Source organism: Gambusia affinis, linkage group LG03, assembly GCF_019740435.1.
Source record: "Gambusia affinis linkage group LG03, SWU_Gaff_1.0, whole genome shotgun sequence".
Taxonomy (NCBI): domain Eukaryota; kingdom Metazoa; phylum Chordata; class Actinopteri; order Cyprinodontiformes; family Poeciliidae; genus Gambusia; species Gambusia affinis.
In genome coordinates this window covers 2,821,500-2,960,906 of record NC_057870.1, presented here as the reverse complement: position 1 = coordinate 2,960,906, position 139,407 = coordinate 2,821,500, and the positions used below count along the sequence as shown (strand labels likewise).

The 139,407-nt window shown below is 39.8% G+C and overlaps 3 protein-coding genes and 2 long non-coding RNA genes across 15 annotated transcripts; 2 read left to right on the top strand and 3 right to left on the bottom strand.

Moving 5' to 3' along the window:
• Positions 1–18,134: 18,134 nt before the first annotated feature.
• On the top strand, positions 18,135–19,526 carry LOC122827748. The gene is made up of 2 exons (XR_006370116.1): positions 18,135–18,196; positions 19,137–19,526. It is a non-coding gene; the product is annotated as an uncharacterized LOC122827748 (long non-coding RNA).
• Positions 19,527–26,589: 7,063 nt separating this feature from the next.
• LOC122827747 lies at positions 26,590–30,862 on the top strand. 4 transcript variants are annotated; one of them, XR_006370114.1, is made up of 4 exons: positions 26,590–26,759; positions 27,103–28,019; positions 28,096–28,195; positions 30,749–30,862. It is a non-coding gene; the product is annotated as an uncharacterized LOC122827747 (long non-coding RNA). The 4 variants fall into 4 exon arrangements; XR_006370113.1 differs by lacking the exon at positions 30,749–30,862 and having other exon boundaries at positions 27,103–27,316; positions 27,921–28,019; positions 28,096–28,337; XR_006370115.1 differs by lacking the exon at positions 30,749–30,862 and adding an exon at positions 28,271–28,337 and having other exon boundaries at positions 28,096–28,188.
• A 2,249-nt stretch (positions 30,863–33,111) lies between these two features.
• zgc:162952 (PKc_LIMK_like_unk domain-containing protein) lies at positions 33,112–54,637 on the bottom strand. Of its 6 annotated transcripts, none has more exons than XM_044110693.1 (10): positions 54,460–54,637; positions 53,325–53,392; positions 44,134–44,324; positions 43,392–43,513; positions 42,863–42,911; positions 42,041–42,190; positions 38,498–38,671; positions 36,775–36,858; positions 36,565–36,651; positions 33,112–35,579 (listed from the first exon to the last, which is right to left on the bottom strand). In XM_044110693.1, exons 3-10 carry the CDS (start codon positions 44,311–44,313, stop codon positions 35,475–35,477), a joined length of 951 nt encoding a protein of 316 aa, XP_043966628.1. In that variant the 5' UTR covers positions 44,314–44,324; positions 53,325–53,392; positions 54,460–54,637; the 3' UTR covers positions 33,112–35,474. The 6 variants fall into 6 exon arrangements, with proteins under 6 accessions (XP_043966628.1, XP_043966624.1, XP_043966625.1 ...); XM_044110689.1 differs by lacking the exon at positions 53,325–53,392 and adding an exon at positions 53,194–53,263 and having other exon boundaries at positions 44,134–44,327; XM_044110690.1 differs by lacking the exon at positions 53,325–53,392 and adding an exon at positions 53,194–53,263.
• Positions 54,638–60,259: 5,622 nt separating this feature from the next.
• LOC122827852 (beta-1,3-galactosyltransferase 2-like) lies at positions 60,260–61,201 on the bottom strand. Its single transcript, XM_044110922.1, has one exon. It carries the CDS (start codon positions 61,199–61,201, stop codon positions 60,260–60,262), a length of 942 nt encoding a protein of 313 aa, XP_043966857.1.
• A 3,076-nt stretch (positions 61,202–64,277) lies between these two features.
• Positions 64,278–132,115, bottom strand: tncb (tenascin Cb). 3 transcript variants are annotated; one of them, XM_044110688.1, is made up of 23 exons: positions 131,822–132,100; positions 111,611–112,150; positions 107,308–108,900; positions 104,435–104,698; positions 104,239–104,354; positions 103,610–103,763; positions 100,256–100,525; positions 98,939–99,124; positions 97,513–97,602; positions 95,912–96,175; positions 88,334–88,609; positions 83,135–83,407; positions 81,093–81,215; positions 79,896–80,039; positions 79,528–79,647; positions 78,491–78,634; positions 77,285–77,415; positions 77,053–77,185; positions 76,463–76,614; positions 74,450–74,546; positions 68,392–68,553; positions 66,712–66,875; positions 64,278–65,661 (listed from the first exon to the last, which is right to left on the bottom strand). In XM_044110688.1, the coding sequence occupies exons 2-23, from the start codon at positions 112,098–112,100 to the stop codon at positions 65,551–65,553; spliced, it is 5,457 nt and encodes a 1,818-aa protein (XP_043966623.1). In that variant the 5' UTR covers positions 112,101–112,150; positions 131,822–132,100; the 3' UTR covers positions 64,278–65,550. The 3 variants fall into 3 exon arrangements, with proteins under 3 accessions (XP_043966623.1, XP_043966621.1, XP_043966622.1); XM_044110686.1 differs by lacking the exon at positions 83,135–83,407 and having other exon boundaries at positions 131,822–132,115; XM_044110687.1 differs by lacking the exons at positions 83,135–83,407; positions 88,334–88,609 and having other exon boundaries at positions 131,822–132,099.
• Between the last annotated feature and the right edge of the window lie 7,292 nt (positions 132,116–139,407).

Here is a 139,407-nt window from a genome sequence, read left to right as displayed (position 1 = left end):
TTGAGGAAGGAAAGAAAGTAAGGCATAAATGGGGTTGGATTTTTATCTCCAATGTAAAATCTAGTTTTGACTTTAAGCATCCTAAAGCAGCAGCCAGATGGAAGAAAGTCAAACTCACTGTTAACTGAATGATCTTTGGTTCTCACATGTTTAGAGTGTATATTCTGGAGCTGGCCTTGCTTCACTCCAGCTGTTTTACTTGCCACATTAGTGTATGGAGGCTTAAGAGAGACAAAATTAAATAAATAAACATACTTTTAAATATGTTTGTGTAAATAGTCCATTAATCAATTAAATGTATCGTAAAATTATTTAAAGCATCATTAAATAATTAAATTTATCACTAAATAATAAAGAAATATGCTTTTAAATATTTAAGTCAATCAATAAATAATTAAATATCTAATGAAACTATGAAATATGCAATTAAATAATTAAATACCCCATTAAATAATTAAAGGTACCTTTTTAAATAATGATTTTAATCAATTAAAAAAATTGTTGTAAGGAAAACCTTTATTTAAATATATATTTAATTATTCCATGAGTCTTGTGCGAGAGCTGTGCTCAAGAAACCCAATCATTAAACTCAATTTAGTTATTAATCAATCAGATTTATTTGTACAGCAGCAAGGCAGTTGAAAGTGCTGTCCATCATAAGGAAACCAAACCAAGCCACACACAAAGGTGAAAAACACTGAGCAAGTGGTGGCTATGATCACCGATCGGGTGAGCAACATTTTTAAGGTAAAACGTTTGTTTTCCAGTTTCAAACCCTGACAAAGGCCGACCCATCAGCGTTTCAGTCAGAACCTTCTCTCCTGTCTTCTGCTGCCCCAGTGACATATTAAACTGCAGCAATCTGTTGCTGCTGGCCTTATTACAATGAGAACAAATGAAGGTAGTATTCTTCATCGAATTACAGTAGGACAATTCCACTCTGTGTCTTTAGGGGCCGTACTTCGTTTCCTCCTTAAACGGTTTAAAGGTGCTACAGCAAAGCTGCTACTAATGGCTGCGGCTTTAAACTCAACGAACCCTCCCTACACCTGAACACAAACATTACTGTATGGCTCATGACTGCAATCCAAACTTTGCAAAAAAATAAATAAATAGAAGAAGAAGCTGCAACTCACTTTGGGTGGAGGATGCAGATAAATGACCAATGCTGTGCAGCTGGTACGTTATTTTCCCCTGACCATTCCTGCAATAGGTTACAATTAACAATGCCTCTTTAATGGTCCCTTGGGAGAATGAAGGTCAGCATAATAATGTATAGTGAACAAACCTGGAGATTCATTATATGCACCTACTGTGCAGTGTTTGTCTCAGTTTGTTTTATCATCCAGCAGACGACATTCTGCAGCCACTGCTTTGTAGCAAACATGTTTGCAGCAGTTTGCTTCATTAAACATGCTAGCTTGCCAACATTTGTGAGTTAAAGCAGATCAAACTGATAGAATTAAACATATTGTGATTTTAATTCAACGCACGCTGCCCAGACACTTTGAAAGCTAAAACATTTCCGCTCCCTGTCAGGAGGAGACGGAGAGAATCTGGCTCACACCAACACAGACAAACACATTGACACGCATTCACACGCACTCCTGTTGTCTGTTTAGAATAACTACCTGACCTAAAGGGTTTTCGGGCTGTGAAGGAAGATCTGCATGGACAGAAACAATGTGGGAACAGCACACAAAACAAGACTCAAACAAGCAGAGGTGACAGCCAGCCTTTAAATGCGTTTATTCTCCATGTTTGAGTTTACAGTGAATGTTTATAGCAGCTGATCCATCAGGGGCTTAATGCAATCCCGTGAAAAAAATAAAATAAATAAAAGGACAACCATTCAATTAGTTGATTTGGATTTAAAAAACTATTTAATGACTAAGCTGATTTGTAATTAACTTTTGCGATATCTTTTAAATTGAAGCCCTTCTATTAATGTCTTTATGGCCCTGTAACAAGATAGAAATGTGACCTTATTTAGTAATAGTTCTCTTGTTGACAGGCTAGTTTTTTTGGGGGGGGTTTCTGTTGGATCACATGACCTGGATTTATTCCTCCAAAGGAAGAGGGTGACTGGCGAGCTTCCCCGTTGAACAGACCTAGAGCCATTTTGATTGGTCTGGGTGAACAGAGTGATCTTCAGGATTACCTGCATTTCTCACAAACGGACTCTTTGCATCGGCCTGACATGAACCAACCACCTGGACATTTATCTGCTGCGACAGGCTGGCGACCTGTCCAGGGTGACCCGGCTTCTCGCCCGGAATGTTAGCTGGAGATAGACACCAGCACCTCTCGACCCCACTAGAGACAAGGGTGTAAGAAAATGAATAGACGGATGGATGGATATTTATCTGAGCTCAGATACAGACACTTTGTACAATTATTATATTTCATTGTATTTTCATTATGTTATTCTAATACATGGGACATATTGCTAACAGTTGCTGTTGCAACTCATTGGTGATTCCAGTCATAATTTTTACATCATATTGCTTACCTTATCCCCCCTACCAACCTACTTATTGAAGGTAGGAGAACCTAGCTGGATACTTAGGTAGGAAAGATGTTTTCCTACCTAAGTATCCTTACTATAAGCTAAATAGGCCACAGTAGTTTATTAGTTTTTGTTATTCTTTCATCTTTCTCATAGTAGTTTGTTTGAGTGTTACCAGCTTAGTGAGTCTGTTGATTAAAGTATTTAATTGTAAAGCTGAATTCTTTTTTATTAACTCTTTTATATAAAGTTGTTTGTCGTGTCTTGCTGTTTGAAGAATGTCAGTGCTGGAAAAATTCCTTCATCTGCTCTTATTTTAATATTTTATTCAGCAAGGTGTATATAGATAGTTAATGAGACTGAACTATTTGTCTCTTATTATTTAAACCTTATGTTAGTAATTTATTTATTTTTTCTATTCACTTAAATTCAAAATCCAAATAATTTTGGTTGTTGTTGTATTAGTTTAACCGTAACAATACAACCATATTGAATTTATTGGATGGAACATTCCATGTTTGTGAAAAAATTAGAAAAGCATGTGTTTGTTGTTTAGTGAAAATAGATCATTGGGAGAAAAAGTTGTTCTTCCTTATTATTATTCTTCTTCCTTATTCTTCCTAATATCATCAGCTATTGGGTCCAACTGCCTCCAACCTCAAAGTCTTTGTCTACATCACATCCATAACCACTGCTGGTTCGTCTGCCATCTCCAACACCTGCTGGCTGGATTCAACTAAATAAAACATGAACATATAAATGTTTCCCAGTTTTCTGAGGTTTTCTGTCACCACACCATAAACTCCCTACGGTGCTGGCATGTGGAGCGGAGGTCTTCTGGGCCAACTAACAGCAAGAACTAACCTCAGGCTGTCAGAAATCCTTCCTGCTGCTGCTTACGTAACAGAACAAAGTGACCTTTCAGGCCAAACTACACAGGTATGGGTTAGTCATGCATCTCCCAAACTCTCATAGTCTGGGAAAGGTCTCAGAGCCTAGCTCCTGTTTTCTATAATAAATCCTGACAGTTGGACTAAATACAAACTGTGACTGCTGTCAACTTCATCATCATCATCATCTCTGGACTCACTTCATTAAAATACATTTAAATGTTCCAGCCATTTACTTTCTAAACCTGAAAAATACACTCAAAGCTTGGCAAATTTTTTTATATGCAGTATTATATGTACCACTCTTTGATTCCAGTTAAGCCACTGTGCTTTTATTCATCTTTTCAGTCCCTCTTCTAGATGCTGACACCACTTTCCGTTCCAGTGAACAGATCGCCTGAGGAAGCCCTTCCTGTCTGGCCTCTCTGAAAAGGTTTTTCAGCCCTGCTGCTGTTCCCACTGAGATTAAAAACAACCTGATCAGGCAAAATGAGCTGAGCAATCAAAGCTGTGAATTAGCAACTGGGCACAGCTGGAAGAGACACTGAAGAAATTACTTTGATTATATCGCTGGAGGAGGGTTGTATCATGACTCAGTGGAAGATGATTGTGGATTTGTCATCGGTGTGGCTGAGGTAAAAATGAGGTAAAGTCTTTTTTTTTTTTTTATACAAACAGTGAGAAAAGCTGGGTAATATGCAGAGATTTGAAATGATTACATCACAGAGGTCTAAAATCTGTTTGAGATGTGCTTTTTCTTGTCATCCACTCTTAGGCTGTTGCCTAAAACTGGGACTTTTGTCCTACAGAAAAAAATTTTACAAAATTTTTATTTTTACAAAAAAAAGATTTTGTCCCATCAGAAAAGAATTGAAGCAGTGGATACTTCTAGTGGTGCCAAGATAACATGCCTTTTGAGAGTCTAATGAGCAATGATGTGAAGTTACAGGGTGGAATATTTTAAGGTTTTCAGAGTTGAGAGAAGATGACATCCTGGCAGTTGGTAGTGGAGATGGAGTTTAAAACTAGGATTCTGGTTTCCAAAAGAGTCCTGCTGCTGGTGGAGCAGAATATATGTGAGTGAGATCCACTGTTCAGAGAGCGTTGGAGCTGGAGAGGTCGACCGACACCAGAGGAGGTCCGGTCTCAGAGGAGGGGGACCGTAAGAGATCCTTTCTTCTGGAGTAATCTCTCTCAACAGCAGGGTCCGGTTGTTTTCATTGAGGAACAGAAATATCTTTGCACCTGTTTAAGGTTATTCTAATACCTGGGACATATAAAAGATTTTATATGTCTTAAAGATTTTCTTTTACTTTCCCTAAACTGTTAGAGCAGGGGTCTCAAACTCCAGTCCTTGAGGGCCACAATCCTCCAACTTCTAGATGTGCCTCTGCTGCACCACACCTGAATAGAATAATTAAGGCTCTGGAGAACTGATCTACACAAGGTGGAGGTAATGAAGCCATTTCATTCCAGTGTTTTGTACCTGTGGCACATCTAAAAACTGCAGGACTGCGGCCCTTGAGGACTGGAGTTTGAGACCCCTGTGTTAGAGAAAGAATCCTTTGACTTTGATGTGTGTGTGTGAGGTGTGTGATGAAATGTGCTGAGAATGCTGAGCTGGAGTCTCTCCCTTCAAGCCACGACTTGATGTGTTTCTGACAATCGCTGTGTGAATTCTGCTGCTTCTCTGAGCCATCAAGTGTGGGGGTGACAGCGCTGTGGCAGTCAAAGACATATGTGACTTCAAGGTGTGTTGCAGCCATGACACATTACCTGTGCATCCAGCCGGATAAGAATGAGGGCAAAAACACATCAGGACCACCGTGGCGTAGAGCGTCATTTGATCCTTCTAAGTCTCACTCTAAGTGGTGAATGTTCTACTTTATTTAAGAATAAAATGCACATCACGGCAAACTAATACTATGCAGTTCCAGAGTGTTGCATAATAAAGGGAACATATGTTCCCAACACCATTGGGAACATATGGTTCCCAAAGGTCATCATTAGACACAAAGCTGTAGCTCTGACAGAACGTTGACCAGAGCTGCACCGTTTCTCACTCCGTTATTACTGCCCGTTCTTCACAGAGACGTTCTGCTTGCAGGGCTGCTACGTCATGGTCACCCCACTGCAGAAGTTGACACATGTTCTTCTGACTCTGATCATGATTAAACTTATAACTACTCAGCTCTTTGATAGCAGACAGTGGGACCTCCACTGGAAACGTTGAGAGATGCACCCTGACAAATAAATACATGACAGTCCGGTCCAGATCTGCAGCTCATTTCCACCAGCGAAAGGCTGTTTATTTATGTCATTTGATGCAAATAAATACATGATAGAAACATTAAAAACCTAAATTAAAACAAGCAGAAAAGGGGAAAATAGGAAGTTTTTTTTCTAGATAAAACTTAAAAATAAGTATGTTTACCTGGGATAATTGGATTTAGCAGCCAGCGCAGGTATTTAACAGTTTTATTTTATATATATATACTGCCAGCTGCCAGCTATCAGTTGTTGGACTGACAAATATCAACTTGGAAGATCCTGGCTCAACCTTAGCTTTATCTTGAACTAACAGTGAGAGTTTGCATTAAAAACAAGTCCAATCCACCGGTTTTCTATTCAGACATTGTTGCCCTTCAAGACATGAATCCCTATACTCCTTTTCAGTTTTATATCAACTGTTCTGCTCCTGCTAGTTCACTGGTCTATTTGTAACAGAGTCCCTTGGGAATCTGCTGGCAGCGCTCCAAACCGCCTGCTTCATTCTACACACTGTTGACTCATTACGTCATTTTGGTCCAGCCAGCATAGAGCATTGGTGCACACGTCAACAAGACGATGAGCTGATATAAATCTATATGTTAAGGAAATCAGTATCAAGGAACCATTCAACCATGCTGTGCTGTGAAACACAGGGTCAGAAAGACATGAAGTGGAACAAACAATGAGAATATCATGTTAAAAATATTTTAATCAATAAAAACTAAATTATTCTTAATAATCAATCAAATGTGTACATGAATATAAAAGCTGAGTACTAGATAAGTAAAACAAAGACAATGATGCAATGAGTAAGCGTATGATAATAAAGAAACATTTTTCCAGCTCTATACAATCAAATCTGGAGGAACATTCAAAAGCCGTCTCAGCTACAGATGTGGTTCTATTTTCATTTCCATTCGCCTCAAGACTGAGCTATTTTTTTTTTTTTGTTGTTATCACCCAGCAACCAGTCAGATGGGTCTGAATGAGCAGAGTGCTGAGGAGTTCTGACAGTGCTTGAGAGGTCACGCTGAGGTCAGCAATGAACTCGCTGATGATGTTTCTGCTGATGGGAAAATGATCCTGAAGACCATTTTATTGTTAGAAATGCTCCCAGTGATGAGGAAACAGTGACTGGATGGATGGATGGATGGATGGATGGATGGATGGATGGATGGATGGATGGATGGATGGATGGATGGATGGATGGATGGATGGATGGATGGATGGATGGATGGATGGATGGATGGATGGATGGATGGATGGATGGATGGATAGATAGATGGATGGATAGATAGATAGATAGATAGATAGATAGATAGATAGATAGATAGATAGATAGATAGATAGATAGATAGATAGATAGATAGATAGATAGATAGATAGATAGATAGATAGATAGATAGATAGATAGATAGATAGATAGATAGATAGATAGATAGATAGATAGATAGATAGATAGATTCTGACTGATCTCAGCACTATGATCTACACTCTGGGTTTAAGCTAATTAACCTTCAAACAAAGGGTGGAGTCTCAGAGAAAGAGCATGGGTTTGGAGTGTGTGTGTGTGTGTGTGTGTGTGTGTGCGCGTGTGTGTGTGTTGGTATATGTGATTTAGCAGGACATTTCATCAGAATACACACCACACTAGAAGGACATTTTGAATTAGCAGGACAGGAGCGGTGTCCTGCTAAAACAGAGAAAAATCTAAAAACGTAGAAAGGTTTCTATTGGTCTATTAACCCCAAAAATGCAAAAAAAACGAGATGTCCGCTTAATACACATAAACCTGATTTTGTGTATAATCTGTGTATCACCACAGTGCCCCCTATGGCAGGTTTGTGTAATAGCAGGACCTCATGAATATTCACACAAGGTCTTAATCTGATTGGTTGTTTACCGGAAGGTCCTGCTAATTATTACAGTGTCCTTCTAATTCACGTCTTGCAATTTACACTGGGGATGAGTTGGCAATATGATTATTCTGTGCTATAAGATACAGAAATGAATATATATTTTGGTCAAATATTGTTTATTTAAAATATTATGACTAATAAATGTGTGACATAAGTGCATGGATTAAAAGAAATATAAACCATAAAGAGCCATTTTTCACCAAACTATTTATACACTCCACTGCTAACATTTTGTTGATTCTGGCTTGCTCTGCATCCATAGAACCAGAACCAAGCATTTTGAAGCAGAATTTAGCTTCAATGCACCACAAATCTTGAATAAAGCTTGAAAACAGCTGAAACAATGAATTCCTTTAAATCAAGGCAAAAACACAACTATTTACAATTGTTTCTGAATCTTAATCAAAGGTACATGTATCATTATATTTGATGTATATGATTTTAATTTTGATTTTACTTTGAATTTAATTTCTTTGTTTTTCTTTCTTAAGGTGAATACACCATGTTCTAAATTATTATGCAAATTGGATTTAACTGTTATAAAGATTTAATTTTTTTGTGTGCTATTATATTTAGAGATTGTATTGTGTGTCAGGGCTCTTTTAATCACTATAATTAATTTCGGATTAGTTTGTCTGGTGAGCTTAATTAAAGGAAATCTACTTAAGAAGGATGTTCCACATTATTAAGCAGGCCACAGCTTTCAAGCAATATGGGAAAGAGAAAGGATCTCTTTGCTGACCAAAATCATCAGATAGTGTAGTGCTATATGACAAGATATGAAAACATCAAATATTTTAACTGAAACTGAAGCATTATTGTACTGTGAAGAGATTTGTGGCTGATTTAGAACAAAGATGGGTTTGTATAGATAAAGGCAGAATGAGGAAGGTTTCTATTAGACAAATTCATCAAATTAAGAGAGCAGCTGTTAAAATGCCCTTACATAGCAGCAAGCAGTTACTTGAAGCTGGAACCACAAGGTGAAGGGTCCTCCAGAGGCTTGCAGTGCATGAACCTACTATTTGGCAGCTCCTAACCAGAGCTCACAAGCAGAACCGAGTGGGCCCAACTGTACATGAAGATTGATTTTCAAACAGATTAGTTCACTGATGACTGATGTGCAACCCTGGATAGTCCAGATGTTAGCAGTAGTGGATTGATGATGGATGGCCACCAAATTCCAAAACAGCTGTGACATCAACAAGGAGGTAGTGGAGGCTGAAATCATGTGGAGAGAGCTGGTCAGCCCCTTCAGAGTCCCTGAAGGCTTGAAAATGACCTCAGCAAAGTATATGGACTTTCTGACTGATCACTTTCTTTCATGGTTCAGAAAGAAGAGCCATACCTTCCATACCAAAATCATCTCCATGCATGACAATGCATCATCTTATGCTGCAAGGCCACTGTGTATAGGCATGAAAGGGAAAAACTCATGGTGAGGTCACCATCCTCCTCTGATCTCTGACCTCAACCCTACTGAGAACCTTTGGAGTTTCCTCAAACAGAAGATCTAAGGGTGGGATGCAGTTGATATCAAAACAGCAACTCTGGGAAGGTATTCTGACATCCTGCAATGAAATTCAAGCAGAAACTATCCACAAGCTCACAAGTTCAATGAATGCAAGAATTGTGATGGTGATATCAAAGAAGGGGTCCTATGTGAACACGTAACTCAGTCTATTAAGAGGTTTTGATTGAATTAGGTTTTGATTTTAGTACTTGTGATGCTGCACATTCAAATATTGATTAGTTCAGAGAACTGTTTGCAGTTCTTTATAATCCATAAAATGTTTAGAAAATCTGCTGTGCATATTAATTTGGAACAGTGCATTTTGAGTTTCTTTTTGAAAAAATACTGTTCTCCTTGGGAGCTTTGTTCAGTAAAATTTTATTTATACTGTAGTAGTTCTTGACTTGACAATCATACTGACCATCATTTCCATTGACCATTTAATAAAATCTGAGAAGATATCAATTACATAATAATTTGGAACACAGTGTATGTTACTTGTATGACTTCTTAGTTCTGTGTTTCTTTGATGTAAAGCACTTTCAACTGCCTTCCAGCTGAAATGTGCTATACAAATAAACTTGACTTGACAGCAGTTTTCAGATCTTGCCAAAGATTCTCTGTTGAATTTATGTCTAGACTTTGACCTTGCCACTCTAACAAGAATGATTTTTAAACCATTCCATTGTAGATCTGGCTTAATGTTTAGGGTCATTGTCTTGCTGGAAAGTGAACCTCCTCCCCAGCCTCAAGTCGTTTGCAGACTCCGGCAGGTTTTCTTCCAAGATTGACCTGTATTTGGTTCAATCCATCTTACAATCAACTCTAAGAATATTCCCTGTCCTTGAAGAAAAGAAATGTTTGTCAGTGGGGAAGGTGTGTTCAGAGTGATGTGCAGTGTCCATTCTCCACCACAAGTAATGCTTTGCATTTTTGCCAAAAAGTTCAATTTTGGTCTCGTCTTATTGTTTTTGCTGTATCCCAACATGGCTTCTGGCAAATTGCAAATGGGACTTTTTTATGTTTAGGTGGATGGCCTTGTCTTGGTAGGTTCACAGCTGTGCCATTCTCTTTCCATTTCCAGATGATTCGTGGAACCTGTTTATAACCTAAGCCTGCTTTAAGCTTCTCCACAACTTTGTCCCTGAGTTGTCTGGTGTGTCCCTTGGACTTTGTGATGCTGTTTGCTTCCCAATATTCTCTTAACTAACCTTTGAGGCAGTCTTAGAGGAGTTGAACTTATACTGAGATTAGATTACACACAGGTGGACTATTTAGTCATTAGCAGTCATCAGGCAACTTCTGAAGGCAATTGGTCGCACTTAGGGAAAGGGGCTGAAGATTTTGTACACTGCACTTTTCAGCTTTTATTTTCAGAAAATGTTTTGAATCATGTATAGTTTTGTTTCTACTCCACAACTATATGCCACTTTGTGTTTGTCTTTCCCATAAAATTCTGTAAAAATATGTTTGCGGTTGTAATGTCAGAAAATATGGAAAAGTTCAAGGGCTATGGATACTTTTGCAAACTACTGTACCTACAATAAGTAAGGCAAGTCCAATGAGAGAAACAAGGTCCAGCAATCAACAGCTATGCATTGACAGTTATCAAATACCATGCTGGAATGATAAGATGGAAAAGGGAGGAAACTCAGTCCACTGATATAAGAATTCAAATGCTACTGATGATGAATGGAAAATTGTGCCTCTCAAGGTTGTAGCACATTGGAGTAGCCCTGTTCTTTCATTGAGAATTTAACTTTTTAAACTTTCATTCCTGCCTTTCTGGGGGAAATATAGCTTTTGTTTGGACAAAAGTTCCTTCTTGTTTTGATACTGTGTATTTGGACTGATTTTTGTAAATATTTTTTATACTTTGCTATTTTGTTATGATGCATAATCATAACAACAGGGTGTTTTACAATAGCGAGCAAACAATACTACCAATGGACAAAAAGGCTTAGACTGAAACACAGCACAGAGGTGGTATTTATGGTGGCACACAAGCAGGTGCCTAGTACCGTAGCAATAGAGGCCAATCCACATAAGTGGATGACTTATTTTGGGCTGTCTAGCCCACAATAATAAATTTAGCTCTACATGGGATTGGGTGTCCATATGTTAGGTCATTATTTTATGACTTAGTGGTAGTGGAAGATTATTACATATTACAGGCTAGACCCAAGATGTTCAGTGTTTATTGTTGTGGTGTAAGTTTACAAAAGTTGGCAACTGTAGAGATTTACCATGGTGCTAAACATGGTGATTTAAAAGGAATAAATATTTTTCTGAGAAGAATTATGTCCACATATCATGTAAAAGATAACTCTTTGTTTTTGGAATCATTAGGGCCCAATCAGCCCCAATATTAAAGATGAATTAATAATGCATGCCATGCAAAAGGTTAAAAGAGTGTGGAAGGTGTGGGCAACAGTAGTGCCTGTGGTCACTGAAACCCTTGGGGTAATGACCCTAAACTGGAAGAGTGGCTCAAACAATACATCATCAGACCTCTTGATACAGAGAAGCACACCTTTGGGAACTGTTAATATACTGTGAAGACCACTCACACTCCAAGGCCTGTGGTAGAGGACCCAAGCTTTTTTAAAATTTAATTTCCTTTTTAGGATCAATAAAGTATTTTTGAATTTGAAAGAAGGGATAACCACTCATGGAGTAATACAGAATTACAAATATAAATATAAAAAGCATTTATTTAAAAATATTTAAAGTGCCAAAAATATTATGATTACTTATGTTACTGTTAGCACAAAACTTTAGATTGATATTTTGTCATTATCTCAATGTCACTACTCTGCATACATGCAGATTGTCTAGAATGTCTAATTTGTCTGTAGGCAGGTACATAAGACAACCTTTTTCTGCTGGTGTTGTCTGCCAGTGTTGTCTGCTTTAGACAACAGTTTTGAACACTTTTTTATGATTTATATATATATATATATATATATATATATATAAGTAAACTTAAATAATTGATTGAACAGAAATGATTAAAAGAAGTGACCTTCCTGATAAAAGATTAAACATAATTGATTGAACGAAATGATTAAAAAGTGACCTTCCTGATAAAAGATTAAACATTGCTGGTGAGAGATACCATCTTACTGTTGTTTCCTAATTAAAGAAAGATGTATGATAAACTATTTAACTTTGAAATATTGAATGAAAGTTACAAAATATAACTCAAATAAATTTGTTTTCTTGTTTCTGAAAAAAATCTGACCTTGTGTGCTTCAGAAACAAAATGGATTTCTCCTTTTGTTGTACCCCTCCTACTCTATCAACATGGTACAGTCCATCAAGGCCAGGTGCAAGCCATTAGTATTAATTGAACTTCTTTTGCGTGGAAGAAGAGGTAAGACTCATACAGAATCTCTTAAGACATTTAAGTACATATTGATTTGTAATTCTGAAGAATGTTGTAGGTTACTTGATGTTTGGATGCACCAAAGCGTCTGATTTGCTTCAGTTTAGCTAGTTATCACCAACCATCTTAGTCAGTGTACCAGAGTTTAAAGGGAAGGTGGCTCACTCCAGAATTAGACAAAACTGTATTTGGACATTTTCTGTGCATCAGTGAGTGATATTCTTTCACAGGCACAAATTATCCTTTGTAATAATCATTACTATTAAGATAATGTTTTAATATTTGAAGGTTTTGAGAACCTGTCAATAGAAAGTCAATTATGTAATACTGTGTACTTCAGTACAGGTTTTTTGCATACAATAAAATCAAATCATATTGTGTACAGCAGAGGTGTCAAACTCAAGGTCTTGAGGGCTTGTATACAATAACTTTTAGATGTGTCTGTGATGCCACATGGCTGGATCAAATGAGGTGGTCATCAGCAGGTCATCAACTTGACTGCCCTTAGAAGCTAATTCAGTCATATAATTCAGGTGTTTTGGACCAGAGGAACATCTAAAAGTTGCAGTACACTGCCCCTCGATGCCTGGAGTTTTACACTCCTGATGTACAGCATCATGTTGTTACTCAACAACAAATTACTCTGATCTTTGCAGGAGATGTCAGCAACAATGTCTCAGAGAGCAAAAAGAAATCCCAAACATGATGCCAGCTATTATTCTCCTTGGGTGAAGATAAAGAGGGAGTTGATGTAAAATACATCAATTCATTTAAAGGTGAGTTGTGACTTTTTACGTACAGGATTCCAGAGTTTATTAAAGGATTGTTTTTGTTTACTTTTGTCTTGCTTTTTGACTTTTAAACTATTTTTATACTGCACACTAGCATAGATCATATATATATATATATGTATGTATAAAGGAGGACTGTGTTTTGAAATTCCAAGTATAAAAGAATGAGTGACATTTAGAAGCACCACTCAGCTGACAAACAAATGTTCAAGTAACACAGAAAGACCTCAAATTAGATCAATTAACTGATTTTGAAAAAATTTTAATAATCTCATTTGCTACTATTTGAAAGATATGCATTGTTTAAAGTTTATTCAACCTTACTCATTATGTTTACCTGCAGGTCGGGGTGTGTTCAGCTGCCAGTGCTTTCAAAAAGGAGATTTCCTTATTGAGTGCAGAGGGGAAGTCATAAGTAGGAAGGAACAAGAAAACCGATTGAAAATTTACCATGATGCACTCCAGGCTTATAAGTTTGATTTCAAGTTCAAATGACAACAGCTTTGGTATGAGACTGTTTTAATGATTTATTTTTATTTTATATTTAATCAAAGTGATGTAAACATTTTCAGCTTCATCAGTAAAAGTAGTTTTAGTTGGAGGAGGAATATTCTTCTGACATGCAAACACCAAATATGCAAAATCATTTCCGTTGCATGGTATAATTATTCTTATAGCATACTTAATATTTTAGTGTTGATGCTGCCAGAGAACATGGATCATTGGGGAGGCTGGTAAATGATGAAGAGATGAACACAAACAACAAAATGAAAGTTACAAGGGTGGATGGAAGACGTCATCTCTGTTTGTTTGCACTCAAAGATATTGGTCCAGGGGAAGAAATGACTTATAATTGTAATGATTCTGACTGGCTATGGAGAAGAAGGGTACTAGTAAGTGTGAAAATACTATCACAAGTCATTCTACTAGCATTGAAAATATTTTTGAAGGAAATGTCAAGTTGTAGTACAGAGTTTCATTATAGTTGAAAACAAGAAGTGATTAGCAGAGTGCCTAAAAACCAGATTTTGGAGAAAGACTTAACCAGACCACTATTTCAACTTGTTCAGCGCTATCCAAAATGCTAGAAACTGTCATATGTAAATTAATATATTTTGACCTTATATTAATGAACATTTTATAGCAGGAGACATATTTTGCAGTGTCAATACATAAAATGTCTGTTTAACAATCAGCTGGACAGGTTCATTAAATAGGTGGATTTTTTATTTTTCTATGGACTCATTCAGTATACATCTCTTCATTTCAGATTTCCAAAGATGAATTGTGTCAGGCTGGTGATGTGGAAACATGCGGATCCTGTTCAACCAACCCTCCAGAGGTAATTTTGGTGTCCAACGACCAACATATTATCTAAAACTGATATTAAGTACTGTTCAAACACACAGGTATTGTCTAGTACTTGATATGTAAAGCTGCATTAAAAGGGAGGACAGAGGTTTGAAATTACAAGTACAAAAGAATGAAAGTTACATGTAGAAACGCCCATACACAGAGGTCCTGTGTAATACTCATCATGTAAGGTGCCAGAATAAGGAGGACATAGTTTTGAAAGAATGAAAGTGACATGTAGAAATGCCAATACATGCAGGTCCTGTGTAATACTCAAAATGTAAGGTCCCTGAATAAGGAGGACTGTTTTCTACATTGGGAACAAACTCGCATTCAATGAGTGTTCTTTACATTTCAGATTTCCAAAGATGAATTGTGTCAGGCTGGTGATGTGGAAACATGCAGATCCTGTTCAACCAACCCTCCAGAGGTAATTTTGGTGTCCAACGACCAACATATTTTCTAAAACTAAGTCATTGAAATGTTATTAAGTACTGTTCAAACACACAGGTATTGTCTAGAACTTGATATGTAAAGCTGCATTAAAAGGGAGGACAGAGGTTTGAAATTACAAGTACAAAAGAATGAAAGTTACATGTAAAAACGCCCATACACAAAGGTCCTGTGTAATACTCATCATGTAAGGTGCCAGAATAAGGAGGACATAGTTTTGAAAGAATGAAAGTGACATGTAGAAACGCCAATACACGCAGGTCCTGTGTAATACTCAAAATGTAAGGTCCCTGAATAAGGAGGACTGTTTTCTACATTGGGAACAAACTCACATTCAATGAGTGTTCTTTACATTTCAGATTTCCAAAGATGAATTGTGTCAGGCTGGTGATGTGGAAACATGCGGATCCTGTTCAACCAACCCTCCAGAGGTAATTTTGGTGTCCAACAACCAACATATTTTCTAAAACTAAGTCATTGAAATGTTATTAAGTACTGTTCAAACACACAGGTATTGTCTAGAACTTGATATGTAAAGCTGCATTAAAAGGGAGGACAGAGGTTTGAAATTACAAGTACAAAAGAATGAAAGTTACATGTAAAACGCCCATACACAAAGGTCCTGTGTAATACTCATCATGTAAGGTGCCAGAATAAGGAGGACATAGTTTTGAAAGAATGAAAGTGACATGTAGAAAGCGCCAATACACAGGTCCTGTGTAATACTCAAAATGTAAGGTCCCTGAATAAGGAGGACTGTTTTCTACATTGGGAACAAACTTGGATTCAATGAGTGTTCTTTACATTTCAGATTTCCAAAGATGAATTGTGTCAGGCTGGTGATGTGGAAACATGCGGATCCTGTTCAACCAACCCTCCAGAGGTAATTTTGGTGTCCAACAACCAACATATTTTCTAAAACTAAGTCATTGAAATGTTATTAAGTACTGTTCAAACACACAGGTATTGTCTAGAACTTGATATGTAAAGCTGCATTAAAAGGGAGGACAGAGGTTTGAAATTACAAGTACAAAAGAATGAAAGTTACATGTAAAAACGCCCATACACAAAGGTCCTGTGTAATACTCATCATGTAAGGTGCCAGAATAAGGAGGACATAGTTTTGAAAGAATGAAAGTGACATGTAGAAACGCCAATACACGCAGGTCCTGTGTAATACTCAAAATGTAAGGTCCCTGAATAAGGAGGACTGTTTTCTACATTGGGAACAAACTCACATTCAATGAGTGTTCTTTACATTTCAGATTTCCAAAGATGAATTGTGTCAGGCTGGTGATGTGGAAACATGGATCCTGTTCAACCAACCTCCAGAGGTAATTTTGGTGTCCAACAACCAACATATTTTCTAAAACTAAGTCATTGAAATGTTATTAAGTACTGTTCAAACACACAGGTATTGTCTAGAACTTGATATGTAAAGCTGCATTAAAAGGGAGGACAGAGGTTTGAAATTACAAGTACAAAAGAATGAAAGTTACATGTAGAAACGCCCATACACAAAGGTCCTGTGTAATACTCATCATGTAAGGTGCCAGAATAAGGAGGACATAGTTTTGAAAGAATGAAAGTGACATGTAGAACGCCTATACACACAGGTCCTGTGTAATACTAAATATGGAAGGTCCCTGAATAAGGAGGACTGTTTTCTACATTGGGAACAAACTCACATTCAATGAGTGTTCTTTACATTTCAGATTTCCAAAGATGAATTGTGTCAGGCTGGTGATGTGGAAACATGCGGATCCTGTTCAACCAACCCTCCAGAGGTAATTTTGGTGTCCAACAACCAACATATTTTCTAAAACTAAGTCATTGAAATGTTATTAAGTACTGTTCAAACACACAGGTATTGTCTAGAACTTGATATGTAAAGCTGCATTAAAAGGGAGGACAGAGGTTTGAAATTACAAGTACAAAAGAATGAAAGTTACATGTAAAAACGCCCATACACAAAGGTCCTGTGTAATACTCATCATGTAAGGTGCCAGAATAAGGAGGACATAGTTTTGAAAGAATGAAAGTGACATGTAGAAACGCCAATACACGCAGGTCCTGTGTAATACTCAAAATGTAAGGTCCCTGAATAAGGAGAACTGTTTTCTACATTGGGAACAAACTTGGATTCAATGAGTGTTCTTTACATTTCAGATTTCCAAAGATGAATTGTGTCAGGCTGGTGATGTGGAAACATGCGGATCCTGTTCAACCAACCCTCCAGAGGTAATTTTGGTGTCCAACAACCAACATATTTTCTAAAACTAAGTAATTGAAATGATATTAAGTACTGTTCAAACACAGGTATTGTCTAGAACTTGATATGTAAAGCTGCATTAAAAGGGAGGACAGAGGTTTGAAATTACAAGTACAAAAGAATGAAAGTTACATGTAGAAACCGCCATACACAGAGGTCCTGTGTATTACTCATCATGTAAGGTGCCAGAATAAGGAGGACATAGTTTTGAAAGAATGAAAGTGACATGTAGAAACGCCTATACACGCAGGTCCTGTGTAATACTCAAAATGTAAGGTCCCTGAATAAGGAGGACTGTTTTCTACATTGGGAACAAACTCGCATTCAATGAGTGTTCTTTACATTTCAGATTTCCAAAAAGGAACCGTATCAGGCTGGGGACGTGGATGCATGGGGATCCTTTTTAACCAACCCTCCTGAGGTACTATTGGTCTCCAAAGACCAACTTATTTTCTAAATGAAGTCATTAAAATGGTATTAACTACTGTTCAAACAAACAGGTCTTGTGTAATATTCATCATGTAAGATGCAGGTATATAGAGGACTGAGTTTTGAAGTTACAAAAAATTTAAAGTTACATGTAGAAGTGCACAGACACACAGGTCTTGTGTAATATTCAACATGTAATGTGCAGGAATATGGAGAACTGTTTTCTACATTGGGAAGAGACTCACCTTAAGCAAGTGTTCTTTACTTTTCAGTTGATTAACCCCATATTTTTTATATGTTCTTTTCAGCACAAAGTAAACACAGATGGTAAGGGGAAAGAGCTCAACAGAAAACTAAAACAGAAGGACATAGAGCCCCGCAGAAAAAGGAACACAAATAAAAATTCTGGTAAATCACCACATCTACACAAGTCTTGAAACACCAAGCTAGTTAAGCTCAAAAGCACAACTGAAGCATGGTCAAAAGTAATGATCTACACCACTGAAAGGCAATAGGGTGACCATGTTCTTCTTTATGCATGATATTTTGAGCAGACATTATCCAATATGTCATCTGGCTTAAATTACCACACACATACCATTTAACTGTGCCTTGTATTAAAATGATAAACTTTCACACAGCCAATGTTCAGATGCTAGAAAATCTAATTTGGTGATCAGTAATGGGACTGTTTATACTACTTTCTCTATCCCAATCTTAATCTGAAATACATTCACATATTTATATTTTTTTCAAAATATCAAAGCACCAAAAAACTAATAAGCAAAGTAATCAGAGTATATCTTTAAATTTGGTTAATTTTAAGATATTAACCAAATTTAATATCTTAAATTTGATTAATCTCTGGTTTTAGGAAACCAGAGATCTCAATAAACGGCCCTTTGCTGATGCTGCACCTTTACAGAACCTGTATTTTGGTGGAGTCAGTGAGATGGTTCAGAGTGGGATCTCCTTCACTGGAAAAAAGACTAGGCACCAGGATTAGAAGGAGGAACAAGTCTTTTGGCTTTGGATGGTTCTTCACCAGCTGCTGAGGCCTGTTTGTCAAACAAATGCAATTTTAAATTATGAAAAAAAAAATTTTTTTCTAGAATTCCCTCAAATAATCAATCATACATACCAAGCAACCATACCAAGTGTTAACCTGTTTGGCATTTGCAGAAATTAATTTTCATCGATGCAACCTACATGCTCATTTCTGTAGCTTCTGCCACTAATGTATGTTCTTTATGAATGCTTATTTGAAAACAGGCATTACATAATTTATAACCAAGAAAAATTAACAATTGGAGTTGGTTTTCACTAATGAATTATTTCTTTTTTCTAGCATCTATGGAAAGTGCTAGGAGAGCAAAAAAGCATCCATGATCTCCCTGGAGATTGCTGCGGTCATGAGGCACTTTGGCGAACACATCAAGAAAGGACAACTGGCCACTATAATAGAATGCCAGCATTATCTTTTTGATTTAACAATAGACCCGTAATTCATTTAACTTTGCCATTCACAGATTTTCCTTTATGTTCACAAACAGAATTGTTGCTCTAGTTCTTAGTGAAGGTGCTGTAAATAAAGTCCACTTTCTGTGTAGCCATATTCCATATTTCCATGTTTGGACTTAATACATATATATTTCATGTTTGTGTATGCTGTGGTCCTGATAAATAAAATTGGCCCTGACAATTACTGTTGGTATCATGGGCGGAGCCAAGCACCTCATTATCGTCTGTCCTTCTAATACAGCATTGCATCAGGTTCTTGTCTTTTGAGTTCTGATGTGTGTATTGAAGTTTTCAAGTGAGATCTATGTTGTGTAGCTCAAACAAGATTTTTGACAACTTACTACGTCTTTCTAGCACAAGTGGAAAGGGGTGACTGTTTAGTGTTGCAAAAAACTGGTTTGAAAAAATTGTCCCTCTAAACCACCAAAACCCGTATGGGTGCGTGGGTGTGCGTGTGTGTGTGTGCGTGTGTGTGAAGAGAGAGAGAAGTGTGAGTGTTGAAGAGATAAATAGCTGACATGACTGGGTGGGAAAACAAACAAGGCAAAGGTTAATCATGCTGACAGCCTTCATCAACTGTTTACTTATTGTACGGTCAGAACGGAGGACAGCAGATCCTGGTGAACAGAGTGAATTATATGTGATCGGTACCTTATCAAGGCCTGAGGCACAGGCAGCAGCTCCAGTAATCATGTATTGATCCTGGTCTTCTGTCATCCCACAGTGCAGATTTATCTTATGTGTGTGTGCAGAGTTCTTCCATTAGATATACTGGTACATTAGGTGTTAGGTTCTATTTAAAATAGTTTTGAAGATGTAGGTAGCGATATGCTTTAAGGGTTTTGTGTCATTTCTAATTTAACGTCTCCTACGGGGTGAAAGTAAAACAGTATTGTTCCCTTGAAGGACTCACAGCAGCGCTCTTAGTTTAAAACGCATTAAATTCCATTAGAGAAAGCCGGTAAGAGAACATCATTTAAATCCTGTGATATTTTCACATCCCTTCACTGCAAAACACAAAGTCTTAAGTCAGTTTTGTCTAGTTTCCAGTACAAAACTGACTTACAAGTAATTTTTCCGCGAGAAATTGGAGCTTGTTTTAAATCTACAATTTATTAATGTTGATAAAAAAGTATTAGTTCCATTGGCAGATTATTTAACTTAAAACATTTTTCTCGTAAGTGAATTAATCTGCCAATGAAACTTTTTCCCAACTATTTGTCATCAATTTTAAGAAATTATTGGCTTAAAACAAGCTTGCATATCTTGCTGAAAAGTTCCTTTTAAGTTACTTTGTAATTTTCACTAGAAATGAGACAAAAATTAGTTGGTAAAATTTGATGTTTCTGCAGCGTTTTTTTTTTTTTTTTTTTTTTTTTTTTTTTCTTGAAACCACAGAGTTTACCCATCAGATCACCTTCCAGGAAGCAGCGCTGTCAGTTAAGAAGAAACAGGTCGAGAAGGTCAGACTGGCGGTAAAATGTTTTCCACTTCACTGCCCGGCCTGTCATTAATCTGCAGAACGGTGTCATCTCCACCAATCAGGAAGGAGGAGGTCAACATTCAGAGCTAATTTGTATTCAGGATCTAGAGTTTTGGGTAGCTTCATCTTGTGCCTTTGAGATCAATGAGAGCATGTTACACTATTCTCACTTTGAGGATGCCTTTCTATATTTGAAAAGGACTGAGTTAGCGTAAAAAGGCCGTCACATTAACTGAGAGCAGAGCCATGAACAGAACGGCTCCACACCATCAGGACATATGAGAATCAGTCCCAGTCTGTGAGGGTGAGGGATGGTCTCTGAGCACGAATGGGTTTGTACATCAGTCACATCACCGTGGTCATTATCACTCATAATTTAGAATCCAGTTCATAACAAAAACAAGAAAAAGAAAAATATCCATCAGTTGGAATGTCAGGTGGGAAGAAAATAAGTGTTGGAACAGCAGAAGGTGTTTGGGATGTGATTTTACAAGTGTGGTATTTAAGTGTACTTCCTTTAGGGTCATTTCAGTCACGTGTCCTGATCCGAGTGGACCAACAGTGACCCTGACCCCCTACTGTTTTCACCCCAGTGTCTTTAGTCCGTCTCCATGGTGGCCCTGCCAGCCATTATCCCTCAGCTCCTCTCTGACGGCTGTTTTATATTCAGTTAATGACTCTAGCCTGTTCCTTCTCTGTGTAATCACTCCCTCCCTGAGGATAAATACTCCTCTGTGTTCCTGCTGTATCCACCATCCATGCTCATGGTTTTGCTCTTTGTTCTGCCTGCGTTTTAATAAACATTAAGCTTCATTTGGATTCTACCCGTCTCCAGCCGATGTTTGGGTGAAACGTAAAAAGTAAACCTGGTGCTGCAGAGTCTCCAGGTTTTTTCTCACATAGCTTTGCACATCTGGATAGTTACATTTCTGTTTTTTTTTTTTTTTTTACAAAACAGCTTAATCCTTGAGATTTGAGTGTCTGTTTTAGTCGGGTTAGTCTAAAGTCAGTCCTCAAAGATCGTCTGTCTGGCATGTTTTATATTTCCCCGTGTTCCAACACACTGAAGTTAAGAGTGGTTCAGTTTTACATTTCTGCAAAATACTGGTGAGAATTTTGTTTTGTTTAAAAAAGATTGTTTGTTTCTCCTCTATTTTTTTATTTATTTTTTTTTCATTTTTTGCTAAGATAAAATTATTAATAAAAATGATCTAAACATGGGTTTAAAATCAAGCATGATTTTAAACCCATGTTTATCTATACATATGTATCCATATTGCATACATATTTATGCAATGTGTATGAAATATTGAATAAAATAGTTAATATTAGAACAGAACAGAAATGTTCTTTATTATCCCAAATTGGGAAAATTCAAGTGTAACAGCAGCATCAAGATATTTAAGATCATACAAAAGATCAAAAAAGGTTAAAAATATAGAAAAGCAAGATTTATAATAAGAATATTATACTGCACAAGAATATAAGAAAAAAAAATACAGTGAAGTTATTAGAATAGAAATAACCTACTCTGATCTGATAGATGTGGAACTGATCAGAGAAGAATTTTATAAGATTTTAAGGTCAGCGTGGTAAATGGTCAGGTTGTTTGTCTTGCATGCATTTTAAGAGAATTTAATCTGGTATTTTATGTCAAAATACATTGAAGATTGTTATGTCACAAAATATAATACAAGTCAAGTATGAAGAATTTTTCCAAGCTCTTTCTTGATGCAGGAAGCTCCCGGGTTTTATTTCTGATTTGGTTATTCTCCCAATTGATGTTTGAGGTTCTATCTATCGCTGGTCTGCTCTGGTTCCTTTATATGATCACATCTATTGAGCCTGTGAAGGTTTCTTAAAAAAGAAATGTGTAAAGCTGGAATTTTAAAACGTCAAGAGGAAAAATGTTGCTGTTGTGCCGGAGAGGCTGCTGAGTTGAATAAAAATCAGCACAACAACACACAAGCACCGCAGGCCTGATGCCGAATCTGGAGCCTTCATCTTCTATGAACAAAGGTCTGACACAAAGCTGAGGTGGATGAAGACGGTTCAGCCTCAAGAAGTTTGTGTTTTCTGCCTCTCTTTTATTATTCCTGACATGCTGGAGGGCTTCCGGTCCACACGCATCCTTACCTTCGACCCCGTATCAGTCAGACACACTGCCAGCGGTGAGTCCGGTCGTGATTCAGAGCTGTGCTCCGTGTGGATGTGTTGGGGCGTCATCTGCAGCCTCAGCACATGCACTGCCTCCATCTGTTGGGATAATAATAATTATTGATGTTATATGCTGCAGAGTACACACACGGACAAAATTGTTGGTGCTCCTATGAGACTAAAAACTCCACAATGGACACTCAAATGATAAAAGGCAATAATGAATAAAGACTTGCTGAAAATGAATCAGTGAAATTGCAGGAACTCAACATTCGTGGTGCCCCTTCATAAAACAGCAATTCAATGAATGTCTCGGGAACACACCAAGGTCCTGATCTGCTCATTTATCTGCCTGACCCCTGAAAGTGCTGATAGAGCTGGAAGACAGAGCAAAGCCGCCCGACCCTGACACATGACACAGGTAATGGATAGGAAGGAGATTATCTGTAGGCTGCACAGTAAAGCCAGTGAAAACCAATCTAGAGAGATTGTATAGACTACAAATGACTTCAGTGAACCCAAACCCGCCTGGTTTGTGCAGGACTTCCATCTGGTCGCTGGCACCCATCCTGTTCTGCTTCCTGCAGGTGCCAGCAGGGTTGTACATTGTTGCCGTTTTCTGTAATTGGAGCGCAGGTGCAGACAAAGGATTTAGTGGTGCATCAAAAAGGAGCAGTTGATGATGAATCAGGATTGTTGTCGAGCCTTTTTGAGTCTTTTGTCATCCGTTGACCATTAGTAAGAGCGGCAATGCCAGCAGATGAAATGGGTACAAAAAGTGATGAAGTCCCCCTCTCCTGCTGAGCAGACAGCAGGAGAGGGGAGAGGATCATACTGGGCACTTTTTACGTTGGCAAGTTCATCATACACTGAGGTTGAAAGAATACACCTGAATCTCATCCATGTGGAAAACAGGGCATGTTGGGATGCATCTCATTAAATTTTATCTTTATATGGTTGGGTTTGTTAGATTGCATACTTGTATTTACATTTTTTGATCTCTGCATGGGGCCCATGTTTGTTTTGACATTATTGTAAATAATAAAGAGTTCCTTTTGAAAACTCTCAGTGTCTCTCTGGTTGGTTTGTGCAATGCCTGACACTGATGCTAATTTTTAAAGCCTAAATGTAGTTTTAAGAATCAATTGGCTTTGCCCAAAATGTAATGTAATCACTTTTATCTTCATAATCTAGACCTTGTGCTGACATATCGCACCGAGTGTGAGGAAAATAATCTTGTTCTAACTGACCATTTTTAAATAACCTTTGAGTTTTTTTTATGAGTACTCCAAACCTACGAGGAAATTTCATTATCATGTCACTAGCACAATAAAACTACATGATTTAGAAAATGAGTTTAGTTTAGTTTTTCAAAGTTTACCAACTCTAAATTTGTTGTAACTAAAATATGTAATGTTTACATTGTGGCCCTTGGTTACCAGAAAACACTGTCATCTCTTAGCAACAATTTAACAACAAATATTGTTATTGTTCAAAAAACATAAGATTTCCTCTGCTCTTTTAAAGTACTACTCATTTTATTCTACTTAAGAATTGTCAAGTTGGTGAATTTTGGAGAAAAGTGAAAATGTTTTTTTGCCATTAATGGTACACTGACATTGAAAATAAAAGTAAAAATCTGATTTATGCTTTGACATAGTTTCTTACCAGAAAAAGAAAAAACGCTCATCTATTAGCACCAAATTAATAAGGAACAATATTGTTCATAAAACATAAGTTGTTTTGAAATATTGCTTATATGCTTAGACAACAAATTTAGAGTTTGTAAACTTTGCAAAACTAAAATATGTAATGTTTACATTGTGGCCCTTGGTTACCAGAAAACACTGTCATCTCTTAGCAACAGCTTAACAACAAATATTGTTATTGTTCAAAAAACAGAAGATTTCTTCTGCTCTTTTGAACTTGTAATTCTTAAAAATTGTCACTTTGATGAATTTTACAGAAAAGTTAATTTTATTTTTTTCTAATCATTGATGGTAAATATACTATAAAACAGAAATTCAACACAAAAGTAAATATCTGATTTATACTTCATGGCAGTTTGTTACCAGAAAATCAAAAAATGCTCATCTATTAGCACCAAATTAATAAGGAATATTATTGTTTATAAAACATAAGTTGTTTTGAAATACTGCTTTTATGCTTACACTACAAATGTAGAGTTGGTAAACTGTGCAAAACTAACATAATATTTACATTGTGGCCATTGGTTACCAGAAAACACTGTCATCTCTTAGCAACAGCTTAACAACAAATATTGTTATTGTCCAAAAAACATAAGATTTCCTCTGCTCTTTTAAAATACTACTCATCTTATTGTACTTAAGAATTGCAAAGTTGGTGAATTTTGGAGAATTTGAAAATGTTTTTTTTTTTTTGCCATCAATGGTACACAGACATTGATCACAAAAGTAAAAATCTAATTTATACTGTGTGGCAGTTTGTTACCAGAAAAAGAAAAAAACGCTCATCTATTAGCACCAAAGTAATAAGGAATATTATTGTTTATAAAACATACGTTGTTTTGAAATACTGCTCATATGCTTACACAACAAATTAAGAGTTGGTAAACTTTGCAAAACTAACATATCTAATGTTTACATTGTGGCCCTTGGTTACCAGAAAACGCTCTCATCTCTTAGCAACTGCTTAACAACAAATATTGTTATTGTTCAAAAAACATAAGATTTCCTCTGCTCTTTTGAATCACTACATAACTTGTAATTCTTAAAAATTGTCACTTTGGCGAATTTTGGAGAAAAGTGAAAATGGTTTTTTGCCATTAATGGTACACAGACATTAAACACAAAAGTAAAAAACTGATTTATACTTCGTGGCAGTTTGTTACTAGAAAAAGGAAAAACGCTCATCTCTTAACACCAAATTTATAAGTTATATTATTGTTTATAAAATATAAGTTCTTTTGAAATACTGCTTACATGATTAGACAAAAAATTTAGAGTGGATAAACTTTGAAAAACTAAAATATGTAATGTTTACATTTTGGCCCTTGGTTACCAGAAAACACTGTCATCTCTTAGCAACAGCTTAACAACAAATATTGTTATTGTTCTAAAAACATAAGATTTCCTCTGCTCTTTTAAAATACTACTCATCTTATTCGACTTAAGAATTGTCAAGTTGGTGAATTTTGGAGAAAAGTGAAAATGTTTTATTTGCCATTAATGGTACACAGACATTAAAAACAAAAGTAAAAATCTGATTTATACTTCGTGGCAGTTTCTTACCAGAAAAAGAAAAAACGCTCATTTATTAGCACCAAATTAATAAGAAATAATATAATTCATAAAACATAAGTTGTTTTGAAATATTGCTTATATGCTTAGACAACAAATTTAGAGTGGATAAACTTTGAAAAGCTAAAATATGTAATGTTTACATTGTGGCCCTTGGTTACCAGAAAACACTGTCATCTCTTAGCAACAGCTTAACAACAAATATTGTTATTGTTCAAAAAACATAAGATTTCCTCTGCTCTTTTAAAATACTACTCATCTTATTCTACTTAAGAATTGTAATGTAAGATTTCCTCTGCTCTTTTAAAATACTACTCATCTTATTCTACTTAAGAATTGTAATGTAAGATTCCCTCTGCTCTTTCGAAATACTCTGTATCTCAGGGCCGTGCAGAGACCTTTGGAGGCCAAAGTCGGAGAACTGCTATTGCCATTTATTATTATTTTTTACTCATCTACTGAACTCTCTACGGTAGTAATTCATCAAGATGGAGCTAATGTAAACATCGTGTCCAAGTCGTCTGCCTTTGTAAGTTGACATTTTAAAGCTTCCTTTCTAAGCTAAGCTCTCTGAATAATCATCTGCTGGATCCAAACCAACAAACTGCATAGAGGTAGTGGATTCAGAATATAGAAATTACTGTTTCATTCATTTAAAAAATACTATCAGAACCACATTGACCACTTAAATTGGACAAAAACAACAACAAAGAGATCTCAAAAGACGCAAATGTGTTTTAACATAACACACAAGTTTGATGAACCAAGCTTGTCACATATTTCCTTTTAGTGCAGAGACTGGACTAATCTGTTTGAATGTATTATTAACCATAATATAGAGCTCAGCAGTGACACTTTAAACATTTCCACAGATCACTGCAATGGCTCTTCTTCAATAGCCTTTTCCAACACAGCAGCTGCAGCTCATACTGCAGGTTATCAATGTGCTGAGCCTTAATCAATGGTGAACACAGCTTATCTTGGTGTCAGCAGCCGGAAAAGGACAAAACTGGATGTCATACAGTGACAGCTGGAAGGAAACGTGTCAGTTTGGCCCAGAGGAATATCAGAAGGAGAAGGCAGGAGGTAAACCGTTTCTGGGACCACCTGCCCACAGAGATATTTCTACACACTAATGTTTGCACATTTGTCATAAAACATGGAGGTGTAGCAGCCTGTTATGTCTACTACATGTTCTAAACAGAACAATTCTGCCAGCAGCCAGGCCAGCTGACAGCTTTGCCTCATGGTATTCTGTTACTAGTGGAAAATGAATTCATACTGACCATTTAAAGACATGATTTAAAATACATTTTGTCTCATTCTTTCCTCTTTCCTCTTCTCCTCCCTTCTTCTTCACTCCTCCCCCTCCTCCACTCTTCTATCTGTTTGTTCTTATTGGAACCAGTTCTAGAAGATATTCCTTCTGTAAAAAGCAAATCATTACTACTGTTAGAGTTGATCATTTGAATAAAATAGGAAATCAAACAAAGATATATTTGTTCAACATATTTTAAAGGTCTCAATTTACCACTGGTTGCACTAATTACCTGAGGAAATCATAGTAAAATTTAAATAAAAACAAATACTTTGACATAAACTCTGAGCTGAGTGCCGTGAGAGTGTGTGTGTGTGTGTGCGTGTGTGTGTGTGCGTGTGTCTGTGTGTGTGTCCTCCTTTTCTCCTGCAGGCTGAGTAAGGCAGGTGTAGCTCCAGCTGCAGGCTGTCAGCCTTTAAATAGGAGCTGGATTCCTGTGGCAGTCACCAGACGGTTCTCCAACATCTTGTGGTAACCTGACTGCAGCTGGTTGTTTCTTAAGAAATTTCAGTCAGAGTACCAAACTGGTTCCTGTGCTGTCGCCCAGATTCCTGGTTCAGTGAACATCCTCCTCCATATGGCTCACAGCCGACCTCTGGCTCAGTGGAAAGACATTTCTCCCAGGGTCACCCTCCTCCTGGTCAGCAGTAAGATCAATCTCCTTCCTGCGTGTTGATCTCATCCGGTTCCCCTTATTCTTTCCTCATCTTCTTCTCCATCAGTTCGGTCTCACACCAGTCTTCATTCTCCTGACACTTCCTGTCGCTGCAAATAAAACTTCTCACTTACCTTAATAGTGTTTGTGTCCGTAACTGTCATCTCCACCAGAGTCTAGAATAACAAACATGACAGATTCGTTTAAGAGGTTAATTTATTTGTTGCATGCAGTTCCAATTTTATCCAGTTTTCTCATTTATAAGCATCAATTTTGGGCCTTTGTAATATATTGAATGGTGTCGCTTTTGACTTTCCATACATGCTTAGTGTTTCATTGAACAAGAACCACCTGCCTTACTACTTTAAAATAAAAGTCCAAAGAGGAACCAGTTAACTCGTGTCTCCTTAATAAAAAATAAATGCACAAAGATTTTGAATTCCTAACAGCGGTGAAGGCTGTAATGTTATTTTGGCGGGAAAATGTTCATGAAGCATTAAAGGTTTGGACGTTCCGTAGACACCGTCCCCAGTTAATCAAAGAGTTTCCCCAGTGGAGGACTGGTTTCCCATTGAGAACCTAACATCCACACACTGGCTGTTGCTGATCTTCAGTCTGACTTGGATGTCCTTCCAAAAAGCCCGTCCTCCAAATCGATGTATGCTTCACTCTCTGATATTAGGTCACCTACAGTGCCTCTCTCTGTCATTTGCCTCTTAGCCTACTTTCTCTTAACACCCCCACTCTGTCCTCACACACACACACACACATGCTTCAGCAGCTCGTGTTGGGACAGCTCACTGATGCTCACCCACCGCCCTGACTGCCAACCGTTCCTTAAAACATGGAGTCACCTCATGTTGCAAGGTTAAATAACTCCTAATTAAATCCATGTGGGTCATTTCTTCTGTCCCTTAAAACATCTCATCAGTTAATTCAACCGTCTAATTGAAAGTCATGACTTTGTGTCATCAAAGTTTATGACAGAGATCTTTTTTTTTAAGTATTTCATCTGATTAACATCATTGCTAAAACCAATGAAGCCCACCTTCTGAAGTGACTGAGTTGGAAGAAGAGTGATTGACGTTATGGGTTCGACCTTCACCAACTGGAACAGAGGAGACTAAATGATCCAGGAGCTCCAGCTGGAACCAGAATTTTACTGAATATAAAGATTCTCCTTGTCTGACATGAATTCAGATCAATTTTTTATTTTTTTTTTATTTTTTATTTTTTTACTGCTTTAGGTCAGTTAGGATTTCAGCTCTGTTCTCTAGGAATGTTTTGGGGTTTTTTTCTCAAAGGGAAAAGTTTTGAGCTGTTTGTCTGTACGCAGTGTCTACACAAGAACTGTTACAGAAGAACTAAAATGCTTTAAAAAAAAAACCCAAAAGGTTCCAGAGTCAAAATTACTTTCTTGTATATTCATGCGGACCTAGAAAAAGCCTCTAAAATGAACTATAAACCTGAAAGAGTCATATGTAACAACAGTGATGGATTGCATGTTGGTGGTGCTGCAATAAAACATTTAAAAAACGAGTTCTACTAAACATCCAGCTTTGTTGTTCACCCTTCCTGTGGACGTTCCCATTTTCTCTGTTTAACACCCCTGATATGTCTGGAACAGTAAAAATAATGTTTTTCTTTGCGTTTCTGTGAATAAAAACAAACTGGAAACAGTTCCAAGTGACTACGGGGTTCTTCATAACTCGTTTTGGAAATAATCTTTCCATGTAGATGGAGTCTTAGAAACGTTTTTGTTGCTTTTTAAAATTCTTAAGTTTACATACAATAAGATGACTATTAGTTTAAGGAGTTTAAAAAAATCAAAAGCAGAGTGAATTAAAGGCAGACCTGGGGGTGTATTTTAAGGTGACACTTAAACACACTGCTTCATTTTGTGACATCAAAATCTGAGTTTATGGAATGATGCCCAAAACCTCTGACCAAGACGGACAGCTTTAAAGAGCGATCGATCAGATACTAAGGAATTTATGTAAATATCCTCAGTCATATAGAAAAAATGCCCTAAAACAGGAAAAGTTGAATTAGATTTTGTGCCAGACAGTGGAAGTGTTATATGTTTATCATCCAGTGTACGCAAACATCTGGTTCCAGCTGCATGCGGAGACAATAAATCTGACTAGAAGCTGCAGGTCATTGGGATGGACTTACCAAACCCAAATTTACGTCCTAGTTAAAGCCCTACTTGGAAAATCTCTGCTGTACAAATGCTCAGCATCAAGCAGTCTGTACACCAAACTACGTGTATGAGTCGTTGTTTGTGGATTTTCTGCGCTAACCAGATTCCTCCCTGTAACTTGATGTATTCTGCATAACTTCTTTTTGTCAGACTCTTTCTGAGTCATGCTAAAACCCGTTGGCATTTATCCATCTTGTTTTACTGATGGTATGTTCGTTCTCCCATGAGACTGAGTGAGGAGTAGGTTCAGTCCCTCCTCATCCCGGGTCTCATCTCCCCCTCCTGTTATCATCTCCGATTTATGCACAACATTAAGCAGGAAGACGTTGTGTCTGCTTTCAGTGATTACTGCACTGATGATGTACCAGAGCAGCAGGACGACTCATAAAAAATCACATTCAGACTCTGCAGAGCAGCAGGACTTACATGAGGAGACGTGATCGCAGCCAAATTCTGGTAAGTCCGATATGTCTCCACTTACAAACTCACAATTAAATAAACGCCTGTCAGTGACATGGAGCAGGACAGCATGCTCTCTGCTTCACTTTCAGGTGTTAAAGGTGAAATCACATAAATCATTTCATTGTGTGTCCAAACTGTTGATCTATCATCATTTATTGCAACCATCACATTAGATTCCTTTCATTATGATGTAATAAAAGGTGCTCTTTTAAAATAAAACACCATTATATTAGAATAGAAAACCTCACAGCTACCTTCAGTTTTAAACCTATTTACACATTTAGGAGATTTTCCTTCTTTCCAATAAGTAATCCCATTCATTTACAAAAAGAAAACTAGTTTTTGCTTGTTTATGTTTGATAATCCAGCTCCTTCAAAATTCTCTAATGACCCCAACAATCAGATCCAAGTGGGCCAAACATCCATACTTGACTGATAACTGACCCCTGCTGCCAGGCTTCTCCAGCGTCCAGCAACCGCACACAACAGGAAACTAAATGATGACTGAAGCAGTCAGGAATCCTCCAGATCACAGCTAACAGGAACCAGCTAGCATACACAGGTAACCCTATTAGATTATTTATTAATCTATTTCAAACTGATTTTTTTTTAAACCAATGAAAGCAAGTAAAGTAGAATCAGAGAAAACATGTGCACTTAAAATTAACAACAATGTAATAAGCTTACCACTGCTTCTCATTTTAAAAAGGAGCAAAAAGAAATAAAAACTTATTTAATGGGCTGCACAGTGGTGCAGTGGGTAGAGCTGCTGCCTTGCAGCAAGAAGGTCCTGGGTTTGATTCCCAGCCTGGTGTCTTTCTGTACAGAGTTTGCATGTTCTCCCTGTGCATGTATGGGTTCTCAGTAATTATCAGAAATATCTAAATAAAAACATGATATTCATATGAATGTTTAATTTGTGTCCTAAAGAACCAATTAATAAATTATATTACATAAAAGCGGAATGACAACAAACTGACTTTTATTGAAATGCAACCGCTGCTCCTCCCTGTCCTTTGTGATCACAGTCATGGTTGTGTAAATCAGAGGAAACACACAGATCAGTGTTTAGATAATCATCAATCTCACTGTTTAGACTCTGGTGCAGGGAGAGGTGGGAGGTGCAGAGTGTTGTCATGGCCCTGAAAGAGCATCTAAATCTTTAATGCTCTCTCTGTAACAGCTGAGCACTAGGAGCCGACTCCTGTTTGCTAGACTATATTTGTGTCTATTTGTCAGCCAGGTGTTTTTATATAGACTCAGAAGAGGCTCTTTGTTCTGTTTCATAATTGAAAACATTTGCATTATGTTTCCATGCTGATTATGCAGACAAGTCGTGCTTCAAAGAAAAAATAATGAAGTCTGGCTCTCTCGCAAGTGTTAAGAGCTCCAGCAACCCAACATGAAAGCAGCCATGTTTCTTAGATCATAGAACATGTTCTGTCACATCCTTCCAGCAAATCCTCTGCTTCAGTCTGATGAAGAAATGACCAGAAATCAGAGAAGTTAAAGGTGCAGTATGATGTAAATATATGTTTTTGAGCTTTGAATCATGTTATAATGATGCAACAACATTCCTGGAAATGAGTGTTGTCTTGATTGTTTCATGGATGTTTGAGAAATCATTTCATCTCCATGGCAACAATTCAGCGGTACCAGAAGTACCAGCATTAGAGGATGAAGCTCCTCCTCAGAACTGCAAATTCCAGGCATCAGAGTTTCGGCCTCACAGAGCAGCAATCCCCCGAAACTCCCCCACTCAGCTCCTTCAGACTAGCCAGAAAGCAAATAGCAAGCACATCTGCTGGACTCATTATATGAGCTACTTCTCAGATAAATGCTGGTAAAAACATATATATATATACATATATGTGTGTGTGTGTGTGTGTGTGTGTGTGTGTGTGTGTCTGCCTGTGTGTGTGTAGAAACCTGCTGATCAATAGTTCTACATATGTGTGCAATCTCAGGTATTCATGAGAAATAACTGAGATAAATATCTCTCTGGCTACCTTTGTCACTTTGATGTAAGTATGTAATTTTGTTAATCATTGCTTTTGCATTTATTTATAGTTTTCTCATAGCCAAACCAAACCTATGTCACAACACATCTTTAACAGAACTATTTTGTTTTTTTATTTTGTCTTTCTTTCATATTCTGGTCTCACATGTTTCATAATCTGTCCATCATTTCATTCTCACTGATCATGTCAAACATTCTGCACAGGAAGTCCGTTGTAGTTTTATGTCTGGATTCTGTTCTTCGGACAGTTTCTTATTTTTACAGCAGTTGGTCGTTAGTAGTAATCCAGTCAGGATTCGTATCAGTTATGAAAAGACTGCCATCCAGTGGCATGTAGTGGTATAACAGCAGAAGGGATTTTGTGGGAAAACAGCAAAAAATAAAGAAAAAACAAACAAAGCTAAAAAAAATACAAATTAAAACTGTGATGCTTTACATATTCCTTACATATTTTGGTGCGCAAATAGATTTAGCAGATGTACCTGACATCTATGTTCCATTTGGCTGGGAACTCTACCATCCATCCTGTTGATGGATGGATGGAGGCAGCTCAACAGGCTCAATGTGATCATGTTTCATCAACTCTGAACTTAAACTTAAAGCATCTCACAAAAAGAAATGATAGACAAAGAATATCACTTTATTTGTTCCATCACAAAAGTCTGGCTGATGTTAGGAAGAATGAAAGTCCGTTGCATTTTAGCTGCCTTGAAATTCTGATAACATGGAAAACCGAACTGGACCCTTACAGTACCAGAAGAACGGGAAGCATACAGAAAGCTCAGGCTTTTTAAAACACATGTTCAGATCCAAGCATGTTTAAAAATGTCAAAGGAATATATAAGCAACAGGTTACAGACAGTCTGGGTGTACTGGAGTCAAAGCAAGAATGTGATTTAAAAATCTACATATGACTCACTACGACAGTTTTCTCCACTCAAGCCGTAAAATGTTTACACGCCCCTGTTAGAGGTTTCAAAATCAGACATTGAACCTTTTATGTCTTTAGTATAATTTTTAACACTTCCTGTGCAGTTCAACTGCTAAAGCAACAAATCTGGTGCATTTCACATCTCCAGAGGAGCACCAATGAAGCTTGGTGGCGGCAACATCATGCCCTGGAATTCATATTTTTGTGAGTGTGGAGGAAATCATCAACAGTTTTAAATATCATTCAGTTTTTATGCAACGCCTTCAGGCGCTTACCATGAAGCCGGAGATGAAAATGGATTTTATTTTTTCAACAGGGTTCAAGCAGACGTTCAAATAAAAATAAAAATGGCGTCATAAGAGAAAAACTTGAAGAGGGCTGTGGATCAGATCCTCGCAGTCTGAAAACTGATTTCATCTCCAGCTTGTTTCGCCGAGAAACGTAGAAACTTTGTTGGAAAGTTATGTGTAAAATCCCTGCAAGCTTCTACCAAAGAAGGATAAATGTTGAAATGACAGCAAAGGCTGCATCAGCAAATTATCATTTTAATATTGTGAACACTAGAGGTGGGCGGATCTATCTAAAGTATCAATAATATATCAATTCCAAATTGGTATCAGTACTGGATCAATAAGTTTCAGATTTCCTCATGTAACTCTATTTCATGTTGGTGCTGTAGTTTATCTACAGCAAAAGATTTTGATTTGATCAATGTTGATCACTTTGATTTATAAAAAATACATACAAATGTTTGTTTTTTTCTATTGTTTCTGTTTATCATGTTAGTATATTATCTGAATGTTAGACACCTATAAACCTGTACAAATTCTGTCCCAGGTTTTTACAAAATAGTTCAAAAGAAACATAAAAACAACTTAAGGTCCAAAGTTTTGACGATGTATCAAACTTACATAATAAAAAGTATCCATATCAGTAACAAAATCAGTATTATTGATGCGGGATGTGGATTTACTTTGCTTTGCATCAATAACAAGTAAATAGATTTATTGATGTGTTTATTCAGTTTAGATTATAATTTAGAACTGTCACATTAAAGGCTGAAAAGGTTTTGGAATGATTTTAGTCTCACATTTTCTTTTCACTCTAACAGGGGCCTGTACACTTTACACACTTTGTGGCCTGTTGTTTTTTTCTGTGTATATGTAGAAACAAAGGATATTTTCTGTAAAACTGAGACAAGCTCTCAAAAACCTTGAACACGACGGTCAGTCTGAGGTTCCTCAGCTGTCTGCAGCCGTTTGGAGTCCGTGGCTGAACGAAGGAGAAGTCAGAACAACTAAAGCAGACACAAAGACCAAAACCTATCAGCAGATCGGATGATCTGTGTCGTTGATTCCAAACGAGTGGCGGCGACAAGCAGGACGAGGCGCGTATGAAGAGGAGGAGGAAACCTCTGAGTCGGGAAATGAAACTGGATCTACTTCGAGGAGTAACACTGATCACCTGGAAGCCACGTTAGCAAAGCGTTCAGGGAAGCCGTGGTTTGGCTAACCGCTCTCAGAAAAGACAAGTTGAGCCTGTGGTGAGAAAGCAGGAAGCATCAACAATCAGCCCCGCCTTCTTTAAACTCCCCCCTCACTTCGGCTTCCTGTCTCCACAGTGATCAATAATCCCTGCTGCTGGACACCCCCTGCTCAGCGGGCCGTCAGGTCGGGCTTCGGTGGCGGCTCCAGACCCTCCGCAGCTTCGCTCAGCTCATCCAGTAGCTCTGTGAAGGCCGGGCGCCGGAACGACTCCACCTGGGAGCAGCAGAGACAGGAAGCTGCATGAGGCCACAGTCTGGTCAGATCTAATCTGTCACTGTGCCAGTATGAACCCAGATCATTCATCAGATTCATGATCTGTTCAAATGATTCTACAACACTCTCCATTTTGTTTACCTCATAATTAGCCCATAAAAATACATAATGTATCATTTCACACAGATACCGTAGCATCATTCACTAAATCAGAATATTACTGAAAAGTCCATTTATTTAAGGAACTATTACTGAATCACATTATACCAGTGAATTCAGTACAGACTGGTGTTTTCCAGCTTACATTTCTGTTAATAACCACGATGATTTTCGGCTTGATGGAAACACAACATTTAAAACTAGGATAGTATGTCGGACCAATAAAATAAATATTGTTTATTACACAAATGTGGCTTTAAAGGTTGTTATTTTCAAAAGGTAATTTTAATCTGACAAACGAGCCTCGTCAGAAAGAATACTCAATTTATTCGTTTGGACTGTTAGATTCATACTTTGCATTCAAGTAATTGATTATTCTGACGATTAATTGAATAATCAAGTTTAAAAAGTTGGCACATTCTGCAGACATTTCATTTGACCGTTAAGCCTTTTTATACCTCATCAGAAGTAAAGTAAGAGACACAGCAAATTTTCTTTAGGAAGAACATATTTACAAGCAAAAGTTTTTCTTTGTCTTCAATGCAAAATGTTTATATTTTTTGTTCAAATTTGGCCTAATTAAATCCTTATAAAAGGATGTAGAAAACACAGGGAATTTTAATGAAGGGTTTCATGTGTGTCACTGTGAATGAGTGTGTGCATAGTGTTTTGTGGTGTGTGTGTCTCTGTGTTGTCCAGTAGCGGAGTGCAGACCTGTCCATATGGTGTCCATTTTTAATTTAAGTTCCGATCCGGAGCAGACAAATGATCATCTGACTCTTTTCTTTCTCTCTGTTTGTATGGAGAGTTTCTTCCATCTACATACCATGCAGCAGCTGGCTGCTAACTCCAGGAGGCGCCGTGGGCAGTCAGGAACCAGCTCACCGAACGCCTTCACATCCAGCCCGTAGTCCTGAAACACACCGATGCTATCATCACTCCGGCCACGCTAAAGTCCAGTTGTTACAGTGAAACGTTCATGTCTGTGCACCGCTGGATAATCCCTGCAGCTGGTGGTTCTGGTTCTGGTCTGTACCTGGGTTCTGGGGAGGATCTCTGGGTCGGCCGGGATCCTGGCCAAGATTTCACACAGAACGATGCCGAAGGAGAAAACATCCACCTGAAACAAGCAGCAGACTAATGTCTACAACGTAAAGCTCCACATTTCCATCTGTCAGTTAGGACACTAAACACCTAGTGGAGATCGAGGAAGAAGGCGGTCACCAGATGACCAGGATGAGTATTCTCAAACAGTGCCAGTGTTGACATGGACTTCATATGTTGTGGAATATTATAAACATAGAAAATGTATCTCTGGCATTAACAGTTTTTAAAGGCTGGGGATGGCAAGTGTCTTCTTCTAACAGAGCGAGTCGAGCGATCATTTCCAACACATTGTTTAGGCATCTGAGCAGAAAGAGCTACATACCTTACACCTCGGAAAATTTTAAAGTACAACTTAATTTTGAAACATTAAAGTATTTAAAGTAGAAAGAATCCAGACAGGAAGTTTATTATGAATTTTGTAGGCCCTGTCATAGAGGCTGTGGGTTCTGAAACTTCATGAGTAAGAGAGCAGACAGGCAGTAGCTACGACATGGCTGTAAATATCATGGCATGAAGATTCCAAACAGAAGACGACAAGTTTGACCTCATTTTGTAGCAAACCTAAATTAGTTTTGCTTCAGCTTGCGGCTGGCACAGGGTGTGATAAGTCAAATGAGAATCCAAAATAATTCCTAGATATTTATAAATTGTGACAGCAGAAGGAGGTTTGGTAATGAAACGCCTTTATTTCTACGTGAGAAAAAAATACATACACACAGTTTTTTTTCTTATATCAATAGTCAAATAATTATCTTGTAACTAGCACTGAAGTTGCTGAAGATCTCCAAGTAACTGACAATTTGAATATCTGAATCTGTATGTTTGAGCCAGACAAAAAAAAGCAGCTTCCTCATGTATTAAAGCAGCAATACATAACTTTTAGAAAAAATAAATAAATATTTTTTACATATTTGTGGAAACTGTCACCATGTTATGACAGTTTGGTATGAAACAGATAATCTGTGAAACAGTTGACCTTCTGCACCTTCTCCTTGTGATAACTAGAAACAACCAATCAGAGCTAGAAGGCGGGTCTTAGAGATGTCAATCACCCTAATTGTGACTCTGCTCTTCCTCCTTTTTACTTCCCATATGCTCTCTGCTACACTGCAGCTGTGGTGAGTGCTCAGGCTCTGCACTTCAATTGCTTCTCTACCATTAGCACATTTAGCAGTGAGCACATGAGAATGATTGACAGCATCGAGACCGTCCTCGCTCTGATTGGTTGTTTTTGGTCGGGAGCAGTGCATTTCTTCAGAAGACAAAAGTAGCTCAAGGGAGGAAGTGGAGGAATTTGAGCTTTTAGAGATGATCAGTCTCACAGCACACTGCAACAACTTGGTGACAGTTTCAACAAATATGTAAAATAAAAATAAAAATTTAGAAAAGCTTCATACTTCAGCTTGAAAGTATTGGAGTGCTTAAATATTTTTTGGGAAAGTCATTAATAGAAAATGCATTGGGCCCAGCATGCTACCCAGCGAGATTCCCAAAGAGCAGGGATGTAGAGCTTCTAGGAAGAAAACATTTATAATGTAGAAAAGTTTAAAAGAAGTCCAGTTTTGTAGGGGAATAGAAGCTCACATGAGGAATGCTTTAACTTCCTGCACAGAGAACTAAAACTCCTTCCTGGGAAACGACTGAGGACTCACCTTACGGTCGTAGGGCTCTCCTCGGAGCATCTCGGGGGCCATCCAGAAGGCCGAGCCCACCAATGACAACTTCCTGCCGGGATCCTTCACAGGCAGCTCCACCACTTCCCTCGCCAGCCCAAAATCTGTCACCAAGGCCTCCCAGCCCCGAGGAGTCACTCGGACCAGACAGTTCTGGAGGGACCGACGAGAAGAGAACCGCAATGTGAGAATCTGACAGCAGAGGGCAGCGTACATGTACAACTTAAGAAAAATAAAAGCTTGATGGATTCATTATGTCATCGTTAGAGACAGACGTTGTCATGGAGCAGCTTCACATTTATCTGTCATCAAGGGTTGACCGGTTCTGACTGTCAGAACCTTTCAACCTCACTAAATAATTCAACTGGACCACATGCAGAGGCCAAACTCAGTGGCCCGCTATGGAGCAGGCAAGCCTCCAATTCACTGATTAACTCTTCATCATGCATTCTGCTCTTTAATAAAAAGCAACAGCTTTTAATGGAGACAGAACCTGGGCTGTTTACAGTCTGTGAGCAGGAGGTGTGATGACAGAGAGGTGCAGGAAGTGGGAGATCTGATTGCATAACATTAAGTGGTCCCAGATATGTGTGCGATGTCTAATTGGAGCTTTTTATGTGGATTGATGGGTGAAAGCATGGTTCGCGTGGAGTGCTCTGTGTGCGTACACATGATGTGGTTGGAGTCTGGCTCGGATATCAGAAACCTCTTCCCTCTACTAACCTTTCATTACGAGGCCTTACAGAGGGAAAAACCTCACTTCAAGACCTGAGCTCTAAATTTAGCAGCTTCGTTTAGTCACTTCTTTGGCAGGAAAATCAACAGCTTTAGAGACAGAAATGGAAAGAGCAGCAGACAAAAGGAGGAATCCCGAAAGCTCCAAAGAGAACGGCGGCTTCTCACACCTTCACAGATTCTGAGTCAGTTCAGGAGTCGTTTCAACGTCACGAGCTGCATTTCATTTACAAATGTGTGCAAAACTTTGTCAACATTCTGACAATGTCAGAAAAAACTGCACAAATAAGTTTGTTCACACATAAAAAGAAACTTGCTACACTGTCATCATCCAGCTGTCGTCGTCTCCTTCATGGTTTGCGCCAGCGGCAACATCCAATTGTTGATCATGTGACTTGTGTGATGTCAAAAAGTGTTTCCATATCAGTTTGCCAAATAAACTGGTTTCTACACAGCTAAACAACAACCTCATCCCAAAACTTTTTATTGAAAAGCAATTGTTTTTCCAAAATTGTCATGGTTTCATAAAGCAAATTTGTTTTTGAAATTTTAAATATGGAAACACAGCTATTCACATTTAGGAGTTTTGAAACCATGTAGTCTGAAAATTTATATATTTACCAGATGGTGATCAGAACTGGCGAATTTTCTAGCCTGGTTAGGATCATAGATCTGGTTATTGTTTTGTTTTGTAATAAATGCACTATAATGCATTATCAGGTCTAACAACACTCTTCAGTGTGGATGCTACTACTGAAAAAAAAGACTCTGAGGCAACCATTTTCAAAATCTTTGAGGTAACAGAGATGAACACAAGAGACTGAAATAATACTCAGGAAAGAAAATGTGGTAAAATATTGTATTATTGTTGCACAATAATACAATATAACATATTATTGTTTGTGATCCTAGTTACTATGACAACAGAAGGAAAACAGACATCTTGGAAAAGATTATCACTTTATGTTACATCTAATATATTTGAAAGTACATTTTAAAAGTCAAATCTTTGTCAAAATGTATTAAATTTTGTCCTACTTTGTGGTCAAAAAATTAGTCCAGGGGCCACAAATGGCCCTGGGGCCCCACTTTGAACACAATGGTTTCGACCATTTTCACTTTGTCTACAGAAATCTACCCTATCTGGATCAGCAGGTTTTGCCTTGTAGAGGTTTGACGCAAACCAACAACTCTCTTAGAGAATTAGACCGGAGCCAAGTGAGGAGCCACTGGGTGACAGCCAACAGTCTGCAGTTAGCAACAAGCTATTAACATAACAACAGAGGCTGTCATGATGCTGCTTTGCATTTCTGGTGGCTTCTTCTGGAAAACCTGGCAACCGGAGGCGAGAGGGCACCTACACACAAGTTCACCCACGCAGCAATTTACAGAGGCTCTTCAAGGCCTGATACTGTCACTGAGGATAAACATGCAGACGGAGACTTCCTTCAATGTACCGCGAAGGGTCAATGCTGGAATTAATTCAGGTAAAATGCAAAATAAACTACAAACATAGAGCTGGCTAGATAAAGACCCCCTTTGCAAATATTCATATCTGTGTGCTTATTTCCAGTCTCAGCGCTGAAGTCATGCTGCGGGCAACAAGTGTATTATTTCCTCAGCAGATGGTTCACACTCGTTTCTGCTTAATTTATACAAGAACAAGCATGCAGAATTAAGCAAGGAGGAAATAAAAAACAATATTTTAATAAGAAAAGACCAAATAAGTCAAGATGCATTACTTATTTTCTGTCACGGTTGCCACGTTCTGTAGCAAAACCTGGGTACATGAAGAGGAAGGCGGGTTTCAGTCATGAACCAGAACTAGTGGAACATTACACAAAAGTAAGCCCAGCTGTTGTGTAATGTCACTCTCAATTACGGTAAGTAGACAATATTCTGTTCAAAGAATTGAAAATGTGTCTCATAAAAACAACTGAACTTGTTCAGAAATGCAGTACAACCATAGAAACACGAGAATACAGATGGCCACATAAAAATCTGCTTTAACAATAACTTGTGAGAATCAAGTTATTGTTTCTCCATTTTTTGGGACTGCAATGTGATTCATGATCTACACTGTTAATCCCTAACTACGTTAAAGTGCTAATCACAAGGGTTCTCTCACTTCTTTAAAGGACTCTGAAATAAACTGTATTAAATTCAGATATGTTCTCTGGTCAAAACACATTGCCAGAATTTATTTACTTTTATTTGCAAATGCATAAAATGGAATATTTTCAAAGCTTTTTAGGCATTAGCACCACTGAATAATGGAAGCCTAGGAAACACAATCTATGAACCAGTCAAACCAGGAATTTTTTATTTTAAGTAGGACTCGGACTTTACTGCGTTCATTTCAATTAATTAATTACACACATTTTAATTTATTTTTTTTTAAAATTAACACAGTTACTGACAAGTTGTTTTTTACACACAAAAGTCCTGAACTGGAACCTTTGTATTGTGTTTCTCTTACGCCTGAAAATCTGACAGTTTGTTAGTTTGAGTCCCCAATAATTTTAAGATGAATGCAGATTGTTTTAAATTGTTTGCTATTTGTGATACAGCTTATTCTAAATAAATTGAAAGTGAAATTTCGGATTTTTAAAACCTGGTAAGTAACCAATCAGTTCTTGTCCTGTCTGACGTGATGACACACCACCAGTCATTACTTCAGTACTTTTTCAGGTGTAAAAATGTCTCCAAAACCCAGATTGTTGGACATCGTCTCCAGTATTGACAACAGATACGCCTGAGTTCTGGTTGGAGGTCTGGTGGCCTCACCTTTGAGTTCAGATCTCTGTGGTAAATGTTCTTGTAGTGCAGGTAGATCATTCCTCTGCTGATGTCACAGGCCAGGTCCACCTTCTCTCTCCAGCACAGGGGAACATCTTTCCTGGCCAGCAGCTCCTCCAGGCAGCCGCCGTTTACGTACTGAAACATGCAGCCAGTGTTCAGGTTAAGGACTGCGTCAAAAGAAACGCGTCAAACAAACAGAAGTTTACACCTAATGGGTGATGGACATGCAATCACCCATTCCCTCTGGGAACAAACACAGAGGGAACAAACACAAGGTTCACTGGACCAAGTGACCCATCCCACTGCACAGGTCGATATTGATGATGTGGATGTTTTCACTAACAGGACTGTGCGCCTCACTTCTGGATCACAAGCACGCCACTTTAAGAAACCTAAGAAAATCAAGAGGATTTGTCACTTTGGACAATGGAGTGAAAACATGTGAGCTTTTGTCCAGACAGTGCAGCTTCATGGTCCTCAGTGAAGACCTGCAGGACACAACTCTCAAACCTTCAACAACAGTCGCCCCTGAGAGACCATTATCCGCTGTCTGGCAAGTAAGAATGCACAAATTTACCTGCAAGCCAATTTTCGTAAAAACTTTCTAAAAAAAAATGATAATGAGGAATTCATATTTAAAGCAAGAAACTGTAACATATTGGTTGGACGGAAAGTCTCACAGCAAACAGTTTCATAGTGATTATAGTATATCAGATCAACATTTCTTGTTTCTTGTCTTCATAATAGACAAAGCGAAAAACAAAAATGTATTAATGGTAATCTTGAGAAGCAGAAAGCAGAACTAACCTCTAAGATGGGGTACAGTTTGTCTTCTTTCACACAGATACCCAGATACCTGAAAAAAAGAAGACATTTTATTATCTGTGCCTTTATTCCTGAGCCTGTTAACTCACATACAGCAGTGATGACTTTTGCCTATCGAGTAACGATTAACATATCATATTGTCACTTTCCTTAAATAATGGCCCAAGTCATTTTTTGCCAAAAATGATTTTTTTCTATTTCATAAATCATCTTTAGGCAAAAAGATCACCTTGGTAAAAACATTATTTTAGGCAGGTGACAATTTTATAAATACCCTGGCTTGTATTTTTTTTTTAAAGAAAATGTGTATGCATGTTGTCTGAAAGTTACGTTTTCGTGTTTGTCATCACTGTAGAGACGGATAAGGAAAGGAAAAGGCCACATGTGGAGAGACTGTCTCAAACTACGTTGCTCTCAGTAGACTAAGGAGGTTTTAGATGGCAGCTTTAGACTGAGCCCTGCTTGTTGTAGCTTTGGCTGATCTGAGACTGGGACGGGTCGGTGCTTTTACCTGACAACGTTGGGGTGAGAGAGCTTCTGCAGCAGGCTGATCTCTCGCACGATGCTGTCTTGGTCCACATCATTTTTGTAGATCTTCACTACCATCACCTTCCGCGTAGTGCTGTGAATCACCTGAGAAGCAGCGACACGCTTTAGACAGAGGAAACCCTTACTGTTTGCTTTCTGAAAGCCATCTCAGTAGACAACGACTATTGACGCACCTCAAGAAAAATGAAAAACAAAAGTAAGAACAAGAAGGATTGGTTAAAACGTGGATTGGTATGACTGAGTGAGAATGACGCACTTCACTAAGTTGTAGTTACATTTCCAAATAACTGGGGCAGAAGGAAAAAATAAAGTTAACTGTGATGAAGAATATTGAGGACGAGGAGAAGAGGTGAGAAAAACCAGTCAAGACAGAGAACAAAGGCTGCTTCTCAGCCAAGTTCTGCCTGGACAAATTCAACCTCTAATTATTCCAAACAAACTCCTCAAACTAATTCCAGCTCATTTCATCAGCAACATTTCTGACAGCTTGCTCTCCCTGTTGCTGCGCAGCAAAATTAGCTTTAAAATGAGAATTATGTAAGGTGGGAGAATTTTGTGCCCACACAGTTTCTAAAGCTGGTGGGCCAATTACAGAATGGCAAGAATGTCCTTATTAAGAGGCTCAAACAAAGCCAGCTTTGATGGCAGCTCAGATGTAGAGCAGCAACGTGTAAATCAGGGGGGAGGACGGCGAGACGGAGCACCTTGTAGACTCTGGAGAAGAATCCGCTCCCGATGAGTTCAGCCCGGAAGTTTTCCCAGAACTCCAGTTTGCGTACGGCCGTGCGGAGCTTCTGCCAGCGGTCCACATGGTAGTACCTGTCAGAAGACTCGCCGTACAGGGTGGGGCTGCTGGGCTCCGAGGACGAGTCCACATCGCACATCCTGGAGACGTCTGCTGGAAAATAGAGGAACACGCAATGTCGGGTGTCATGCGCATACAAAAACTCTGGTGCAAAGCATGCAAAATCACAAACAGGACGCTATGTACACCAAGCAAAACAAAAGTCATAAAAGAAGAACATGCTTAAAAAAAGTTATTTTAATTAATTAGTTTTGTGACAATTTGAAAAGTGGAGAATTTACAAGCATGTGTGCAAAGTCACTGTGGCCCTGGACGTGTGAAAAACAAATGTAATTTAGTTTTATTAGCGTTTTACTCGATCCGACGTGTTGCATGTTGAAGCAGAATTTCCACTGCAACTAAACCGATTGAGGCGTCACAAAAGAAGACAACCAAAAGGGCAATTTATGCATTTAGCAGCATGAAAGTGATTCTGGATGAAAGAGAAGCTCATGAAAGGCCCGGCCTCACAATCCACTTATTAACTGCATAGATGAGGCAAAGTGCTTCCACTCTGCAGACAGAAACAAAGACGCTGCATCATGTGAGGTTTAACAAAAAAGGCTGAGGTGATCATTCACCACAGGCAGAGACTTGTAGCTGTGGTTTTTTATGGTAGCGCCTTAATGATGAGGGGAAACACTATGTCTCTAGATAATCCGGATATTATTATAAATTATTAAGTTGTATTCAAAAGGTTTCAATAATACATTTCCTTCCTCTGTACATGAGCGTAGATGTTTTGTGAAATTTTGTTTGGTACATGGTTGGATGGTTCTGAGTCACCTGATGACATCATAATGTAGAGCTGTGTATCTTCTGCATAGTTATGGCAACTAATCTTATTTCCTGTTATAAGCATATAGATATTGAATAATAGGGCTCCACATTCTCCACACGTGACTGCGATGAGAAGCTCCATATTGAAACAAAGAAATCTATGTTCTTCATGTATTATGTATTCTTTAATATTGGACAAGAGTCTGTGGATTTTCCACAGTCTGTATTCATGTGGATGAAACTGAACACTTTGACTAGGCCATTCTCAGTATGGTGGTGAGTACAGAAACCAGACTGAAAGACATCAAAGCAGTTAGTTATAGTTTGAAAGCTATCTAACTGTTTAAACAGCTTTTCCAATGATTTTGCTGATGAATGGAAGTTTGGAGATCGGCCTGTGATTCTGCAGTAGAAAAGTTAAGGAAAGTTGTCGGCATGACATCAAGACAGCAGAAAGAGGAGCTTAATTAATAAGCTTTTATATTTAAGTAGTTGAAATTGTCTAAATTTCTTATGCATTTATTATGTCTGAGCATAGCGTTGATATTCGACTTAGTGTGGATGTGCAGATTAATCTACTAATTTTCTCTGGAAAGAAGTTGGCAAATTCATTGCAGGTCATGTTTGGTGTTTCGGTCACAGGAGGGTTTATGAGCCTGTCAACTGTTGCAATACTACCAAATCTCGAGTATTGTTAATTTTTTCTTTTTTTATATATGAATTCCCCAAAGAATGTTTCGCTTGCATGTTTTAGTGTTGAGTGATAGCTTTGCTGTCTTTCTTTGTAGATTTCATAATAAACGTGAAGTTGAGTTTTACGACAGTTTGCGCATGTCTCCATGGAGATTTGTTTCTACCAGACACTATCTTCACCTCAGAGGAATTAATAATATCTGAAACTTTAGAATGGATGTCACCTACCAACACATCTACATGGTTACAGAATAAAGGTGAGGAGGAAGAGTAGATTTGATTAAAAGTTTCTCCTGTATTGTTAGAGAAAGAACATTTTGAAATAGTTTCTGTTTTGCTAAGTGAGTCAACAGTGACTGTACTTTCAAAGACAACAGAGATGTTGTCTGTTGTCTGTGCCTGGAAAACACTCAGGTTATCTTTTGTCTGATTAAAATGAGTTGGTGTACCTAAAACATTTTTTTTCATAGCACTCTACATTTCTTGGATTATTCTCAATAAACCATTATTTTCACAGATTTTTTTTTCCATGCTACTGTAATTTTCTATATGACTGTGCTGAATCATTAGTTGTAGCTGAAACTTTCCTAATAATTGTTCTCCACTCAGGTGAGTCCTGACCTGCCTTCATCCTGACCTTCGCTCGGCTACAGTGAGCTAGCGTGACAGCAGAGAAGGTCAGACTCTGTTCACTCTTTAGTCACAATGATGTCGGTGGAAAGCGCACGCTGACACGCTAACACAATCAACAAGCTTTTAACAATCAAGTCGGGGGACTCAACCCCAGCTATTCATGCTGCTTTTGTTCATTTGGCTTCAGACTAAACAATTATGGTTGAAATGCTGTCAGAGAGAAATGCTTACAGTGCAGCCATTGAATCTGCCATTCTGTGCCTCTCTGCTCTCCTTTGTTTTGTCATTTTGCCTGCTTTTCTGTCCTGGCTGTTTGGTCTCCACTTTTGTTTTTGCTTTGATTTCTCCTCAAGTGATAACTTTTTTCCACTTTGTTTATGACGGACAAGATGCACACAAATATGTTTAGTTTTTCTGTTGTTTCTGTTTGTCATGTTCATATGCTAAGTAGCGCCTGCAGCTGTACGGCAGTACGCACTGTGCATATCTTGAGATTTTCCTCCAAGTAAAACAAAATAGAGGAATTATAGTTATTGGATATTTTTAATCCTCTTTACTATTAACAAAACTGTGAAGAAAAGGTTATTTTGTGTCAAAACATCCTGTGCATAATCCACATCTGTGTGCGTCTGTGGTGGTGGGCACGTTGCCGTTCTAAACCTAAGTCCTACTGGAAGTTTAAAGGCGTCAGTCACACTTGAATTATATTGGTATCGGTAATACTGGTGCTATTTTCACTGACACCAACTATTTAGCATTGCATTCCTCTAGTGTGAACAACGGAACCTACTGCTTTCTGTTTGTACTGCTAGTTAAATTCAAATGAATAAACCTTCTAAAAAGAAAATAACAGATTCATTTCCAAACTGACAGAACAGTATTCCTACATTTCTTTTCCACTTCTTCTCTCTATCCAAACATGGATCTCTAACACCATGTCTGTGTCAGAAAATGTTTGCTTTTTGAAAGTTTGGCTCACTTCATACTGAGGTTAAATTACCGCCAGGTGGACTCTAATTGGTTACATGGTGACTTCTGAGGGCAATAGTTTGGACCAAATTTTATTTAAGGCTGTCAAAGCAAAGAGGTATGGATATGCATTACTTCAAATTCATTTTTGCTCCACTTCACAGTTTAAAAGCCCAACAGAATACATTAATGTTTTGACGCATTGGACGGCCTGGCAACAGCTTGAGCTTTCTGTTGTTCTTTTCTTTACCAACTGAGTAGGAAGGTTAGACAAGCAGAGAGCAGTGAGCCTGACCTGTCAGGGCAAACAAGCAATACCAAGGCTTTCAGAGACCAGATGGTGACTTCCTGGAAAGGCTTCCTCAGCGCCCATTAAAGTTCCACTGCCAACACCAAAGCAAGACTATTTTCCCTGGAGCAAAGTATCCAAACATGAGGACTATGCAGAGTCCTCATGCATTTTACTTTAAAGTGTGTGTCCTGTTTGAAGTAGTCAGGGGACGTCACGTCATTAGGTGATGTCAAGGTGGTTGAATCTAAAATTCTCACTGAAAGGTCACGTGTGTGGAAAAAAAAAAAAGACTAACCTGTGTCTCATTCCACCAAGAAGGTGTAAATAATACCAGCGACACACATAGCACTGCCTGACTGCCTGGCTGTCCTCAGGCAAGAAGCACGCAACAGAAAATGTGGACTCTCAGGTACACACTTCACCACCTTTTCTTAGTTAAGGTGAAAACACCCTGCAGGCCTGGCAGTATAACCCTGATTCATCTACAGCCATGAGGCCTCAAATTTCAAACAAAAATGTATTAATCCCAGAGGGAAATTGAACATTTTAACTCATATCACACTTTTTTTTTTTCAAGAAGTCGCTAGACATGCTGATGGCTGTGGGCAGGAAGGAGCTCCTGTAGCAGTCTGTAATACAGTGTAACCAGAAAAGCCTATGACTGAAGACACTCTGTTGTTGTAAAGCAGTCTCATGAAGAGGATGGTCAGGGTTGTCGTTGTTTTGTTTTTTTGGGGGGATTTTATGAATACTCGTTCTTTGCATCATCATCTCCAGAGGTTTTACAGTCGGCTCCAGAACAGAACCAGAACAGAACTGGCTTTCTTCATCGGGTTGTTAAGCCTTTTAAAGTTCTGTTGCTGCTACCCTAACAGATGACGACAGAAGACAGTGCACTCTCCACAGACTAAAAAAAATATACAAAGCATCTTGCTGTAAACACCAAGGTGAACCAGAGCACTGTCCTGAAAACACAGCAAACTCTGTAGACCAAACAACATGTTCCATGAGAAACAGGGTACCTCACCCCAGAACAGAGGACTTTTCTTGAACCAGGCCTGGGATTGAGAGCTTCCTAGCAACTTTGTGATGGTTCAGTTCTTAGCTCCTGGGAACCGGCTGGCCCAGCCTTAAAACAGCCACGGTAAGCCACCTCCTCATGGGCCCACCCCTCACAAACAGAAACGTTGAGGTCAGCTGCAACATGAACCAGGTGGCGGGCAAGGTCCTGTCACTTCCCATAATTACAAAATGGTTATTTGTGGACCTCCATGAGAACCGACTCCTCAGTAACACAAGTTATGTACAGGAAAAGGTGAACGGACCAGTCAGGCATAACATTATGACCTGCACTGACACTGGTGCTGGTGATCGATGCACTATGTACTCAGTAGTTTGAACTACAGTGGTTTATCTGTTGGATCAAACCACAATGTATACTCTCCATGTGCATCAGTGACCAGTTGCAGACCAGAAAACCTCATGAGAGCCGAGGTTCTGGAGATGTGTTACAATTTGTCAACACTGAGGACAGTAAACTCAACTATATATAAAGGGCATTATCAATTAAAATCAATTATTCTTATTCATATTAATGTTTACTTCTTGCCTTGTACTTCCAGTTTAGGTTCAGTTTAGATTAGGTCACACCATTTGCATCTCTCTTAGGCAACACCATTTTGTAACTTCCCTTCAATGTTTTCATGTTCGGAGAATTAGACATGAAATAATTCCCAGTCAGAGATTCCAAAACCCTAATGAGGATGGAAGCATTTAGACACAACTCTATTATGGCTGTAAAATGTCCTGCTCTGTGGTACACCAACTAATAAGTGGTTGATGCAGCAACCCAAGCTCCATGGGAGATACAACAGTAGAAGCTACGGGAAGGAAATGCAGCAGCGATAAATTGTGGGAATGTTAAAACAATTTAATTTTGAGGAGATTATGCTAGCTACCACACCCCTTAAATCAGTTTTCAAGCTAGTCAGAACCTTAAGAATTAAGAAATAGGGAGATAAAGGTGGACTTTAATGATGCTTTTGAGAGGTCAGTACTTTTTTCTGAACATTACATATTCAGACTTTAAGACTCAAGTCCTGCATTTAGGAACGATGTCCTGCATCGTTTTGGATGTTTCCGAATTGAATTCAGTTCAGCTCAGTTCAATTGAACTCAGAGGAAAGTTGCATATTGCCAAAAATACAAATGCAGACTAGGCGGTAAAGAAAGTTGTGAATCTTGATTAACTAAACTGAATCACAGAGATAAAACACACCTTCTATACTACAAACTCCTGTTCTGTTGGTGGCTGTAAACATCATAAACAACAGTGTTTTTCCAAATGCGTTCAGGCCTTTAGGGAATCTGAGACTGTCAACCCCCGGCAGCTTCTATCTCTGTGGTAAGGCAGCGGTCTAAAAAAACAGGCAGATTATATTACACAACAGAGTGACGCCCCGACCGCTTTGAGAATGCCAGCAGACAGAGTGTTTTGGGGTTTTTTTTTCCAGAAAAGATCATTTCTCTCTGATAAACAATATGTCGCTTGTACAAAATGGTTGAGTGGGTTAGAAAGGACGTCGGAGGTCAGGAAAATTGCAGAGACCACACAATGTATCGCTATTCCTGTCAACAGCTTCTCACCACTATGACAGCCCAGAACTCAAGCCAAACTGCAAAGTTTGTCGAGTTCATGCCATGTAGGAAAAATCTTTTTTCATAGTGAGGGCCAGTTCAGTTGGTATTGGACCCAATAGCCATTACTGGATACGATTTCAGGCTGAGGCCACTATGCACACAGCATGGTTATGTGCAACCAGTGACATCATGAATTGTGCATAAACAATTGTTTCAAATACAGCAATACAAATAAAATACCTAAGTATTAGCATATTACTGGTGGACCTTGTCTAAGAAGCCAAGAAGTCAGTTGAGAAGGAGAAACATTTCTGATCTGTGTTCATTTGGAGTGATTACAGTAATAGTAACTGAGGAGAAAAGTCCAGAACTCAACACGGGGTTAGAATGGAGAGTCAGAAGACAACAGGGAAGCTAACTGGAACACAGAAAGCAACTTTATGTTTACATTAATATTCATCAGCCCCTAGGCAGAAAGAAATTGGAAACATCAGCAGGAATATTTGTGAACACACAGAGAGGCTGCTGGTGGTTCTAAGCATCATTAATGGAAATTTATCATGAGAATAATAAATCAGAATTCTTATAAGGAATTTATCATGATAAGTGATACAATATATGATAAATTACTCACACATCAAAAATTGTTAGGTAGCCTTTGAAGAACATTTGTGCAAACTGTGATGACTGTCTCACCTTCAGCAGTTCCTACATTATTAAATTATGATGTGTTGCAGAAATTCATACATTTATTATCATATTTGAGATAAAAATAATACTTCATGTATTATATTTATTTAAACTCATATACTGGATCCATCATATAGAATTTGTTGACAGTTTTTGTGGAAAAACAAAACAAAACAAAAATATAGTAATAATGACAACAAAAAATCCCCAGAATAATTTAAGAGAGCTTAAGAATATTTCAGGAGGCTTCAGAAACTCATGATGCCACTGATCAGGAGTCATAATCTATCAACTATTTCTAATAACCTAAATAAAGTGGATTAGAATGAAACATGTTTTCATAAAATAAGAGTTTAAATAAATTTTACATGAAACGTGACTTTTATCACAAGAATCACCAGAATCACCAAATATCAAGTAGAGTTCAATACACAAAGATAAACTGATTCACCATGATTTAGGCACAAATGGGTTTGATTATAAGTACAAAAGATGTAGGATGGGATGAAACGCCAAAGCATTGAAAAAAAATCCCAGATCAGAGCATCTTTAGGTTATAACTGGAGCATAACACATGATTGTGAAAGATGATTACTGAAAACCATAATTTCCTACATAAATAGGCCACATAGTTATGAAAAAGGAACTCAGGTTCTGAGCAGACAGCAGGTAACAGGACACTATTCTGACACATCGTCTTTGGACACGGTTAGACATGCTGGATGCTGAGGAAAATTCATCCTATTTGCGGACAATGCAGAGCTAAACATATTTGCAGTACAGTGCGTTCATCTGCTTAAAGCAGCATTTCATCCTGATTAAACACTCAGAGCAGGTGGTGCGACGGCAGTGATGCAGAAACATCAGGCCCTGTCCTTTAATTAAGCCTTGGTTCAGAGTTGAGAGGAGCTGAGCATCAAAAGGCATTTTTTATGCCATCCAAATAGTTTCTTTTAAAGACATTCCTGACAACAACACCTTTGGCTGCAGTAGAACCAAAAACCTTAAAGTGTTTCAACAGTAACTTTGTGGTATGGACCAACACAAAGTAAATATGCAAACTTTAACAAAAAACTAAGACTTTTCAAACATGAACCCATGCTGTGACAGCAACGCTGGTGTGTTGCCTTGATTCTTTCATGCAGATTTAAGAAATCTTTATTTTCCTGTGTTATTTTGAAGAAGTCATTCTTCAACAACTAAAAACAAAGGAGTGCTCACTCAGAGTAGCATGGGTCTTGGATAAGCACAAAAAACCTTCATTTTTAAAATGCAGGAGTTTATATCTTAAGAAACTCCAGCAAAAATGTTAAATTTATATGTCATTTTGAATGACATTGTATTTCCTTGTGTTTATTGTTCTTTTGTGGAAATAAACTTTTGATTACAAGAGTTTCTGGCTTGATCAATGTAATAAATGGAGATCCATCAATTATCAAACACCCTCATCTCTAGTGGGGTTGCTGGGAGTGCTGGTGCCTTATCTCTCATGGTCAGCAGGCGAGAGGTGGGGTCACCTCTACAGGTCACCAGTCCATGGTCAATAAATGGACCTTAGACTATTTTATTTCGAGGTTTATTGGCTTTAGTGGCCTTTTTTGAGAGTAGTTAGGCAGGAAAGTGGATAATGAGAGAAGGGGGAAGACATGTGGCACAGGTCACCACCACAGCACCCGAACCTTTGGCTATTTTAAAAGTGTCTTTGTGGACCTTTAAGATTTGCATTTGAGTAACCCTGATACACGCTCATAACATCACTGGATGGAGAGACTAGTCATGGATTACACATTTTTGGACCCTTTAATTTGGATGAAACAACTGAAGGGCAAAAAATTAATATTTCTTTGAATTGTAGCTTTTTAACCTAGCCATATTTTCAGATTTCCTGTCAAAGTTAAACATTTTTTTACTCAAAAACGTGGTGGGCCTGTAGGTGACCCTATCACTGGGCTTAGCAGGTTTCTTGCGGGAGACCCTGAGTATCAGAATAATTGTGGCTGAATAAAAATGAAGTGCACACCACACTTTTTAGATTTTATCAGTAAAAAAAAAAATTGAAAATCATCATCACTTCCTTCTGCGTCACACTTATATGCTCCTTAGTTTTGGTCTGGTAAACAAAATCTGAGGAAAATTTTTAAAGGTCTGAGGTGCAGGAACAGTTTTATAAACCACTGCAGTTTAAGGAAAGGCTGGAGAGCGTGTGAATACTTAAGTACTTACTCCACTGGTTTAACATATTATTCATGTGCATCCTGTAGGTTGTGGGGGAAACCACAGGTCTCTGCAGAAACTGAGGAGGAACCACATACATGCAACAACACATGAGCACAGACACACAACCACAAAGCTACCTAACAGATAGCTGGCAGGCAGACCACAGTGACAGCGAGGGAGCAGGGAGGCTGACGGGCACGTTGCACTGTCACAAAGGAGATGAAATGTGTTAATACATAAAAGAGACAAGGGAGATGTCTGCAAAGCTTCTGTTACAGTTCAGTTTGAGTCCTGCAGCAGCGGTTCCCAGCCCGGCTTCATCACACCCTCACAGCCACGGCTCGGTGACAGGAAGCGCTTTCATCACGCTGCTCCATCTACCCGACTACCAAACTAACAAGAAAAAATCCAGCTTTCACAGAGAATAAGGCAAATATTTGACTTCCATGACAAAATGAACTGTTTCCTATCCTGGATCTGGTTAAAATGTTAATTTACTAAAGAAACAGTGTTATGTTAAATCAACTTTTGAGCTTTACATCCTGTTATAAAGTCATTCAATCATCAAAAACATACATTTAGTGTCGCTTTGATACTTTCGTGCATGTTTGAGAACTCCTTTAATCTCCATGGCAACCATTCAACTGTGCAAAACGCCCGGGTAGACCTAGCCCCACCTTTGAAACGTAGCTCCTCCTCAGAGCTGCAGGTTCCTAACTTCAGAGCTTCTGCCTCACAGAGCAGCCCTTTAGACTGCTTAAATAAAACTACAAATCTAAAGAGTCAAGACAGAAGAGGAACGGAACAGTCACTTAGTAATATGAAAGATTTGGAATATTAGTCTGGTTAAACTTTGCCAGGATCCCTTTTACATATTCAATGCTAAAAAAAAAAGGATGATCTAGGTTCGAAGAAGATCTGCACTTGAGATGGAACTTGCAAAGAAGGAAGGATGTTGCCTGTGGCAAAAGCAGTTTGCAGGCATTTAAAAGTTTCAGAGTCATCCACAAATATAAAAGTCTAATAAATGTTATACAATAAGATCAGGGCCAGGAGGCACAATCTGGGAATTCTCTTTTCTCTTTCCCCTATGGTTGAGCTCATTCAGATGGTCCACTGTCTGCACTGGGACCCATTGCTGGGATAACTGGTCTGTTCTCCTCTGCTTCATGTCAACTCACTCCACTTTTCTTATTTTTTAAGGCTGATCTCTCTTGTTGGAAATAAAAGCCCAGAATCAAAAGTTGCACCTCCGTGGCAGAGCAGACTCACCTAGAACCAGTCTCTGCTCCGGGTGCAGCTTCAGGAAGATGAGCTCGGCTTTAACGTGTCGATGGGAGCGTCTCCTCTATCCGCGGCAGCCCGGTCCGTGTCTCCCCCAGCAGCGAGCAGGACGGCGCTCAGGTCCCCGCTGCTGACTTCGGAGCGGTCTGTGCGGCTGACGGGCCCTCCTCCCTGCGAATGCATGCCTCTGCGGTTGCCTAGGCAGCGGCTGCTCGAGAAGGTCGGGGGATGGAACTCCGCCCACACGGAGAACAGTTACGCCGGCGCCTGGGGGCGGGCAGGTCGGACAAGTGGGATCAGCGGGTCTGAGCTCATGGGAATTCCTTCGAGGTCGATCATGTTCAGTTCCAGGTTAGAAGATTTGAATAACAATGTAATAATGAAACAACGTTTAAAGAAGAAGAAGAAAAAAGTCTATCCAGAAAGAAATGTTCCTTGTGCTGTAAGGTCAGCAAATCTGTAACAGGAGTATTAAAAGGTAATCATGTAAAAAGAAAAAAAAAAAAAAAGAAGAAGAAGTCATGCAAAATTAGACTTTTTGGTTAAGTTAAAACCATAAGTTTACATACACCGTCTAAAACACACCTAATGTTTTGTTTGTTTTGTTTTGTTTTTCTTTCTCTTATTGTTCATTATTGTTTATTTGTGTTTGTTTGCTTTGGGGACCAAGTTATTTAATAAGAATCTGTGTTAAGTGCATCACTGTCACTTGCTCCTTCTTTTGTTATAAAATTCAATAAAAATATTTCTTTAAAAAAAACACACACCTAATGTAATGAGTCGATCTGACCTAGCTTACTTTGCTTTAGCTCAGTGAGAACGCTGGTTGAATCGAAGCGGCGGCGGTTCGTCCTGGGTTGCGGTTGCCGGTTTGACTCCCTCATCGTTTTTGACCCTAAGCAAGACACTTCACCCACCTTGCCTGCTGGTGTTGGTCAGAAAGCCAAACTTGACCCAACTGTTGCAATCAACAGCGAGTGAATGAGCCCTTTGAGACTTCAATTTGATATGCAGGGCATTATAAATAAAATAAATTATTATAATTTCCAAAATTATTTTTGTTTGTTTAAAAGCCACAGTTAGAGAAAGAATGTCATTTATTTTTTTTACTTTTTTTAATCAATTAAAATACTAAATTTAACTTGACTAGGATCAATTGGAATGGAAGTGTAATGGATTGAATTGACGTTTTGTAAAGTACCTTGAGATGGCATGTTGTCAATTTGAGCAACATGATTAAATTGAATCAAATTAAAGTTAAAAGTCGTTATGGTCCTCCAACAGCCTGGTGGCAGCATAGCAGTGAACTCGGGATAAAATAAGCCACTGTATCTGGATTCTTTATCAAAAAGGATCATTTTTACTCACGTTTCTTGAGCTCACCTAAAGGCCATATGAAGTTTGGAGGTGTATAGATATCCACTGTACAAAGTTAATGACCTCTGCAATACAGGTGTGTGATATTGCTTTGGTATTGATCCGATGCCACATAAATACAGGAATCGTGTCCCTGATACCAATAATTTTGATTTAAATTTGATATATCATCAAACTTCTGGCCCTTTGTTTTTTCCCTTGATTTCTTTTTGTTCAAACTTTGCACAGAACTTGGACAAGGTTTGTAGCTATTTACAAGATACTCTACTAACATATCAACATGATTTGTGAGCAAATTGTTTCCCAACTACACAGTGCAAAAAAATACATAATTTGAGAGCAAATAAACAAAATCTCTCTTGAGCAACAGTTTAAATACTAAATAAAATAAATTCAATATTAAGATGGAATTTGAAACTAAAGTATTGATCTTACCATCTTTGCATCATTTTGATACTGATACCGATTTGGTGTCAGTATTGATATTTTGGATCGATTCGCCCACCTCTACTCATCAACCCATGTTCAACCCATATTCTCGTCTTTTCCCAGAGCACCATGGGAACTGAGTATAATCTCCTGAGACGTTTCCTGAGATCAGCTTCTAGGCTACAGGTGAGTTCCATGTCTAGATGAGAATATATTATTCATAAGAAGCAGGATCAGGATATAAGAAGTATTGTGTTGATCAGGATATAAGAGGTGAGAGCGTTAGAGAGTTAATCTCCCACTCAGCCAGAGAGGGAAATGATTACAGTCTAGCAGAGGGCACAAAAACACCACGCAAACAGACACTGTGGACAGTGATGAATACAAAATATTGATCAATTAGGCTAATGACTTGCAGGGATCATATTTAAATATACTGTATTCTTCTTAACCAAGCAACAATAACTTTGAGGAAGAAGGCCATGTCCAGAGCAGGTACTTGTCTCTTGCAGCCAAGTGGATTCAGAACTGCCTGGCATGTTAGAGGTCTGCTGAGGTTCATGTCTGCCAACACACAGTCACTGTGGTAAATAATGAGTCCCGAGGCGTTTGTTTCTGAGCCCACTCACCGGTTACGTCGCTGTAATCATCAGCAGCAGCTTTTAAAGCTGTTTACCTTTTCCTTTTCTCCACATCTCCATTTTTATTGCTAATGTTTTAACATGGACATTTCTGTAAAAACAGTCAGAGGATAAAGAAAGTACACCACTTACATTCTATGGCCAACACAATTCCAGGGTGTTTTCAGGTAACTGCACTAATTATTCTCCAAGTCAACCACATAAACCCACAAGAAGCTTTCTGTAGGAGACAGGAAGTATCATCTACCCATGTCAGGATATGAGTTAGCCTGGCTATTGGCTTCCTTTGCAATTTTTTCATCGAGTTTGATTTCTGCGGTTGAATTTCTGTGTTGACCACATATTGAGCAGTTACAATCGGAGCAAGAGGAATGTTTTAGACATTTTATTGCTGGCAGAGCTGTCATGACCCAACTCCGGTCAGCGTTGTTTACGACACAGTTTCTGGTAAGCTTCATTGAGGTAATGTCACATACACCATGGCCAAACGTTACCGATTGGGTACAATCAGATCTACTTGATTCAAACTTCAACAGCAAGCAATTGTTTCTTGATAGAAGAGGGTCCAGATCCTCTGGACGAAACAAAGGGTATTCTTGGAACAAGTAGTTGTTTTTTTTTTAGCCATGCTTTATGTGAGCATATAGATAGCCAGATATGAAACTATGTCACTTTTTTTGCCACAAATGCAGCAATAATGAATTTGTATAAAGTCCCTTTTCACATTCAATGTGATACTACAGCAGTTATTTCAGGATTCTCTCCAAGGTACATTTACAATAAATACTAACTGATGTTAACTCTTCTGCCAACTTCACCATCCCTTTCCTTCTTCTGTAAATCAATGTGGCATCAACAATAATAAACACTACAGTTAGAATGTTTCCCCTGTGGTACATAAAGCCTGTTAATAAAAGCTGTAAGAGTTACTGGAGAAGAGACTTCACAGAAAATCTCCACATTCACTGAATCACATGTGGAACGACTCTAGCTATCATTTACCGTTAGATCATTATGGAACTGACAGCTGGTGGGACCAAGTTGGACAAACAACTTTGTTATCATGATATTTAAAGATAAGATGTTTTGAAATCTGATACCAATGTCCAACATGCAAACTTGTATAAAAAAGAAATCAAACCAGAGAAATGAAACGTGGTTTGTTTCAAAATATTGTACTGAAGTGCCCTCATGTGGTGAAAATCGAACATTGCAGCCCTGTCAGAGGGCCTTTGAAATCGCGAGAAAAAAAATAGCTTTGCATGTTCTGAGTTGTCATGGCTTCTTTCTACCAGAGCAGGAGAAATTCAAATCACTTTGACATGTTGCTCTACATTACAGAACACATCATTCTAACAGGTCTTCTCACACCTTTCAGCTGGATATTGACACTAGCGGGAGTTATACAGAACTATAATGAAATATTTTAGATAAGAGTATATGTCTGTTAGAATGGTCGAGTAAAAGTTCCAGTAAAGAATCTGTGGCAGTGATTGACGGTTACAGGTGTTTTCCATTGGAGTGTTAGAAGTGAGGATGGTAAACACTCAACTCTTCCAGAAACTTTCTAGTGTTATTTGTGGAAATGAACCCTGTACCTCAGGCTGCAGGTATTCTTTCTTGTTTCTATAACTATCAAATTGAAGCACTAAATGAGATTGTAGTTGTAGTTGTATTTTATAAAATTAATGAATTAATTTTTCAAGAACATCTCCTAGGAACGTGATATTGAAGCAAGCCACTAAAAAAAAGACGGACTTATACACAGTTCCATTTATTTATTTCTTTATCAACAGGACACAGCTTTACTCTGCCAAGGCGGAAACGTGTAGAAGAAAACCGGTTTTAAAATGTTCCTGAGGCATTTATTTGGTGAGTTAGGAAACAGCATTTATCAGCAGACCTCCTGGTCAGAGCAGAACAGCAGCCAATCACAGATGATGATGTTCCTTCACCAAGAAACTGAATGAGATATAATGAAAACACTGAGGTATAAAGTCATGAAGCAGTTTGTTTTACAGCACACACACGATAACAGATTTTTTTTTTTTTCGTCATTAAACTAAGGCATAACTTCCTTGCAGGTCAACAAGTGATAATCTCCATTTTGTCATTTGGATTACACCGCCACCTGCTGGTTATTTTTATAAACCTCAGTGAGTACAGCATCTGAATATTCAGTAAATGCAAATATAGGCACCAAACTTGATATTACAGCAGGTATGTTCAAATCTTCTGACAGATAGAATTTCTCAGATCGTGTTAATATGCTGGGCCTCATGCAAGAATAATAATGTTTATCAATCAGCTCTGCTTCAAGAAAGACTAAATATATGGGGACTCCAGCTGTCTGCATTGAAATATAAATGTTTAACATGGCCTAATTGTTTTAATATTTCCAGACAGTCACATTTGTTTTTGTTGTTAAAAAATTATTTAAAATATATATATATATATATATATATATATCTTTTACTGCTTACTAGCAGTGGACAGCAACTGGTTGGGGAGGGACAGCGCTACATCACTTTATGCTCCCAAAGGATTCAAACCACAGGTAGGGAAAATGTGAGCAGCCTTGAAATTGTGATTTTAAAAACTTTTGTAAACATCGCCACTGCACGATATGAAAAAGAAAAAAGCAGGAAGCAGAGATATTCCTGTTGCCATAATCATAATGACTGTGATTAAGCTATATTTTCCCTCACTCATTTCTTACTTTTGCATCATGACAAAGTCCTTATTGTTCTCCTTGAGCTTCAGCATCCTGCTTACTAAGACCTACTTTATGTGTGTTAATGAACACAATGAAAGACCATCCAACTGACCTAATTTATTACTGAAGAGGAGCGTTTCATTCCACCTAAAATATAACATATTGCATCCAAGCAGCAAACAAGGAAACTATTTGAACACATTCTTCCATGAGGCCCAGAACTTGACAGTAATCAATCACTCAGGCACTTAAACACAAGTTTACACCTAAACAAAAGGCACACACCTCAATAGGAGATAATGCAACAGGTCCTAGGTCATCTCTAGGTCATCTCTAGAAGGAACCTTTGTTCCAGTCTTTGGTGCAAAATAAACACACCTGCAACAGGAGGAAGGCACGCTGACTTACCAGTTACACAATGAGTCACACTGTGAAAAGTTAGTAAATGCAATTCAAGTTCTGGAACTTTAAATGGCTTTTGTTCACCTCATGATTCATTATTCTATTTTGACACATTAAATAGCTGCTGTCAACACATTTAAATGACTATCATAATATTTTATGGCGTTTATCCTTTCCAGCCAGCTATTAGTTGCTTTCACAGGGAAGCGAACAGTGCAGGCGGTCAGCAGTCAGCCTGGCCTTCAGAAAAGTCCTGCCACACTTGCAGCAGCTCTGACGGCTTAAACCTGTTCACAATGATGAGTCCAGCAAAGGTGCACCTGTCATACTCCAGCTTCTGCACCTCAAAAAGACTCCTGAAGCGTGGCAGACTGTAGGAGTACACCGGCCGGACCTCCAGCACACGCAGACACAAGCCCACGTAGACGTCCTCCAGAGGAATCACCCGCACAAACCTGGAGGCCCAGGAGATCCTGGCAGCCAGGTCTGTGGAAAACACGTAGCCAGCTCCAGACACGTAAGGCGGGAAGCTGTCTTCGAGGTACAACTCCTTAGATAGATACCACTTGCTGCTGGGGTCCCTCCTGGGGCTGCCGTCCCTGATCACCGACCCGGTGATGAAGCCCACCCTCGGAGAGCTCCTGAGGCGTTGGATGAGGTAAAACACATTGACGAAGATGTCAGAGTCCACCTTCATGGCGTAGGAGGAGTTGGGGCAGTGGTCCACCAGCCACTTCATCATCAGCATCGTCTTTATCGTCAGGTTCCGGTAACTATCCAGGAAGTCCATCTGGATGATGTCTCCATGCTGCTGACTTTCCTTCTCCAGGACTCTCTGAAGGGGTGACAGCAGCGCCTCCTTTGGCAGCCCCGAGAAGAAAAGGGTGAGAGTGTCCCTACCTGGAGCCCCCCATGTCCTCCTCACAGCCTGCCTGGCTTCTGCCTCTTGAGGCGCGACCGGAACCAGGAAGACCAGAAAGGGACTTCTGCCCAGGCACACCTGCGGCTGGTTCAGGAGGTAGCGGTAGGTGAGCGGGGAGATGAGGCGGTACTCCTCCGCAGGAAGGGGGTTCGTCTTGGCGGTGGGTCTGACTGAACCGAGGAGATAGAGAGCGGAGAGGAGCAGGAGAACTGAGGCACAGAGGAACTTCACCCACATCCGCATCGCCACGATCCCCTCAACCCTCCGATCGCGAGGCTTTCATGGTTCCCAGAAAACTGCCGCGAGACCGGACACGCCCACCAACTTTTTTTCGCGGTCCTGTCCGGTCCGGTCCGGTCCGGTCCGGTCCTACACGGAGAAGCAGGAAAGCCTCTGCAGGCGACGCAATATCCGACTGAAGCAGAGGGAGGACCTTTGAGCTCAGGAAACAGTTCCAGCTGCTGCTGCTGGGGAAAGTCATGCCCACAAGCTAAAGGCTACTTCCAACTCTAGAAACACAGGCAGTCATTTTAAATCATAGTCAGAAGAGTACTGCACCATATGCGTAAATCCCGGGGCGGGGGTCGGAGGTCCGAAACACCCAATCTCGGAAAAATCTAGAATTGCACCTCCCCGCCTCCCTCCCTCCCACAAAAGAAGAGATAGCCTATTAAATGATATCAATATGAATAGCCAAAAGAAACAAAGAACGAAGTAAATCTGCCATTTATCTCAGAAAAAAATTAAAATGAATTTTCAGGTCCCCCTACCATTATTAGAAGTTATTATTATTATTAGAGTTCAGTCCAAAGTGTAGGAAGAGCAACAGCAGCTGAACCGCACAGGCTCCTTTAGAGCCGCTGAAGTGAGGAGTTACCTGTTACCTGTGGCTGTGCAGCACAAACATAAACCCTTCCAGTAAGTAAATACTAAAAGTAAAAGTACGGAAGAGGATTAGGACCACCAAAAAAGAAAAAGTCAGAATTCTTTTTTTTTTTTTTTTTTTTTTCGGTGGCCCTAATCCTCTTCCGTATAAAAGGCATGTAACACCTTTTATTTACTTTCACTGCTTAATAAGAAGAAACACATTAACAATAAAGATCAGACTGCAGTTTGTTAATTTCTTACTTTGACTGATTCATGACAAGCTGCCTCATTAGCAAAACTGCTACACTGCCTTCATAAACCTAAGCTTTTTTTTTCAGATGTAGCAAACATCTCATTCATATTTAGCTCTTTAACTTTTATTTAATTAGAAGAGTTTGAAACGGGAGGGAGGGGCTCAGCAAGTGGACCCAGCTTTGTGTGTTGGGAGCCGAGAACAGATAAATTTACAAAAAAGTTATGGCTTTATTTCTCACTGTCTTCAATGCAGAGCCTTTTAAACCACAAAATAAAATCTGAATATGTTTCTATATAAACCCTGGTGCTTTGAATGTTACGTTTAAGTTATGATATTCCCCAGATATTCATTTCTATCTACCTGTTGGTTCTTCGTCACCCAGGACATGGCAAAACTAAAAAGGGCTTAAAAATAAAGCAACTTAAGTTATAATTTAAACAGCCCATAACTTGTATTGGGAGCCATTTCAATAAATCAATGTTTATGAGAAATTTTATTAAGAGCAGTTACTTATTAAAACTTTTTTATTTAGAATTTTGTAAAGGTGTAGCAGAGATTAGATCAGTGAGACTGAACAAAAAGTATTATTTGATTTTTTAGTTTTATTTCTCAATAGTTTGCTTACCCAGAAAAACACGTTTGATATGCATTACTAGTCATTTTTGATCCTGCAGCTTGAATGTGGTTTAAAATCTTTTTAAACCACATTTTACATTACATTTCACTGTAACTTTGCCGCCCCCCCCAAATTGGTCTTAAGAAATTTTTCTGTTTATGAGCATTTTTTGCTAAATGAATCCTGGACATTTGAGCACTTTGCTACTCTAAAAACACACAGACCAGTACATAATGCACAATGTCAAGATAGAAAGATATCAGTAATGACCCAAGTGAAGCAGCTGTTGCTCTTCATCAGTCTGAGAATGCTTATACTATCTGAGCTTCATTCGTTCAGAAAAAGAAAGAATATTTATGAAAATTGTTCCAGCAAATTCAGATCATGCAGTAATAAGATCAGACTCTGCAGCATGTTGCATGTTAAAACACATGACAGAACGTGTAGAGAGTCAATAATCAGAATGACTTGTTTGGAAGCATTTCCAGGAGAAATAGTCTGCTCTGAAAAGGACACAGGGCCACAACTTAAGACTTCTGGAGTAATATCCTTTCAACATATGAGATGAAAATATGTTAGCTCGTAATCCACGGGCCCATGCTTGGAGAAACAAATACACGCCTGAACAATCGCCTGCAGCCATGAGCTTTGGCACCTTTCTGTTACCGAGCCAACCGTAAATTCTGCTGTAAGCCAGAGTACCATGGCGTTAAAACCTGTCTTCTTGCAAATGTTTGTTTAAGTGTGAGATCATGTGTCTAACAGCTGAAGCTCAAACTGGGTCAGCTTTGTAAATAAAGCAGCAAGTCTGCAACTAAGTAGTTGAAAAAGAAAATAAAGTTACTTCGAGGCTGGAATAGTGTGATTCTTTACCATCAGGAGCGTTAAAAGTCTTCAGTTGGTCCAAAGCGGCTGGATTAAGAAGAGAGATCAGATTTGAAATGCTTCGTCTTACGTGTAAAACCCTTAGTAATCAGATCCATCACAACATAGATCTGATGACTTTAGATGTTCTTGACAGAAACAAAAATGCTTCTACAAGCTATTGAATTATAAAGTGCATGTATTCATTTTCCACTAAGCTGTATCTTAGTTTTTAGCTAATAATACAGTATGGAATATACACACAAGATTAATTTTAAGATATTTTGCCGTCTAGTAAAGATCAGATTTTGGTGGAATGTTTTTAAAGGTAGAAGCTCAGGATATGATACCTCTCCATCTCTTATAAATGATATGTCATTTTTAAGGGAACCATAAGAGAAAAATGTGTGAATGATAGATAATTCTTAATTAAGATTATTTTTCAAATTGTTTCTAAGTCTTGATGACTCATCTAGCTAATAATAGATTGCTGTAAGTAGAATCTAAAATTCTTTTGTCCAGTTCTGTGAAGATTATTTCTCATATTTTATGCCATTTTGCGGCTTTCCTTGGTTTTAGTAGTAAAAATGATCATGTTACCTGTGCTGTCAGTTAATCAACCTGCTCCTACAAATGTAGTCAGCTGTATTTGAGGGAGGGATTGTGATGTGTGGGTAAAATTGCAGAGAAAATAAAAGCAGAACGTGAATCAAAAATCAAATTTGTCTTTCAATCAGACGGTTTTATTCTTTAACAGTTTACAGAGACACACCTGTAGTTCACCCAGTTCTAAACAGACGAAACAATCGAAACAAACTTAATTTACACAGGCATTCTTTAGAAGGTCAGTGGTTTAGTATCCTGCAAAAGCAGGAGGGGTTTGGGGTGATGGAAGGGTACAAATATAACTAGTTTACTAGTTTTGGCCGGTCCAAACACTAATCTTTTTTTTTTTTTTTTTTTATCCAAAAGAATCATGGAGACTTTACTATGAACACTGAAATTTAATTAAAATTGGCCTTTTTAAAATGTTTACGTTTCAAGCATCACAAAAACATTCTCTTGATCCACATATAAGTACTATATTCACATTTTGCAAAAAAGATACAACAAAAAAAAAAAGAAAAAATGAATCACCGCTTGCCATTATATACTGAGTGATAGGTCCTGCCTCAGATTCATGATAGAAAAAAAACCCACTTCTTCCTCTGTTCTTCAACTTGTTTTCAAGCAGAATACTGTAGTTGCAGCGTGCCGCCTGCAGGGGGCGAGGGGCAGAAACATTGTTGCCTTTCTTGAGGAAATGGGAGGAGACCGTTTTTCATGATTGTTTTTTTTTTTATTTATTTATTTTTGGCTGCTGGGGGGAGGGAAGAGTAGCAGGTTCTCTGGGAGGAATGAAATGAAACTGATTTAGTTAACGTCACATGAAGACAAACGTGACATCAGGTGAAGCTCTGTGTGGTCTGACAAATATCTGTTTTCAGATGTGTGAATCAGACGTGAACAGTTTTATACAAGCAGCAGAATGAATCACCCAAACTGTGATGTAAACATACAGTTCTGTTGTGTAAGACTCCAGATGCGTGAGCGTGATGAGAGCCGGTGTCGATGACTACACAACGTAATGCCCGAGTTGTTGGTGCACCTCCCCGCTAACGCAGCAGGATGACTGAGTGGGTTAGAAACTGCTGAGGTGGAGTTACTGTCTTTGGTGTGGGAGTAGACGCTATGTGGAAGGAAATTAAAATGCATTTTTTTTTTGCATTAACAACCACCTTTAACAGGCAGACCTGTGTGGGGTGGGTTGTGGGGTGGGGAGGTACGCTGTGTTTGGAGGGGTCTTGTTGAAGGCTTTGGTTGCTGCAGGGTTGTTGCGTATGGGGAACATGTTGGACAGGTGGAGGGGCACACACAGATGTAGTAGTGTTTTGTTGTTGATGATGATGGTTGTGGTTGTGGTGGTGGAGGCGGTGTTCTCCGGGTCATTTAAGACCGTTTCCTCCTTCCCTCCAGATTTCTGAAGTTGGACGGACGGATCTTCATCTCGGCGAACTCGATGGAGTGTTCGTGGCCTTTCCAGTGGAACCAGTTTACACCCTGAGGAAGGAAGGGTAGGGTAGAGGGACGAGCAGGAAGTCAGAGAAAGCAAAACAGTTTAGTTTCTTTTGCAGATACATGTTTAGAGCAGGAGGAGACAAATTGCAAGAACAACTTTTAGTGCTTTGGCAGCCTCTGCTATCAGTTAGGAACTGCAATACATGCACACTGACATGTAAGGTGTTTAGAGAGGAGGTGACCCTAAAGAGAAGTCAGGAAGAGTTTCTTGAAGACACTAAGACAATGCTTGTGTCTTGTGTCATGAATGCCAAAAAAAATAAAAAATCCTAGACTGCCCACACACTCACACAAAACCGAATAACATCCTGTTCTCAAACCACTGGGTTTATCATTCCACCAGGCCACGATGTGGCTCCTCTAGAATTACTTTCCATGAGGCTTAGAAGTGGCTTTATGATCATTTTTGACAATTCTTTCAGAAAAAGCATTTGTGAGGTCAGACATGGATGTTGGGTCAGATTTATTAAATCTGTTTGAGGTCAGGACTACGGATGAACCGATACAGAAAAACAGCTGACCTTACTTACAACGTTTCTTGTTTTAAACACAGACATAAATGTACTGAATTACACATTCATTCTGAGAATCCTGCACCAGTACAGCACACAGAAATACTCCAACAGCTTTACAAACTTGGTCAGACTTGTGAAAACAAGACAACTTTAATCTGTCCTATCAGTGCAATCAGGAGTAGAGGAGCCGATGTAAAATATATAATAAAATAATTAAAATTGACAAAAACAATAGGATGTTAGTCAAATGTGTATAAAATTAACTGTACTTTCTGAACCATTTGAAAGAAGGTTTTTGGAATTAAGAATTCAAAATATAATGTAAAATTAGCATGATATTCTCAGAGGACAAAGTGTAGAGTTAGTCTGAATAGATCTGTCCTTACAGATTGGGCACATTGTCGCTACACAGATTTCATTTTATTTTTGACTTTGTTTGACCTTTCTTTATATGAGTTAAATTGAAAAAAAAAAATACAAACTTAATCTGTCTGTGTTGGACTGAACCCTGCTGTACCTTGCTGTGGCTGTTGTCTCCGTAGCGACCCATCAGGTTGACCCGGTGACAGTTTTTGTACCAAAAGGCCCCCTTATAGGACAGAGCACAGTTGGTCACGGCAATGTCGTTGTCGTGGTCGTAGGTGGAGAATGGACGGCCGTGGTGGTAGGTCATGGAGTCACCTAGGAAATATACGCAGTTTTTATAAGGAACACATACAATAACATGAAAGTATCTGAGCCGCTCCAGTAATAGATGACATGATAACTTGACGTCTCATCAGCTGTTCTGAGGACTTAACCAGTGTTCCTTAAGTACTGAAGCCAAAATAACAAGAGATGAAGGTGTCTGCTTTGTTGATCAGTAATCTTATCTGTTAAGTGCGTACTGTGTGTGGCAGTAAGCACTTTGCTATTGTCAGTATAATGTTAACAGAATGATGTTTTAGGAGAAATGATTTAATCCCATTAAATTATACAGTTCAAATCAGATAGTTTAAATCTATTTCACAGCAAATGTGCTCTTGAAGAACTTTACAAAAAATCTTTTCAATTTAATCAGTGGCAAATAAATACAGCATAAGGTAGCCTGAAGCCTGATGAGCAGACAGTCGGGACAGAACACAGCATGGTGACAAAGATATGGTTAAAAAGTGGTGATAAAGTTTAAAACAAAGAGTCAAACAAAGTGAGAGGACCTCAGGTGTTTTTAGAAGCATCTCAGAGAACATAAAAAGTAGACTGCTGATGCCTCGGTGTCTTTAATCTTAAGTAGAAAGCTGCTGCTTTGTTTAATCCGTCAGACTGCATTCCTTTGTAGCCTGAGTTTGTCTCTGATTCAGTAGACAACCTTTCATTCACAACCACTCTGCTGTTTGTTGATTCATTCCAACAATTTGACTTTGACCTGTGACCCCCAACATTTTGCCGCCTGGATTCCTGCTCAGATTTTGAGACTTTTCTGATTGTTTCTTCCTAACTGAAGTTTGGGCTCTCATGACCTGGAACCATTAGAAGTAATTATAAGAAAAGAAATAATTAACTGATATAAAACAGAAGTGGGCTCCAGGGCTCGAGCCTGGGCCCTATAAGTCCTCTCTAACGTGTAGCCTAGAGCATTGTTATTGATCCCTCACTACAAACTAGACTGACTGGCGAAAACTCAATTTTTAATCAATTACAACCAGATCCACCAGAGAGACCTCAGCTGTTGACGGTAACGCTTAAATGCAGGCTGGCAATTTGGCTAAACTGAAAGACTTGTTCAAAAATTTTAGAGAAGAAACCATTGCCTTGCACAAACAAGGAAAAAGCACACAAAGATAAAAAAAAAAGGCCCAGTGTTCCTATGAATATAGCAGGAAGCAAAGTTTGAACAGAATATGAACTGAAAAGGACCTGCAGCAGGAGATGCTGATAAGTTGCGGGGTGAAGCTGTGTACCTGCCATGTCATATTAACAGTGCTAAATCCTGCTGCTGTAAATAAGTTTGTTAACTGGAGCATCAAATGTGGATTAACTTCCTATTAAAAATACTTCAGTGTAGAGTTGTCAAAAAATTACTCATAAATGGGACTAGATGGTGGTTGGCCCAAAAATTCATGTCTGTTTTTAAAGAGAATCTGACTACCTGGACTTCATAAGTGATGTAGAGACGTCAGAATAAATGGAAAGTGCAGTTGAAAGCCAGGAGTCCTACCTGCATTGCCACTGTATCCTCCCACATGGACTTTGTAGCGGGTCCGAGGTTCTGAGACGGAGAACTTGTCGTACTGAGCGAAGGCCATCTCTCCCTTGTCTCTCAGGTCGACCCGCAGCTCGTACTGGCCTCCAGACGTGATCTTATGCAGGTTGGACAGACCTGAGGGAGGGAAGAGCATCTTACCAGAGTCAGTCACTGTGGGAACCATACTGATGATGCTGGGTCCCATCTTCTTTAAGCTCCTCCCTTTAAGCTCACTCTACCTTCAGCATCATCTGTTCCTGCAACCACAATCCTCCTCTGTCCTGGTTTGCTGCTGCAGCACATTCGGCCTTGTTGTCCAAGATGTTCACCACAGCCAACATCCCGTCTCCCCAAACTGACTCAGTCTGAAAATCACTAACTCTGTCTCCAAATTGCTCAGCTGTCATTTCTCATGTCCTCATTTCAGTGACTCTCATCTTGAGTATCACCTCCAGTCTTGGTGTTAGTGTCTTCTTCTCCAAACCTTACATCAGAACAGCTTCTACTGACATTCTCCCTCACAGCTTACCCTTTGCGACTGATTACTTGTTCTACCTCCATCTTATAATCGGCATGTCGCTTTAATTAGTTGACTCAGGTACTTAAACTCATCCACCTTTAGTGCCTCAGCTTCTTATAGCCTCACCAGCTGCGTTTCCATTAACCACAGAATTCCAGATCACAGGAGTCACGTTATGAACAGCCAGATGTTACTGCTGGTGGAAAAGATGAAGGAAGGAACAGAAGTAGTAGGACGATGATGGTTTGTTTTTGTTGTTTTTTCAGACAATGTGCAGCTGGCTCCACCAGAGCTCTAACAGCATCACATGGATGGATGGATGGATTTTCTCCTCCTTTTTGTCTCCTCTCCAGAGGCTCTCTTCAGCAACGTACCACCTCTCATCACACATCACAGCATCATAACGGAACTTGGCTGTCACCACAGCCAACAGGTAGAGTAAGGTCTGAGTTGAGCCCTGAGGTAAACCTGCCTCTTAGAATCAACCCATGTGTGTCCTAGCACTCACCTCTCCTTAGCCTCACTGTTCTTTTGTCCTCCACCAGTCTTACATATCACTTCTGACATCAACATTCAGAAACATTATTCTTTTCTTGATATCCAGTCGTCTGCTTTTTCTAGATCCATGAAGACACAATGCAACTTTAGAATCTTGCTTCCCCATCAACATTCTAAAAAACCTCAGATGTATCTTTGGGATCTGTGACGTCTGTTTATGGGACATAAAACCATACACTGTTAGCCTTTGCTGTATTTTCTACAGCTAAATACCGCAAAATGCCCAGTAAAACTAACATAAAACATCTTTACAATTAGTTACTGTAATTTGCATTGCATTATGGGTAAAGGACATAGTATTACAGTAACTTACTGTATGTTTTGAAGTTGCAGTAATTTACTGTTTACACATTGCAGTAGTGGTACTGTATTTATAATATCTTGCACTGTTAGCCTTTACTGTATTTTTTACAGCTAAATACCGCAAAATGCCCAGTAAACTAACATAAAACATCTTTACAATTAGTTACTGTAATTTGCATTGCATTATGGGTATACAGTAGTATTACAGTAACTTACTGTATGTTTTGAAGTTGTAATTTACTGTTTACACATTACAGTAGTGGTACTGTACTAATAATGTCTTTGCGCTGGCCATGTATGAATTCTATTTGATTTCCAACGGTCATCATAGATGTTTCATCGTGGTTCTCTGTTTCTGTATTTTTACTCCTTTAGTGGTTAACATATTTTAAGGCAGAAAGAGAGCATGTATTTTTGTTTTTTTCACATCCTAGCTAACATTAATATGCAGTTTATCTAGCTACGTCATCAAGGGTGGCTTCGCTTCCAACGTTTTTCTGATGACGTTTGTTTTAAACTCCGAAGCTTTTTCCGTCCAAGTGCAAGTGCAGCTCTGTCGCTGTGGGCTCACACTGCTTCAGCTCTTCGCAAGACAGGTAAAAAAAAACACTTAGAAAACTGTTTGAAGCCAATGTATATTTTAGATGGAGCTAACGTAACTTATAGCATCATGCTATAATGCTATAACTTAGCATGAGGTGAAAGATAGAAAAATATGATGGTGTTATTTTTTGAGCTGGTTCGGAATTAACGTTAGCTAAGGTGCTAATTTTACCGAAGGTTTTAGCTTGGCTTTTGCCGCTAAATCTTCCTCGAGCGACTAGCTTTGGGTTGAGATAAGCTCAGTGCTGAGTGTCTGTTAGCATTGTTGTTACATCCTTTGTCGAACAATATAACGTTAACTGATAATTGATCCCCCCCTTTTTTAAAAAATACATCTAACTGTTCATTTGTTTAAACCATGACCTTGCAAATGTTAAGAGTGCAGATTAGCTCGGTCAACAAGGATGAATTCTAACGTTGTTCTTTATCTTCTTTTGGTCAGATGACTTTTTTTAACTCCCACGCTTTTTCCTCCAAGTGGCTGTGCAGTTCTGTCCTGCTGAGTGCTAACATAGTTTCAACTCTTGAAAAGACAAGACAACAGGTAAAAGACAGCTCTTCAAACATATTTGAAGCCACAAAATAATCTGGAAATGTAGAGGAGCAGCTAACCTAATCTATAACTTTGAGCTTGCTACAGCTAGTTAGCCTGCTAAAGTATCATTACATCTCCAACATAGTGTATAAGAGTCTGTAAATGAGGACAAAGGTGGAAAACATTCAAGTGGTTTCTGTTATTTTTGAGTTGGTTCAGCAGGTGGACAAAAAGTTAATTTCCAACCCTGGTTCCATATAAGGACTGTTCACCTGTTTAAACCATGCTCTGCAAATTTAAAGTTAAGTCAGTACTAACAGGTGCAACTATGTACAGGTGTAAATTCTGCAGCATTTGTACTTCAGAATTTAGAGAATTTTGTACTCATGTGAAGAAACATCAACACACAGCTAATTATCGGTTTCTGGAATAGAGCAATGTCCTACTTCCGTCAGAGAAAAATAAAACATTTAGAAGAAAAGAGGACTCAATCTTCATCTTGGTTGATGTAATTTCATATCGACTCTTAACTTAAAACACACATCTTAAATCAGAATTGTTCAATTAATTTGTTAAAGGGATCAATTCACCCAAATTACAAACATTTTGTTAACCCATATTGTACTTAGCCATTCAGATACTGTATTTGTGGAATGTAATGCTTTAAAAAATTCATTTAGCCTCACAAACTGTCATTCACATCCGTTGTTTCAGAGTGGTAGCAGGATGTAGGGGTAAAGTCTAGTCTAGTCTCTGGGGTGAGGTTCTCAAAAACCTGTTGTAATCTGGGTGAACTGGCCCTTTAAATATAAATTACTACCAGTAATTCATATTTAAGAGTTTTCCTTTTATGTTTCAAAGGTATCTTCCACCAAGATGTCTGTTGAGATGGAAATGACCTTACCTACTACACCAAGGGTAATCATGCTTGGTAAGAGGAATATTTTCTATCACTATAATTTTTTTGTAGCAATGTATGTAATAGTTATGGTAGTCTGTACTTTTACTCACTAGCATTAGCTTGACAAGGGTTTGTCTATTTTAGGAAATAGCTTGATGTCTGCAACCCGGTGGATGGTCAGTATGGAGGAGAAGGTATTTTTCAAGCCTGAGCAACTACATGACTTTGCCAGCGTCCTTGCTGTCTTTTTTGGGTCATATTATGACTTCAATCTGGAGTATCAGGAGTCAGCATCCACCACGCTGGAGATGATACAACTGTAAGTACTCTACACCAAGCCATTTATGAATAAAATTTAATGACAGTTTGACTGATGATGAAGAACCATAGCTGATTGCTGTATTGTATGTCTTCATTTTAAAAAATACAATTAATATATTTTATTTCTGTTAAAAGATTCTTTGTGAGGATCAATCCAGATGTTGATACCAAATGCACAGCCAAAGTCAGTACAAGCCGCAAGATGGGAAGTCAAGAGGAAAGTAGTCAGTGTCAACTCCCGGATCACCACCTTCCTCAAATGACTCGCTGAATTTGAATGGAGGACTTCCAACTAGGTAAGCATTTTACCAAATGTTTATTATTTTATTGTCTTTTCTTCCTATCTTGCATGTTCTGACTTTACTTTAGCCTTTTTAATATGATTTTAATGATTATTTATAAATGGCATGTGATTCCTACACAATAGCCCTTTAGAGTAGCCTGCATCTTTTCTGTGTCCGTGGTAAAAAGTGGATGTCGCTGCATCTCTTACTAAATCACAGAAATGTTTAAGTGTGTAGTCGTTTAATTGAGGTGTTTTTTTTTATACTATGCAGTTTTCAGTTTATTAGGCACACCTTTGCAGTAATCCATCAGCACCAACAAAATGACTAAAAAGATTGTTATGACATGTTGTATTTCATCGTCTCCTTGGGGACATTTGCAGGGTCTCAATACAGTACAAATCGCTTGAATTAGTGAAGACTGACTGACTGCTTTTGCCATAAACAATCCAAAAACCTGAAGTGAAGCCAGTCCTGCACATTCTTTATGCAGCTTCTATTATCACTTCAGTGTAATTGATTTTTTTTTTTTAAACAAATTATCAACTTAATGCTGCTTTATGCCAATGGTTTTATGCATTTGGACATTGTCACTTCAGCTTAATTTGTCAGCCTTCCTGTCGATTTGAAAATGTAGATAACTTCCTGACCATCTCATGACCTCCCACATTTTCTGTCTTATTCTTTACAGTTCAGCTTCCACAAGATGGATCTCACTGATTTTGTTTGACAAATGGAATAAAAGTTCTTCTAATGTAGGAAATGCATCTGATATAACAATATTTATTGATATGAATGCCTACCATATAGTACATTATCGCACTTGCACTGTTATTGTGATGTATTGTGTAACAGAGCACATTTAAGCTACTGTTAACTGCTTTCTGACAATGCAGCCTCTGCTGGTTTTTTAAATGAAGTATATTCTATATATTTTTTAAAAGTCAGTCTTTAATAGTTTATGGCTGGTACTTGATGCACACATGTTCATGTTACATACATGTGCCATAAAAATATTGACATGACCTGTAGTGTGTTCTATGGTTTTGTTGTTTTATAGCACATTATATTATATTGTGACATTGTTCTTTATGACATTGTGAATATATAAATGGATTTTATTTCAACAAATCTGCTGAAAATAAATACCTGTTTTTATTCACAGTACTTGGACTAAAATTTCTTTTGTGAAACTTTTCGGTTTATGGTAAAATATTCTTGTATTAAAAAATGTAAACTTTAATTTACAGTAAAACTGACATTATGTTGTGAAACAAGTTTACAGTAGACCAGCTTTACTATAAAATACATTTACAGTTTTATGCTATAAACTACATTTACAGTAAAGCAGTTATAACTGTAAATCACACTCACAGTAAAAATTAACTGTGAAATATCATGACAGTAAAGGTACTGTAGAATGGTGATCACAGTAACTTACTGGCAACACTGTTGCCAGTAAGTTGCCAGCAAGTTACCGTAGAATGGTGATTACAGTAACTTACTGGCAACACTGTTGCCAGTAAGTCGCCAGTAAGTTACTGTAGAATGGTGATTACAGTAACTTACTGGCAACACTGTTGCCAGTAAGGTACTGTAGAATGGTAATTACAGTATTTTGCTGGCAACTTACTGGCAACACTGTTGCCAGTAAGTTACTGTAATTACCATTCTACAGTAACTTACTGGCAGTGTTGCCAGTAAGTTACTGTAAAATTACAATAAAAAGTCTAACAGTGTAATTCTGTTGATTTATCATCACTTTTCTTCTTAACAATGAAAGTCCACAATCACTAGTAAAATACATTGTTTTACACTAAAGCTAAAAAATATTGTAATTATATGAAAGTAAAACACACACTTTATTATTATGCCTTGACAACACATCAACAGTAAGGAACTCTATTTTTAATTGACATCAGCCTTCTTGAACAGAGATGATTACATGATTCAGCCCACATCTCTAGGAAATGTGATTAATTTACTATTGGTTTGCAAGAACTTACCAAGCCAGAACTCATCGTTCATGTCACCAAAACCAGCCGTGTAATTCTTCCAGTTGCGGAAGAACTCCAGTCTGCCACTCTGACGTCGCAGGAAAACCTGCAGAACAAACCATAAAGGTTGAGCAACCTTTCAGACATACTTGTTCTAATATCTATGGTTTCTAAGCAACAGCAGAGACAAGCATAGCTCTCTAAGATGTTGGTATTTTGATCAGTTTTTCTGCGCGATCAGGTATGTGTGACGACCAATCCAACAAATTTGTATTTCCTTCTTTTCTTTCATTATGTGACTATTTTGGCCTTCAATATTTCCTCATAATGTTCTTTGCTAATGAGAGACTGTTTTGTAATTGCAGCTTTCATTCTGTCTATTCTACTAGAAAACACCCACACAACATGACGCTGCCACCACCATGTATCACAGTTGGGAAGGCTGGCATGTTTCCTTCTATTCCTTCAAATATAATGATGGTTACTACGACAAAATTTTGTTTCAATTTCATCAAATTACAAGACAGGCCTTTGTCTCTGAGCATTTTTGAAAACTGGATTTTTGTATGCTTTTCTTTTTTTCTTTCTGAGTAATAGCTTTCTCTGAACTGAGTGTCCTTTCAGCCAAAGTCACCAAACCCAGCACTGATATGAAGCTGTGTGTTAATGCTGTTGCGTTTGCTGTTTGTTTTTTGTTTTTTTCCTCTCTGAAGTTTTATGCTGGATTCTGGTTCATTTTAAAATGCTGCTTTTGTCTTTACAAGAAACAGTAGAACCTGGGCTGGGCGACTTCAGGACTTATTCACCAAAAAAAATGGGAGATTTTTGAAATGTCTCTTTTTAAACAAGATGGGAAAGGGAATTGGGAATGATGCTAACAGAAGACGCCTGGCTGAATATCTGGAAGACCCAAACTACAACATCCTCTTCCAGAATTTGGAGAGAACACTGTTGGAAGAATATAATTAGATTTTGTGTAACACCCAAAATTACCAGTAAATCCAAATCTAGAGTTCAACCATCTTGGAGAAATTGTGGAGCATTTAATGTTAACCACACACATATTTTCTGGCTTTGTCCCAGGATTAAACAGTTCTGGGACAAAATACACAAAGAGATTGTAACAATATTGGGTTACATAATAGCCTACCTAAGACCAGTCTGGTTTTAAATCTTGGCCAAAAAGCTAATAACCAGGAAGTGGTGCCAATCTGATCCTCCTACCACAAAGGAATGGATACAGATTGTGAACTCATTATTTGAGATGGAGATTTTAACACACAGACTGAGGACACAGGAAGAGCAATGCCAGGACAAATGGGAAAAATGGACAAATGTCACATCAACAATACAGGAATGATTTTGGATATAAAGGGTCCCTTTGTGTTCTGTGTTATTTAATCAAGAGTCTCCCCCTAGTGTGCAGTTTTTGTTTTCGGTTGTTGTTCTGTATTTTCTGTCTCTCATAATTTCTATGTATTGTTTGACCTTTTTTTCTTGAATGTACTCTAAAAATATCGACAAAAACAAAGTTATAAAGAAATGTCTCCTTTGACTGCAGAATCCACTTCTTAAAATGAATTTCTATGTAGGCACTGGAATATACCTCTACCACATTATTAGGTATTTATAGTGCCTTTAATACTTGGGCATGTCAAAGAAAATCTGGGTCTGAGCATTGCAACATAGAGATTCCATATTTTGTACATGTTCTACACAAGTGCTACTCAAATAAAACAGAAGTGACCCAATGATTAGGTCACTTAATCTTATGCTACATTATGCAGATGCTCCGTCTCCACATATGAAGATTCAGATCAACTTCTTTTGATTCATTCAGTGAATATTTTATTTCATATGGAGGTACTCTAAGCAATGTCTAAACTCCATAGATAAAATAGGACTCAATTTGTTCATTTTTTAGTTCTTCCATTTTTCACTTGTGATATAGACGACTCAAGACTTTTAAACATCACTATTTTATAGGAGAACATTACGCGTCCAGAATAATGATAAACTTACGATCCATCCGCCTCCGTCGGTGCTCATGTCGCAGTAGACCTGCAGCGGTTGGTTCTCGTCTCCACCCAGGTAGATGGTGTGCATGCCTGATGAGGCGTCGCCGTTCAACAGGGCCTGTGAGCAGTCTCTGGGGTGTCTGTACAGCACGCCGGCTACATAGACACACATCACATACTAATGCGGCGGCCATTAAGGTCTTTGTGTTTCAATCTACATCAAGCAGGACATCTAGTAACAAAAACCTCCGTCCACAGCAAGACTGCTTCACGACATTAAACACACGACAATTTCATTCCTTATATATGGAGTGAAAAATTAACAGCAATAATTTGCATTACTTTGCCTGTTATGGAGAAACAAATGTGGGTGTTCATTTTTCAAAGTCATGTTTTTACCGTACTATTCAGAAATGTCAGAGTTCCAAACTAAATATTCACAATCTAAGTATTTAGTTTTCAAAACTAAATATTTAGTTTGGAGACTAAATATTTAACTTTCAAATTAAATATTCTTACTTTTTAAACTGTGTTTCTTAGTTTTATATGTACATATGTGTGTACTTGCTTCGACACACAGAGGGCTGTACTCACTAGTGGTGAAGACAGTAGAGATGACTTGGCTCCTCTTGGGACCAGCGAGAGCTTCCAGTTTGACTGAATATTCTGTCGATGCGCTGAGGTCAGCCATGTTGTACGACACAGCGGTGGGGCTCAGGACCACCTCCTGAGGGAAGAGAGAACGCTCGTACACTCGATTCCCCTCACAGATTGCCGTACGTCACCTGAACACGCCAACTTGCGTGGAGTTCTGCTGTGAACTCACGTGGATGGTGCCGACAGCAGACTCGAAGTGGAGGAGGTAGCCGCTGATGTCGGCCCGAGGAGGTTTCCAGGTGAGCATGGCGCTCTCTGTCTGGATGTTGGTGGCTGCCAGGTCCTGAGGGGCGTCCACATCTGGAGACAAACAGGGAGCCAGACCCACCTGTTGGTGTTAGGATGCTGCAGACTCTACCATCAGCTCAGTGTCATTATGTTACAGCCTCATGTTATTTACAGATGTTAAAGCTTCAGGGTGTGACTCCTATGCAAAAAAATGTTTTTACATATTTGATCAAATTGTCACTATTTTTAAACAGAATAGGATGAGATTATCTGGGAAAAATAAAGTTCATCTGCCTCCTCTAGACCAACCAATCAGAGCCAGGAGGTGGAACTTAGTGCTGTCAATCACCTTCTGTGTGGCGCTGCTATCATACCAAGTTGCTAGCTGAAAAGCTAGCTTTTTCACATTGAGCAGCGAGTACGTGAGTTTGATTGACAGCACTAAGCCTCTCCTTCTAGCTCTGATTGGTAGTTATTGGTCAGAACATTACATTTCTTCATATATATATATCTATATATATATATATATATATATATATATATATATATATATATATATATATATATATATATATATATATATACCTACTATTTTCACATTGAGCAGCGAGTACGTGAGTTTGATTGACAGCACTAAGCCTCTCCTTCTAGCTCTGATTGGTAGTTTTTGGTCAGGAACATTACATTTCTCCATACAGAAACAGATGTATATATATAAATAAATATGTGTGTATATATAGAGAAAGAGAAATAAAAAAAATTAAAGACTTATTTCCTGATTAATTCCAGTACATGGAAACGTCTTACTAGTCAGAAGACTTCTAAAAGCAACTGGCTGGACTGGATTTGAAAGTCATGCATAAGTTTCTTTACTCAGTTATGCAATAGTTTGTGTTGGTAAATCATATCAAATACTAACCAAACATTTTAAAGTTTATGGTTACGAAATCACAAAATATATTGTCACGTTCCTAAAATAGTGGCTTAAATGACTTACAACACTATTTTAGGAACATGACGATATTAGACAAGTTCAAGGGGTGTGAATACTTTGGCAAGACACTAGAAAATGAATTATATAAATGAACCGAGGTCAACAGGAAGCAGACTGTCTTTCTCTTCGTGTGAGGCTGAACGTCTCACTGACCTGTGGTGAACTCTGTTGAGGTGGCTGCACTCTTGGCCAAGTCCCTCACCGCGTAGACCTTCACAGTGTAGAACGTAGCTGGCTTCAGCGAGCTCATCTCAAACTCCACCACGTTTCCAGACACACGCTCCATCACTGGCGTCACTGAGAGACACACAGAGAGACAGGCTTTCACCAAGCACAAGGACACGGATGCAGGTGATTTTTTTTACATATGTGTTGAATCTGTCACTACATTGTGATAGTGCGCTATGACACAGATAATCATTGAAAATACGTCAAGCATAATGTTATATGCTGCAGACATCTCACATGATGGTGGACAAACAGTTTTCCTTTTAACGGTAAGCTGTTTCTCTACCATTAGCATTTTTAGCAGTGGGTTCTTGAGGATGATTGACAGCACTAAGCCCCTCCTCCTATCTCTGATTGGTTGTTTTTGGTAAGAAAGGCATTAGTAACTTGGAGAGAAAGAAGAGGAGATTGATCTTTTCACAGATTATCTGTCTTAAAGGAAACTATCACGATATGATGACTTCAACAAATATGTAAAAAGAAAAACATATTTCTCACAAAAGTTACATATTGCAGTATGTAAAATAAGGTGCACACTATGGTATAATGTTAAACCATAATGAAAAGACTTCAGCTGGTACTTCTACAGGAATATTAAAAGTTCTTTTCTCAAAGCCATAGTCAAAGTAAAGCATCTTAAACCAACTCAGGGATAGGGTTGCTTCTAACGCAGCATAGGTCTGCCCAAGATCACTGAGTCAGAACAGGGATCAAAACATCAATTTACTGCAACTTGGATTTTCCACCATGGTGGAGAACTGTTTCACAGGCGAAACTGATCAGAAAACGACTCAGAGATTAGGATGAAGGCCTGGATCTGAACCCCACTGACAAAACGGTGTCATTTCTCAAAACGTGGGTGGATAAATCACCCTCACTATATCATTAGTGAGGCACACTAATACGACAGAATGGATCACCATCAGTCAGGATTAGAGGTTAGGTTTTGGATGTGTACGTACCAGAATCTGCGCTGTATGTGATGACATAACCGTCTACAGTTGCGATGGCAGGTTGCCACAGCAGCAGGGCCTCAGTGTCTGTGATGTTGACTGCAGTCAGTCCACGGGGCTTATCCAGAGCTGTAACACACACACACACACGCACACACCCATGCACACACTCTGTCAGCATAAAATAACACTGAGTCTGATCCAACTAAAACCCAGGAGGTTTTTATCCACACTGTCACAAATACGAGCTGCAAAGTGTTTCATTCTGTCCCTTTAGACTGGCAAGAACTTGAGCAATTACTTTCAACACCCAGTCTAATGAAACACAGTGAAGTTCTGTTATCACTGAATCTGATGTGAAGCTCCATGTAGCTAACCTGTGGTGACGCTGTCAGATCCAGGCTCACTCTCCCTCTGTTCCTTCACGGCAACAATGGTGACCTCATAGGTGACCCCAGGCGTCAGGTTCGGCAGCACGGTGAGCGACTGCGAGCCGTCCACCGTCAGAGTCTTCGCAACACCTGGGAGTTCAAGCCATTTGAAAGAAATCTTTATTTACTAATGCATTTTAGATATGAAAGTCATGCAGAAAAAGGTGGATTTGTCTTTTAAAGTGACCAACAAACTAACATGGATCTAGATTTATGGTTTGTTGTTTTTAAAAAATTTTTGCTTTTATTTGTGTTTTATTTTTACATGTTTTCATTTCACTTCCACTTCAAGAATATCAAGAATATCAAGTTCATCATCTGAGTCCCACATTTGAAACTGTAATAACTGAATTATTATTTCCTATCCTACTAAAATGATGCAGATGTTGTGTCTACAATGTTTTTTATGATGAATATTATGAGGTGCCATTTGTAAAGTTCCACAGTAGAAAATGAACAGCAATAATTTGGTTTATTTAGACATTCAAAGAAAAAAATGTGGGTGTTCATTTTTCAAAGGGATATTTTTGTCATGTTATTCCTACATTTCTAAATGTTAGAGTTCCAAACAAAATATTTAATTAATATTTACTTAGGAAGCAAATTATTTAGTTCCCAGTAAATGTTTTAAGTTACAAACTCAATATTTAGCTCCAAATTAAATATTTATTTCTGAACTTAATATTTAGTTTGAAGACTAAATACATAATTTGAAAGCTAAATATTTAGTTTGCAAATCAAAGTTGGTGAATTAAATAATTAGTGTTGAACTGTGACATTTATAAATGTATGAACAACATGCCGAAATTATGACTTTTAAAAATGAACAGATACACTTTTCCTCTATGGCTTCCCATAGTATATACATATATATAAAATTTATTTTATGTCAACGTTTTACATCAAGTGGTCAGCAGGGGGCAGCATCAAGCCACTTTCTGAGTCAATGATGTTAGTGTATGTGTGGGTTCAACTCTGGCAAGAAAGTCATTAATGATTTTTTAAAAAAACTACTAAGCTGTTACCAAACTGCAACAATATTCTTTTTAAAATGCATTTTTAAGACCTCAATACCTTTTTAAATACCTGCTATTTGTCAATAATTAAGTGTGAAGCTATGGGTAATGTAGCAGCGGTACTAACCTCCATGGGCAGGCATGTAGGTGACCTGGTAGTTGTCCACCCGAGCTCTTGGAGTCAGCCAGTGAACAGTGGCCGACGTGTCGGTCACTCCGGAGAAGCGGATGCCCTTTGGTGAGCCCAGGTCTGGCAAAGACGGGACAGAAACGCACAAATGGGAGCAATGACAAGAAAAACAGAAGATTTAGTCAACATGTACTCCGAAGGCTGAGGAATGTAATGTTTGAGGTGTTAATATTGACACATTTGCAACAAAGTGAAACAACAGAAAGAGACAACACACAAATTCAGTGATTGTAGCCTGTGTAGATCCTCCAAAGGAAGGCAAGTCATTTTACACAAATGGGGCAAGAGAGAGTTCAAGAGACAGACAAAGGAGACCTGGGGAGGTCCTGACTCACAGAGAGAGACCCTCGCAGTTAGCGGTGAGCCGCAGTATCTTGCGTGACAGACCTGAAGAGATTAACTTGGCCTCGTTTCACGGAACACACAAAAAGTGAAACATGCACCAAGCAAACCCAAGAGTAAAGCCTTGCCCTCAGGGAGGACAGGGGACACAAGGACAGACAACCCTTTTATGTGACACGGACAACCAATCACCCCCCAACAACCGTCACCGCCATCGGCTCCTTTAGAAAAGCAGGCAACAACACAGGGGCCAGGTAGATAAAGATGACATTCGGGAAGATGAGGACACAGAACACACAATGGGAGGAGCAACTAAGTGTTCCTTTACACAACTAGTTAGATCTGTAGTAATAATCCAGATTAACAACAGATCTAAAGAATACAGACTTGGTCTAAACTTTCCAAATCAGCATGAACGTCCCTTTCGTATTGGGACCTTTAAGGATGTAATCTTTCTCAGAACGTTTGTTATACAGCAAAACACAAGTGAACTTTTAAAACACCTGGGTGCATACGTTTGAAATTAATATAGATTTTCCCACAATACACAGAGGTCAAAATTCATAAGTTTTGATTAATATTTGCATGAATTTTCTTTAAGTTGCAGAGAAGCAGTTTTATAAGGATCCACAAAGTCCTGACATAATTCTGTTTGGATATCTGACCAAGGCTCTTCTGAGAAATGTTAGAGAGAAACGTTAGTCATTGGTTTCCTGGCGCTGATCCATGTGGTAAGGATCATTATTCTGCCCGAATATCAGACTTCAAGTATCAGCATCTATCTGCTGACACAAGATGAAGTTGAGGAACTTAAAGGTAGTTCTTCAGTAACACCAACACCATGAATTATAGTTGATTCAATCCTCTCAAGTATAAAAACTAGACCTTGACTCCTTCAAACATGGGTTAAATCTTAACTTCTGGAAATAAAGTTTTCCTAGTGAATATATTCAGGAGGATGAACTTTTTGGTAGTTTTTCATCCTCCACTTAGAGTCAGGGCTTATTTCTTAGTCAGCAGTTGTTTAAATAAACACTATGGGAAGCGATACTGGTGTTTGACACTTTTAGGGGTTCCAACATGGCAATGGTATCAAAAACAGTTTGAAACTTGTTTTGAGTCTTCAAGAAGGACCTTTGCCTCAATCCAATAAAAAAACATATGGAGTATGTACTGTTGTAGATTCTCAGTCATCCAGGACAAGCTAGTCCTGAAAGATTTAATTGAAGAGAACTGGCAACGTCTCTGGCTGTCTTGAACACAAGGTGTCCAGTCGCCTTCAATCAAAACCCTCAAACTTATGAGTCATGCGTAAAAGGTGGGCTAGTACTTAGCAACCAACAAGTGTAATTGCGCTCCACTATTTCTGATAATAGCACTGATCAATTGTTCAGTTAGAATTATGCCAGAACTTTATTGACTGCCCATAAAAGGTAAAAACTGAAGTAGCTGAACTAGGTTAGTATACAAACAGACAACACTTGGTATTACGCTCAGTTATTAGTACACATTTCATGCTATCATAGAAAAAGCTAGGAGGACAAGACACCATTTCATATGAAAAACATGTTGACGAGAGACTTCCAGAGCTCCAGTATGTCAGCAGAGCTTCTTGCTTCCACCCGGTTACCATGTACCTGTTCTCACCCCCTCTCTTACAGACTTGGAGCTTCTTCCCAAAATGAGCCCAAAGATCTCAACGGTGTACTCTGTGTCCTCTGTGAGATCGCTCATAGTGACATTTCTCTCCTCGCCGCCCAGCACCACCTCTCTTAGTTGGCCTGGGTCTTCGGCCTCGCTGAGCATCAGGACAAACGTGTCAAAGGCATCCTCCTCGGCCGTCCAGGCCAGCACAAAACTCTCTGGAGTGATGCTGGAGACTTGTAGAGCCTGCACCTCCGGTTCAGTCTCTATGTGACATTTAGAAAGAGTCAGTTTTCCAGATGTGTTTACTAAAACGTGTAGTTGGACTCATAGAGACCCTTTAAAACTGCAGTATGTAACTTTTATAAAATATATATATTTTTTTACATATTTGTTGAAACTGTCACTGTTCTGACAGATGCCTTCTCTTAGTGCTAACTAGAAACAACCAATCAGAGCCAGGAGTCTTAGTGATGTCAATCATGCCTATTTAACCCCCTTTTCCTTTTGTCCTCTCTGCTATGATAAAGCTTCTTCTTGATATGAGCCTGTTGTGAATGCTAAAGATAGTTAGCACAGGAACCAATAACAGTTTCCCTGTAACGGTAAGTTGTTTCTCCTCCATTAGCACATTTAGCAGCAAGTACATGAGAATGACTGACAGCGATAACCCCCTCCTCCTGGCTCTGATTGGTTGTTTTTGGTTGGGAGTTGAGCTTTTCTTTATATGGCAATAGTAGCTTACAGAAGAGGTGGAGGAGATGGACCTTTTCATGCATTTTCTGTCATATACTGTCATGAGATGGTGATAGTTTAAACAAGTATGTAAACATATTTTAATTTAAGTTACACATTGCAGCTTTGAAGAAAGAAAGTGCATCAGCCTGGGTCCTCACAGGGAAAGGAGAAAAGTTTCAGATGTAAATGGATGAAGGAAATTGACAGCACATGATGTTATTTGTGGAGCAACACCATGTCAGGCATCTACCTAAAACATCTAAGGACGTGGTTAATCTAGAAGCATAGCTGGGAAAAAAAAAAAAAAAAAACAGTCTGAATGAGATAGGTGTTCATGTCTCCAACCCCTTCAGTCTGGACAAAAATAACCAAAAACAGCGTTAATGCTATAGTTGCCTTGTTTCTTTAACACTTCAAATCTGCTGGGGATTCCCACTACTGGGGATTGTAGGATTTTTAATGAATCATAATGGACATAAATACTATAAGACATTCTAATTAAAAATGTTAAAATCTAAAGACATTATTTAACTGGATGATTTACAATAATATATGTTTAAATTTCACTCATGTGCCCAGAGCTGGAGGGCAAACAGATTATTCTTCTGCTTGCCAGAAGCTGTTTGTGCTGCTGCTGCCTTCAGCTTCATAAATGAAACTATGAATGACACGTAGCTCTGGTCGGACTGCGTGTTCCGGTAAGTAGTTGTCGTGTTCTGTGCCCCATCCCGTCTGGGGTCCGGTAACAGCTGTTTAGGGTCTGGTCTTCAGTGGTCTATGGCTTCACATTCAGTACCAGCAGCAGTAGCAATAGCTTTGTTGTTATTTAAAAGAGCTTGCAGCATTGTCTGTCTGATGTTTCTTCCAGCATCGTTCACTCACTAAGCAGTGTCTGGGTTATATGCACCTGTGGACAAAAATTGTTGGCACTGTATTTGGTTTTAGCTTGCAAGGGTAATCTATTGGCTCCTTCATCAATCTTGCTTGTACAAATGACTTCTGAAGAGAAATGTTGAGAGCACAAACGTAAGTTCTTCAGAAGTTGCGCTCTTCTTTTTTTTTCCATGTGGGAAGCGATGAAGACTCACTTCATTATTTATTTTCTTTTTTGAAATTACAGCCAACAGTGGCGCAGTGTGGCATTGTCTAAGTTTACACCAGTCAAATGCAATATGACAAAAAACAACTCAGGTAATGTTAGTCCTGTGTTTACTTTGTAGATTCCAGTACAGAACCGATGTAACCATGACATCAAAAAAAAAAAAAGACGCCGACGACTATGATTGAAAGATATAATTACAGAAATTATATGCTTTAAGTATTTGAATTTTTACATACAACAAACAGCAATTTTAAAGTAAAAAAAAAAAAAAAGACTACATATTTAGGCCAATATGTTCAACTAGTCATGCATGCCTTTAACACCTCGAAATTGGACCTTTGTCACTGAGAATCAGCTCATTTAATGAGCTCAGCAGGTATGCAATTCCACCAGGTGTTTGCTAACTGCTGTTGGCTAGTCTTAAGGAACTAAACTGGGGAAGTCAGAGGGTGGGCTTCTCTGTGAGGTGGACGTTCAGATCCACTGAGACTGCAGCTCTGAGCAGGAGCTGCGTCTTGGAAGGCGGCGGTAGGTCCACCCATTTGTTTTGCACAGCTGAATGGCTGTTATGAATGGGAGATTAAAGGATTTCTCAAACATGTGCAAAAGTATCAAAGCAACACTCCAGGTATGGTTTTAATATGTGAATAACATCACAACATGACGTAAAGCTCAAAAAAGCTGATTTTCCATAACACTGTCTCGCTACAGACTGCTGGATGAGCCATTAGTTTTGAAAACAACCATGGCAGTAACAATAGGACAGCAGAAGTCTGTATCTGTCGGAAGAGAAAGTTGCTTTTTCAGAGGATGAGTCTGCCTCACCTTAATTAGCCAAAGAAACTTCCGGCAGCAGCAAGATGCATACACAGACTGGACAGAGCTCTAAAAGCAGTCTGGGTAAAAGCAGATATCGGTGAGCTCAGGAAAGGCTCAATAAAGCTCAGCGCCACCGCTCATTAAAACACTGCTCCAAATGCGAGGGTCTCAGGGGTCCTTGAACTAGCCTGAAACCCCCTTTTCTCATTGTGAGGGGGAAAAGCGTGAGGCACTGCTTGTGAGAAGAAGTGGTGGAAATGAGAAGCATAGCCGACAAATCCCAGGGAGCTGTCACTCTTCATTAGCCGCCGAGCGGCTTTAACTGGTCAGTGGAAGAGAGGGAGGGCCGCATCCATCAGCTAACATGTGCTAGCTTGCTGCTGGTTTCACCCTCCTCTACAACACCCCCCCACGCCTCTCAGGACCTGAGGGAACACAATCCCTGCTCACAAAAAGGAGCCTGTTAATGGAGGAGGTATGCGCCAAAGCCAGCTAACCTTCTGAAAAGGGGGTCTGCGAGCAGAACCTCACCTCTGTCCCAGTCTCGCCTGATAACTTCAGAACAGCAGCTAGTGCTGGTATGAATCACAAGTGAGTGGAGTTCTGAACAAACTGCAGTTCTTTGTAATTCAACCAGTCAGTCAATTACACATAACTCCCTCTGTTTTACTCAAAGTTTCCCTCATGTCCCCACTGGGCCGAGGAGGTTCGTTTGCCTTTGGCGTCTTCCTCCTGCAGACTGACGACAAACCGCCGTGCATAATGTGATCAAATTAGTCCGAGGTCGCATTCACAACTTGGAATGTTTTATGGATTAAGTGATGCTAATGAAAAATGGTGCGATGGCTTCACCCCATTGCCATTAGCATGCAGACAATGGGCCATGTTGAGCACATGCCATATTCCGCATTGCCCCAGAAGCCCCTGGCACCGCAGCACAAGAGCCCAGGGGCAATGGCAGCATGAGAATGAGGAGCGGTCCAGGCTGGAGGGAAGTGGGGATGCATACAGAAGAGAGGCCTCACACAAAGTGACAAAAGAGCCACTGGGTTTTCTTTCCTCCGTCAGTACCCCCATCTTTCTTCCTGTTGACTGCTCTTCATCTGTAACATGCTCACTGATAATGCCACAATTAATGTTGACATAAAAAAAAGTGTCAAAGGTTTCAGATCTGGTTATTTGACGACTTTTAGAGTTCAAATGGTTTTATGGAAACAATATACAGAGCAGGAAACTGGGCTGCACGGCATGACTGGCAGAAGTTGATGTTGCAGCTCACAGTCCTTTCATTAAACACGTCTTGTGAACAACAGCATGTTCAAAGCTAAAAATGACTATGATTAGTGTTGTGGGAGGGGAGGCCGGAGCACCTGTTGTGCTGGGAAAACGGGAACACTGATCTGATGTGTTTCTGGGCCGTTCACACAACAGCCTATGTGCTGTTTCAGGCTGGACTCGTACCAGCAGGCAGACAGGCGGCTTAAAGGTGGAGAAAACATGGATCCAAGGCTGGTCTCATGTAGACTGAAAGGGGTTTTGTGAGGGAGCTGCTGCAGAACATTAGCCCGTTTCACGATCCCCCCTGCATGAAAGGAAGGGGAATGTGTGTGATCGATGTCTGTGGAGGGATTTGGACCCTTCATGCTCTCTGAAAGCTTGGAGAAAGAATCACTGAAAGTGTTGGGTAGTTTTACATCTTTCTATAAAACTTTTTTTACATGTTTATTAATGGAAACTATTTTGGAGTCTTGAAAGGACCTGCATCTTTCTTTCAAGTGATGTGCATGTATCACCCAACGTGTAATACACACTGGAAGATGATGCATCATAAAAAAATATAGAGATTCTAAAGGAACTGAAAATTTTTTAAAAATGAGATTCTAAAAATATTTTTTTAAAGTTTTAAAACTCACACAGACTTGAAAATTAATAAAAAAAATTTAGGTATTCCTTACCTCATTTAAATCTAAATAATCCGTCATTTCTACAGTTAGACATTAGCAGAAAAAGAATTTCAACATACTTTCACAACACTAGTGAAAAGAACACTCAATACTGCAGCTGAAAAATGTTTATGCTGGAATTGTGCTTTCATGTTGAATCCACAGCTCTTCTGTAATATCATCAACTACAATTTCCCCAAAACGTTGTATTTGATTTCTTGTATTATGTCCCATAGTATAAGAGAGCTTCTACACTCCAAAAACACAAAATCTGACCAAATATTTTTGCCTTAGTTTTATAGAGACAAAGAAGTTTTATTTATATAGAACTTATAGCTAGAAATAGCTCTAGAAGCTATTTATATACCTTTTTCTTTTTTCTTTTTTTTTTTGCACAAATTGTAGTTCAAATTGCAAATATCTTAGTACACTTGACACAAAACAAAAAGAAAACACATAGGAAGACTTTGTGTTTTTGCAGTGTCATTTTGAAAGACAGCAGGGAAAGGTGGCAGTCCGTTTCCTGAGTGCAGCAGGAAGTGAATGAAGCAGAGGACAGAGTGAGGCCCCGGCGCTGACTGCATCTGTACCTGTGATGGTGTCTGCAAACACAGGCTCTAAGCGCGCCCCTGTGTGAACCCCGTACAGGGCGGCCTTGTACCAGGTGCCGGGGGACAGACCCGAGACGACGAGGCTGCGAGCGTCTGCGGGCGCCGTGTGGTTCTGCCACTCGGCTCCCGTCTCCGCGTCGGTAACCTCGATCAGAAAGGCGTCGAACGCCCCGTCGTCAGCAGACCAGGACAGGAGGAAGCTCTCCCACGACACGTCGCTGACGGTGACGTTGGTCACCGCCGGCTTCTCCTCCGCTGGCCGACGACAGAAACATCAACATCATACGACACAAACACAAAATGTTAGCTGGAGTCTCAATGCTGAGGTGATCATATTGCATGGTGAACTGGACTACAGATAAAAACATTCAACTGAAAATCAAATTGCTTGCAGAATGTGACTAAAACAGGGACAACATACACATCGATGCACATGTGAAATACACGAAACAAACAAAGCAGAACCTTCGCCGAACATCACAGAGAGGTCAACAATGATGGCATCTCATTTGGATTTCAATTATTTTATTTTGCTCTCAGAATAATAAAGGATAGCCTTTACTTTGTCTGCAGTCAAAGTATTCCTGGATTTCCACTACAAAGGCCAAAGGGACCAAACAACCTCATTATCAGCAGCTGCCTTTAGCCGTCTCCTCTATATTACCATATAAGTGGGAAGACATAATGATAAAAGGCAGCGTGCAGACATGCTGATGCAGCTTGTGCCCATTAATGGCTGTGAATGAGCCATTAACATGTGAAGGTGCAGCGTAGCCCGCCTGGTGAGGCTGAAGTACGCTGTCCACTTCAAACCTATGGGGAGGCCAAGCACAGAGCCGTGCACACAGCCATGCAGCCTGGAATTGAACCCTGTTCTATGTGCCGGGTGAGCATTCAGAGAGCGGTCCAGAAAGAGAACTAAATCGACGGCACAGGTAAACATTACGGCAGCCATTACAGGCTGATTGCCACAGCATGCTGGAGAGGAGATGGAGTGGTGGACAAAGGGAATGTGATTGGATGTTATGAGAGACACTGATGATGGAGATGTTTTAGTGAAAATTCCTCTAAATAATTCCCCATTAAACCTTTCCTCCATCTTTCTAAAGGGGCAGTATCTTGTAAAATCGACTTTTCTCAGCTTCACAATATTAGATTTTTATTCTCTCATCAAAAACATACCTAAAGTGTTGCCTTGACAATTTCATGCATGTTTGAGAAATCCTTCAGTCCTTCATTTAGCAACTGAAGTCAACATTATTTTATTGTGCTGCAAAATGGCACTGCGGCTAGAAAACACATAATACTGCCCCTTCAGTAAGTGTGTAATATTCATGTTAGAATATAGGTTAGGATTGTCTTAACAAGCTCATGCAGTTAACAATGAGTCCTGACGTATGAAACGGTCCCCTCAGATATCTCCTCTATAGCTGATATCTTCCATTTCACACACAGGCTTGTCTGCTGCAGGCTGCGGCTTACAGAAAGACACACACACCCTGACCCTTCCACCACTCACACACCGCCTGCTTTAAGGATTTATATAGCTTTTCTATTGTTTATCACCTCACAGCTACAAACTTCAACATATGTTTTTGGCATTTGAGTTGAGAAAACAACACAATGTAAAACAATGTAAAAAAATAGCACATTGATTACAAAAATCTAAAACGGCAGGCTTTTGTTTTCACTCCCTGTTCCAACACCTGGAAGCCTTTTTTCAGTCAGCCCTCCAGGAGTTTTGCGGGGTTCACCTCTGACAGCGTTCTTCTGACATTCTTTGCTCAAACTCAGTTTGGACAGTGTATCTGTGAACATTCATTTCTCTGAACATTCATTTTTATTCTTTTTATTTTGATGATACGCTGTCTCAATAGGTTATTTAGGTTTCTATCTTTATGTTTCTGTGCAAATTTTGACATCATTGTGTAAATTTGCTTAGTTTTGTAATATTTTTCCTAAAACCATCTCTTTAGGTCAAACGTTACCTAAACAGCAGAATTTTCCGACACTAAACAAAAAAGAACGGAGCTCCAACTTAAAAAAACGTAGTGTTGTTTGTTACGTTTGTCAAACTTAGCTTAGCTTCTTATGCTTACGGCATGTTTCACATCATAACTCAATAATAAACCTGATTTGATTAATTGTATAAAATTAATTACATTTCTTTACGTCAGTACTGGTTTGGTTATAAAACCATCTCATGTGATGTCACTATGAAATTCTACAGATACAAATACAGAAAAGTCACTAGTTGTTTTTTGTTTTAGATAAAACATCAATAGAATGGTCTGAAATTGCTAAATATGGCAAAAGTTGAAGTGGATGAGTTGAGAACAGTGCTTTGTTCTGACCGCAGCACTACCATCTCCCTCTGCTGATCACTACACTTGGCCCCGCCCCTCTGTGACTTCTGGCTCCGCCCACATGAGGACATTTTTCTACATTTGTTAGTGGTTACTCTTCCACAGAGGGGTTAGTTACACTTTAACAATATCCATCCTCCCATCGACTTTGACTTCCTTCCTGCAGCTCCTCCACAGTTACCATGGCTACCTTGACTACTCCTCCGATTAATTCTGTCAGTTTTGGTGGATAGTCCACACTGACATCATACAAAATCCTATTAAAATCCATTGAAGTTTGTGGTCCATACTTCAGAGATAGAGGGGAAAAAAAACTCAGTGGGTTTAGCCTTTGTCAAGGCGGTGCACTTTTGAAGTTTTTGCATGTACAATCTAGGGTCGTACATGCATGTCTTCAATCTGTCATGTCATTTGTCATCATCCGTTTTTGTATTGGCATTATTTAAAATGAAAACCAAAAGCAAGAAAAACCCATTGAAAGTTTGCTCTGGATATTCATAATAAACTATCAACAGTAATTTCTTTCTGTACTGAGTTTTGGTTCTGATTCGAAGGTATGTGGTGTGTTATGACATACATTGAGGGTACAGATTAAGTGTAAACTGATATTTCAAAAGAGAGAAAAATATATTATTCCTATTAGTTTCAGATGTATAATACAAAAAAGAAAAGGCTGTATTGGAATGAAGTAAATCATAAAAATTACTTAACTCTGAGGTTGATGTAAAGTGATGCAAAGTGATGTAAAATCTGCTCAGTTACCCGGTTTCTCTCTACATACTTTTTTTTGCTTCAAGAGATGTTTAGACCACTGCTGTAATTCTTCTTCACCATAAACTGACTAAGAGCATAAGCTCAGATAAACTTGTTGACTTTGATTTGCAGCCAAATGGCTGACCAGGATATGATCAGACCTTGTGTTGATTTGTGGAGATTGAAACCGCTGGTCAGAGAAACAAAATGGCTCCAGAGAGACGGAGAGGAAGTCTTTGCTGACTGCTGTTGGTCCTTTTCAACATAACCACTATAATAATTCACAAAAAGACAAAAATGAATATTGTTATACATAGAGTGAACAAAGCTGTGTGCTGCTTCAACAAGACAATGGAAAGCCTCCCTGTGTGCTCATAATGAAGCCATGACTGAGGAAGAAGAGGGTTCATGTAAGGACAGTGCCGTGGTTTCAGATGCGGCGCTCAGTAGAGATCGTGTGAAGAATCCAAAAGCGGACCCCACGCTGCTGACTAACTGGAGACAGGTTTACAGGAAGAATCCCACAGAATAACAAACTGGAACAATTAGCGAAACAGGACAGTTCTGGTGGAGTCAGCAGCCAGACCATCAAAGCAACCACGTGTTGTTTGTAAGCATAAATTTCTCAGGAGAGGAAATGCATTGTTGATCTATGGATTTTACTTTTCATCCTTCCACAACCATTACCGCGGACATCAGCCATCGCTGACTCATTTACCCGGTTAGATGAACTATTCTCTCCAAATGTCCTCCCTCCATGTTTCCCCACAGTGAGTAGCTGCAGCTGCTATTAATTTTTTCACAGCGTCTAATGAATTACACATTTTTTATTATTATTTTGACTTCCTTTTCAGCCGTCAGATGTGCAGCATTAGCTTAAAGGGACTTTTTATTGCCAAACATCATCTTGTTGTGAAATCTACCTGCAGGCAGATCTGTGTGGTGTAAGGGTCGTGATGGATGGTTCTGCACAGAAATAATGTTTTTACAGCAAAGTGAAGTTAAAACCTCATGTGTAAAACCTGAACTCTGTGGAAAGCCGACCTCTTCAGATGCTTTCCTTTAATGCGGCTAGCTGCACAATATAAAATAGGTTGTTCTTATCAGTGGTAATGCTGGGCTGAAATGAAGCAGACCTTATAGCATCTAATCTGGAATTTTGGAATTTTAAAATTATAACTTGTAGTAGCTTGTAAGTGGTGTTTCATCACTGTGATGAATTATAGGCAGCATGGGCTCGCAACAAGGAACTCTGGGTTGCTGCCAGCCCTTTAGACCTTCTGGATGTTTCTTCTCACTTCCTCATCTGGATAACTCATCAAATTAACTTTTAGCTTTTCAATTCACATTCTTTTGTAGTATTTCTGGTTTTGAGTGACCATTGTGTGTGCGTCTGTGTGTGTGTTTATTGATTCATATCTTCTATATGTATCACTCTTCTTCAACCTATGACTGATTCTGTCACATCCAGCTCCTTTGTGCTTACTTTCTCCATTTAATGCTTTCTTTTGTTGTGATGTCACATGTTTATTGATTTTGAAAATGACAATTAATATAAATACCATGAGCTGAACACTTGAGCACCATTGAAAGATAATTTTCAAAATTCTTCAACGTGTCCTTTAACAGTTTCTTAAAACAAAACGCATTTCATATTAGCTTGAGTCCATCCTTTATGTAATATGCAGAAAAAAAACCTGCGTTTTAAAAAGTTGGCCCATTTTGATGAGACATTTTTGTTAAATTTGGTGAAAATACAATACAATGGCACATTTACATAAGCTTACTGTATGACCTTACCATTGCAGTTATATTAGAGGTGATTAAACTAATTCCTTCCTATTTTTGTAGCTTTGTGTTCCTGTAGATTCTTGAATACACAATATGAGATATTAATAGTGCTGTAATGGCAGGTAAGTTATATTTACTGATATTACTTCTCTATACTTTCATCACTATGGAAAAATGATCACAAGCCTGTCATTGCTTCTTTGCTTCAATTAAACAGCTCACAGTCCTACAGTCACATGACCAAACCAATCCCTCATGGCCAAGCCCCTCCCAACAGGAAGGAAATAAACATTGCTTGTTAATATTGACTCAGATTTACTTAAGCGACCGATATTGATGATAACACATGTTGTGCATCCATAACAATAATAAACTGTTGGACACTGTCCGCAGTATGGCGGTGTCGCTCTGACCCCGTGTGCGCTTTTGTTTTTTTGGTTTTTTTTTTGGGGGGGGCAACTCTACGAAGAGCATCTTTCAGCCATGAAGCACATTCTATAGGCAGGTCACCTCAGAGACAGTCATTATAGAGTCTTCCAAATTTCCTGTCTTAATCCTTGTCTGTGATTGTTCAGGTACTACTATAAACCCCACCCCCCACCCGTCTGCTGTCCGTCCGTCCCCTCCTGCAGAACCAGCATGATCCGTGTTGGTGGAGATGATATAAACCTCCCGGCTGTGGATTAGGCGGCTGCTGATTGTGAAGACAGCGATTTAGCAGGACTCCCAGCATGTGTCCCTTTATCAGACGGACCCACGGTTCATCGTGGTCAAATCGCACAAAACCCAGAGGGGAGCGGGGCCCAGGTCGCCAATTAACACATGAATAAGAAACGCGAAGGCTGCACACATGGCTGGGCCATTTCCCACCAGCACACACACATTACCACTTACCATTACCTCTAAGGTTCCTCTGAGACTCCATCTTTGAAGCATGGGGTAAATATCTACAGCTTAAAGGCAGATGCAAGGCTTGTGATACAGTGCATTACTGAAATGCTCACATAAATCCACTAGCTTGCTTTTACCAACTGCAGCAGGCGTACAGCTTCTGATCCCGAAGAAGGAAACAAACAGATTCCATTCAACGATTTCTGCCTACAGCCACCAGTTTAACCGAGCACCAGGATCTACCTGTGGGATGTTTGTCTTGGCTACACCCTTACTGCAGCACAAAATATACAATCACTTCATTTAGTTTTTTTTTGTTTTAAGTAGAAACAAAAATGGGGAAAAAAGAAAGAAATATTTCCATATGCTATAAATGAGCCGTAGGAGAAGGAGACACAGTTACATTGAGAAATAACAATGAATGCAATTCATTGCCTTGCTTTGGCCACAGCTATGAAAAAAGGGGGTTGGAGGATGTGGGTGCGGGGGATTATGAGAAGACCCCCTTCAACTCTGCACCATCAGCTAAAACCCTCCTGGAAACAGTGAGCTACAGTTACACTGCCGTATGTTTTAGCAAAACAAACCTCTCCATTCTTTCTGATGTTCCCTGAAATGTTGAAGAAAGATTAGTCTGTTTTGTGTTTTGTCTTCTCTTGATCCCCCGGCTCCGGCTCTCTGGGATTTAGATGGGAGATTCTGACATCCAGCTGGATTTGACACATCATGGATTCAGAAACATAAGCTACAAATTAGACTTCTTAAACTACAGAGTCGCACAATCTGTTTTTGGATTCTGGACCTTTAAGCAAAAAAAAAACAACAAAAAAACAAAAAAACTGAAACATTGGAGATATCTGCTAACTACAAGCTAACAAACTGTTTGTCTGTCTGTCATCACATGGAGGCTGAAGGGGAAAAACGGAATGTGTCCTTGGACTTTCTGAAGCATTTAAGAAGGAAAGAAAACCAGCCTGATGATTTTTCAAAGCTGGTTCAAAGCTGCAGATCATGACCTGATGAAACCAGTAGAACCACATCATCTGCAAAAAGCAGAGGCAAGATCCCAACGCCACCAACACGGATCAACTCAGCACCTAGAATAAACATTATGAACAGAATCGGTGACAAAGGGCAAGATTGGCAAGGTCCAACTCTCACTGGAAACAAGCCAGGCTTACTGCTGGCATTGCACAGCAGACTCTCATACAGGGACCCAACAGCTGGAATTACAGGGCCTGGTACACCATACTCACAGAATACCCTCACGGGGTTCCCTGAGAGACTTGGTCCAAAACCTTCTCCAAATCCACAAAGTGTGTAGACCAGTTGGGAGGACTCCCACACACCCTCCAGGACCCTACCGACTGTGTACAGCTGGTCAAGACTGTACTCCAGGATCAGAACCAGAACCACACTGCTCTCCCTGAATCTGAGGTTCGACTACCCAACGGACCCATAACCCCTGAACAGACCTTAGCAGGGAGCCATGGGAGTGTGATTTCCCTGTACCTGTGTTCCAGCTACAGGGAAATCTGGGGACCACCATCCCAGTCTGCCAGTCCAGGGGAACTGCCCCTCATGTCACTGCAATACTGCCAACACAACACCACAACATCCAGAGTCTTAAGGAAGGCTCTATGTCTCAAACATCAAGAAAATCAGTAACAAATGCTAAGAGTCTAACAACTGTGCTCTGTTGTTTTCCAACCAGGTGCAGCAACTTATTTGAGAGAAAGTTGTTGGACATGCTGACCTGTGGCAGCTGAGACAGTGGCGGGCGCGCTGCTCCTGCGGCCCCTCTCGGCGGTGACGCTGACGGTGTACATCATGCCCGGGTTCAGGCCCCGCAGGGTGTGAGACTCTGAGCTGCCGGGGACCGAGTCTTCAGCCCTCTGACCGTCAGCCGACACGTAGACCAGCCGGTAGGAGTCCAGCTTGGCCACTGGCCGCTTCCACTCCAGCATCATGGTGGTCTCTGTCACCTCTGCTACAGTCAGGTCTCTGGGAGCGTCTAGGGCTGATTGAAGAGAAGAAGATCAGCTTGGAAAACTGATACAAATAAAGTTAACAGATTTGCTCTCTGACACATAAATCAGAAATATGTTTTGCTAACTCCCCGAAACTCTTCAGATGAACCTACAGGAAAGTCCTTCCAGCACTTCAGGCATGCAGACATAAAAAACCCAGAACTTCAAAGATATTCTGACAGTAAGGACTTCATCTGGTTTTCAGAACTGCTCACAGTTGCAATGGATTTAACCAGATGTTGCATCAGTTTGAAATCTAGTTACAAAGTCTGTTGTTTTGTGTTTGTGATTTTATCAACCTATGGTGATACAGATGCAAAGCCATCTGGGGATTCCAAGATAACACCTGTCAATAAGAACTGTTTTGGATTAACATGTAAATGCTTCCATTATCCAATCAAGGTTGTGAAGTTTTTGTCTTTGCAGATGGAGCAAAATACATCACCTGGAGTTCTATCACCACCAGGATGTTTTAGATGTTCCCCAAACAGAACTCAGTGATCAGAGGCGACTGTGGCTGCTACTAAATGACATCTTTAGACTAAAACTGGGTACATGTTAGACTGAAGGGCTGCAGCCTGCGGCTCTTCGGACCTTCCATGATGTCTCTTAATAACTCTGGCTTCAAATCATAAAGACTGAAACTCTTTATACATTTAATAACAAATGGTCATTTCCATGGGATAAACCGATTATGAATTACACTAAAATACTAGTGATGTTGTTTTAGATCTGTTTCTTTTTGTTATTTATCTGAAAACCATGTGCTTTTTTTCTTTTTCCTTTTCCATAAATTTCAACATACCACATAAAGAAACTTTTCCATCTCCGTTTCTGAAAAAGCAAAATGTTTCTCTTTATTTTAGAACCTAAAAACAGATATAAAATGTGGTCCTTTAACAATGACGATTTTGATATTTATCCAAATATATAATATATAATTTTCTTTTAAATAATATGTTTATATAATATATAATATATTTTTCTTTTAAAGGTCATGCACATTCGTAGCTCGGAAACAAGTTCAGTCAGTTTTAAAGTTCCTCGCTAACATTTAATTGTACTTTTGATCTGTTGTGTTCATCAGTTTAGTTGACTTTTACTAAGATTCTCTTTTTCATTTACTATTTGTAACATGAACCTCTCTGTTGTTTCATTTTATTAAGCAGACCTTAGGTCGGGTTAGGGGTGTTAAATATGCTTTTATAGACGTACTAATGGGAGAAAGTTAAATATTTCCTCATAAAAAGCAGGCGGACACTGTGGGCTGCAGCTGAAACATGGGAGTGAGAGGTGATTATTGAAGGTGTTGGAGGAAACATCTGACCTGTGACTGCGTTGGTGGTGGTGGGCAGACTTTCCCGCTCATCTGTCACCGCGGTTACTCCCATCCCGTACTCCGTTCCCGGTCTCAGGCCTGCAGAACACCAGGAACATGCAAACTGTGAAAAAGCCCCTCTCCTGTTTTGTTGAGGTGTCAACAAATGAACTGAGGGAGTGTCTATAGTCAAGTGGCCAGCTGTTGCAGCTAATGGCTGCGGGGCCACAAAAACGCTCTCTTGTGGCTTGATTGCACAATAGATTGGCACCTAATTGCATTTCATGGTAAGCTTGTGTTCACTGTGGAACATCGGTGTTGTATTTGCATTGATGGATCTATAGAGCCCTTGTTGGAGAGCAGGAACACTTGCTGCAGTGATGCAGCGGGCTCTGGGGGCTGTTTGGTCTTTACAATCAGCTCCTCTCTCACACTGATCGCTCCTAATTCCTTTATTAACTCCCCCAGAGGTCACGGCGCGCAGGGCTTTCCTGCATGAAATTACACCTAAAGCCCAGGAAGCTCATTATCAATAAAATCACGAGCGTGAAGGCAATTACAGATAATAAGTGTGTGAAAGGAGTGCTGAGGTGTGTGTGGACACAAGGGGGTTGGGGGTGAGTGTCAGCTGAATGGACACAGTGCTGTATTTTCATTGGACGGGCCGTCCAAGGACAAAGAAGTGGGTCAAACAAAGACTCAACTGGTTTATTTTAGAAGCTTTTTAAAAAAAAATTTTCTTCTAGTGTTGTGTAGCCGTGCTGTACTGGAGAGCTGCAGAAGAAAACAACCAGCCACAGAAACGCATCAATGCATGGCTGGATGCGGTCACCGCTGCAGCAGGAGGAAATCCAATCCCTCCCTTCAGCAAGAGCATTCTCACAGTCTGCTTCCTCATTCAGGACCCAGAGAAAGCAAGACACCCAACGCTGATGGATGTTTTTGTTTGTTTGTTTATTTTTTTTAAGCAGACCTTAGGTCAGGTTAGGGGTGTGAAATATGCTTTTATAGATGGAGAAAGTTAAATATTTCCTCATAAAAAGCAGGCAGACACTGTGGGCTGCAGCTGAAACATGGGAGTGAGAGCTGATTATTGAAGTAACAAAGTGTCCAAGCACAAGGTGTTACTGTGTCCAAGAAAACATTTAACAAGACAAAAGAAAGGTATTGGAGTTTTGGGAAATGAACTGGGTGAAAATCCTGCTGACCATTTTGAAAAAAAGCCCCCAAAACTCCTTCATTTTCAAATTAAGCCATTTAGTTTCTGCCATAACTGCAAACTACATGTTGTTCAGTTCTCCGTCATTAAAAAGAGAAAATACTAAAACGAATTTATTCGATGGATGGATGGATGGATGGATGAATGGATGGATGGATGAATGGAAGAAAGAAAGAAGGAAAGAAACAAAGAAAGAAAGAAAAAAGTCTGTCGTACCAGTGATTTTGGCCTGGGTGGAGTCCCTGGCTCCGGGCGGGAAGAGCAGTTCTCCATGGTCGCCTCCAGACAGCGGGCCGTACTTGATGCGGTACTGGTCCACCTGAGCCTTACTGTTCCTCCACTCCAGAGTGATGCTCTCATCTGTTATTTCCACTGTCTGAAGGTCTCTGGGAGCGTCCAGGTCTACGGCACAGAGACAGACGAAAGGCAAATAAATCTTACTTAAATCGTTTGTTTGAAGGAGATTTAACCTTCTGCTCCAGATGATTAAAGAATCAGAAAGAAAAATCTAGACAACTTCGCAAATGTAGGAGTTGGACATATAGATGAAAAAATGCCATACATGACAAATACCTGACCTCTGCACAAAGAATTAATAGTCTCTTATACCTCACTGTAAACAATTTTGTTTCAGAAAACACCACTTCGCCTTCAATGTAAAAAAATGTAAATGTGGCAGCAAAGGTGTCTTAGTCTTGCTGTGACAAAGACAAAATGAAAACATCTAATAAATTGTTGAGCACATTGATATGAAAACATTATGATAAACAATTAAGACAGAAACGTGCCTCCATTTGACAGGATGAATGCTGGGCCAATTAGTGGCGCTGCAGCACTGCCACAGAATGACACAAAAACACTGTTCATATATGAAGAACTCATGTGAAACAAAGCAACAGTAATAGTGCTCTTAGCATAAACGCAACACTAGTAGCACGATGTTGATTTGTGAGAGAGAGGGGAATGTCAGTTCCACTGATGGAGCATGTGCTCACTGAAACATTAAATCTGCATTTTGGTCATTTGTCCGCCTGAATTTGGGAGGCCAGGACTGATCAAAGACGATCAGTTCTGGCCTCCTAAAACACCAGGTCAGTGTGGACACACTCATCTGGACGGAAACACACCTTTGAGGACGTGCCTCATCTCGTCTCTATGTGGACGGGGTCTGAGTTCTAGGGTGAAGCTCTGAGGTTAATAGGGACAAACTGATTCTTAAACTGGGCAAGACGATGTTGGTTGATTCCCACTGTTGGAAAGGAAAGATAATAATAAAAGAATCATAACTACCTAACAATGCCTTTATAAAATCTATCTACTAGTTCATCTGCAGCCACCAGGAAGTCAACGGGAGACAGGTCCAGCAGGGGCTTTTATTCTGAACCAGCAGGGGAAACTGTCTCAAAGTGAGAAGATTACATGCCTCCATTCTCATAAATACAGCAACAGCAACATCTTGTGTGGTCCCCAAATCCCTGGGCGTCTAATGAAAGCTGTGAAAGCTGCGCAGGAAGAAGGTTCCAGGAGTCTTACCTGTGAGGAAGGAGTCATACACAGGTATGCTGCTCTGCTCCCCCCTCTTTGCCGTCAGAGACACCTCGTACTGCGTATCAGGACTGAGGCCAGCCAGGTGGTACTGGGTGTCAGCAGACGACAGCTCCACCACGTTACGGTCCGCTGGGTTCAGGCTGGGCCCGAAAGAGACGCTGACCCCGTCCACGTGGGCCACAGGATGGAACCAGGTGACCAGTGCCGTGGTGTCCGTCACGTCTCGCACATCCACCTGGCCGGGGGCGTCGATCACTGGAAGGACAGGTGGAGGAGGAGCCATTGTTAAACCAATCAGGCAAAAAAAAAGGGGCAGAATTATGTGTTTTCCAGGCATATAATGCCTTTGTACAGCACAATCAAGTAAGTATGTTAGCTTCACTTGGTAATAAAAATGTTGTGTATATCAACTATGCAAGGACATTTTGCTTTGTAAATGAACACCTTGACGTAGAGTCAGTGCAGGACAATACATGCTCTCAATGAGGCTGCTTGAATTTTCTGAGTATAAATATAATTTACATATCAAATCCCAGCTCCATGAAGGTTGACTTTTCACAGCTGCTTGAATTGATTTGTCACACACACAAACATGTAAACTCTCTGCAAAAGGTTGATAAAATGTGGTCTTCATGCGAGCTTAGCACAGAGTTGGCTAAAAACATGGCTGCAGGGTGTCATTGGGCTGTCAGGGTTGTGTTCTCCTGAAGGGGCGGTGTCCCTCTGAGTGTGGCTGCATGAATGAATGGTGCCTCCCACACATGGTGAGGGGAGAGCAGATAATTTACATTGTTTAAACCATGAAACCCCCCCCCAAGCTAGAGAAACAGGAGCCTTTAATAGACCCTGAGTGTCCCAGAGGACTCGGAGCATCATCAGCCGGGTATAGTGGACAAATACGTGGAAGAAAAATGCAGGGCACAGTGACAAGATTCTAGGGATAAAAATCCCTAAACTGAGTTCTGGGTTTGTCCTGGAGTCTTTTTCCAGGGGGATTCACATGAAAAGCGAAGGAGTTCAACAGGTCCAAAATCAGATGAAGAAAAGTTGTGTTCCTGCTGAGAGAGGAACTAATGTTGATGACTGTCCTAAACTCACTCTATGGAAAAAGCTCAGTTCAGCAGCTTGTTTCTGAAATCTTCCTCATTTGATCAGATGAGTGTTGGAATGAAGGTGAGGAAATTCAGAGATTTGCTTATTAGCACAGTACTTATTGGACCATGACTGATTTTAGCAGTACCGTCACCACTGCTGATGAAATCCTCAACATTCTACCAACGCCTTTGAATGATAGAAGATCTTAGATTCCTCTCTACCCACCTTAATGAGTTTCCACTTGAGACAGAGCTGACACTGAAACAGCTGGAACAGTTTTGCTGCCAATGAAGATTCTGGCCTGACTCACTGACATGACCACATCATGTATAAGCAAAGCACATATGAGACACCCTAGACTCCAACCTTCTCCCCATGATCACAGTTTGGTTGTACATAATTTAATGTTTATTGGTTTTCTCAATTGTTTTTTGTGCTTTTCTTTTTTTTTTAGTGACATAATGCACTTTTAACTGCCTCATTGCTGAAATGTGTTTTTACAAGGGAACAAGGAAGAAATAATAAACGTGTTGCAAGCTGACCGTTATTCATCAGTAAAAATAAATAGATTCAGGTAGAGGTCTTTTATTGATCTCCAGCTCTGAGTTTCCTAAGGTTTCAGGATTTATAAAGTAAACAAGTGGAGGGAGTATGTCATTACTTGTCAACAAGGACTGGAAATCCATATCAGCCTTTTCGCCTCTGATAAATCATAGCTTTGCAGAAATCTCTAATGAGCCAATCAGTCAGGCCTGACATGCCACTTCTGTGCTTTCACTGTCTGCAAGATGGATGAGCCAGGTAAAGAAACTAATGAGCCTATATCTAAAGGTGAGAGCTTGGTTTGACCATTACATTTGAACTTAACTAAATCTTCTATTTTATAAAACCTCTCTGTGTGAAGAAAAAAAGTTGCCCTTCTTCTTGTGTTTGCAGCACTGTGCTCAAATGTTGAAAGTGAAGCAAAGAGCAATTCTACACCTCATATCAAGTTGATAGAATACAAGGTGAGGGCTTGAATTTACAATTATTTGATATCAATCTTTCAATTTCTGCAGAGTTATAGAATATATAGTTTTGTCAGTTTGTTTTTATGACTTGCATCTATACGGGTGAAGGGAGCAAAAATACACTTGATTATGGACATGAATCAAAAGTGATAAGGCTCAACAGGAAGGTGGTCAGAAACACACAATTTCTCAGGTCGGTCACCTTTATCTCATCTCATATTTTCTTTGTGTTTCGGTACACCTGAAGGTAAACACATTACTCACAAGCAACAGACAGGATATCCGATTCCTGTTTTATATTTCATCAGATGTGATGACCTGCTCTCAGGGGGAAACAACAAGTAGCTGCCTCAGCACAGCTCTGATGGAAAAACAAAACACCAAGGACAGAAGTGTTCGAAAGTGGTAACCAGAACGGACATTTTCTATCAAGACGACTGACGAAGCAGTCGTGATCGCTAAGCAACAGAAGTAGGTTCATTGTTGCAATGAATTGTTCAGGATATGATTGGATAAGAGATACTGTGTCTTCCAAGAGAATTCAAACTTCTTGAACTTATGATAGGATAAAAACAATTTTTTAACACTTTTACAGATGAAAATCTGTAATGATCCAGCTTTGACTGGAACATTCCACTGCAAAAACAGAAAATCTTACCAAGTAAGATTGGTAAGTGAAAATATTTCAGCGCACTTGAAATAAGTCAAACTACCAGTAACTTAAAGCAGCCTTTTATCAAGATATAGAGGCTCTTTTTAAGTAAATCATGTCTTAATATTGAGAGAAAATAACTAGTTCCATTGGCAGATAAATTAACATTTAACTAGGGAAAAATGTCTTGTTATAAGTGAAATATTCAGCCAACCGATCTAATACTTTTTCACCAATATTAAGAAATTATTGACTTATCCAAGCTAATATTTTTTTGCTGAAAAGTTACATGTGAGTTAGTATTGACTGTCTTCTACTGTACTAAGATATTTGCACAAGAAACTAAACCAAAAATATTTGGCAATAGTTTGTGGTTTTGCAGTGTATAGAATGACCACTGAACATCTTGGTGGAGATTTTCTGTTAAATAAAGATATTTCATTCCTTAACACTGGTTCCTATGCAGAATAAATCAATAACAAATATACATTCAAGTAGAAGGCTTTTGAAGAACTTAGTAGGTGCTGACCGTTGTGTCATGTCCAGTCAGCATCGGTGTGGAGCAAGGCTGCGTGAACTCACTTGTGACGATGTTCTTCGAGGCAGGCGGCCCACGCTTTTTGTTCTTCACCACCTCCAGTTTGACCTCGTACTCCTGGCCTGGACCCAGACCCGACTGCTCGAAGGTGGTCTCCGGACGGCCGAGGGAGTTGAGGATCTCACCATCCTCCTCTTTCTGCCAACAGAAAAAAAAAAAAAAGAAAAAGAAAAACAATCAGTCCTCAAAGAGTAGTTCTGGCATAAAGTGTGCAGAGTCGGGTATAAAAGCAGACATAAAGACGTTCTTAGTGGTGTTTGGACTGGAAAGGAGGCAGGGAGTTTCTCTAATTGAATGTGGCTTTGTGCAGATCCCGGTAGCTCCCTTTGGAACAGTTTCACTCAGAAAGTCCTCAGCCTCCAACGCTGGTACATTGATTGGATCTGTCAGGCCTTGCTAATAACTTTAACTGCTGTGTTTCACCCTCTGGTTTGGCTAGGTCATTTTCCACTGGGTTCTCAACAAAATGAATGCAGCATGCTCTAATGGGAGGTGGGGGTTAAAGTCAAGGTTTTACAGCAGGTAAGGCCATATCGGGTTTCAGCGGGAAGAGAACGTGTGCAATTACCAAAACCGCAGCAGGTTCCTTTCATTGGGAACTTAGAAGACTCACTGTGTTTCTGAAGATGAGGTTCCATCCATCAAATGGGATATCCAGGGGGTCCCACTGCACTTCCACTGACGTCTCTCGAACTGACTTAAACTTAAGACCCTCGGGCTCAGGGAGATCTGAACATGACAAAAACTCTTAACGCATCCATATCTCCTTAGGTGCATTTTGGGAGCCGCCAGGTGGAGCTTTCACTTACGTGTTGCCACGCGAGCGCTGACAGGAACGCTCTTCGTGCTGCTAAGTACAGCATAGACACTGATCAGGTACTCCACACCAGGCTCAAGCTCCTGAATGGTGGCCTCCTTCTGATCCCCAGACACCCGCATGTCGAGCTCCAGACCGCCAGGGGCCGTGGGCATGTAGGTGATCAGGTACTCTGTCACCCGCATCTCATTCTCCCAGGATAGGTCCACCGTCTCAGGAGTCACCTCCACAACAGTGAGGTCCTTGGGTGGTGAGACTGTGGAGAAACTTGGAGAATCAGCAGTGGCGGAAGGTAAGGGAGTAGACTTACTGAAGCTCTGTACTTTAGTACATTTTTTGAGTATCTTTACTTGCGTATTTATTTTTTGGGGGGGCAAACTTATGACTTTCGTTGTCACTATGTTTATAGAACGCTTTCTCTTACTCCTTCCTTTTGTGTAGTTTTGTAGTTCGCTGTTGCTGTTTTTATTTACTGAAATGCAATTGGCCACACACTATGCTCCTTGCAAGAAGGGGAACCAATCCCAGTCACCGCTCCGTTTGAATTACATCATCCTCCGGCTGTCATTCAAACAGAAGTCAGCAATGGAGACGGTTAGAGCTCCATGTCTGATGTCTGTCCACTTCTATGTTTAGAACATCATTACTTATACTTCACATTGTTGCTGTTTGTGGGGAGAAAAAAGGTCTGTCTTTTTTCTTTTTGGGGGAAGAGAACATTTTAAATTAAGAAAATAAATTATGACAATAGCTATCTTTTTTTTTTTTATTGCATTCCGTGCTGAGGTTTTTACAGGCAAAATAGACGTTTTGAAGCAGAGTGGTTCTAGATGCCAATACATAATCAGGTGGTTTCAGCAAGTGGTTCTGTGAAAACACTCAGACACACAGAAATGTGCTGATATTCAAAAGTTTGACTTTTGAATATTTGGCTACTTGAGTAATTTTAAAAGTTTGTACTCCTGAATATTTGAGTATTTTCAAAGCAAGTGATTCAGTACTTTAACTTGATTAAAGTTTTGACCAAGCAACTTTTACTAGGAGCAACATTGAACCATGAGTAGTAACACTTTTACTCAAATGGTAGAGTTGAGTACTTTGTCCAGTAGTGATCAGCAGCCTCTCTCACCTCTGCAAAGGCATCAGAGGTGAAAGGTCAGAGAGGAACATAAAACCGTTTAGTGACTATTAGTGTTCACAGAATTGTTCAAGATCCTGGATCTAGCCTGAAGGTGATGCAGTCAAACACCAGCCTAAAGCAAGGCAGATTTTTGTGAAAGATGTTAGAAGACGTCAAAGCAAATCTGACATATATAGAACTCGGAACTATTGTAGTTCTGGATTCTATTGAACCCAGAACTACAATAGCCAACAACCCAGCTCAGTTATGGTAAAATGACAGAACATCCTGTCTGTCAGCTGCTCATGAATAAATCATGTAGGCAAACAGACACATTCCATCATGTGCTTAGACACTAACCAGTGATCTCCCCAAAATATGTAAGTCTCTAGAATTTAAGCAGGGTACTTTCTCTTCATCACTGATCTTCTCATGAAGATCAGTAGAAGAAGAGTGGGTGCGTCATTCAGAACACACATCCCTCTTTTCTGAATGACCTCTGCTGTCCTTCCTATTTTGAAGACTAACGTAGAGAAATGAACATCTGGGTCACATTTTTAACCCAGGAAAGCAGGAAGATTAGAAATAAGTGGTTTAATCATTTCATTCTTAATGTCAGTTCATGATCTTGTTCTATTTTAAGGCTTTTTATGTCTTTACCGGGGGCCCCAATAATTGTGGAGGATTCTGGACATTTCAAGCTTTTGTAACTCTATCTGAATTGTGGACACTCTGTTTACTGGTAAAAACTTGCAGACTGTTCCCTCCGCCCTCATTCCGGATCCCTCATCCCAAGCTGTTTTCCAGAACCACATTTTATCATTCCACCTCATGATCCTGCAAAGCCATTACTGGTCAATCAAAGCCAATGTAAACCAAATCAAACATTTACTGCATAGCTGGTCATATGAGGAAATCAAGTCCTGAGCTGACAGCTTCATTACTGAGAAAGATTTTACCTGAATGCTTTATGTTGGAACCTGGGTAGATTAACTTGTGCAGTCAAATGAAAACATTTCTGCTCTGATTTGCCAATGTAAGTCAAGCGACAATATTAAATTGGATTTAATCCAAACAGCGTGGAGTGGACTGAGATGACAGTGGTTGTAAAATGGCACTGAACAAAACAAAAGATAACTTTGTGCACAGATCAAACAGCAAATAGACAAAAAATATCCAGTTGATTTGCAGTTTTGTATGTTTCTATAAACAAAGTAACCTTTTTCCTTCTAAAACTAGTTTTTTTCTACAAACACAGTTCTTTGTGAATCACAACTATATTGTGTCACATTACTAAAAAAGAAACCTAAGTTTTTTGGGTTTTTTTGCCAAAAATATTATTATTATTATTGTTATTATTATAATTATGCCTAATTTTTTTTTTTTCAAAATCATTTTTGGCAGCAAATGAATTTAGCCATTATTTAAGGAAGATGAGGGTGTGTGAATAATTTTCTTGATTTAACTGCAAGGAACCTATTACTACTATATGTTATGCTACATTATATTATTATATATACTTTTATTACTACTACTAACTGGAATAGTTATATGTGGAACTAGCAACGCAAAGACAATAGCAAAGACTCTTTTGTCCCTCTGATCTGAACATTTGTTTGTCAGTGGAATTTGTTGAACAAAATAAAATGCTGCGGATGATTCTCAAGAACTTTCCTTTTATATGTGTTAACTACATTTAAAGTGCAAAAAAATAAAAAAAGCTACACATCCATGGTCTAGCTTACCTTCAGAGCAGTCCTCTCCAATGAAGCCTTCGTCACAGAAGCATACTCCATTTTCACAGCGCCCCTGGTGGTGGCAGTCTTCTGGACAGCTCAGCGCAGAGCAGTCCAGCCCCGTGAAACCTTCATAACATACACAGACACCGTCTCTGCAGTGACCTCTCTCTAGGCAGTTCTTAGGGCACGTCTTCTCACTGCAGTCTTCGCCAACAAAACCCTGGTGACAAACACACTGGCCGTCTACACAGCGGCCTCTGTCGTGGCAGTTCTTCGGGCACATCTTCTCACTGCAGTCTTCGCCTGTGAACCCTTCCTCACAAATGCACTGGCCATCTACACAGTGCCCCCTGTCGTGGCAGTTCTTCGGGCACGTCTTCTCACTGCAGTCCTCACCAGTGAAACCCTGGTGGCAAACACACCGACCATCTACACAGCGGCCTCTGTCGTGGCAGTTCTTCGGGCACGTCTTCTCATGGCAGTCTTCGCCTGTGAACCCTTCCTGACAAATGCACTGGCCATCTACACAGCGCCCCCTGTCGTGGCAGTTCTTGGGGCAGGTCTTCTCACTGCAGTCCTCACCAGTGAAACCCTGGTGGCAAACACACTGGCCGTCCACACATTGACCGCGGTCCAGGCAGTCATTTGGGCAGGTCAGTTCGCTGCAGTCTTTTCCCGTAAAACCCACAAAACACACACACTTCCCGTCTACGCAATCCCCTCTTCCATGGCATTCTTTAGGACATGTCTTCATACTGCAGTCTTCACCTGCAAAGCCTTTCTTACATATGCACTGCCCATCGACACAGCGGCCCTGTTCTTGGCAGTTGTTGGGGCAGGAGAGCTCACTGCAGTCTTCCCCTTCGTATCCTATGTCGCAAACGCATTCTCCATTAATGCACTGACCCCTGTTGCTGCAGTTGTCAAGACATGAGAGGACTGAGCAATCGTCACCTTCAAAGCCAGGATCACATATGCACCTCCCCTTAAAGCAATGGCCTCTGTCATTGCAATTTTGGGGACAGAGAAGTTTTGAGCAGTCCTCTCCACCGTAGTTTATCTGACACATACATTGGCCATTCACACACACGCCATGTTTGCTGCAGTTTTCATGACAGCTGAGCTCTCCACAGTCATCTCCAGTGAACCCCTCTTCACATTCGCAGGTTCCGTTGATGCAGCGTCCTCGGTCGAAGCAGTCGTTAGGACAGATGAGCTCAGAGCAGTCAAAGCCCGTCCATGGCTCATCACAAACGCACTCATCGTCGACACAGCGTCCACGGCCCAGGCAGTTGTTAAGGCAGTTAGTCTGAGAACAGTCTTCGCCAAGGAAGCCTTCTTCACAAAGACAGGACCCTTCAACACAGTGGCCATAGTCGCCACAATCCAGCAGGCAGAGCTCAACACCACAGTCATCCCCGCCGAAACCCTCAAAGCATTCACATCTTCCATCCACACAGCGACCCTGGTCCTGGCAATCATTGGGGCACTCTGGCTCCGTGCAGTTGGGGCCCTTCCATCCGGGTTCGCAGGAGCAGCTGCAGGTCTCCGTGCTCCAGTTTCCTCGTCCGTTACAGAATGGCTTTGTGGACACCTCTCCTAATGGAAAACAAGACGAGTAAAAAGGAAGTTTATTTCAAGTACGTCAGTTGCTCAAACATGACAGCTTGCTGTAGCGAGTTTACCAGTAGCATTTGCTGAAACCTGTTCTGGGAAGATTATAATCAAAGAACCGGCCAAGGAACAAGAGTCTGGAAACAAAGGCCCAATTCAAATCTGCTGAATTCTTCCTTAAATGAAAAACCTTCTGTTTTCCCAAGTTACACACACCGGTTGTAAATGTCATGGATGTTGTTTTTTTTACTGACAGGTACAGACCAAATACTTTACAGACATTTTACTTGTAAATACCTCATGATATGAAAGTCTGAACCTTGATCCTGGCCTATTTGTGCTAACAGACGGTGAAATTAAATTAGACCAGTTTTTATTTGTTATAGACTAAGTTAATACTATTAATCTTTCTATCAATAAATGATTATGATTATCTTTTTTTTCTTTTCACAGATATCTTACTGTTAGTGTTGACAGTTGTAAAAATATGATATTGATCATCAAATTAATAATCAATATAATATTGCTGGTTGTTTTGGTGGCAGTAGGTAATTTTCCAAAAAACATTAATCAGTGATGCATAGCTTAGCTACTAGAAATGCATAATCACAAACACAAATTAAGTTACGTTTCCTAGGGGTGGGGGTTACTGCTTTTTGCGTGCTTACTAAAAATCAAAGCTCAATTATGCACAAACAAAGAAAACAAACACAAACTTAGAAAACATTGTAATTTCCATTTTGTCTCATGCTGACATTTCCCATCAATTTTAATGCAATCTGTCCTCTACAGATGCTTCCTGCCAGCTGCCCTTCACTGCTAACTGTTGGCTCCACCTATAATAAAGCCAACAGCGAATTCTACAGATATCCACATTAACGTCAGGATACAAGTTCAGACGACTCCCTTAGGAGAAGATGCATCACCTGTGAAAATGGGACTCTAGTTTGGACGTACAGCTGCTGTTTTTGTATCTCTTCCTTTTACGTCATTTTCTTTCCTACTGGACCCTCATTGGTTAGGTTAGGGAAGCGTTTTAGGAAGTAAAATACATTTTACTGCTGTCCACCTACAGTGCCTCACAAAGATTTGCATAAATTTTTTTATGTGACCAACAAAATGTAGTGCATACAATGCACCAGCACTATTAAAGTATCACAACACTTTTTCCACATATTGTTATGTAACAGTCTTATTACAAATTGTATTAAATGAATCCCTTTCCTCAAAAATCTACACACAAATACCACTTTATAAAAATATGTAATTGTTTTGAAAATGTATTAAAAATAAACAAAAACTATTACATTTTCATTAGTATTCACAATGTTTGTTGACAAAGCTCAACATTGGAATGTCATCACTGATCAGCCTTCAGATGTTTCTACAGCTCAACTGGAGTGTGGCTGAGGTAAATTCAGTTGATTGGACTTGATTTAGAATCGCATACACCTGTCCATGTAAAGTCAGAGGTCAAACACCGAGCACTAAATCAGAGCAACTGTCTCTAGACCTCAGACAGGACAGTCTTGAGGCATAAATCTGAGGAAGGATCCAGAAACGTTACAATGCAAACACTACAGCCTCCATCAGTGGTCAATGGTAGAAGTTTTGGAACCAGCAGAACCCTTTCTGGAGCTGACCGGAAGTCGGAACAGAGTGATTGGGGGAAAAGAGACCAAGAACCTGATAGTCACTCTGTTGGAGCTGCAGGGATCCTCTGCTGCTCTAATAGGATTCCTCTATCCGACTGTGGACAGAGGAGAACCTTCCAGAAGGAAAATCATCTCTGCAGCAATCCACCAATCAGCCTGGATTGTAGGGTGGCCAGATGAAAGCCACTCCTTACTAAAAGGCTGTGAGTCTGGAGTTTACCATCGGCACCAGAATGATCTCAGACCAACAGGAACATTCTCTGGTCTGATTAGACAGAGATTGAACTCTGTGGTATGACTGTAAGGCATCATGTTTGAAGCAATCTCCATACTCTGCAATAATACCAACACAAAGTGATGGGATCCATAAAAGCTGGTCAGACAGCTCCAGCACGCAAAGCATTTTTTGCAATGCACAAAATACAGTATAGACAGCCCACTTACAATAAATACAATAAATCACGTGTTACCTGCACAACCCACTAGTGCAGCCAGTGGGTGGTGTTGTATACTGTTATGGAAAAGTGGAACATTGTTGTATGATGTAATGTTCCTTGCTTGTTTGTGGTTTTATGTTTTCATCTTGTGAAGAACTTTGAATTGTTTTGTTGCTGACATGCGCTACAGAGAAAAACTTGCCTTGCCAACGCAAAGAAAAAGCTGAGAGACACAAACGTATCCGAGCTGTCAGAAAGGATCAGAGGAATGTTCACTTATTCACAGATTATCTAATAAGCTCAACCATTTGTTGGTCCAAATTGAACTGAAGCTCACAAGTATTAAATTCAGAGCCAGTGGCGCAGAAATATTTGGCAGATTCTTTTCTTTAGATTATACTGATTGTTGATGCTTTGTTGTCCTGTTATTTCTTCAGTTATAGGGGTTTCATCATAGGTAATGAACAGTGAAGAGGGATAGCCAGGGGGTCGTGTTCGCGGGAAGTTGGGTGGAGTGGGTGGTGTTGTTGCTCTATCACTTAAAATCTTAATGGCAATCTTTGATCTGGGTTTGTGTATTATTGTAGAAAGCTGCAGACGTACCTGTAGCCTGAGCTCCACAACAGCCAGCTCCACTGGTGCACTGCTCCCTCAGACTGGACAGCTCAGACTCCAACATCTCCAGTCTGTTCAGGATGTCTTTGATGTCGGGCAGCTGGTTGTCACAGCCACAAGCTTGTTTGGGGATGTTGATACGGTGAGTGAAAACGATCTGGTTGTCGCCATCGACCGTATGCTCCATGTGTTCGGTGCTCTGCATGTCCATCGATGAGCTCTTGTGCTTGACACCGCCCCCCCCATGCGAGTCGAGGTCCACAGAGCAGAGGGAGGTGGAGGGGACGTTGATGTTGTAGACGTGGTTGAACACCACAGGATGGTCGGGATGGGGGAGAGTCAGGTTCTCCTGGGTTTTCTTGGGCATCAGGGTCTCCCTCCGGTGGCGGATGACCAGGCCGGCGGTGGAGAGTTGGATTAGTACGGCTGTGGTGAGGCAGCTCAAGAGGAAACCATTCGTTCCCATGGTGACACCCATAGACTGCAGTCTCAGAGAAAGTAGCAGCTGAGTGTGCTCTGCTTTTAGATCTGTAGAAAAACAGTACAAACACATGGAGAGATTACTTTTAGCAAGCAGATAACATTGCAGCAGCAACACTGATCAAACTTTTCTTTGCACTCATGGCAATGAATGCCTTTAATGTTTGGGTTTAATCATGTATTTGAACCATTCAGTTTTATCAGGGGCCAGATGGAACCATAAAAACTCCAGCCTGATGATGCTGTAACTCCAGTGGTCCTATCCACACTGCAGTTTGGCATCAACATGAACTGAGAAGGTGTCGACTGTGAGAAGAAATAAAGATAAAACAACTGTCAAGCATCCTCCAATGGGACAATGACACCCAACACATCAAAACTGCTCTAGGAGGATATGATTTTAGTTGTTTTTTTTATTAAATATATATATATATATATATATATATATATATATATATATATATATATATATATATATATATATATATATATATATATATATATATATATAAAAAACTAGATATTGGATAATCACATGAAGGGGTATGCTGTCAGAATTAGTAGAACAAACTGAAAAGAAGACTGTAAAGATTATATCACACTTTGTGAAGAGATTGAACATTTTATTTTTGTTGTTTTTCCAAAACAAGAAATTAGAATAAAAAAAACTCTTTCAGGAGGAGATAGAGCAGAATAGTTTGAAGCCGGAAAAGGGTAGAGTGCCTTCTCCGGGTCAGGGGGGTTGTCCTGCCCCAAGTGGAGGAGTTCAAGTATCTCGGGATCTGCTACCCCCGTAACCCGACACCGGATAAGCGGAAGAAGATGGATGGATGGATAGTTTGAGGCCTCTGGAGTTTCCCAAATTTAATCATATTGAACCTTTTTGAATTATGCTTGGAGCCAAGATCCATAGAAGAAAACCAAGTACTTTCATTAAATCTACTGCTTCCCACAAGTAAAGAAAGCATGTAAGATTTTTATTTATTTATTTATTTATTCCATATTTCGTAAATCGATTTGTCCAAATTACCTAGGGATGTTGATCCCAAATATCATTCTGGATTCACATATTTAGTTATGTATGTAACACTCTGAGCCTTTGTGTCTGATAAGTAACTTAAACTTGTTCTTTAATTACACACCTGCATGGTGAAACACATTTTACACAAACTATGTGACAGGTTTTCTTTTCTAGTTTGTTTTTATCATTAATTTTTTCAACATTGCCCTCAATCACAAATGTACATTCCTCAGCAGGGAGAACAGCTGGAGTGAGGCACTAAAAACAATTAACCTCCATCTGTCCCCCCTGACAAAGGGACACCTCTGATCCCATTCCTGCCTCTGACCCATGAGATCCCCTGCTCCCAGTGGAAAAGACACACATTTAGTGGATAAAGTCTGATTTTCTCTTCTCAATCCCTTCAAGGACCAAGAGCAGCAATTACTTCAAGCGTGACATGTTACCTGGAGGCTCTATGCAAAGCTCTTTTTTTTTCTGACTAGGTTCAGAATGGTTGTTGTGACAGAAATAGCTACGGCAACACCTGCAAGGCAACAAGCCTCTTCTGCTCTCCCAGGTCCAAACCACAGCCCAAACTGGCAGATTAATGTCGGTGTGTGTTTAAACCATCTGTGGGCTTCCTGTAAAGGCAACAAGCGCTTGTTAATGCCGCACACCAGCTGCTGAGCATTCCTGGACTATTTCACAAGGCTTCTGGGTTCCTCCATTAGCCTGTGAGCCCAATATGATGGTCATTATAGCTTTACAGGAGACATCAACATCTTTACTGTATTTCATGCAAGGATGGGATGGGGCTTAAAGGGGCAGTATTTTGTGTTTCCAGCCACATAGTGCCATTTTGTTTAGCATAATGAAGTAACTATGTTAAGTTAACTTCAGTTGTTATAAAAATGCTCAATATACCGAATATGACACAAAAGAAATTCGACCTTGCAATTTAAAGCTTTGAAACTCCGGCTCTTTCTGAAACTCCGCCTTCAGGAAGTCATCACAACATGGCTCCTCTTTCAACCCTTTAACAAAATTTTTACCGTCATTGCGCTGAGTAGTAACTCATATAGTGAGCTCAGAAGACAAACAGTTCCACCAGGTGTTTGCTAATTGCTGCTGGTTAGTCTGAAGGAGCCGAGTGGGGGAGCCGCAGCTCTGAAGCTTAGAACCTGCAGCTCTGAGGAGGAGCTGTGTGCTTGAAGAGAGAGCTGTATGTCCACCCAGGTGTTCTACACAGCTGAATGGTTGCCATGGGAGATTAAAGGATTTCTCAAACATGCTTGAAAGAATAAAAGCAACACTCTTTTCAGAAATGTCAAATTCAGCTTCGCAAAGAGCTTAACATCTAAAGCAGCTAGGGGGATGCTTGTCTCTATAGTGTGATTCATAATTGAAAAGTTGGACATCGACATAACCAATGGTTTGTCAGAAGTGCGGCCACAGTGTGGAGAGGAACTGAGCATGCAGACCCGTTTCCTCCACATTTTTTTCTGGAGAAAGCCTGGTTTCCATAATTGCGCTCTTTAGCCACCTTGCAGAGACGCTGACTCTGATCGTTTTCTTCCTCCAATAAAACTGCTGTGTGCCTTGGCAGCTCTAAAGGTTAACAGCTGCTGCCAGCAGCCAGCTTAAAAATGTCCTCCTAAGCAGACAGGAGGTGGGCTGTGTATACTGGGCATTGTTCATTCTAAGCCTGAGGTGGAGAATGGGAGATCGAATTTGATTTTCTACTCAGCATCTCATGACACCACGCTGTCAGATTTGCTTCACATATATATATATATATCTCACCACCACTTCAACCTGGTCTCAAATGTGATTAATGCAGCTTCAAGGACCTCACAGGTTCAGCCTCCTCTCTACCCAGCCCCCTTGTCCCTCCAGCTTCCCCCGCTCCATGAATATGCAGGCAAGAATAAGTGGGCAGTGTCTTCACATTTTGACACGTTAGATTCACAAACTGCAAGATGTTATAGCCTGTAATTAACGTGACAGAAAAACACATGATAGTGAATAATTGTCATGGTAAACACGATTTCAAAACTTAAAAAAAAAAAAAAAGAAAAATCTGAAGTGTCTCAGGCCTTTGTTTTTAGTCCTCCTGAGTTTATCTAGTCTGAGAAATATGTTGATCAGATTAGTCTGATGAACAAAATACCACACAGAGGACAGCACACAATAACTATGTTTGTGTTTGAAGCACTGAATGTCTTTCAAAAGCTTAAATTAGGAACCCAAGCTCAGCCCTAAGGAAACCCCATGCAGGGTGTCAATCTCCAGTCCTTAAGGACCGGTGTCCTGCAACTTTTCAACATCCCCAAGTCCAACACACCTGAATCAAAAGATTGAATTATACTCCTCGTAGCTGGAATTCTACAAAGTCCAGCGATGACTCAGATGTGTTGAAAAAGAGACATCTAGAAGTTGCACTGACCCTTGAGGACTGGAATTTGATTCACGTTTAATTTTTTATTTTATTTTTTTTTATTTACCCAATCGCAAACATTTGGCTGTGCTGTAAGTAATGTGCCAGTTTGATGCTATGATGCTTAATGGAAATTGTCTGCCCTGTAAACAACCATCCTCCACTGGGAAACAAGAAGTGCTGATCCAAACCAGGCAGCTAATAATGCTAATTCAATGTTTCGAAGCGTGGCGAATACACTGACAATGCTAAAGCTACAGAGAGGCTACAATTGGAAAACAGCTCAGACAATCAACTTCTATTATTTATGACTTCTCTTTCTATTTGCTGATTGGCCCGGTAGAAATTCTACCAGAGAAAATCCAAGTCAATGGGAGAAAACTCAGACTCACTGTAAAGCCAGATTTGAATCGAGGGCAATAGGCCAGGAGCGAAATGACCATGCTAAAAGAGAGACCAAACTACACACAAATGAACTCTCTTTACAAGTTAGGTGGCTTCAAAATGTTTCTTTAATTGGGGGTAACCAAGTAAAGGGGTTGAATGCACATACAAACCATGTGTTTTGGAATACAAAACATCATTCTGTAAGTCATAGTCGTGAATTGTTTCTTGCTGGTCTGTTGTATAAAAATCTCAATTAAATACATAATATTTGTTGTCATAATATCAGAATATCCAAAGAAGTATAAGGTAGAAATACTTAGGCAATGTGAACTGATGCAGCAAGTCCTTTTCTAGCACCTTTTCTATCCTAGACTGAGCTACACACACAAGAACAAAAGCAGTCAGAGCCCAGGCGTCACAAACGAAGGATTAAGCAGCCAGAAAATTGCTTTGAGTGGCTGCTCAGATTTTAGCTCTGGGAGGACGGTTGGCTTCTCCACTTCTTCAAGGCTGGCTGCTCTCCACATGGACTGCAGTGCTAAACCAGCCCAGGGAGAACGAGGCATGCTGTATCCACTAAGAGTCTCTAGTAACACTCTGTGTCGCCCAGAAATAGATAAAGAGAAGAAACGTGCAATCCAAGAGGATATTTTGATTAAATCTTTTTTCTCTCTCTCCTGTCTGCCATCAGCAGCTCCACAATGTGAGGAAGAACAATATGATTGTGAGAATGTGAGTGTGACCCTGAGAAACACTGAGCTGATCCCTCTGCTTGGACTTCCTTCATAGGCGCCCCGTGGCCCTGGCAGTATGCTAATGCAGCTGGTTGCTGGCACCGGAGACACGGACTTGATGCAGTCTGACTACTGCTTTGTTGCTCCCTCACTTGGTTGTGTTTCATAGTTAGCTTAGTAAACAGTCGCCGAGCCTGTAGTGCACCTCACAGTTGGATTTGAAGAGAATTTTAGCGGGGGGAAAACCTGCTGGCACGCATGAAGCTGCTGCCATTGATCTAAACAACCCTGTTGTGATTGAATTCTGGGCAAACACTAACAGTTTCATACCCCACACAGAGGAGGGCTGGGAATGCTTCAGCTAGGCTCCATTTCCAAAGGAATTGGGTCTGTCAGGAAAGTAAATGGATTTTATGGTTTTAAAGTGGATTAAATAAGTGCAGCAATCAGACATGTCTGTGTTTTCCATCCAAACCTTAACAACTTTCCTAACACACACAATGCATCTATGGTATAAAACAATCAGAAATTAATTATAGTAGATTTTATAGTTAAAGGGGAAGTATTAAGTGTTTTCCAGACACATAGTGCCATCTTATAACACAGTCAAGTAACTATGTTAACTTCAATTTAAAAAAAAAAAAAAAAGCTACAGATCAAATATGATTAAAAAGAATTATCCATCCATCCATTTTCTTTTGCTTATCCGGGATTGGGTCACGGGGATACCAACATAAGAAGGGAGGCCCAGACTTCCCTCTCCCCAGCCACTTCTTCCAGCTCCTCCGGAGGAATCCCAAGGCATTCCCTGGCCAGTCGAGAAACATAGTCCCTCCAGCGTGTCCTGGGTCTTCCCCGGGGCCTCCTCCCGGTGGGACGTGCCCGGAACACCTCATCAGGGAGGCGTCCAGGCGGTATCCTGACCAGATGCCCGAGCCACCTCAACTGGCTCGTCTCGATGTAAAGGAGCAGCGGCTCTACTCTGAGTCCCTCCCGGATGACTGAGCTTCCCACCCTATCTCTAAGGGAGAGCCCAGACACCCTACAGAGAAAACCCATTTCGGCCACTTGTATCCGCAATCTCATTCTTTTGGTCATGACCCAAAGCTCATGATCATAGGAACTTATTTGAGGAACGTAAATTGAGAGCTTCGCTTTTTGACTCAGCTCTCTCTTCTCCACAACGGACCGGTACAGCACCCACTTCACTGCGTACCGCTTACTGCGGATGCTGCACCAATCCGCCTGTCGATCTCCCGCTTCCTTCTTCCCTCATTCCTGAACAAGATCCCGAGATACTTGAACTCCTCCACTTGGAGCAGGACACCCCAAGTGGAGGGTGTCCTGCACCCCAGGAGGCACTCTACCCTTTTCCGGCTCAAGACTGTGGCCTCAGATTTGGTGGCATCAATTCTCATCCCTGCAACTTCACACTCGGCTGCGAACTGCTCCAGCAAGAGCTGCAGATCGTGACTTGATGAAGCCAATAGAACCACGTCATCCACAAAAAGCACCAGTCCTAAGGCCACCAAAACAGATCCCCTCAACATCTTGGCTGCGCCTAGAAATTCTGTCCATGAAAGTAATAAACAGGGCAGCCCTGGTGGACTCCAACTCTCATCGGAAACAAGCCCGACTTACTGCTGGCAATCCGGACCAGACTCTGACATCGGTCATACAGGGACCTGACAGCCCATTTCAGGGAGCCCCATAGGGACATGGTTGAACACCTTCTCCAAGTCCACAAAACACAGGTAGACCCGTTGGGCAAACTCCCATGCACCCTCCAGGACCCTGCTGAGGGTGTAGCGCTGGTCCAGTGTTCCACGACCAGGACGAAAACCACACTGCTCTTCCTGAATCTGAGGTTCGACTATCCAACAGACCCTCCTCTCTAGGACCCCTGAATAGACCTTGCAGGGAGGCTTAAGAGTGTGACACCCCCTATAACTGGAGCACACTCTCCGGTCCTCCTTTTTGAATAGGGGGACCACCACCCTTAGCTGAGCTCTTGTAATGAGCACAATTCCACCAGGTGTTTGCTAAATGCTGCTAGCTAGTCTGAAGGAGCTGAGTGAAGGAGTTGCGATATGGGTTGTTGCTCTGTGACTTGGAAGCTTGGGTAATGCAGCTCAGAGGAGGAGCTATGCTTGGAAGGCGGAGTTAGAGCCACCCAGGTGTTTTGCACAGCTGAATGGTTGCCATGGAGATTTAAGGATTTCTCAAACATGCAAAGAAGAACCAAAGCAACACTCCAGGTATGTCTTTAAGGGACTAACATTATAACACCATGCAAACTCGAAAAAGTTGATTTTACATAATACTGACCTTCTAATGGAAAGGAAGTTTTTCCAATCTGGAGAACAAATGTATATTAAAATGGCAACTCTGTAAACACTTTCTACTTTAAAATAGTAGCAGTCATGGTAGAAACATTTTTGACTATTCTCATCTTGGAGAAATAATCATCTGAAATCACCATTGGCAATCCAAAGCTTTGCAAGACCTTTGCATCTCGTGGGTTTTTTGTCAATAAACTTCAGGAATTTAAATCTCAAATAAACACATCACAAACATATCACACTAAAAAATCTGCTGTATTTCTGCTGCTGATGCCTGTTGCTATGACTTTATAATAGTGTTGCATTGGTTATAGTTTTAAAGCTTTTATTGTTGGTCTCCTGCGATGTATAAAAACATTGACGTGTTTATATGCATGTTGCAGCTCTTGCTCTTTAAACTGCCTGCTCTCTTGGCCAGGGAACGCTCATATAAAAGAGATTTTAGGACTCAAGAGTCCTATCTACTGGTTAAAAAGTTGAATAAAATAAATGAGCAGCCAGAGCTTCTTCACCAGGGAGAAATTTGAGGAGCTAAAGTTACACACCAAGAACAATGAGCTGCAGCAAGGGGAATTCTAGCAGGAGATGCAGAAAATATATTTTTGAGACAGTTTGTTTATGGAGAGCTGACAGCTGTCCATCTAGTTATGTAAATATTTACATTTTTAAATGTAATGCAGTTATGCAACAGTAATTTACTGTCTTCTCACAACTCAAAAGAGCCTGTCTTTTGTATTTGTGGAAATCTATGTTGGTAAAGTAAAGAGGTTCTGATTCAGGCCCAGTTACCAGGTCAAGGTTCAAGTCCGATTTTTAAGTGATTAGTGTCAGAGTGAAAATTCCACCCCTGTCCTTCTTGATGTTTCCATTCACCAAGAAATAAAACAAAATGAAATTACAAAAGTAAATGGAATCAATCAATCAATCAATCAATCAATCAATCAATTGATCGATCGATCAAGTAATCAATCAAATTTTATTTGTAAAGCACATTTCAGCAGCAAGACTTTTCAAAGTGCTTTACATCATATCAAACACAAAAACATAAAGTCATGCAACAATAACCAAACACGACATTAAGTCAAGTTCCATCATTAAATTTGTAATTGATTACATTTTAAATATATCTCTAAACAAGTGGGTTTTCAGTCGAGATTTAAAGGAAGTCAGTGTTTCAGCAGTTTTACAGTTTTCTGATAGTTTGTTCCAGATTTGTGGAGCATAGATGCTGAATGCTGCTTCTCCTCGTTTGGTTCTGGTTCTGCTCTGCATCCCCAGAACCAGAACCTGAGAGGTCTGGAAGGCTGATACAGCAACAGCAGATCTTCAATGTATTGTGATGCTAAACCATTCTGTGATAAACTAACAGTATTTTAAAGTCTATTCTTTGAGCTACAAGGAGCCAGTGTAGGGACTTTAAAACTGGTGTTATGTGATCTATCTTCCTTGTTTTAGTGAGAATGCGAGAAACAAACCAATTTTGAAAACACAAAACAAATTTTTTGATAAAAAAAAAAAGTGGATGTGGAGGTATTTCAGCCATATCTCAGTAGATGTATTTCACAAAATTGCTCTGGAAATCCTTTTTTTTCCTCCCAAAGAAAAGGCCAAGCTTAAGAAGCAGGAGGAAATATATTTCTGTAAAAAAATTTTGCACATCACTAATTAAAACATCAATGTGTGGGATGAATTAGTAACAAGTCATATCAAAACAGAGACAAACGTAGCCTAGCCGAGTCAAGCAGCAAAACTGCTTCAGATAAAAGAATGAAGATGGTCTGTGGATACTTCAGCTATATCTGTAGAAATAAATGATTATCTCTGCGTCTTAACTCTGAGTTGGAGCAGCAGGGAAAAATATCTGTGGCTTGGAGGAAAAACAGTGAAGGAGGGACTGTAGTGTTAGGAATGTCACTTTTCAAAAGGGTAGATTCTATGCAATCAGAATATTAATGCAAACCATGATGTGTGTTGTTGTACAGCATGATTTAATCAGTTATCAGATTGGAATTTTGTCATTTTGTTAATGTGACAAACAATATATTTTCCAGTCCATGAGTCACAAACAAATATGTATTTACACAAGAGTCAGGGCCAACAAATATGACCTACAAAGTGTAGTCAGTGCAAACCTCCCACTTGAGACTGGCCTGAAAGATCTGCAGGAAAATAGAGGTTGATCTGGTTTCCATTTGGACGCGTTTTCTGCTACGGAAAATAACGTCTGGAAGGATGATGACATTAGCAGCGGTATCCTTCCCTCCTACTCATCTTTTTGGGAAGAAAGAAAATCAGTTTGCTTTTGGTTGGCTTAAAGATTGATGAGCAGACGTTCCGTGTTCCTCCCGAAGAGATACGCAGCAGTCCGAACTTTCTGTCTCAGCCAGGACCCCCTGCTGACTAACTTAATCATCACCATAGTGCACCTTTGCTGAGAACTCCACCATATGGCGGCTCTAAGATAAATCAGAACAAAAAATATCCCTCGGCAAGCATTCAGCAGAAGCTATCTTTGCTGTCCTTTAGAGGAGAAAATGCTAATAACTTGTGGAGAAAATTCTGAGAAGGATAATATTATCATTCTGCATTGTGTAGGCAGGTCTTCTGCAGTGCAGCTGAACCGTCACTGTAGTTGTTTCTATCATAGGGGTAAAAAAAAACAACAACAAAAAAAAAAACAGCTCAGCAGCTGTCAGAGTATATTAGCAGCAGTGTAAACAGATCCACTTTTTAACTCTACAACCAGTAAACTGGACAATAAGGCAGCATGCCCCACTTGGTGTGTTAAAGCTCTAAATATTCAATGACTACAAGCACAACTCAAGTCCCAGGACTGCATGTTAAACGAGGCTGATAGGAGGCTCCTGCTTTCTTCCTATTTGTGAAGAATTTATCAGGCTTCCCTAGTTTTATAGGTCAGCTATGACAAAAACTCTGCTTGTCTTCTTGGTACAGAATCCAAATCTGGGTCGCCGGTACAGGGACTGAAGGAGGGGGTGAGTGACTGACTCCACTGTTACCTTGAGACGGGGTGACGGCGCAACGAGGGGGCCAAAGGAAAGAGAACCGAATCTAAAGTGAGGCCTTCTCTTAGTATCAGATTTCACCTGTTTTTGCTTTTTGTCACACTTACTGGTTTCAGATCAGACAGAGAGAACCTAAACAAATGTTTTGATTTCATATTTGAGTGGTAAAAGAAGTATCCAAACCAAGTAGGCCTTACGAGAAACCAATCATGATTTCCATGCTCTCATCTTCAGAAACCGTCTGGTGATTTTCTTTTTTTTTACCTTTGTGTTAAGATCCATGTTTCCACTTACCTTAATGTGCTAGTGTGACACCTGAACTTCTCCACTGTGGGACAATACCTTATATTTCTATTCTATTCCTAGTTTTAACTGATGAAATAATTTATCTGTATGGTTCACCATTTAAACGGCCAGGCCTCATTACCAACAGAACTCTGGAATTAGGAAATCATTTAAAAATGGGTCTGGCAGCAAGCAAATGATCACTGAAAGCAAAACTTTATCATTTCTTTTATAATCTAAAAGAAATTCTAACAAAATTTAAGAAGAGATGAGAAGCAAAGTCGTTTTCATCTGTGAGTCTGGAAAATGTTTTAAAGCCATATCTGAGGCTTCGGGTCTCCAGTAAACCAGAGTTAGAACCATTAACTATTTACTAATGAACCAGTACTGGTCGTCAAACTTTACTCAAAGTGCAAACCAACAAATATAAATTTATGAATCGACAAATGAAAAAAATTCCCTCCACCGGCAAACAAACCAACAACGGCCTATTTCACACTTTCCCCTAAAAAATATGTGGATGTTCTGGGAAAATATTACATGAGACAAAAATGCTGCCCTTTGGAAGGTGTGCGACTGCTACATCTGGCAAAGCAAATAAGATGAAATTTCAGAAAAAATATCATTTTACCCACAGACAAACGTGATAGTCTGGTCCAATTATGCAAAAAAAATAAAAAATAAAAATTCTGAAGGAGAAATATAGCAATCAAACTTAATTTTTGCAGCAGGACAATTGTCCAAAGCTCTAAAAAGCAACAAAAAAAGAAGAAGGAAAGGTTTTGGAGTGACCTAATCAAAGTCTGGACTCAATCCTACCTTGGTGGCTGATGCTTCCGCCAAAAGTAGCAGAATTATTCAGCTTATTCACCAGTTTTTCCCATAATAAAGGCTATCATCATAAGAAACGACATTCTCTATTTATCTATGTCTAATTACAAAACATATTTCATATGAAACATTTAAATGTGGTAAAACATACAAACCCAGCAGAGATCTCTAAGGAGACCAATTGTCTTCCACGCCACTACAAATCAGGAGCACAAAAAGCTCGGTGCAAAATCAGAAAATACTTGCTTCTTTAATAACAACTTCTTTGATATCTCAAACGAATGCAGTAGAATGTGCTGATAAACTCACAGTCTACGCACACACAGGCGTCCTGGAGCAGGGCACGCGAATATTGATCTGTGTCTCCACTGTCTGAGGAGAGAAAAAGTTGCTGAGAACAGCACTGCAGCTCCGAGTTACAATCACGAAGAACAGGAAGGCGCTCAGCCAGAGTCGGTGGTCCGGTTTAAGATCGATGAGACTGTTGTTACTGCATCTGAGAAAAGCTCGATTTTTTTATCACTTCACACTCCAGCAGACCGGTGCTGGGTTTTTTTGTTGTAATTATTATTTTTTTGTTTGTTTCTGCTGTGAGGAGATCTTCGTTGTGCTGAGCTCTAGAATCATTGTGACAGAACAATCGTGAATCAAAGAGCTAACCCAACGAGCAGACAGTTTCAGTCGTGCTGGGGTAGAGCAGGGTTGGGTTTTAATGGGACACTGATGCGGTCAGGTCATGACCTCAGGATGCAGCTAACTGGCTACAGACAGGCAGCCTCGCTGTGCGCTCCTGTTGGAGCTTTTTCTTGTTCTGTCTTGTCAGGATCTTAGTTTTTTTCCCCAGCAGTTCACACCATGCTTCACAGACCCACAGCTAGAGTGAGAAATGCTCACTCATTTTCAGAGATGTTCCTCTGCTTTAGCGATTCTTTAACAGAACTTTGTTAAATATGTGTTTTTACTGCCACTTTGATGGCAGTAAATGGGGAAGTGTTTTCCCTTTAACGGGCAGCATTATGTGCTTTCAACTCAAATTCAAATTTAAAACTATTTTATTGATTCCAAAGGAAAATTTAATTTTGTTGTAACTCAAATTAATTCAATTTCTTCAAAGAGTTATTGTAGATAGTAACGGCTGTTGATAGAGAAGAACCCCTATAGCAGTCCATATTACAGCAAATTTGAGGACGCCTCTGATTGAAGACGCTTTGTTTTCCCATGACAGTCTCATGAACAGAACGGTCCAGGCACACAGGGTCATCTGATAGCAAATCAGTTAACTATGTTACCTTTGGTTGTTATATAAATATGACTTACAAGAAATGTGACTTCAACATTTACCACCTTGAAATTGTGAAACCAAAATACAGGAGATATTTGAACCTCAAATCATGTGACAAAGACACGATTTTCATTCTATGAATCAGTGTAAAACAGTCAGCTGTTGGACTATAGTGTCTTCATTGCTGTGGCAACCAGGTAAAAAACTCCAGAAAGTGGACATAAGAAATCTTTACAGACTTCTTCACTAAGGGATGAATGGTTGGAACAGAATAACATATTCCTGGCTTGATTCAATTGCTTAACATTATTTTTCAGATGCTGTAACATGAAAAATATGGAAAAAATAAATGAATTCAAAAGTTTCGAAACCCAGGGATTCAAGATAAAATCCCTGGGCTCAGAGTGCCAAGTGTTGGCAGTGTGAACACATGCAACTTTAGCCTCAGCACGGAATGTGTTTTTGTAAAATAAACTGTTCCCACATGTCTAGTCTACTCATACATGCAGTGAATTAAAGTACTACAGAGAAACTACATGCAGGTATTTAAATACCATCTTTGACGTTGATGAGGCTGCTGTGATGCCTCCAGTACCCTCCTTGAGCCACTAGAGGGGGTCGAGAAGGAGCACTGGAATGCTGCTGGCTCTGGTGTGGCGCGAATAAATCAGAATTTATCTTTCTCATATGGAGTGAAATCAGGAATACGTTGCTATGATGGATGGAAGAAAAAAAAAACATGCTGGTATCATCAAAGTGAGGCTGTGCTCATCGGCTCTTAACTGTGACCCTGTTGGCTGTGATGACACAGATAGACATGTGGGGTGTGGAGGGGGGCTGTGTGTTCCTAGCTGATAAGGTGGATAGGGAGGCTGGATGTGAAATGCCAGCAGAAGCACTTATCTGGAAGCGTGGAGAGAGCTTCCTGCCAACACTCAGAGGCTGATGCTGTTAATAAAAAATAAAAAAAATCAGAATAATAACCCTGTGTTGATACGGAGCCAGAGCGGACATGTATGATTGATAGCAGTCCAAAAAAAAAAGAAAAAAAAAAAGAAACAATTTCTTCTAGCAGAAACAATTTCCAATTTTGACACACAGATATGAAGAAAATAAATGTTGATGTTCATTGGGCCCGACTGGAGAGCAGAAAATCAAATCTTAGTCCAGTTGTTAAAGACGGCTGGCTGGCAGTGAGACCCATCAGTATGTTTTACGGCTCCCTCTGCCGTTTTCACTGGCTCCAGATGGAGACGCTGGATGCTCGCTGTCTGTTCAGCATGTTGTGCGCTGATGACCCACCGACTGCTTTCTCTAGACATGTAATAGTTGGAAGTTCAACTGTCGTCCTCCTCGGTTTTCACGCTGCACTGCAATTACTGTAAAAATCGTGCTTGCCTGGCAGCTGCTTTTGTAACGCTACACAGTGGGATTCATGTTACTTTAAGCTGCTAATCTAAACCTACCATGAAACTAACACCTTGTGTCTCAAGTAATCTGCTGCAAGGTGAGAGCATGCTCTCCTTGCAGTCTCAAATGAGCACTGGTGTGCCTTTGTTTCCACGGCGGTTACTTTCTCTGAGTTTTCAGGGTCAATTCGTGGATGTTACAAATTGTAATGTCCACATTACAATAACAAACACTTGTCACTGAGATGAAAAAATTATTTTTTAAGAGGAATCTGGCAAAGAATGGCAGCAGCAACACACAGACAATCACCTGTCAGTCATAAAACCCACAGATGCCAAAACCAATCGGACATGCAGTATGGTAAATAAAGCAGGAAAAACAGCAATGAACAAACAAACCCATAAAGGTTTTGCAATCCAAAAATGTCTGTAAATATATTAAGAGACCAACTTATTCAACTTGATGCTGATTCCACTGGAGGGAGTTCTACCATGATCAATGTGAACCTCGGGTTCACATCAGGAGATGTTCCCATCCATTCCATTGTCTCTAGATGGGTCAAACCTCCAGCATGACGCGCAGCACATCAGTCCACAGCCAGAACCAGGACCGTCCCGGTGCAGACCTCAATCCCCTCACTTAGACCCCATCTCCAACCAGAGACAAAATGTCCACAAAATGTGCCAACCCTTCAAAGAGCTCCAATCCCACTACAAATGTAGCATAGTGGAGCAAATACTGCAACACTACAACTTCCAACAGGAGGTAAAAAAAAAAATTGCTATAGATAAATTATGTGACTTGATTGCAAGACACAACAGATAGATGTCCTTGGTAATCTAGACGTTAAAATAAATAGTGGAGAACTTTGTGGGAAAAGTTTAGCGAAGGCCACTTCCTGTTCATGATTGAGCACCAGCTCACAAAGATTGGTGTGAAGAAACCTGCAGAGAGCTGACCTCAACCTGGTAGAACACATTCGAGAGGAAGTAGAGAAAAGACTGCTAAAGAGGCTTTTTTGCCCAACATCAGAGTCTGACCTCCAAGATGTACTTCTGGAAACGTAAAGATAGCTCATACTTTCTGAAACACACTGTTTAACATTCAGTTCAATTTTAGTTAAACTTTCATATTTCATACTTTACATATCCACGTCAAATTCAGAGAGAGACGGTATTTCAAAGTTATAGATATTACGTTTAATGAAAGTGAAAATAGAAAATGCCAACATATCAGGTCAGCCCATTTATGCTACCAAACATGTTAGCATGTTTAAGTAGCTTAACAAGTTAAATAAGAGCAAACAATGTGTTATTTTAAACTTTAAAGTCTCATCATAGCAACATGCCTAATGAAACACTTGAAAGTTTCATTAGGCAGTTTTAGCTTTTGGTTGGTGATAACTGGCCCTTTACCTGGCAGGACAAAAGAAAGAGTAGAACATACTTCACTGATTCATAAGGAAAAAACGCTTCATGTGAAACTTTCTGGAGGGGCCAAGGCATCATAAAATAAATTAGAGAAAGTGTGACATATTTCATTTGCTTGAGCTGCAGCTCAAACAAGGATCTGGAAGGGTAAATGTAGACCTTGAGTAAAAATGAAGGAGAGCTTTCACAGCCTGTCTCCTTTAGCCCAATGCTGGATGTTTATTGGTTACTTCCTTTCAGACAGGATGGAAAGGAGTTTTTCTTCCTTCTTCTCTGTGCTACAAATAGAAGCATGTTGGCTGTGATACCCGGACATCTGTTTGTCCTTGTATGTCTGAAAGCCTGAAGCGTGTTGCGTGTCCAAATTGCGAGTGCCTTCCATTCATACACTTGTATGAGCCTAATGACCCCGGTCTCTGAGGTCGACGCTTCACCGGCTTCCCCGGGTTTTCTCTTTTTTTTTTTTTCCATCATTTTACTCCATTTAAATAGTCTACCCCTCTCAAAGGGTTCCCATCTTGTCCAAGAAGATTATGGCTCACACATTCCTATGTGGGAGGTTATTGCTGGAGGTGTAGAGTAGACGAGTAAAGAATCTACCACGTGCTCATCAGTTGGCTCACTCCTATGGTGGCCAAGGCAAAACAAAGGCGTCCCGGAACCCCCGGCTTCCACTCCTTCGGCGTTGCACATTACAATTGGAGGAGCATCAGGAAACCATCTGGAAGGGCAAGAACTTTGGATTCCTTTGAGATGGACTGATGGCAAACGTAACTGGTCTTTAATGGGACACGGAGAAATGTCACACACCACTGTTTAATTTCCAACCAAAAGAAATATTTGTTTGAACTCCAAATCTGACTGATGTTTTAGTGAAATTAAACTGAAATTATGGTGAATATCATCTTAAAGAAACAAATAATCAATTTCCCTTTTGAGAATACGTCATACAATTATGTTGAACTTTTTTATTTTATCCAGCAGTCCTGACAGTGTCCTATCAGTTAGACAGGGAATGTTTATGTCAATCTTTTTTATTTTTAAATTCAGTTTTTAGGAGAATGGTGAATATTGTGAGGTTGTTGTTTTTACTTTCATAGCTGAAGAATTCCAGGATGCATGGTGGCTCAGTTTTTAACATTCATGCTTTAAGAATGGTTCAGTCTTTGTGATCCAGCTTTCCAAAAACATTCATGTCAGATCATTTGCCCATCTTGATTTTTGGATTGAAAACCTACATCTGTGGATTCTGGGTCAAATCCATAACCCAGCCCTGTTGAGGCCAAACAATGGCTTTTAGAGCGCATCTTCAACCTCGACGCTGGTCGGAAGTCACAATCAATCACCTCCTCTGAAAAACCTTTTGGACCACAGATGGTCAAAAACAATACATGTTAAAATAGTTCAAGAACTATCCTAATCTTACATTTATGATGACTCAAATTTTTACACAGAAAAGCCAGCAACGACATTAATCGAACAAATCAAAGGAGAAAAACAAGATGACATAAGAGAGCAGGAGACGAGGCGGCAAACAAAGGTTGAATTAAAGATGACGTTGACTTAGTCCAGACAAAACCTTCTCCCGAGTCCTGGCCGACATGGGTCATCATGAATACCCATGATTATAGTACGCTCTGGATCACCAGTGAAGGAGCTAAGTGGGGTCAGAGATAGTCGCCCTCTCTGAGAGCTTTGTAGGGCATGAAGCTCTGGGAGCTGACAGCTGTCCAAACAAAGGCTGCTTTTCCCACTCATCGCTATACCAAGTGTGACTGTCAGAGGCTGCTTATATGCATAGCCGACCCAACATGAAACATTAATGTGTGAAGCATGAGCTGTTGTACCATGAGACTATGTGCAATCCTCTTAGATGGAGGTCCGGGGACCATGTTTGACATGTTTGTGACAATCAAAATTGGTTTTCCAACATCAAAGTCTTCTTGGAGATATATTGGAAGTCTTGATTAGAGAATCAAGGAAGACAATTAAACCACACAAAAGGTTGGTTCATCTGCAAGTCACTTTCAGGCACCGTCTAACAAGAGCTGCCCTGGGATCCTGATGGTCTTCCTCCCTCTCCTTCAGTCACAGACTACACCAATGTTCACCACCAACACAACAGCCATGCATGTGAGCTGATCTGAATAAAGTATCTATGCAAAAAAAATCTTTATAGTTTCATGTGAAAGAAATCCAAAGCACAATTATTTTTGATGAACATTGACAGCACAAATATGTGAAGGAACAATATAGGGTCATTTCATTTGCTTTTTTTTTTATAGTTGGTGCACAAATTTCATCTCAACAAATATGTTGAAGGTGCAGGTTAATTTAAGCGCTGCCAGTCACCTTCCAACCACATTTAGACATCCGTAGACATCTTTCCTGAAGGCCTTTTGAAGCAGCCGTGTTACGTGTTGGAAACTGCAGCTCTGAAGAGGAGCTGCGTCTCGAAGGCGGAGCTACATCCACCCAGGCATTTTGCACAGCTGAATGGTTGCCATGGAGATTAAAGGATTTATCAGAAATTTATGGAAGAATCAAGGCAACACTTACAGGTATGTTTTTGATGAGAGAGTAACATCATAACAATACGTAAAGCTCAAATAAGTTGATGTAAGATCTCCCATTTTTCAGCCCACTCCACCTTTTCTCCATCTGTTCAACAGCAATGTGTCTGCTGGGTATCCTGAGATGGAAATGTGGAGTTTGCTCTAATGACCTGATTTCTGAATGCAGCGTGGCTGGGGTGTGTTTGGAACATCTTTACGGCTGCAGTCGGGAACTGTCTCACATGAACAGAACTGCAGAAGAAAGTCATTGTCAATGTCCTGGCTGTATTCTGCTGTCTGGGCTCCCAACTGGTGATATTTTTCTGGTTTTCTGACTTGCATGGTTAAGTTTTGAAGGAAGTCATTATGAGATGTGAGGGAAATACAAGACACGATTTGTTGGTGTGTTTTAGACAAGTGGGCTGTAGACACAGAAACGGATCAGCTAAAGATGTCACGCTATCAAAAAAATATACATCCTCAGTTGGACTGCGGTGTCTGGTGGCAGACTTGTCAGGTCTTTCTTTGTTTTGTCGCTTACCATTTTCATGCTGTCCTCATGTCAGTGACAGTTGTGTCCACAGACCACCATCTTTTTGTTCTGAGAAGAAACACCCGACTGGCAGGACTCCAGAAACGGCATATCTGCCACCAACACCCCCGTCAGTGAATGCCAGTTTTATTTCCTAATCTGTCAGACAGCCTCGGCTCCTCTTTCCTCCTGGGACCACCATGACACCAACCTGGGGCTCAGGGAATGTGTGTGTGTTAGAGAGGCTGCAACTTGCATGGAGATCTGGGAGAGGACCCAAACCGGCAGCTTCTAATGCGGATCAGCTGTCTGTCTCTGTCTCCCGGGTTACACCAGCCCAGGCGTCTGCCGGCTACCGTAAAATCTACAGCTGGACCTGTAGTTGGCGGCGAGCTGCACTCATGTGCTCACGCGGGTAAGTGAACATGTTCAGCCCGTCTGCTCTGCAGCACCAGCAGAACCTGGACCCAGCATCAGCCTTAACACAGGCAGAGTAAAGCAGCAGATCGTCACGGTCTGCCTGCCGGGTCCCAAGACACTTGGGCAACATTTTTTTTTTTCTTTTGCTGCTTTCAGGTGTTCAAGCAGGAAAACAGTGGCAAGCGTTCGAGTTTGTGTTACGGCTTCTGCAGCATGGAATCAGCTCCAGTCTGAACTCAAGATGTCAGATCTTATTTCATTGAAATTATTTTGAGCAGTTTGGTTTAATTTGTTTTACTTTTGTGTAACCAGGTTGCTTTGTCTTGCAGATATTCTGCCCTGTGTTACAAATGAGATTTGGATCTCGATGAGGTTTTACCCGGTGAAACACATAAAATAATAACAATAATAATAATAATAATAATAATAATAATAATAATAATAATAATAATAATAATAATAATAATAATAATAAACTGCTCCTGCACTTGTTTTCTAAAGCAAAAAGGAGCAAACACTTTCTCCTACAGGACATAAATGACTCCCAGGTGAGTGCAGTAAAGAGTGTAATTAAGGGAGTCTGAAGTCCTGGCTCATTAATACAAGGACCAAACTATTTTCCTACAACCAACATCGCATACATTGTTATCTGAATGTGTGAGAAATGTGTTCAGAAATGTTAAAACGATCAAAATGTTATGGGGGAAGAAAAAAACAGAAATCAGAGAGCTTAATCAAGCAAACATGTTAAATTTTGGCCTATTTTTAATACTCAGATATTCCAACTTTCCTGTTTGACATATTTGAATAACTCGGCGGTAAAACTGTTAAAATAAGTCATTCCTTATAACACCTGTCACATGTTTTAACATAGTCGCATCTCTCCAATGGAAGGCATTCATATCGACTGATTAAAGCAACCAATAAAAACAAAAGTGGTGAAAGTTGTGAGCTTTTAAAAAGTGCGAGCGGTCTGTGTCAGTGAGGTGAACCCATCAGCCCGCTCGCTCCCAGCAGCTCCATGCAGGTAGAGAAGGTGACTTACCTCGCAGGAAACGCTCACAGCCTCTCAGCTGACGGGGAAAAATGGAAGCAGAAAGCCTCCTCAGCCAGTCAGAGAAAATGTTCCCACCGCTCCGTGGCTCTCAGAGCGCTGACAGCTCTGTCATCTTTTCTCTGTTCTCTATGAGTGTTTACTCTCGTCTACCTAGAGAGCCGGCTGATGTGCTGCAGCCAGTGAGGAGAGAGGAGAGAGACAGACAGACAGACAGAGAGGGAGAGAGAGAGAGAGTGAATGAGAGAACTCCCTTTTCTCTGAAACAGAAGACCCTCTGCAGTCAGACTCCACTCCCACCTACTGCTCTCTTAAATGCCCCCTCTGCCACCCCCACCCCACCCATTCAGACCTCTCCACAGCATTGTGACTGAAAGCGAAGGAGTTGAAACGGGACGCCTCAAGGCTGGAAAGAGAGAAGCAAAGAGAGAGAGAGAGAAAAAGTAGGAGAGAAAAATGGGGGGAAGGGGATGGGGAAGTGGATGACAGAGGGAGTGGGGTGGAGGGTGGGTGGGGGTGCAGTGGTGGTTGGACCATTAGCAGCAAATTGCGGCGAGCAAGCCAATGGAAAGCAAGATATAAGTGAATGCAGGCTCCACATTAACATAGCATTTAAGAACTTGAAAGCAGGGAGTGAACAAGGCCTCCATTTGTTAGACTGATGAGGAGGCAGATCACCAACAAACAATTCCCCCCAAACACTGAAAAGATATACAAGGTTTAAACATAGCAAACTGGAAGGAATGGTGCTACAGTTTTTGTTTTTTTTTCTGTTGTTTTTTTTTAGGGTTTTAGAAACCTTGCCTGCACCAGAGCACGGCGCTAGAGTCAAGCATCTTCACAAAGCAGGCAGAGCAAAGGCAGTGAGCGAATGTCGGGGAATGTTCGCTGTTGCATACACAACAAAGTTGGAGAAAATAATGTTGCGGCCCTGATGGAAGAGGAAGCTCTGCATGTTTTCTCTCAGGGTTGGCCTCTGAATAAATCCTAGTGAGAGTAGCGCCACTTTGATGTATTTACACTCGGATAAAAGTAAAAAAGTATCCATTCATGAAATAACGCAAGTGACTGTGAAAGTATTTCTGAAAAAGGATTACTCAAGTACTGAGCAATTGATCATATCATCGCATTTAATACTATACATTTATGTTATCAGACAAAAATATAACCATTTGTGCAAATCATAATATAAAAAGATTAAAATGAGAACACAATATAATGACAAAATAACAAATATGAGGCAGGATAAATATTTTCCGATTCAATTTTCAACATAAAACTTATAAGACTAATACTTACAGTAGGTCACGTTCATGTATGTTGGAACAAGATAAATTATTTCCATTGACAATGTGCTCAGCAGATAGAAACATAGGAGTCACAAGCTTGTGACACCTGGTAAAAACCAGCCTTATTCTACGCTTTGCTTCATCCAGAGGGTCTCAGCTGTTGACAAACGATTGCTTCCTTGATTCGTGAATCCTGTTAAAGTTTAAAATTTTACCTGTTTGCTAACGTGACGTATGTAATTGACCAGTTTGGTGCTAAGAAGCAGTGCACTGCACTGTCAATAAACATTCTCCACTGTGAAGAGTGAAGAGCCAATCCGAACGAGGCAAATGTTGATATCAATTTAATATATTGAAGCGTGGCCAACAGACTGAACAACATCATTCACTTCCTCTGCTGCTTTTGCTAAAACTACAAGCAGACTACAATTCTAAAACATCGCAGAAAATCAATTTCATTGTTCCCGACTTTTTCTGTTTGCTGATTGGCCCGGTAGAAAATCTTATCAATGGAATCCAAGTGAAGAGGAGAAAGCACAGACTGAGCTGGAAGTCAAAAACTTACATTGCTGGCAGCTTTAACTCAAATACTCGACGAAGAGAGTTTCGCTTTGCTCCTTTCATTTACCGATGAAAAGCCCACATAGCCACATACCGACTCAGAGCTCTATCTGGACTATGACCAGTCTTCTGACAATGTTGCTCTGACTAGTTTCATGTTCGTAAAGCAAAACATATAAAAGTGTCAAATGTTCATCTGTCCATACAACCTTTAGGAAGCTGCTACTGTCATATTTACATGCCAACAAAAACTATGGCAGTTGGTGTTATTGTTAACCATAATCAGCGGAAAACTTTCTTTAAAAGCCTTTGAAGTGACGCAGCTGAAGTTGGCGAGTCCGTCTAACTTTTTACTGTTTTGAGCTGCTTTAGTTTAAAAACTAAAACCACTAGACAAGTCAAACCTGGACTAGATTATGCTGGACTAATAGCAAAATTGATAAAACCCAATATGTGATTTGTTGTGCGTTTTAGGCATTTGAAAAATAATTCTATAAATGGCATATCCCCAAATATCCTAAATTTAAGTAGACACCTTAAATAAGTAGAACACTGACTATCTCCTTCACCTCTCTCTCCCTTAGCATGAGCCATGTTAACTGTTTATCTTGGGTAATATGCTTTGGTTAAGAAAAATAAAGTTGCCTTGTTTGTTGAGCATTACTTAATCAATATTGTTGCTGTTCAGGTAATTTTACACCTCGGTGCTCGTGTAATCACACAGGTCCTCGCCACGAACGACTTTGGAAAATATGAGGTCATTAATAATGCTGTTGTAACTAACGTCCGGCCACAGTTTCTTGTCATTTCATGGACTGGGTGTCCATCAAAAGTGACGGGTGACACCATGTCCGTGAGTTGTCCTCATCACTTTTTAAAACCCCCTTAGAGTGTGCCTCTGGTGTGTTGTCGCTTATTACAGGTAAAAGAAACTGCAGTGGGAAAAGCTTTAATCAACAGCAAATGTGTAACCCAGCAACCGTAAACAACAGCATTAGTGGAAGTAAAAAAAAAACTGGCTTTCGCTATGAATCTGGGGTAATGGCACAAAGTGAGGAATACTAAAGACCACCAGCTGTTCTACAGTCTACAGTATATCTCACCTTAGCTAAAGGTTCATCCTAGAGTTAACATTGGACTCCTGGCTGCTTCCTTGAATGATGCTTTCTTTGCTGAGCTTGTCAGTATAACACTGCCTTGAAAGCAAACATTTTCTCAGTGAAATGTTCAAAGCCATCATTTTATGACCTAAGCATCGTCCCTGAGCTTTCTAGCGTGGTTCTGGATCTTTATGGTGCTGCATGTACTCTGACAAACAACAAGTAAGAGCCAGGAGTAAGGTGTTGCTGCTGTCAAACATCCTTGGGTACGCGCTGCTCCTATGCTCCCCTCTTCAGTGTGTTCAAGCTCAAGACTGACAGTTTGTTGCAGCTGTGGTAATGACAGAGAAACTACCTGATGTTACAGAAAAACTGTTTATCCATCATAATCGGTGGCTGTGCTAACTAGCATTAGCATTCACAGCAGGTTCCACTGTGGGGGAGGAGCTTTAGTGTAGCAGAAAGCAGAAACCCTCATGCTAATTCATTTGTTTACACTGAGCATGAAATTGAAATTATGAAAATACATTTGCTTAAAGAAAACATGTCGATTTAGAAAAAAAACACATTATTTTGAAAAAAACTTATCAGGTGGTTTTCAGCCATTTTGAAATACATATATTTCACAAAACTGTAAAGGCAAAAACTTTTGCATCACATGACTCAAGTGATCAACAGCCACATGTTACTACAGGCGGAAATGACAAAGAAGATGACAGGAAGTAGCAGGAGGATCATGGTTTATTTGGGGGGCTTTTCAGCAGCTGGCTTCACCAGAGCTCTCATAAAATCACAGAGTTTATAAAAACTTGTGAGTTATTCCAACATGTTGAATCCTTATCTCTGCTGTAAAATCACACACTTCAATTTCCCCAAAAGACATAGACATTCACAAGTAGGCAGGACTTGTTGCTCCAACACCGACGTTTCCTCTGATGAATGACAGATGATGAGTGCTTGGCGCCATGACTGAAATATTTTTAATGACTTATCACATCAACAAGCTTACTCACATGTGATTTTAATTTTATTTCATTATTTCATGAAAACGCCGCAATTGCGTAATTGTGTTTTTTTTTTTTTTTTGGAAATGAGCAGAACACAGCCTAAGATTTGCACACATTTTTAGTGGAAACACGGCTACTGCCTGTTTCCCCGAGCGATCTGTTAGAGTCCATCAAAACTTTGTAATAACTGTAAAAAAGCAAAGTTTGATTTAAGTGACTCATCTGTTTAACTGCTCAGGCAACGACCACCGTGGAAAGCCGACAGCCTGGATCAAACAGTCCTGTCCGCAACCACCTCTTGATTAGACTTTGCTTAGGGTACCAAACATATGCTGGCTGCAATTACCGGGCATTCTGCGCGGCGGAATCCAGTGTAACTGGGCAGAACCACCAGAAATAAACACAGGAACAAAGAACTCAGGAGGAGTCGGTGTCAGGCGGATCTGATCCATCACTACTCTGTTCTGTGAGATGGGTAGAAGCTGCCACTTCAAAGCTCCTTCCAGTGCGTAGGGTGACTCTCATTAAGTCTGAGTTTGACCCCAACCTCGCTGTGCAAGCTCTCGCTGGTGGCGATAAGTTGAAGGTAAGGGTTTTTTTTTTTCTTTTTTGCTTGATGTATCATTCAGCATCTGCTCAGTAAAATTCTTCATGTAGATTCAGAGGAAGACGTTCTTTTGAAGCTAATAAATATATCTCTTTCTAAATGATGTAAGGCAGCCTGTAGGGAAATCTGCTGTTCCTATATCAAATGCTCCACATGTTGATGAAGAGTGGAGGGATGTGACTGAAGATCCATACTGAACATCAGCAGCAGGAGCGTGTGCACAAGAGCTTTTTTCTTCCCCGGCTGAACGCAGAGTTTTTCTCAGCGGGGGAAACGGTCGTCGTCTGCGCGGCGAAAGAGCCAGTAGCCAGTCAGGCAGAAAAAAAAAGATCCACACTAATCCTGTATGCAGCCCAGCGGCACTTGTGCATCCAGGATATGTGGTGATAAAAAGCAAATTCTGTGTCTTCGGGGGCCTTAAATTCATTTTTATCCTCACTCCCTTGGGGAGAGTGTGGAAATCTATACAGTCTGGAGAAAAAGGATCTTTTTTTAATGACTCTCAGCTGTAATGATATCATTTAGATGAAATGATGGGCTGGAAGCTTGGCTATGTATAGCACCTGTTTTAAATGACTAGAAATGTAGAATCTCCACATCTCTCCATCTGTTCCTGTTCTCACCTTTCTGTCGCTCTCTCTCTCTCTCTCTCTTTTTTTCTTCTCTCCTCTTCACAGCCCCGGCAGGCTTCACGGAGAATTGCTGTGGGAGTTCTCCACCTCCCTGTTTGCGAAGGTGTACCTGTACGCCGACTTTCAGAGCAAGTGAGCTGAGCAGGTTTGATTTCCCAGATGACACCTCATACATGCATTCTCGCCTGTCATCCAATTTCTGCCACTCCGGTACGAGGCGCCTGCTTGAGGGAGCCCATTTTCTTTCCATTAGAGCACAACAATGTTCAGTTTTATCAGCTGTCATTTGGCATATGGGGGAAAAAAACGAATGCTGCAATAACATGGCAAACAAAAAAAGAAAGCAAAACTAAAAAAGACAGCAACTCCATATATATGCGTGTGTGTGTTACAAACTGGGCAAAGACTAACTGAATATCTGAGATTCATTTATCTGAGATTTCCCACCAAATTCTGATGTCTGGCTTCTGTACAGTTTTGACCCAATAAAGTCAGTTTTAGCTGAGTCAAATTTCTCTTCAAAGGAACGGTTAGAATTTTTTAAAATAAGTTTAGGTGAAGGTATTGTCAGTAATAGTTCATTTATCTAAAGTCACAGTAGGTTTGTGGAAAAGGAAATAAACCCTGAGAACAGTTAGTCACTCAGCTAGCTGGTTAGCTAGTGTCCTACGGAACTAATTTAGGGCCAAATGTTTTGTCGAAACAAAATTGTAATTGAAAAATTAAAAATTTTAATTGAAAATTGTCTAAAACTTAAAAAACACAACCATCTTTTTTTTCAGTTTTCTCATACTACCTTTGTTCCTGAAGACAACATGACTCATGAGTCTTCCTCCTTCTTTAATTCAGTCATTCCTGAATACTCCCCTCTCAGCTGAAACCACTCCCACTATACAAAAATTAAATGTTTCAATTGTTGATTTTTTTTGTGTTTTTATGATGTAAAATACTTTGAACTGCCTTGTTACTGAAATGTGCAAATAAACTTGACTAACGGCCGGGGGTCTTTCTGCATGGAGTTTGCATGTTCTCCCTGTGCATGCTGGGTTCTCTCCGGGTTCTCCGGCTTCCTCCCACAGTCCAAACAAAACATGACTGTCAGGTTAATTGGTCTCTCTAAATTCTCCCTAGGTGTGAGTGTGTGTGTGAATGGTTGTGTGTCGTGTGTGTCTCCGTGTTCCCCTTCTACAGACTGGCAACCTGTCCAGGGTGACCCCGCCTCTCGCCCGGAACGTAGCTGGAAATAGACACCAGCAACCCTCCTGACCCCTCTGAGGGACAAGAGTGTTAGAAGATGGATGGATGGATGAATGGATGGTTTCGGTTCTGCACCAGCATCATATTACTGAGCTTTTTCACGATTTCAATATTATCAGGGGGACTGAATCCCTTACTCTCTACCACCATCATTTCAGCAACATTTTTAACAGAATTTATTCTGAGAGTACAGCAATCTGTCGTGAAACTTTAGTTTTTTTGTATATCTTCAAATATTACATTTTACATCAGAGGTCTAGAGCTTTCAGTTTGAAATTTAATTAGCAAAAATCAGCAAAAAGAATTTTTCTGAAATGGTTATGATTGCACCAGGGACCAGGGATGAGCTGTGAGATCTATCTATTACAGGAACCATTACTGATAATAGCAAAATATAGAATGATTTCAAATATTCAAAACTATTCCTTTCAGGCATAGGATGAACATCACTTCATGTGGGATCAAACTCCAATAAACTTGGTTTTACTGTTTTATAACAAAGTCATCTGACTTTAATGTTTCAAACTGACCTTAATTCTTTCATGCATGTTTGATGAATCCTTTAATTTCCATGGAAACCATTCAGCTGTGTAAAACACCTGGGTGGACCTAGCCCCGCCTTAGAGGACACAGCTCCTCCTCTGAGCTGCAGTTCTCCATCCTCAGCGCTTCCTCCTCACAGATCAGCCCTCCCCAGGACTCCCTCACTCAGCTCCTTCAGACTAGCCAGCAGCAATTAGCAAACACCTAGTTGAACTGCACATCTGTTAAACTCATTGTAGAAGACACTAAAAACATTGTTAAAGGGTTAAAAAAAAGAGGAGCCATGTTGCGATGACTTTCTGAATATTGAGTTTCAAAAGGAGCAGGAGTTTCTTAAAGAGACAGATGCAATTTCAAAGTGAAATTTTCTTTAAGTCACATTTGATACATGCAGCATTTTTATAACAACTGAAGGTAACATAGTTACTTAATTGTGCTATAAAATAGCACTATGTACCTGGGAACCACAAAATACTGCCCCTTTAAATAATTGCTGTATAAAACATTTACAATTCAATATGTGAGCTGCAAAGTGCAATAAGATCAACTATATGAAAATATCTAGTGCGCTGGTAGTCGTG

Coding starts and splice junctions, on each gene's coding strand:
- zgc:162952 (XM_044110689.1), bottom strand. CDS start 53,224: ATGCACATGAATAATATGTTAAACCAGTGGA. Junction 42,912..43,391: donor TCTCACCCCAACGTTGTCAG/GTAAAAGCACCG, acceptor TCTTTTTTTCAG/GTATCTGGGTATCTGTGTGA. Junction 38,672..42,040: donor ACAGAGATCTGAACTCAAAG/GTGAGGCCACCA, acceptor CGGTCCCTCCAG/AACTGTCTGGTCCGAGTGAC.
- LOC122827852 (XM_044110922.1), bottom strand. CDS start 61,201: ATGCGGATGTGGGTGAAGTTCCTCTGTGCCTCAGTTCTCCTGCTCCTC.
- tncb (XM_044110688.1), bottom strand. CDS start 112,100: ATGGGTGTCACCATGGGAACGAATGGTTTCCTCTTGAGCTGCCTCACC. Junction 78,635..79,527: donor CACATACAGCGCAGATTCTG/GTACGTACACAT, acceptor TGTGTCTCTCAG/TGACGCCAGTGATGGAGCGT. Junction 66,876..68,391: donor AGGATACAGTGGCAATGCAG/GTAGGACTCCTG, acceptor TATATTTCCTAG/GTGACTCCATGACCTACCAC.